The 144,179-nt window shown below is 42.9% G+C and overlaps 5 protein-coding genes across 7 annotated transcripts; 3 read left to right on the forward strand and 2 right to left on the reverse strand.

Annotated features, from left to right (window-relative positions):
- The first annotated feature begins 1,497 nt into the window (after nucleotides 1-1,497).
- On the forward strand, nucleotides 1,498-3,740 carry LOC147898015 (pectinesterase 2-like). Its single transcript, XM_087380310.1, has 2 exons — nucleotides 1,498-2,756; nucleotides 2,892-3,740. Exons 1-2 carry the CDS (start codon nucleotides 1,559-1,561, stop codon nucleotides 3,596-3,598), a joined length of 1,905 nt encoding a protein of 634 aa, XP_087236436.1. The 5' UTR covers nucleotides 1,498-1,558; the 3' UTR covers nucleotides 3,599-3,740.
- Nucleotides 3,741-30,604: 26,864 nt separating this feature from the next.
- On the forward strand, nucleotides 30,605-75,394 carry LOC147898016 (Putative thiol-disulfide oxidoreductase DCC). Of its 3 annotated transcripts, none has more exons than XM_087380771.1 (5): nucleotides 30,605-30,904; nucleotides 34,338-34,395; nucleotides 62,119-62,226; nucleotides 62,423-62,519; nucleotides 74,866-74,992. In XM_087380771.1, exons 1-4 carry the CDS (start codon nucleotides 30,676-30,678, stop codon nucleotides 62,517-62,519), a joined length of 492 nt encoding a protein of 163 aa, XP_087236897.1. In that variant the 5' UTR covers nucleotides 30,605-30,675; the 3' UTR covers nucleotides 74,866-74,992. The 3 variants fall into 3 exon arrangements, with proteins under 3 accessions (XP_087236897.1, XP_087236895.1, XP_087236894.1); XM_087380769.1 differs by lacking the exon at nucleotides 74,866-74,992 and adding an exon at nucleotides 62,689-62,854 and having other exon boundaries at nucleotides 62,423-62,515; XM_087380768.1 differs by having other exon boundaries at nucleotides 30,608-30,904; nucleotides 62,423-62,515; nucleotides 74,866-75,394.
- On the reverse strand, nucleotides 55,937-59,452 carry LOC147898017 (uncharacterized). The gene is made up of 4 exons (XM_087380826.1): nucleotides 59,428-59,452; nucleotides 58,338-59,179; nucleotides 56,191-56,773; nucleotides 55,937-56,044 (listed from the first exon to the last, which is right to left on the reverse strand). Exons 1-4 carry the CDS (start codon nucleotides 59,450-59,452, stop codon nucleotides 55,983-55,985), a joined length of 1,512 nt encoding a protein of 503 aa, XP_087236952.1. The 3' UTR covers nucleotides 55,937-55,982.
- A 13,841-nt stretch (nucleotides 75,395-89,235) lies between the features above and the next one.
- Nucleotides 89,236-89,721, reverse strand: LOC147898018 (BURP domain protein RD22-like). The gene has a single exon (XM_087380167.1). It carries the CDS (start codon nucleotides 89,719-89,721, stop codon nucleotides 89,236-89,238), a length of 486 nt encoding a protein of 161 aa, XP_087236293.1.
- Nucleotides 89,722-109,096: 19,375 nt separating this feature from the next.
- Nucleotides 109,097-133,473, forward strand: LOC147898019 (protein HEAT INTOLERANT 4-like). Its single transcript, XM_087380555.1, has 14 exons — nucleotides 109,097-109,312; nucleotides 110,757-110,795; nucleotides 117,675-117,728; nucleotides 118,004-118,067; nucleotides 122,943-123,001; nucleotides 123,162-123,289; nucleotides 123,426-123,485; nucleotides 123,578-123,636; nucleotides 131,716-131,801; nucleotides 131,902-131,940; nucleotides 132,174-132,236; nucleotides 132,365-132,412; nucleotides 132,651-132,779; nucleotides 132,882-133,473. The coding sequence occupies exons 1-14, from the start codon at nucleotides 109,193-109,195 to the stop codon at nucleotides 132,927-132,929; spliced, it is 996 nt and encodes a 331-aa protein (XP_087236681.1). The 5' UTR covers nucleotides 109,097-109,192; the 3' UTR covers nucleotides 132,930-133,473.
- Nucleotides 133,474-144,179: the final 10,706 nt, after the last annotated feature.

The following is a 144,179-nucleotide window of genomic DNA, read 5'->3' on the forward strand; positions in this document are numbered from 1 at the left end:
ACGGTTGGCATATATCTTGGGCTGATAGTATTATTGGCAGTTATTTATATATTACGTTGGTAAATACTAACTTTGCGGACAATAGTATATAGATTACTACCAGTAGACTCACAATTCCAAGCGAGAATATTGCTAATACCAATGGTAGTACTAGCAATACCTCCACTAGTATTGAGTTAAACTCTACTGGTGGTAGTGTTATTATTATTGTCGATATGGCAGTACCATCGGTAGTGTTGATGTATCCGGTTTCCAGGTGAAGGCCACCTGATAGCGCAAAGGAGTGATTCTGCCCCGTGATTGCATGAAATACATCATCACGACACATAATCATAAGAAAATTCACGTGATTACGTGAATATGCGATCCCAACCTGTGGCCTTAATAAGCCAAGCACGCTAACTTTGCTTTGTAAGGCCCATGTTATGCAGTGATTCCTGGCAAGGGGTGTGTGTATAGAGCTTAGAAGGGAGAGGCCCAACCTACTTGAGAGAATGAGAGAGAGAGAGAGAAAGATGAAAAACCTACGAAGTATATACAAAATCAAATTTCCAAATCTAAGAGAATTATGAAGCCTTTTTAAATATTTCATATATGGTTTAGCCGAAAACTTCAAAATTTCTTAGAAAATGGTTTGTCATAAAAATTGTTTGAGTAACACGGGTATATATTTCGACAGAGGTGGACGTGACACAAACGTGTACGGGGGCTGCCCGTGACTTGTGATCACTTGTGTCCACGACAAACCATCACCACCCAAACGGTCAACAACACATGGCAAACATCCAGCTCACACTTTTGCATCAGCTGCCAAAGTCGTCGACATTTTGTTGTTGTGATGCAGCTGCAAACCATGAATATGATCCTGAGCTGCATTCATGCACAAGAGCATTTCAACTTGAAGATTTTAGGCGGGTGGGTTGCCGACTGAAAGAGACTATTGAAGTGTCGAATTTCCCTCAAGAGGCGATTGCACCATGGTGGAACTTCCAATACATGAAGGCCAGTAGACACTCGTGAGTCCTGGTTGCATATTAGCAAGTCCAACTGCACGGAGGACGGTTCATATCATTTGTCTTGAGATTGCAGCATTTACGAATCAACGTCTACTTCAGATGTATCGAGGCTCCAAACATCAAGTCTTGTAATTGTATACTCCATAGCATGGATGGAATTGCTACCATGGTATCACTAAAATCCTGAGATTCAAGCACCGCTCGTCGAGCCTAGGCTTTCAGTTGTATAGTTCCCAGTTCATCTGGTGTCCTTTGAAGTTGGCATTTTCGGAACATGCATGTATCTGCATCTTTTAGCTCATGCATTGTTATCAGGCGTATGTGTATGTGATAACCTACTTTTAGCTTACGTGCTCAGCTCATAGCAACGTCGATATGTACAACAGAATCGTCCCCGATTGTAGTGGCTCTGCAGCCTTTTTACCTCGTGAGTCCTCATCACGACTTTCGTGCAAGTTCCAACCCGATACAAACCACCCGTGACCCTTCCACCTCTCAATGCAAGCCAGCCAGCCTGCATTGCTTCACCATTTTTACACTCTATGGGTGTCTTCAGCTCAGCTCCTAGCACAAACCAGTCCCTCGTGCCATGGCACCATGGAAGAAAGACCCGCATTATCTTGTTTGTGTCTGCCTTCATTCTCCTTGTCCTTGCAGTTACTTTCTGCCTATTGCCTGGCTTCACCGCCCGATCGTCCAAAGCCCATGTCGAAGTCCAGCCTATTTTGCACGCACAGTCTTCTGCAACTTCGGTCTCACACTCCATAGCCTTAATTTGCAACACGACCATTTATCCCGATGCTTGCATACGGGACCTCTCTTCGTATCCGGGTTCTGGCCACGCCAGTCCTCAAGCACTAGTGGCTATCGCGTTTAAAATAGCTCTGTCAATTGTGCGCGAGGCGCATGCTTTTGCAAGGATTTGCTCGTGGGAGCAAGATCTTCCTATCCTCGAGCATCAAGCTCTTGAAGACTGCGCGCTATTGATGGACAGCGCAAACAATCAACTCGCCGCGGCCATCGCCAACCTGTCAACCCTGGACACATCCGACTTGGCAGCTAAGAGAAACGCGCTCGTGAATTTGAACGTTTGGCTCAGCGCGGCCCTTAGCTTTCAAACAGCTTGTTCTGATGGCTTCAGCCAGGTGAGCTCTGGAAAATGTGGAAGGGCAGTGCAAAAGCGCCAAGAACACGTATCACAAGGTATAATCAACAGTCTCTACCTTCTGAAGAAATTCTCCAAGCATGGAAACAGGCTTTCGGCCTGGGAGAATTCCCTGGATCTCAATGATCCGGGGAGACCTGGGCTTCGACGTCTTCTAGCGGACTTCGATCATTACCGAGGCGATGATCATCATACAGTCCCGGGTTCTGATCAATATAGAGTCTCCATAGGCTCTCCATTTATACCTTTACATGCTGGATTCCCTGATTGGGTGTCTGCTGAAGATCGTCAGCTTCTACAGGCACCTACACCTTCTGTCCTTGCGCACCTCATCGTAGCTCAAGATGGGACCGGCGATTACCAGACCGTAACGGATGCCTTGAACAACATTCCTGCTTATCGTCCCTCCCGGTTCGTCGTCTACATCAAAGAAGGAATATACGAGGAAGTCGTGAACGTGCCGAAGAATTTACAAAACGTGACGTTTCTAGGCGCTGGCATCGGGTATACGATCATAACAGGCGGGAATAATGTCGGGAGTGGGCTCTACAACACGTTGAGAACGGCAACTGTTGGTAATCTGTCGGAGATTTCTGTGCATTTCTTCGCTTGTAGTTGATGCTCTCTAGATACATTCCACTGATTAATTCATTTATGCGGCTCGTAGAGGATTCATTCACAAGAACTCTGAAATTCTAACTATCTTGCAGCGATCTCTGCGAATGGATTTCTAGCTAGAGACATCACGTTTCGCAACACGGCAGGCCCGAGTGGCTACCAGGCAGTGGCACTAAGGGCCGAGGCCGACTACTTGGTATTCTACAGCTGCAGTTTCGAAGGTTACCAAGACACCCTTTACGCTTTATCAAGCCGGCAATTCTACAGGTTATGCAAGATCTATGGCACTGTCGATTTCATCTTTGGGAACGCAATCGCCAGCTTCCAAAGCTGCGAGCTCCTCGCTCGCCGGCCGTTGCAAGGGCAGCAGAACACCTACACAGCGCAAGGTCGAAAGGTGCAGATCGACATTAGCGGCTTCTCCTTCCAGAACTGCACACTCTCCGCAGATGCAGAGCTCAAGAATGCCACTTTCCCTGTCTCAACTTACCTTGGAAGACCATGGAAAGCCTACTCACGTACAGTTTTCCTGCAATCAACCATGGATGATCTGATCCATCCCGCCGGCTGGCTTCCGTGGAATTCCAGCAACCCTTTCGCAGACACACTATACTATGGCGAGTATCAAAATCGAGGCCCAGGTTCCAACACTACTCAGAGGGTACAGTGGATGGGTGTTCACTCCAACATGAGCACGGTGGATGCAAATCAGTTCACCGCTGACAATTTCATCGTGGGAGGCACTTGGCTTCCTCTGATGGAAGTGGAATACACATCCGGTCTGGCATTGCAACCTTGATCCCATAAGTGTCATGAATATAGTACCTGGATTGCTGTAATAGTTGCTTTGAATCCCTTACTGCAACCTGCATACTTGCGAGCACATCTAGCTCTGTAACTACCTTTCTTCTCAGTTCGCTGCATATTGACAAGCATTTGGCTTTTTGTGATGGAATTATTCTACGTATCCGGTTTAAGTTTGCAGAGAGATAGAGAATGAAATGGAGCTTAACTTACACTATTGATAATCGAACAACAAAAACGGAACCAAGAGGTACACTTAGTTGAAAAGAGAGCTCCCTTCTATTTACATACGATACATGAGTAGTGTTGAGGAGACCAATTTGGCATTAAGCGCCTTGTCAGCCCTTAAATTGAGGGCTGCAACACCCTTGTTTTCCCCCTACCCCAAGGGCAAATAGAGAGATGAGCCTTCAAAAGAAGGACCGCTTTGGAAAAAATTACAAAGGAAATGCCACGTCACTCTTCAAAAGTAACTTACAAAAAAGGATAACTCTTAAATTTCCCTTTAAAATAAAATTCTAGGCTACCCTTCAAATTTGAGGGCTTTAGAATTATATACTTCAGCGTAACAATTTCTCTCCAAACATCATGATGCTTGATTAAATAATGCATCACATCAACATATCTTGTACGATTAGACTGAGCATTGTTCTTGGCCTTTACAAGACTGAAGGTTGATTATCACAATAGGTCTATGAAAGCCAAAGACTCCCAAGAGTTGAGTAAGCCAAAGGTCTTTAATATATGTAGTTGCTAAAGCATGTATTAGGCTTAGCTTTAGACATGGACACTTTAGAGCAAAGGATCAAAGCCCTCTCCATTCAACAAATAACTCGTGAAATAGCAATTGCATTGGGAGCTACACCATCCACTAAGTCAATCATGGTAAAGGAAATCTATCTCTGGCTCTATCCCTATATCAATCTTAAAACTCCTTTGATCGGTGATGATGTAGATGCACTAGAAGATGTACTAGTTAGGGTAGAGGGGCTAGTATTATGGAGCCCTATCTTTTTAGCACTAATCCATGGCAAAAACTGCCTTAATGAAATTAGAATTCAAACTTGAAGGTATCTGCCTTATTGGGTAGTAATAGGATCCAATTACTTTTTATTTTAGACGTTCTATATTGTGAAACATTGAAAACTATGAGAGCCAATGCTAAGGTCCTATGAGGGACAATACTAAGGCACTCTCTAGCCAAAAAATGTGTAAGGAGATTTTGATAGATCGTCTTTTTCTATGGGTATTGCTTAGTTAAAATATGCACAAAATGGGGAAACACCTACCTTCATATCGGGGGGCTACCATAATACTAGCCTCTCTAACCTATAGCCTCCTTAAAAGATAATGAGTCAAAGTCACCATCGTCCTTTGTAGCACCTGAGGCATCAATGGGAAGCATGAGGGAAGCAAATTTGGCATCTCCATATCCACATCTCTATCTTCAAAAGTTTATTTGCTTCAAGCAACTCGAACCACATATCACCATCTTGGATCAGAATGATCTATGTTTAAAATCACAATCAATTAAGATACTTATAAACATATGATAAATGCTTAAAATTGAGATCACTAGCCTAAATCTTATATACTTACTTGTTCCCACTTATTCATATTGTTTTAGAAGAAGAATAGTATCACTTTCATTTGGCCAAAGTTTGGATGAATCTATGGCCGAAAAGCCACTGGCATCTTTCTTGATTCTAGCATTGGGACTCTTGTAGGTAAATTTAAATGTCCATTTTACATCAAGAATGAAAATACTACATTCTCTAAATGCAACGTTAAAACATGCACACTTATTAAAGGGAGATCAAAAAATATATTAAAACATGTAAATTTTAAAACATAGGGGTATTTCATATGCATGCTTGCTTGTGAGTGCTATATGTTGTCATGGCTAAGGTTAGCATACTGATTGCATATTCTAAAAAAATTGCTTTATTTTCTTTTAGTTTGCTTTTCTATTGCAAGTTTGTATCTCATTTGAATGTTTTGTTAGTAGATTTGGATTGATTTAGTTAAAAGTGTTGCATGTTTGGTAAAGATTTGATTGTTAAAGTTACCCATTAGGCATTCTTATCACATGTAGGTTTTGGGTTCCCCATCACCATGGGGTATTTGGACATGGGTTTCCCAAGCTTATCTCCATTAAAAGAGTGCGTGGGTGGTGAATGTCACACTACAAGGTATTGGCTTCTTTTAATGCATATTGTGGCAAAAAATATATTGGAAATATATTTTGCTAAGTATAGAATCGTTGGTGTTGCTGTCCAATAAGCCCCATTAATATAGGCATACTCCTCCTTTGTAAGAAATTGCCTAATCTTGGAGTGCCTGTGAGCCCAAATTAAAAACTTCAAATGAAGGTCAATGGGCAAAACATTGTATTCAAACCAAACTAAAAATTAAAAAAGAGCTACATAGCACACATACTTCCCACCCATGTCGAGATTCCTTTCTTGCAACCACTCCTAAGATGTGAAGCATCTCTCCTTTACATGTTCCACTACCTGTTCCACTTCTCTAGAGATCATAGAACTCGTGCTTGGCCCTCTTTCAATTTGTCTTATTCACATGAGGAAGCCTTGACTCCTCATTAGGGGAATTTTGGGCTCAAAAAGGGCTCTTGCATTGGGCCCTTAAGAATTTGGATTAAGTTGTAGGCCAATGAGGAGGCTGGAGCATTAAAAACATGGAGGAATTTCTCTCCCTCATTGATGGAAAAAAATGGTCCCACCCCAAGTTATACATTGAATTTACATGGTAAGAGTGAGATGTTTCTCAATGGATCATATATGATCCGTTGGATTCTATTTGATCCAATGGATATGGGAAGCTAGAGGTTTGCGATGGTCAGTGTACTTAAATGCCTCATGCGACGATGGCGGCGGCTCACACAAGGCTCTCTTCTAACCATTAGATTTGGCTTTTACAAAGCTTTGAGTTTGGTCTTCATGTGTAGATCGTCTGATGTCAAAACATCAATTGTAAGTCATTGAAGGTAGGCACTTCTCTTTCCTTCTTTTCATCAGGCAAATCAACAGCTCATGTCGTGTCACCTCAGATTAATGCTACGTAGATTAGGAGACACTCAACAGTTGGTGTATATGAGGCCATAGGGAGTTTTCTTCTTATGGGACCATTAGTAGTTGTTGTTTCTCGCTATGAGTATGATAGCGTATGCTTAGGAGTTCCCTCGTTGAGAGTCAGCACAAAACCCACGCTCATCTTAAAGTGAAAGCGATGAATGGAGCTCCAATAGCAGCAATGGGGAAGAGAGTTATGGCATCAAGAAATACCATAGAGGCTTAGTAACACTTGAGGTGTTTGTGGTGGATGCCGAAGGCCCGTTTCACGTGAAAATATATCATTTCCTCTTCTACACTCATCTTCACGAACTAGCTTATTCTTTGTTGTTGCAAGCTTCTCTAGAGTTTTTAGTAGATTGGTCTACAGATGGTCATAACCTTTATAAGCTCTTGTGTTATCTCACTTAATCTCCTCAAGACCTTCTTGGTTCACGACTTAAGCTTCTCAGGCCAACCCATGCAAAACATATGTTTTTATATATACCTGCTCTATGCACTCAGACGACCATCCACTCCTTAAACTTCCTTTGAGATGTTTTTGTGACCTTAGCACAAAGTTATACCTATTTCCTGTTGGCGACACCAAGGTGATCAATCTAACCAAAGAAGATAAACCTACGCAACTGAATTCTCATTCCTAGAATGTATCCACTGTGCTCTCACTACAAGGCATAGGCCCTTTTCCGTCGAAAATATCGACATTTTTTACACACATTTTTTTAATAAACGGGCGCAAAGGTCATTATTAACATCACTGTAAGTGTCAAAAAAGAAAGGTCGCTATATAAGCATCGCTAGTAAACGTTGCTATATAGCGACACTGGTAAACGTCACTATATAGTGACGATTAACAAAAGCTTAAAAAAAACATTAGTGGGGCTAAACAGGGCCACAGCAAGCCCTGTTTTGCCCCACTAATGTTTTTTATTTAGTAATTACAAAAAAAGTTTTTTATTACAAAATTTCCCTTGTGGAAAGGGTGATACAAAATCGCTCCGATCAGATTTCTTGTGCTAAGCCATGCAAGGTGTACAATTGCTTGCTACTCGTTGCACGCTTGCTTGCTACTAGCTTGGTTGCTGCCCCTTGCTTGCTTGCTTGCTTCGCCCATGCTAGCTCACTATCGCTTGCTTGCTTGCTTGCCTCACCCATGCTAGCTCACTGCTGCTTGCTCTTAGTCGCTTCTCACTTGCATGCAAAAGCATCTACCTTAGCCGCCTTAGATAGCTCTAGCCTTAGCCACCTTAGCTAGCTCACTTGTATGCAAAAGCATATGTCTTAGCTACCTTAGCTCTAACAAGATTTAGCCACCTTAGGTAGCTCCAAAATGTTCCCAACATAAATATTTAGGAAATTTTACCTCTATAAGGGTAGAATTTGCAAGCTTTTAGAAGAAATTTTGTTAGGTTTAGTCAGAGTTAAACCTTAAAACTTGTAGTTTTTTGCATATTCATTGTACTATTGAAATTTAGGTTAAACTAAATTTTTTGTGTTTTGTTGTTCAATTTTGACTAAAACCATTAGGTTTAAAAACATATTTTAAATTTTTTTGAATAGGAATTTAAATTTGACCAAAACCATTAGGTGTAGAAACATATTTCAAATTATTTCAAATAGAAATTTAAATCCACATTCTAATAATGAGCAACATGAGTTGCTTTTTCATAGTAAAGTTTTCTTATGTATTTGTAATATATTTTGTATGTATTTTGAATGTGTTTTCTATCAAATCCTTTGTGTGAATTTAATGCTAGCTTTAATTTGTTTCTCCTTCTTTATTTATGAAATTTTGTTCTAACATATTTGAAATATTTCAAATTTCTTCTTTTGTTTTGTAGTTATGTCGAACAAACAAACTTTTAGAGAGATCCATAACTTTGGAAAGCCCTCCAAAGAGGATGCTCCATCCAAAAGCAAGAAGGTAAAGCTGACAAAGAAAGATACCAAGGAATCAAAGAAAATTGGCAAAGATTCAAATCCAAGTGTGCAACTTCTTCAACAAATTTATGATGTTCCTACTTGTGGTGATGATAAATATTTGCATCTTCAAAAATTATGGGACAATGCTGAAGGGCAGAAAGTTCAATATTTGAAATGGTCCATCAAAGTTGATCCTGATACCGAAGAGATGACATTGATGCTTACAAAGACCCTTCCCAATGGAAGATCTATTTTCAAGCGAATTATAAAGATCAAAGACGTAGCCAAAAGTGAGTCAAATATTGGAGAAGTTGAAATGCTAGGGCTTGATAACAACAAGAGACCTCTTGTTTATGTCATCTTAGAGGACAAGTTTTCTTACAAAGCTTTGACTCCACCTACTATAGCAGAACAATTGAAAAACAATCAAGGTGGAAGGAAAGGTTAGTTATTTTCCAAACCTAATTATCTATTTCTTCTTTTTGTGTAGATTTCCTTCAAAACAATGAGTGATTCAATTTAATTCTATGTGTTCAGGATCTTATTCACCACTTGACCAATCAAATTGTGGAGGTGGATGATACAATTGAAGAGATGGAGGTATCTACTTGTGGGAGTTCTTCGGAGGAGCATGAGGAGGATTTTGAAGAGGATATTGCAACATCCTCAATCAAAGGAGTGGGGTCTTTTGTGTCAAAAGGAAAAGGATATTCTATTCATGAAGTTGAAATATTTGGCACAAGCAGTCATGGATTAAGAGCTCTTGTTTCTTTTGGTTCACATGGATTTAGAGTCCCTTCTTATCCAAGCTCTCATGGTTTAAGTGCACCCTTGGGAAGGCATGGTTTAAGTGATCCATCCTCACATAAAAAACTAATAAAGGGTGCAAGTATGATTCCTTCAAATGATTCAGATGAAGAAGTTGTAGTGGAGACTCTTGCTATTGGTAAAAAAGAAAACAAAGTAAATCAGGAAAGGAATCAAAGGAAAGAAAAGAGAAGAGACAAATAGGGGATGTCATCGAAATTAAAAAGGGTAGTGACCTACAATTACCTAGAGTAGAAATAGGAGATGGTACTTCAAATACATATCAAAACAAAGTTCATGCAAAGGTGCAATGAGATAACCTTGTAGATCACCAAACATTTTTCTTGCATGTTGATCATGTTCTTAGACCTCCTATGGATCCTAGCACTGGCCTTCGCCCTTTAGAGGTATGTATAATTCAACCTTTACACATTGAGAACTTGAAGACAAGGATGAAGGAGAATCCACATGCACAAGTTCTCAAGTTCATTGTAATGGTGGATCTGATCAATTGTCCCAACAAGGATTCTTTTGATTGTTGAAAAGCCAATAATTATTACTATTATGTCCTTGGATGCTTCGATTCAGCAGAAGTAAAGCGGCAACTTAATGTTGAGTTTCCTCATAATCAATTTTACAAGACAGGTAATTGCAATGTATATGCTGGCTTGCCTACTGAGGAGGCAAACTTGTTGGCCTTCGATCACAATGACTATAAAAAATCCATGTCATGGATTGAAAGGGTGCGGTTTTATCACAATTATTTTTTTATAAAACTTAAAGAAGATCGTACTTTAATCACTCCTGAGTTTTGGTTGGCTATGTTGAATGAGACTGAGGTTTTTGTAACCATTAAAGATCCATCAAGGCCCAATGATAGCTTCAGAGCATGGGATGGGATTTTCCAGATTGCTTTGCGGAGTGGTGAGGTATGGGATATGATAAATGCAATTTTCACAAAGTGGGAAAATTTTGAAATCAAAGGGCAAAAGAAATTATTGCCTAAAGGAAGCAAGAAGGACAACCTGGTGATGAAGGCTTTACCTAAGGAGATTTGGGCCACAACATGGAAGAGTATGTAAGGAATAAAGGATGAGACTCTTATTAAGTCTGTGCTTGGTAGAGTTGTATCTAGAGATCTCTAATGCATATGATAATGATAATTGTTTTTGGAACTTAAGATTTCTTGATGCGTAAAAACATTAAACTTATATTTTGACAATATTTTTTAAGAAACGAGGCAAGAAGGGATCTGAGAGTACCATGATGCCTGCTAGTTTCAAGCAACTCATTGATCGGGCTATCAAAGAAAAATACTATCAAACATGACAATAAACTATCACTCTTAATGATGATATGTCAGTGGGGAGAGAACCATACACATAATTTTTACTGTGTGGTCAATGGTGATTGCAAAATGAATTGTCAAAGATAGTTCCAAAGAATGAGTACACATTGGTCATTGCAGATATATCAGATGTTTTTTGTTCTAAGATCTACATTCGACAAAGTTCCTTACAAGCTGAAGGAGCTAATGAGTCTTCTTGAGCAATTGATGATGATAACAATGGTAACACTTTGGTGTGTTGTATTGAACATGTGAATACAGTTTTGCAAATGAAACTGGTCAATGTTTGGTGGAAAGAGGTGGCGCATTGCATCATTTGCATTTACAGATGGTTGTTCATGTGATGGCAAAGGGTATCATGTCCATGAATAAGCTAATTCAGTGCTACATTGGATGGGACAAAAGAGCCTAATTGGGGGTGTGGTAATGTGCAGGGCCTTGAAGCAAAGAAACATGCATACCTTTCATGGTATGCTAGGTTATTGCATGAAGGATGCAAGTTTTCCACACTTCAAGTATGTGTCAAAGAGTGTGAGTTCCCAAGATTGCAGACAAGTGGAGCTTTATGTAAGGTATGTTGTAGACAATTGTGAGGATAAGTTGTGCCTCAACAGGGAAAACGTGTTTGATAGATGCTTCATGTTTTGGAAGTTCAAGCTAGGTTGTAGACTTGGAGTGGCTTTTAGTAGGTGTTTATTGAAAATGCTACAAAGTGGGTGATTTTGTTTCATGGGCGGGGTATGAAATTGATCCATGCGAACTCCTCTCGAAAGCCATGGTGGCTCCCTTGTCACTTACTATTGCAAAGGATATATGTGCTATTTTCTTTGCAATGGAAGCAATGCTAGCTGGTTATCCCCAATTGGACTTACATGTGAAAGGTGTACTTGATCCTACATCAAGATACTTTGAAGTTTCCCTTGTCGTGTCACCCTTTATCATTGTGAAAATTCCTTGCATTGTGAATGTTGATGTTTAGCCAGAGAAGAGTGCAAATTATCATCCAGGGAGAACTTGGAAAAGAACCACAAGTAGCCCTATCAAAAGTGGATGTATGAGCAGTACAATTAGACAAGTTCCACCCAACTACATTCCTCTAGTTACAATAGGGATAAACGGAATTTATATAGTGTAAAAGAACATCTTCTTTATGCTTTTTTTTGTACTTGTCACTTTAGCGACTCATGGAAATTTTGCAATGATGTAATACTTGCTACATATCTGGAATAAAAGAAAATGATTCTTTTGTGTAATCTAAATTTTCTTTGCAAAATTATTAATTGTTTGTGTTGATCCGAGGCCAAATGGATTAATTGAGTAAAAGTTTTAGATTTTAAAACAAAGGAGCCATTAGCATATATGCCATATTGACGTACTAAGTAGACAATCTATGTTGTCTAGTCATTTTCTATCCTTGATGATCTTAAAGATCATCATACCTCTGACCTCTCTTGTTTTTACCTTAACACAATGTCGATTAGCCTCCTCTCTTCCCCTCTGTACCTCTTACCTCTCTTGTTTTGCCTTAAGTACAATGGTACTTGCCTCATCTCTACCCCTCTCTACCTTATCTCCTCTCTTCCTAGGTATCCCCTCAGCTTTACAATCCCCCTACTCTCCCCCTAGTGTCTCTCCCTTGATGACCCTCACAATCTCTTGCACAACAGTTGCTAGCTCATCCCCCCTTAACTTTGCTCCACCTTGCTCTCCCCTCTCCTTGTAGCTACTCCCTCAACCCCCTTGCCCTCCCCTATCCCTGCAAATACTCTCTCAACCCCCTCACCTCCCCTCCTCGATGCTGCTCTCTCTCCTCGTGGTGGCTGCTCCCTCAACACCTCACCTCCACTTTTCTCGCAATGGCTACTTTGTCACCTCCCCTCTCTTCATGGCAACTCCCTCAACCTTTCACCACTGTGAATAGCTACTCGCTTAACCCCCCCCACCCCCCCACCCCCACTTGCACTCCACCTCCCCCTCGCCCTTTCTGGCTGCTCCCTTAACCCCTCACCTCTACTCATCACCACCCTTTCCTTGTGGTTGCTCTTGACGGTTCGGTCCCCTCACCCATGGCTAACTTGGAAAAGGTGGGTAGTGTACACCCAACCAGGTGTTGTGCTTGGTGAAGATGCCCTCTCTTATAGCCCTAAGTATGATGTGCTTGGGTGATAGAACATATGACAACATTAACACTCAGAGTTCGAGGCTAACTCTTGCATGGACCTATACGGTGATAGGAGAATACCAACTTATACACACTTAAAGAGAACACTGAGTGCAATTCATCAACAAAGACGAGACAAAGACAAAGGTATGGACAAACATAATCAACTTGTATTGATCTATGTACAACCAAGACACCTCGTCATGCAATGATCACTCAGTCACTCCTATCCAAGCAAGCTCAAGTTAGAGGAAGAGAGCTCGACACACTACTCTTTTGTTCTCTTCTCAGTCTGTCACAACCGCATCATCTACCTACACAAAACTGCCTTCTAGGTGTAGAAGCGCTCGGTGTGTCATGCCATTACTATTGATTGGTGGGGATGCCACAATCCTCTACACCTCCCTATAAAACGATGCTCAATTAGGACTCCACTGCTTCCGAGGTCTGTACCCAGTGACTGCTCTTCATCCTATGGCTCCATGTTAGCCTAACCCGAGGTCTAAAATTTTGCCTCCACTACCATTAGCCATGTCCTCATGAATTGGCAAGGACTAGTTATTGCTCAAATGCTGAGGCTGTAGGTTGAAGCCATGTTGCTCAAATGATGATGGTGCTTTTGTCGAAATGGAGGATGCGGGTGAGCTGGTTGACTTGAAGGGCCAATGTCATCTATTGTAGAAGCTTGGGGAGGAAAAGTTGGGTGCTTGGCTTCAAAATTCTGTCACCCTTGAGGTGGCCATAGATCTTCATGTGGCTCAATGTTGGTGAGCCAATCCATAGTCCACGCTTCAACCATTGGATCTTCATGCAGCTCGGTGATCTCTAGTCGTGTTGCAAAATTTATGGTGTAGCGTTGGGTACCTGGGCCACCTTCTCCTACCACTTAGTGCCTGCTTCCTTACATAAGTCCCATACATTATTTTGCATTGTCATTGCCTTTGTAACATGGCTACTAATAAGCTTCTTGAGCTCCAAATTTTGGAGTAATAAGAAGGGAGCTCGGGCAGTGTAGGCTTGGGCAATTGGCAAATCCAAGCATGATCAACACCGTCTGGAAAATGTTGTTCTGGCATTGGGAGAACTCTTTGATAGAATAGTTGAAGGCTTTAACTGCTCGATCATACACCAATATAATGGGCTGCACTAGCCCGAGTACACCCTAATGTATAGATTGTGAGGGAGCAGCTGTTATGTCAGCCATAATCAAGGCCTGGTTATGGTGAGGCAGGAGACCAAGAGGGCTTGAGAACACTTTCTTATTGGTGTGGCTACGAAGGCTTGGGTTTAGCCTTAGGCTTAAGCATAAATGAGGGGTGCAATAGGGGAGCCCTCTCTAAGCTTCCTAGTGGGACACGTGGCACCAAACAAAGAGACACTTGGCAAGTGTTGGGTTCAAGGGAGGCTTCTTGGAAGGAGAGATGATCTTGGAAAGAAAGAAGGTATCAGAGGACAACAGGACATGCAGGTTCATATGAGTGGTAGTTCTCATGAAGCCATGGCTAGGTGGTGAATCAAGTAGCCCTCCTTTAATGTAACATTGGTATCAGACACTACTACACATAGATCCTATTGCGATGCTCAAGTATCGACATTTAGTGTGTGCAGGGCGTTAATCGTCGATATTGGAAGCAGGCTTCGTTAAGGGTCACTATATAGCAACTTTAGGCAAACGTCGCTATATAGCGATGCTTGCCTAAAGTTGCTATATAGCAAGGCTTATCGAATTGGTAATGGTCGTTATATAGCGACACTGAGACAATTTCCTATAGCGACATTTTACAGAGAGTTTTTTTTTCCATACTGACCTTAAAAGATAGTTTTTCCCAATGAATTTTTTTTTTCATTTTCATACATGTTTGATCCTTTGAGAGAATAAAAGTACAAGAGCACGTACATCAAGTCTTAGAAGCTCATATATTCATGTCCAAGTTAGAGATGAAAAAAATCAATGAAGAGCATTTACATCAACGGCTTCACATCCTGAGCCAAGTCTAATGCACCAAACAAGTCTATCTCTAACTCTATACCGAGTTGATCTCCTATATCATCATCGTACTCTAGCATCGTATGTTCACCTAAGAGTACTTCATCATCTCTTTAATAAAGTGTGGCGATTCTTGATGATCATCATCTTCTTCCTCAATATCATGATCTCTATCTTCCGCTCGTACGATGTCATTATGCGCATCTTCCTCTTGGCTCATATTGTGATCTTCATCTTCTTCACTAGATCCATTTGGATCAACTGGATCCAGCATTTGTAGTGGCATCTCCATATCCACATCTCTATCTTCAAAAATTTGCTTACTTCGTGGTGCAACTTGGATCACGTACCACCATCTTGGATCAAAACGATCCGGATGAAAAACCACCTATATTGAAGATGGGTGCCAAATGTCATCAATTATATATATGAAGTTATTCTTAAGTACATGTATGAATGGATCTTTAAAAACAAAAGCTTCGATCAATTAAATCATTAGTATGCACTTGGTCATAGTGCTCAAGAAGAACAAAAGTATCACTTTCATCGGTCCAAAGTTTGGTGGAGTTTATTGCAAAGAAACCGCTACTGTCTATTCTCACTATTGCATGGGGACCATTGTAAATAGTTCTAAACCATTTTACATCAAGAATTAAAATACTAAATCATCTGAAATTAATTTCATAGATTTCGCATATGGTTCCACAATAATCCAATTGTGAGGAGAGAAGATTGGTATCCGAAGCACTTGCTCACCTATCTTGTGTGAAGTAACCATGACTCCACAATTATATGTGACTCTCTTTGAATCGATGCGTTCCACGTGAAAATGTCATCCATATGACCATAATGCACTATACTTTTTGTACTGTAAAAGAGCATCATTAAAACAATGAAGATGCATATATTTTATGGCGTATATTGTCACAAATAATTACTTAATTACGTCAAGAGGTAAGAAACTTACATGCATCATATATCCGGATGATAACTCTCGCTCGCACTCATTTATTGTCTCTCATCGCATTCGGCTTTACGTAGAGCTAATTGTAGCCAATCAAGTGACATGTGAGTGGGGAGAAGGGCGAGATCCCATGGATATGGTTGTGATCGCCTGTACATTACTCTGAATCTCGTCCTTGCATTTATTCTTTCTGCTTTGGCCACTTCATATCTCTCAATCCACTGAACTGCATCTCCTTGCTATTGAGGATACAAAACTCATTGAATTTCTCCATTTACTCTTCGCTCATCTTTCTTTTAATTCCTTTTCCTCGGGGAACCTCGCCAACGATGCGATCATCCTCCTTGTTATGCCAAGCTTGCAGCATATCGGGATCCGTGGATGCAAGAAACTTCGTGATATATACTAATGACTCTTGCATAAGCCATCCCTCTGCCATGCTTGCTTCTGGTCTTGCTCTTTGTCTTATAAATCCCTTCAAAGTTTTCATCAACCGCTCAAGAAAAAACATCCATCGACTATGGATGGGTACCTGCAATGGCCACCTCATCAACTATGTGCACAAGCAAGTGCACTTGAGTTGTCATAATGCTCAAGGGAAAGTGCTTCTCAAGCAAGCATACAACTTCGATGGATTCCACCCTAGCCTTCTCGATGCTCAATATGGAGATCTCTTTTTGAGATATCCACCTATTTCACATGCTCATGTAAGATATATTCATAATAAGTCTACAAATTATTCAGCCTAAATTGAAGAAAATGCAATCAATGCGATTTGATAGTAAGCATACCTCACAATACCACTGATCTTGAATATAGCATTTCTAACATCTTCTTGTAAGCACTCTTTTATTGTAATTGGGAGGATGAACTATCAAAGCAACAAAGAAGTCATGTCAATAATATAACATAATCATAATTACAATCATGGGACTTGAGCCCACTAAGCTTATTGTAATTTGAAAATGCTCCTTTCAAGCAATCCATGTACCCTGTGGGTGTTTGAAAAGAGGCAATGTTTGCCTTGATTGTTGCCTCCTCTCTTGTAGAGAGAATCCATGTTGCTTTCGGGAGGATAACTTTTACTGAAGCATGCACTTGGGGCCACAAATGAGACATCCTATTCATAGCACGTGAGTCTTCTCGCACTCCTCTCGAGTCTTTGGAACCAACCAAGTGTGCCCAAATAGTAGCCCCCACATTCACATTCTTGAAGATATGCAAGGGATCCAAGAGATGATTGATTTGTAACTGACCCCAATAAGGAAGCTCGTGAAAGATTGATAGCCTCTTCATACCACGAGGAGGTTCCTCTCCATTTGCCCTCCAAGCCTGAATCCAGTCACTTGCCTTCAAATATGGTGGTGGTGGATCAAGCTGACCTCCACGTGAGATGGTCCAGTGGAAGGTATCGAGCATGACCTTCATAAACATTTTTCCTCATATGTTTGGAGTATCGTGCAAGTGATTTCAAACCTGGTCCACAAATAGGACAAGCATGGTACCCACTTGTAACAAGTCTTGCACGTGTGCATGAATGTGCTAGTATAAGACATGCATGTGAAAGAGAGTCATAAAAGCATAATCCTATATTATACATGTAAAGACACAACCATGTACCTACGCACTCTCCATATCCTGGGTAGTCATGCATGGTCCACATCAAGATACCCCTGACAAAAATATCATTGCTATGTTTAGGAGCTCTAGAAATATCAAAGACTCGCACTCCTCTCCATAAGATCTGTAACTCCTCTATCAAAGGTGCCATGCATACATCTATATTTTTGGCCTTGTACTTCCCTGGCACAAGTAGTGCAAGCATGAGGTGTCCCTTCTTTATTGTTAGCCATGGTGGGATATTGTAATTCACCAAGGCTATGGGCCATGTCGACCAAGATGTCGAGCATAACCCAAAAGAACCATCCATGGTGAGCCCAAGATGTAAGTTGTGTGGCTCCCTTGCAAAGCTACACAATTTGCGAGAATCCTCAATGTGTCATCAGTGGACCGATGAGATGCATGACATGTTATCAAGTCCACTATGGATTTGCATCAGAACATGTGTTGTATTCTTATAATGATGGGAAAGTGTCTCAAGACCTTTACCGGTATCTACTCACTCTACAAGTCATGTCTATATCGTTGTTCCCCACACTTTGAACAACTAGCCAAATCTCCATGCTCACGACAAAAGAAAATACAATCATTATGGCAAACATGGATGGTATCATAATCCATACCCACCATTGTTAGCATCTTCTTCGCTTCATCTCTTGATGCGGGCATGGTAGTTGGTGCAAGCAACATCTTCTGGAGCAACCTATCATAATTATAAAAAAAAAGGCTTCGAATAATGAGGATCCTCAAAGTAACAAAGAAGTCATGTCACTAATCCTACACCTTATAATACCTGTAAGACATTGAGCAAGCTTAGAATCCTACAGCTTGACATTGAGCAAACATTTACAAACTCCTACATTCTTTGAATTAGAGTGACATTAGTCTGTATTTGTTTGCTCAATGGTAGGCTATTGAAGCTTCACATGGGAAAAAAGAGAAGAAAAGAGAGAGAAAAAGAGAGGAGAAAAAGGAGAAAAGAGAGGAGAAAAAAGACAAAAAAAGAGAGGAGATAAGAGAGAAAAATAGAGAAAGTGAAAAGAGAAAAGGTGGGGATAAAAGAGAAAAAAAGAGAAGGAAACAGAGGAGAAAAGAGAGGAAAAGAGACGAAAAGAGGAGATAAGAGAGAGAAAGAGAGGAGAAAAGAGACAAAAAGAGAGGATAAAAGAGAGAATGATAAAAGAGAGTCACAATTCAAACATACATAGGCTTCAAATAATGATGATTCTCAAACATACATGATGATTCTCAAAACAAACGATATCCAAATAATAAGTCAAATTAATGCGGGAACTATACCTCATTAAGGCCAAGATACTTATATCCAACCACCCATAGTTTGCTTGCAGATTCAAGATTGAGAGACAAGCCCGTAGTTTAGACATCCTAGCACACTTGTACAACTATGTTGATTGCAACTCTCGCATTTTGACCTCAAACTCTAACATCACGTGTATATGTGATGTAGTGCCCCTAAAAATAGAATCCATCATGTCCACCATACCCTCATCATCATCCGAGAGACTATAGTCTTGCTCAAAGTGTGAAGGTATATGCGCACCCTCGCCACCCTCCTCATCTTGTTTCAAGATTTCATGTAAATATAAGATCTTGTCTCAAGGTTTCATGTCATAATGGTATCCAATATTAACCATCCAATCAAATAGCATTGACTTACCAATGATCCATCACCAGCCCAAATCTCAGATATCTTTGTGCTAATTCCCATTTGACAATGTCCAAGTGTGTCAATTTGTGGTTGGCAATCAATCTTGGTCAACTGTAATACCGGGACATGGGACTATTGTTGAGGTCCTGCATGACCTTGCATACCACCCTTATGAAGCTTGCTATTGGGATGAGGAGAGCAATAGATTTTTTAAACTTTCTTATTTCCCAAAGTGCCACAGTCCTTAGTTGTATCTCCTCTCACTAGAGGAGGGCCTCTTTGCCCTTGATGAGGAGGGCCTCTTCCTAGATGTAGAAGGCCTCTTTGCCGTGGAACTCGAGGTGGGTGTCCTCTCCCCCGTGGGCATGGAGGCTGATTCTATAGCTTTTCTTAATGCATCTATTTTCACATGAAAGTTGAAAATGTAAGAAAAAAAAGTAAATATACATGTATTGTTTGGGAATTGATGTAAAAAACAAGGGTGCAAATAAAAATGAGTGTTGAGACACCAACGGTGGATATTGGTTCAGGCTCCTCCCCATACATCCGCAAGTGGCACATGATAATACGATGTTGATGTCGTACTTCTCGCTTGCAATGAGTGCAATGATAATACAACCTCTCCATAAGCCACTCTCTGCTCTTGGGCATTGGCACATCATCTGATGAGCTTCCACTTGTCCCTTCCATCTACACACTTTCAAAATCACAACATGAGCTGCAAGGAAATCTATTAAGATCCAAAAAATAGCCACCCATGAGCCTCTTTTCTCTCTTTTAACAATAAGTGCCATGGACCGTCGCTATATAGCGATGCTTTGCCCTATTCCGTTGCCATATAGCAACATTTTTTGATATAAATGTTGCTATATAACAACTAACCAACGTCGCTATATAGCGACACTAGGGGCTTAAACCAAAAACCCCGTGCGATGCTATCTTTGACATCTCTATTGCGAGAAAAGCAAAAATCTCTCCTCCCACCTTATATTCAACGACCTCGCTTTTCTCCTCTCTATTCTCTACTCCTCACCTCTACCCAGCCCCTCTCCTAACACTTGTGCTCCCTCTCCACCCTTCTCCCTCTCTGCTTGTGTGAAAAGAAGTTTTTCAAGAAGGTGAGTCTCTTTAAGCAATCTAGTGGCATAGCTACTGGCTGGCGGTATTAAGATGACCAAAAGAAGCAGGCAGTCATCGATGAATTGAAAGCAAAATACCCTAACCCCCCAAATTGGGAGTTCAATGAGAATTACATGCGAGAGCGCATGGGTTTGGTCTTGAAGCATCGTAGGTCAACCTTGCGTACTTTCATCGCAAAGGGGAGGGCTAAACCCAGCTGGGCAGACAAAGCTGATTGGAAGTTTTTCAAGAAGCAGAACAGGGACCATCCTGAAATGTTTGAGGGTCAAAGGAGGGTCAGAGGAGACGACTGGATGCTGTAGGTACTTCACACTTTGGTGCAGGCGAACGGTTGGTGTTCGAGGCAACCGTGGTAAGTCTACTTCTTCTCATTTAATGTATTGTTCTATTTGTTTTACTACATATTGCATGCACTTTAAATTGGGCCCATAGCAAGTTGCGATGGGTCACCTTCCTACAGACACAGAGACGAGATGCGCATTTCGCATAGGAATAAAGCCGTGGTTTATTGAATAGGAGGCAATGGGAGCGATGCTCGATTGGGCTGAGGTGGCTGCTCACACAGTATAAGTCTACTTCTACTTATAATCTCACTTTTAGAATCAAAGCTCGAGCATCCCATCAGCGGAGGTGAACGGTGATGATGAGGGAATAGGCTTACATAGCTTCGACGAGGGCCAGGGATCAGGCGCAGCTCACGAGAGCCAAGGATCCAAGCGCAGCTCACAAGGGCCAAGGATCAGGCCAGCAAGACAAGGATGAGGACGATGATTCGAATGAGCAACAGCACCAGCAGCAGCAGTAGTAGTAGTAGTACTTTGCATATACTTTGCCATGTATATGCTTTTGTATATTGGCTCGTTTGAGCGATTTTGTATCACCCTTTTCGAAAGGGTAATTTTGTAACAAACAATGTTGTATATCTTCAACATGTATATGCTTCTGTCGCTCGATCGGTTCATTATGATATCATCAACCCGACACTCACAGGTTGATGATATCATTGACTGGCTATAGAGAGGAGCATGAGTATGCAAGCTAGTCAATGATATCATCAACCCAACACTCGCTAGGTCGATGATATCATCGACTGGCTTAGAAGAAGAAAGCCGATTGATGATATCATCGACCTGGTGCTCGCCAAGTCGATGATATCATCAACTGGCTTTGCCATGCTTTGCAAGCTAATCGATGATATCATCAACCCACCGAGATTAATGATATCATCAACTAGCTTATAATAGGTGACTTTGCATGGCTTTTGCCATGCTTTGCAAGCCAATCAAGGATATCATCGACCCAACGCTTGCCACATTGATGATATCATTGACTGGCTTATAATAGGTGCCTTTGTTATGCTTTGCATGGCTTTTGCATGAAGCCGGTCGATGATATCATCGACTGGCTAAGTAATAGAGCCATCTTGGCTCTAAAATGCAAGCCACCTTGTAGCTCCATGGCTCTAAATAGCAAGCCTCCTTTGCATGGCTGTAAAGCAAGGAGCCTATCAGCTCTAAAGAAGCTGCTCTAATTCTCTAAAAGGTGAGCCACCTTTGCATGGAGTAAGGCGACAAAAGAAATAGTATAATATATAAGTTTTTAACTATTTACTTAAAGCACAATGCTTTTCCAAATACATTCATTACTATATTGTGTATGTTGCTATCATTATATGATAACAATGTTTTCTCCATAAATCGAACACACCTAGTTAGAAAACATATTAAAACTCTTGGAGCATGCCATAAATTGTAATTTCTTGAATGAATTGAAAATATTAATGGCGGCAGCACTCTGGACCACATATGGACATCCCCTTCAACGAAAGAACCAAGGGGTCAACATTTTCTTAGGTGTAACCAATCGCAGAACTATTTTTGGGGCCATTTTGGGACCGCGATGCGATGCGCTTTTGGGTGAATATTTGAATTTTGCATGAACCTGCGCTCTTGACAAAAAATTTCCTGATGTCATGAATGCGCACTAACGTAATAATGAGACACAATTTTATCATGGTCAATAGCGCAGAGCTCTCGACACATGGCCATGAGCACAGAGACTATTGCTCTATTGCTCTGGCCTGACTACATCACACAGCCTTTGCCTTGCCATGTTTGCTTGTGTAGCTTCGCCATCTGTCACTGTGCAACACAATCTTTTGATGTACTGGCCACCGTGCTACGTTGGCCCGCTACAACACAAAACTTTTGCCTTGCCACCTGTCATTATGCAGCTTCGCCATCTATCACTGCGCAACACAATATTTTGTTGCGCTAACCACCGTGCTGAATCAAGCAATGATGTTGGCATGGAGAGACCACCACATTGGCATGAAGACCACCGTGGCATGTCAATCTCTAATGGGACCCTTCAAGGTTCATATCCACAACCACCGCGCTGGATGTTGGAGCTATTTTAGTTCTAAACCAAGGAAAATAATGTTATTTTAGAGATATTTTAGTCGTATTACTCCTTGTGCAATAATTTCTCAACCACCGCACACGTTCTTGGAGCTATTTTAGTTCCAAGCTAAGGAAAAAGTAGACATTTGCAATTTAGTATAGTTTCCTTGCAACCACCGCACTGGTTATTGGAGTTATCATAGTTCTAAAGCACCACACTGGCTATTGGAACCATTTTCACTACAGTAAGAACAGTTTTTTTTTTAATTTCTTGTGCAACGATCCCTACGGTTGCAGTAAAATGGAAACGAGGAAAAAAATATGCCATTTGTTCTTTAGAGCCACTTTCACTATCGAAGTAACAAAAGCCAACAATAGTTTTGGCGATAATGGTACTACATTTAAATTGAAACAAAAGAAATTACATTAATCCGATAGTTTTTGCGATAATAGTATTACATCGAAATCGAAACAAAATAAATCACATTCAAAGCAAATATTTAACAACATAGATTACATACAAAGATGCTAGCACTTTGTTTTTGTGTGACACTTCTTTAAGCACTTGTCAACACCACCACTGTGGCAAGACTGGGTGTCACTTTTTGCCCTTGTTAGCACTTTCGACTTGGTGCCTTGTATGTAGAGGACAACACGAGCACCTTGTAGTGCTATCATAGGTAGGACTTTCTTACAATTTTGACCTAGAACTCCTCGTATTATGCAGGGTACAATATGAGCACCTCATAATTAAAATAACCTTTTTCATAGCAACTTGAGAAGTCAAGGCACTGGAAGAGGAAACTCAACGTGGAGGTGAGCTCAATCGAGCACAACATTCGACAGCGGACAAGGAACTCAATATGGTGGTAGTCAGATATATTTTGTGGGAACGACCATGTTGGATATGTACTCCAAATGTGGTGACACATGCTCTTAATGTGTTAGAGCTGATCACCAAGTTGAGTTCCTTTCCCAGTGCAATTACGAGAGGCTCAACATCAAGTTGATTTCTCTCCTAGTGCCTCACGGAACAACGACCCATTTCCCTTGGCTCCCCATCCTGCAACATGGTTGGTCATGAGGTTTTCTTTCAAGTCTTTCAAGGAATTGCCTTCGTCATAGCAACTTCTTTCAAGGCACTGGTGGGGTTATCAAAGAATTGCTTCTTTCAAGCCACTGGCAAAGAGAACTCAACTTGGCGGTGAGCTCAATCGAGTAGAACATTCGACAGTGGTCAGGGAACTCAATCTGGTGGTGAGCTCTAGCACACTGACGCATGCTCTCAGTGTGTTACAGCTTATCACCAAGTTGAGTTCTCCTTCCCCAGTGCCGAAGGTTATGCTCAATTACGAGAGTCTCATCACCAAGGTGAGTTCTCTGCCATTGCCTGATGGAACAATGACGAACTGTTTCCCTTGGTTCCCCATCCTACAACTCTCTTGGTCATGGCTATGGATGGTGGAGTGTTGCAAGATGGAGAGCCAAGGCAAACAATGGATCCCATGACTTGGGCAGCATTATGAAGGGGCATCGAGGTTGCAGTAGAAGATTCATCATAGGGGTAGAAGGGGGGGAGCATGGAAGGGGGTAGGAGAGAAATTTCCTAGGTGCAGTGAATTGTTTCTCTGCCCTTAAGGCCTTTATATAGCTAGACTTTACGCCCTCCCACTCTTTCCCCCTTCGTTCCTTGTGTCAGCTGTGTGACTCTGGGTGCCTATCGCTACTAAGAGCACACAATCCACCAACTAGATTTTGTTGGTAGCCCAGCCTAGTGTAGGCAGTCATCTACATCATTGTCTGGCCATGACGTGCGATTAGATGGTTGCCATGCTAGAATTTCTTGTTCATCAGAGCCAAGATCATGATAATTCAATAGGATGAGGGGGGAGGAGCGGTGGCACGTATACCAAGCTTTGCTCTGGTAGCCCAGCCTAGTGTAGGCGGTCATATACATCATCGTCTAGCCATGACGTGCAATTAGATGGTTGCCATGGGAGAATTTCTCGGTCATCAAAGCCAAGATCATAATAATTCAATGGGATGAGAGGGGAGGAGTGGTGGCACATAAACCTAGCTTTGCTGGTAGCCCAGCCTAGTGTAGGCGGTCATATACATTATCGTCTAGCCATGATGTGTGATTAGATGGTTGCCATGGGAGAATTTCTTGGTCATCGGAGCCAAGATCATGATAATTCAATAGGATGAGGGGGGAGGAGCGGTGGCACATACACCCAGCTTTGCTGGTAGCCCAACCTAGTGTAGGCGGTCATATACATCATCGTCTAGCTACCATGATGTGCGATTAGATGGTTGCCATGGGAGAATTTCTCGGTCATCGGAACCAAGATCATAATAATTCAATGGGATGAGGGGGGAGGAGCAGTGGCACATACACCCAGCTTTGCTGGTAGCCCAGCCTAGCGTAGGCGGTCATATACATCATTGTCTAGCCCATGATATGCAATTAGATGGTTGCCATGGGAGAATCTCTCGATCATCAAAAAATTCTAACAGTCGGATATGTTCTTACAGTCTATTTCCAACTTAATGTTAATTTGAGCGTGCGAGTTAGATGGTCCCTCATGAAAAGTTATTGTTATTATAGTCTGATTTTGACTCAATGCTAATTTGGGCAGCCTGTGAACTAGATGGCCACTCATGCAAAGTCATTGTTATTACATTCAACTGAAGAAAGGAAAGATTAAAATAGGACATCAAATTAGCATTGAGTCGGTTCATCAGGCTGTAATAACAATAGTTCTCATTCTAAACTATTGTTATTACAACCTAATAAATCGACTCAATGCTAATCTAAGCTTGTGAACTTGATGGTCCCCCATGCAAAGGCATTGTTATTATAGTCTGATTCCGGCTCAATGCTAATCTGACCCTGTGAATTAGATGGTCCCTCATGCACAATCATTGTTATTACAGTCTGATTCCGACTGAATGCTAATCTGAACCTATGAATTAGTCGGTCCCTCATGCACGGTCATTGTTACTAAAACAAGCTCGATGGTTGTTTGGGATCTATATTTTCCCTTGTTTGGGACTTATTGATTGGGATTTACTGAAACAAGTGCGGTGGTTGTTTGGGATTTAGTAAAGATTATATTTTGTGGAGGTTGCAATTAATCGTAACCAACAAAAATACATTTCGTTGGCAGTGCCTACCTCCTCTAGCCTTAACTATCATACAACTAACCTATCATATTCATCAATGTAATGTGTGGGGAATCTATCTGTACACGGGTCTTCAAAGATGATAAAGATCTCACTGGATTACATCGTTGAGCATGTCAAGACTGCTTGATTTGATAGATTAGAATATGTGAACAATTACATCTTGGATAGTAGGAGAGCAAACTAGTTAAAAAACCCGACAGATCTCGAGTGAAGGAAAAGAGATGGAAAGCCACAGAGGCAATGACATTTTTCCTGCCGCTTGTCATGAGCTTGATGAAGCCATTTCACAAGGGGTCCCTCAACAACCCAAGATTGTCGTAGATGAGATTGATCGCTTGGAGGAGGAATATAGAGTTCCAAAGAGTGTCATTCACAAGATGGTCATATTGCATGAGGAACTGTGGGAAGGCCTTCAATACTATAAGAACCCACAGTTTGCAAAGTATGTTGCTGAAGGCTCCCACTATGCAAAGTGTCGAGCTTGCATCCTAGAATCCTTGTGTAAATATAAATTCCTTCAAAGATCTCAGACTTTATCTCTTGGAATCTTGGATATATATTACCTGGGACTTTTTTAGGGGCTAACCACCCCTCTAATACAGTCGGCTTTTCAATAAAACTTGAGTGAAGTAGTAAATTGTCTTCTTTGAAAAAAAAATAGTAAATTGTCTTTGTATTTATCCATACTTAGATACGATGGTGGTCTCTTTTCAAAATGTAGAAGAGTAAAACTTGGTTGTATACTACATGGGTATATAACTTTAGGGGCTGACTATACATTTTGCTTTTCTATATAACTTTAGTTTTAAAGCAATAATTTGCCATTTATCCGTCCTTGGATACGACTGCTTCACTCAGCTGGACCTTATAATTTGAAAATGTTGCATTTAGCTCGATTCAAAGGTTCTATTTTCTTATGACTGCTTCACTCATTACATGCGATTAGATGGTAATTCTAACCATGTGATATGTTCATACAGTCTATCTCAGCTTAATGCTAGTTCTCATTCTAAACTATTGTTATTAGAGCTTGATAAACCGACTGAATGCTAATCTAAGCTTGTGAACTAGATGCAAAGTCATGATAATTACATTTTTCCTTGTTTGGGATTTACTGAGACAAGCACGGTGGTTGTTTGGGATTTACTAAAGGTTATATTTTGTAGGGGTTGCAGGTAATCCTAAACCAACACAAATGCATTTTGCCAGTGCCTACCTCCTCTAGCCTTAACTAGTGTTTGAGCTGACCCAATCACGATTGCATAATGTTCCAACCACCGGGCTGCAATCACGTTAAGTACAAGCCAGCCTGGCTCTGGTGTTTCAGGTGAGCTAGCCACATGGTTGCATGATATTTCAACCCCTGGGCTAGTTTAGGACAATCACATAACTGGTGTTTGAGCTGACCCAACCACGATTGCATGATGTTTTAACCACCGAGCTTGTTTAGGACAATCACATTAAGTCCAAGCGAGCGTGGTTCTGGTGTTTGAGCTGAACCAGCCACATGGTTGCATGATATTCCAATCACTAGGCTGGTTTAGGACAATCACATTAAGTCCAGGGCAGCCTAGTAAACTATCACAAAGCTCAGTCACAAACAACCACCAAGCTGGTTTAGGTAACCATTGACCTACGTTGTATCAAGAAATGAAACAAGTAAACTATCCCAAAGCTCAATCACAAGAAACCACCAAGATGGTTTAGGCAACCACTGACCTGCGTTGTATCAAGCATGTGTATGATGTGCTCGTCAAACATCTTGCATCCCATCTGCTTTCTACAAATGTCCTTGTTATTTGGAAAAACTCTCGAGAGATGCACAAAGAGTGGAAGCGATGCCTGATCATCCCAATTTGAGTAGTCTATGGGCTTCAACAGAATGCAACAAAAGAAGAGACAGCCTAAGTGTAGAAGTCATTGCAATAATGGTGACGTTTTGGCATGAAAATACAAGGTGTTAGTAGGGTTGTCACTCTATGAACTTTAGAGTGCATGCTAAAGCTTGTGAAGACTTGAGAATGGTATTTACCTGAATGGCCTGATGTTTCTTCCTCGAATGCTACCACCAATCGTGACATCGTAGCTCGTTTTCTTTGCTCTGATGGCAATGATCGAATGCATGCATCTGCAACAACTGCTTCCTACTGCTGCTCTACAAGGAGTCTCTTGTGCCTTGACTAAGCTTTTCAACTTTTCTATCTCGCAGCCTCTATTTGCTTCTCTTGTAAGCCATGGCGAGCTGCATGTTGCCATGGTGACGATCAATGAAAGACGACAATGCAAAACCAAAACAAAAAGAAGCTAGCTGGTGAGGCAAGCAAAGAATAGAAGACAACTTACCCGAAAGAAAACAATGGCAAACCAAAGTTTGCACAAGGTCACATCGAGGTGCGTGCGGGTTGCAGGGTAGGCATGTTGTAGGTACTTAATCTTCCACGACTTGATGGGCGGGAGGTGTGAAAATTCAAAATTCGCAGGAGTACGAAATTTCAGCCGTCAGTTTTTCCTCCTTCAACGATACACGTCAATAGAATTGGGTATCCCAAACAAGTGCAATGTGACCTAAAATGCTTGAAAACACAAATAGGCTAAAGGACATGCTATCAGGTTTGGTCCTGTGTATGATTAAATGCAATGACCTTTGGCATGCTTCTGAAGCATAAAGAAAGCAAGTGCATGGAAAAAGAAACAATCCAAAATTGTAAATAGTGTTGGATTTATTAAAATATCTTTTCACATATACAGATTTCACTTTTCCAATTCCTTCCATTTTAGGGTGAATCTACATACCAATACCAACAACTATCAATGCTTAAAGGCCACCATGCACTAGTCCCAATAATTTGGATTCCAAATTTTCAATCCGATTTGGTTTTCAACAAATTAAAAAAAACTTATGGAGCATGCCCTCAAATGGGTATGCATCGCTTTAGCACAACATTGGAGGCCCATTAACCCATGCATAATGATCTCGTTTAGGTGTGTCCTTGGGTTGAGGAGAAGCTCACGTAGTGTAACTTAGAATGATTACTTGGTTGCATGTATGTATAGAATAAATGTTTTTGAATAAATTGCTATATCCTATAGTCTTCAGGATGCATGCTTCACATGCAACATAGCACTTGTAATGCTTTTACGGTCTCGTTCCAAATCCTTATTCCATAAGTTTTTGCTCTCATGTTCAAGTTTGGAATGTGTACTACAACTTGAAAGACAAAGTTTGCCAAATTCCATTGAGCAATGCATAAGTTATGGGTCATGCAAGATACCCATATACAGAAAAGTCCCTGAACCTCACCAAAAATGGCTACACCCAAGCAAACAATGATCCCAAGATATGGAACAAAGTTCATATACTGGTCTGACCACTCATGCATTTACACTACCATTTGCCATAGCATTAGTAGGGCATAAAAATAGAATGAGGGCCCAAAAACCAGAGAACTACAACTGCCACAACAAGGGCAACAAGACATACAATTCCAAACTCCACTTTTAGAGCTCCAAGGCAACAAAGTTCAACCTTGTAACAAGATGAATATGCCTAATGATAATAAGCTATCTATGATAGAAAAGAATTGAGTTATGGCAGAATAAGAAAAGGCCCTGAAGATGCTCCGAGTTGCTTGAATGGCATTACAGAGAAGCTCACCATGAGCTGTGGCACATTCAGGTCAACAACTTCTCACTGTAAACTGTGGTAGTAGATCTCTAACTTGTCGAAAGCAGGCTTGTCCACTAGCCTATGTCATTGAAACAATCTTGAAGAAGAGGTTTCCATATCCCGACTAGCCCTTGAATGTCACTAACCCCTCATAGTCATATTCTTGTAGCATATCCCATGCTGTTTTACTAGTGTGCAAACCATCTCTTCCACCGCCGAGACGACCACGACTGTGATGTTTCTTCAAACTCTCACTTGCGCTTCTTTGTGTAACTATGTAGAAAACACGGAAATGTGAGAGAGAAATAGATCCAGCAACTTTCCAAGTTTTCATCAACATACAACTTAGCAATGCACATTGTACAATTAGAAACCCGTCTCATTATCGTCCAAATGGCTATAAAAGATCGATCAACCCAATAGTTGCTATTGTCAGGAATATTTCTCCCATGGGGAAAGTGCAGCCAACCGGAGACAATGTTCTGTAGGAATGGCCTCTCTCTCCTCGCTTCTCTTCAAGTGTTGCTTCTGCGTCAAAATCCTAGGCATTAGGAGTGAGACCAGTAGGGGGAGGAGGTGGGAGAGGAGCTTGAGAAGGATGCTTCTAGCAAGCCTACGAGCTTTCCGTAATGGTAGGAGAAGGAAGAGAGCTTGGAGATTGACAGGGAGGCAGGGAGGCTCCGAGGTGTTGCAAGTAGGGAAGCAGGCAAAGGAGATGGCTATGGAAGCTCTAGCAAAGAGGGAGATAAAGAGAGGGTGTTGTAGGCAAGGAAGAAGGCAAAGGAGATGATTCTTGAAGCTCCAGCAAAGCGGGAAGAAGGCAAAGGAGATGGCTATGGTCTCTATGGCGTTGTGATGATGAAGAAGACACAATGCCTACTTGTTCTCTAGATTTGGGAGGAAGGGGTCCGAGAGTTAATAGATCTTCAAGCCATGCACCAGTGATCCTAATAAACACGCTGTCAAACGCCACTCTACAAAAGGATACATCAATCGTGGCCTGCCTAAGCTCATTCTTAGAGGGCTGTGGAGTGACACGTGGCTGATTTACGAACTTGGAAGCGTTGGTTGGTGACGGGTGATGAGCATTTGCGCAGGCAGCTATGGCCATGGCGATGCCCAATTCGTCTGTGTTGGCCTCGCGTTTTTGCTCTACTCCTCTTGGTTTTGCTGCCCTTTCACCTTCGCGCCCATCCTGCCTCATCGCCTCCCAACGTCCCACAAAGAACCGTAACTTTTACGCCTTAAGTTCGACGTATCGCTCTTCCGACTCGATTGATCGAGCCGATTCTTACTTTCTCGTAGATTCTCGTCCAATAATTCTATTCGATGGTAAGAACCCTGTTTATTTCGTCCATGGTTTCCCCTCATGCACAAACCATGAACAGCACACGATGTTCCGGATATATCAGTGTATAGTGAAAGATGCTCCACCGTTCTTAAATAGCTTATTTTCAGCAAAATTCTCCTCCTATGGAATGGAATGCGGCTTGCACAACGACATATTTGATTTTATAAGGCTTAGTTATATTGGTCGGCATAGAAGCGAATATACCTTCTATGGAAGGCAAAATACTTTAAAATGATTTTACAGCTTTCCAAGAATGACGTCCGCTTTTGTTCAAGTCTATGGGAGACATGGGTATACGTAGTCAGGACCTAACGCACTTTTGAGGGGGTCCAGCTGGACAATAGGCTCTCTACCTTATGACCAACAGCTCCAAGTGGATCTCTCAATATACCTTCACTTTCGCTAGGTAGTCCCCACGGTGTCACCCTCCTCCATCCTCATGGTGAACAAGTGATTCTAGAGATTTCCTGTCGCATCTTTGATGTCTTTGGGCTTTGGATCTTCTCTTGTCATTACCTTCCACAACTTCCTTGCTGCCAAGTGGCTCCGCAGCTTCACCTTCCAGCTATCCCCATCTAGCTTCTCCAAAGTTTGGAATCAACCCATGTGTTGCCATTGAATTGAAGTTCCTAGAATAAACAGATGCAATGGACACAACAACAAGCTATCCCACACTAAGGCACAAATCTGAATCTTGGTCACCTCCCTTTTGGCAATGTACCTGTGCTTCAGACACAGAGGTTGATTTCCAAGGACTTGAACTGAGATCTCCTTCCAAGAGGTTCCCACCTCTAAGCTCCGTGCACTTGTAGTTCTTCCTTAGGGCTCTGATACCATGTTACAAAACAAAGATGGAGTTTGTTTGCTATCACCAACACTCCCTTCAAAAGATTGTGTAGAAATGTAGCGCAGAAAACACGCAGTGCTTAATTCAAATCTCACTTCTTTCCTTTTGTGTACACAAGTGAATGTAGATAGAGATAGAGACTGACACAATTATTGAACCATGCACAGTAGAGTAGAAACAGTAAAATAGATTGCTCCAATACATGGACAAAATCTCATACAAAGGTGTGCATAGTGTGTCACCATCTAGCAGATATGGTGCTGCCTTGATGTGGACCCCTGGCACCTCATAACTGTTCTCCTACCTCTTGCTGGCACATCCTTGTGCTTCGATGCAGCTTTAGTGGGATTAGTAGATGCTGCCCAAACAGGTCTCCTTGCTGCTCTAGATGCAGCCAATAGTGAGAACTGTTTAACCTCTCCTTGACCTCCTTGTTGCTTTGAATGCCGTGTGTTAGACCCGATGATTGGGACCATGGTTTCCAAAACCGTTTGTTCCATTGCGTTCCAGAGGCCCAAAAACTCCTACTTGTCAACTCTTGAGCGATTTCGTGAAAATTTGGAGAAGTTCCGTCTCTCTAACGCGCCGAATCGTTTGTTTCTTTGTCAAAATATCCATTCAAAGGTTCAAACCTTTGATTTTTTGATTACAAGTCAATTGCAAGGGTTGACTTCCCGTTTCTCATTCATCGATTGGGATTTTGGAGTTCCAGCAGAAGAGAGATATTTGCAGATTTTTTTGCTGAGTCCAGTTATGCAGTGATGCCCATGTTTTGAGGCATCTCAAGTCCTATTTTCAGTATAGCGGTCATTGCCGTGGAGCCGTGATTTTTGGAACATACCTTATGTAGATCACTCTGGTTGCAATCTGAGCCGTGTGCACTCATTTGTGGTTTGTATTGGGTTGCAGTGGATGCTTTACAAGCCATTTGGATGCATTGCAATCCTTGTTGGATGCGTTGATAGGCCCAGATTGCCTTGTGGGATGCTTTATTGATGGACGTTTAGCACACAAATGCTATTTTTATGATGCGCAAGATCAGTCTGACTCCTAGCCTCCTTGCTGCTTTGGTATGCAGCCAAAATGTGAGGCTTTGAGTGAATCCCTGGACCTCCCTGCTGCTGGAACTGGAGCCCAAATCTGAGGAACCAAAGAATGATTGGGTCCCCAACAATGGTTTATAGGGCACAATACCCTCCAAACCTAGCCGACCAATCTGGTGAACTGGCCCGACAAGCACATCCGCAGACTGGGCTGGCCCAATCTGTGATACTCGACCTGCAGTCGCTGACCAGCCTGCCACATGGCAGATGTTGAGTGGCCCGACCTGCTGCTGCAGACTGCCGACTGGCAGACTCTTCTGCCACCACCTGCAGGGCCTATATATGTCCCTGGCAGCAGTGGCTGCCCTATGTGCTGCCCTTGCAGGGCCTGCTGCTGCCTGAACCTCAGCCCTCTTCCAGGGCCCAATGCTGCTGGAACTGCAGCCCAAATCTAAGGCACCAAAGAATGATCAGACCCCCAACAATAAGGTCCTATTTATAAGGAACAATGCCTTCCAGATCTGGCTGACCAGTGTGCTGCGTTGACCTGACTAGCTGATCCATAGACTGCGGGTCCAGTCTGTGACTGGCCCGACCTGCTTCTGACTGGCAGTCCCTTCTGCCACTGCATTTATAGTGGCCCTGGCAGCAGTTGCTGGGTGCCCTATGTGTTGCCCTTGCAGGGCCTGCTGTTGCCTGAATCTCAGCCCTCTTCCAGGGCCCCTATGCTGCTTGGGAGCCAGCCCTTTCATGCAGCCACATGCCCTGCTGCTGCCCTGCTCCAGTCCTGTCACGGGTCCCTGCACCAGTCCTTGCAGTCTACTCAGATCTGCCCACGTGGACTCTCTGATAGCCTTCTCTTTCTGCTGGTCTTCCTCCCCATGTCCTCTTCATTTGGGGGCTCACAAGTACGGACTTGACCCCTAAAATCCCAACAGTATACACATTCATACATATTTTACATTATTCAAGAATGCACCACATACATCCATTTGCCGCAACTCTGCATCATATAATAAAGATTAGAATGACTAAAAGGCAACCCAAAAGAACCATAAAAGAAACGGGAAACTCAAAAGACCTTAAATACAGAAACATGAAAATTTCATGGAGCAAAGCTGAATAACAAGAGAAAGTAATTGCTGGATTCCGATTCTTGTACTTGTAACAATCCCTTGGTAGCCGACCAGGGCGTGAATATTTTACTAGTCATCTCATCTACTCACTTGTTGTCAATGTCCTTCCATCCCTCAGTGATGTGTGCTTCCTCATGTGTCTAAGGTCCAATAGTGAAGTTTACATGGGAAATAGACTGAAATATATTGAAGAGGCTTTTATTGTTTGGCATTGCCATTTTTTCCACTCTGTTGGATTTAAATAGATTGTGTTTCCACATCTCTAGCTACGAATCACATCTAGCATTTTTACACTTCATAGAAGGATTTCGACAGAAACAAATTTAATTATCATAGTTTGATATTTTAACTACTTACTTGTTTCTATTTGTTGTTGACATGATAACAGGGGTTTGTAATCTTTGCAATGGTGGTGTGAACTTTGTTCTTGACAATGATCCTAGTGGGTAGGTGCGATATCAGAGTTCTGGCAAGAGTTCATGTTCTAATGTAATGTATTATGGAATGCGTTCCGGTATGAGAAATGTGGTGAAGGAAGGGCATTTGTACATAAAGAGTTCCAACTTATTGGGTTTCGTGTTCCATCCCTTTCAAAATTTTAAGTTGGAAGCAAGTAGATACGAGTGTCTCTTATATTGACGTTGCAATTAACTAGCTATAGTTGAGGCCAGTTCCAGACAGAGCCCAATTTGTTTTCTAATTTTCTGATCTCACGAGTTTGATTATAGTAATTTCCTTGTGAAATAATGGTTTTGACACAAGGTAGATCAACAAATGTTTCGAATCATCCATTAAGCATTGCATTTGGGATTTTAGAGAGGCCTTGAGAATGCGGCAGGGCATTGCACACTTGACCTCAGGATGAGGAGAGATACTTGCAACATCACTTGGGGATCTACAGCTTGGCTCACATATCGAGACCTCATGTGTTTTACAAGGGGCCTTTTTGAACGGGGCTTTATTGATCCAAAGAGAGTCCCTCATATTACCACACTGAATGCAATACCAGTTACTATGTTCAGGCTTCATTCTCAATCCATAGATTCTGCCTAGGAGATCATTGCCAGTCTCGTTGTGTGGCAGATATGGCGATCCAGATGTGCAAATGCTACAAATGGGATTCAGACTTTTTCCTCTCGTCTCTTTGTAATATTTGGCAAGACATTCTTCGCACCCTTGTGGCCACTTGGGGCAGAATACAGTTCTCCTTATGTGTTGCTATGGGTAGGGGAGCATCTTTTATGAGAGATTGGAACAACACTTTTTTCTCCCACCATACACTGCCATAGGGATTTTGTGGCATTTCCACTCTCCGGCTTGGTTGTGACAACCTCTGCATGATTTTGTATGAGATTCTCACAGGAGTTTATCTTGGAATTGTGTATTTTGATCATACTTAACAGAACTTCTCTCTTTTGGACCCTTTTTTTTTTTGTATCTGGCTGCCATCAAGGTGTAGTATATAATATCAAATCCTTACCTATGTGCTAGAGAAAAGGGTTGACTTTCTTAGCAGCAGGCTATGTGGCCCTTTACTAACCAGTTTGATATTATTTTTTCTCATTGAAGGAATTGAGCTTATTACACCACATTGCTGAGATTAGGTGCTCTGTCTTGCCCATAGACTTTGTATTATCCTTATGGAGAGGCAGATGTTGATTGAGGATGTGCAAATGGAGAATTGATCCAATGCAGTGGTGCAGGGCTTTGGAGTGATAGCGATGGCTTGCACTCAGAGCAAGACTTATTGCTGGGCCATCCATTGTCAGCCAATGAGCTTTATCTTATCTGGCAAGAGGTAGAGCTTTGGGTTGGATGGTCTCCCACTGAAATATTATATGTATTATTGGCCCTTGCTGAAATGTGATCTGTTGTCAACGATCATTGAAGCATGGCAGGACAGCAGGCTTTGTGTGTGTTGTGGAACAAGGAAAATGGCCCCAACTCTTGAAGGTCAATGGTTTAGAGGCTGATAACTCTTTCAAATGCCTGCAAAGCCATCTTAAATCTCTGCTGCTTTCTTTGGTAAATAGATCTCAGTATGCTTTTGTACATGGGATGAATAATTTTGAGGACATGCTTAGGATGTCTCGATCTGCATGTGTCCCAAAGAGGAAGATGCCCCAAAACCCTTGGTTTGATGACGAGTGCAGAGAGATGAGAGCTCACCTCACATGTGAGTGAGCATTGGGACATTCGACTTCACCAGAGGCACAACGGATCTCACGCCGAGTGACACAGTGTAAGGAGCGGGCTTTCCTCATACACAGGGTGGATGACGTGATCGGATCCTTTCCTTGGGGGGATCCTACTATTGGTTGGGGTCGTTTATAGGAGGGGAAGCCACCCATGCCCATCACAAATCTAGTTGTTTGGCACACTTATGCATGCTCCCTCTACGATGTCCCAAGTTAGATGCCACTTGATATGTCATCTATGCCCAGGCCCACTACGCATTACTTGTTTACTGCGGGCTGCCCTTCTCTGGCTTCATAACCGGAGATCACCAGTTCATGAGGGACTATGCACTTCACACTTCGCACATGGGCAGGAGGTCTTGACTCCGGTTCTAGTGCAGCTGTTCAACCATGCAGTATGCCATGGCTTCCCACCTACTTGGAGCACTACCACCATAGTACCACGTACTTGGGCGCTGTCTTCTCAGGCCCGATCTTCACGATGCCCTCGGCCATGCAGGCCAGGATCAGCCGGGGCTATGCTGCTCTTGCCAGGCTGGAGCGACAGTGCTACCACTCCCACTTCCAGGACCCGCGGACCAAGTCTCTCCTTTTTGATTCTTTGGTCCGCCCAGCAGGCATGTACGGTAGCCCGTGGTGGGGAGCCGACCTTTCAGACACAGAGTGGGCTCGAGTCGAGCGCCTACAGATACTGATGTTTGCTCGGATGATCCGCAGCAAACCATCGATACCACACCAGATCATTCTAGCAGAGTTCGGCTCCTCACCCCTATAGCTCGATGCGGCTTTCCAGGCTATCACGTATCTACACAGAGTCAGGGATTTCAGCTCCTCCTCCGACGGTCGCCTCCGCCTACCTTGGCTAGCCCTATCCTCCTCTATGGCCTTATCCGTTGATGGGGACCAGCGATGCTGGTATAGTCATCTTTCCAGTTGGTTCACCCGACTGGGCCTCGACTTAGACCGGTTGCCTCCTTTTCAGTACAATCTCGACGCTCCACCATCTCCCCTCTCTCCCACTGACCAGGAGGTCAACCGGCTCATCCGAGCGGATTTGCTCTAGCTCCACACCTGGCGGACAGGGTTTCTTCACCCCGAGCTTCCTGTGAAGCTCGACTTCTACCGCCGACACTGCCTCCAGATCTCACAGGAGGGCTTCATCACACCTCCAGGTTATACACAGCTTCATCTACCACATGCGCTCCGAATCTCCCTCAGTCAGTTTAGGGTTTCGTCACACTGATTACGGATTGAGAGCCGACGTGTAGAGGGTATCCCACGAGAGGGCCGTCTTTGCCCACTTTGCGACTTGCAGGGGATCGAGTCGGAGGAGCACTTTGCTTTTAGATGTCCTATCTATTATGCCATTCGAGGCCGGTACCACTGCCTCTTCCGCGACAGATTCGGCCCCCTCCCACACATGCTACAGTTCTCGGATCAGCGATGCCTAGCCGCTTTCTTACATGAGATGACTCGCCACTAAGATACCTCTCCGAGCATGGCGACACGCGCAGCACACACAACGTGAGGACACCCAGCGGCCCATCACTGATTTCTTCCAGTCACAGGATACCTCTCCTCAGTCTAGCCGACGACGCGGACATGAGCGAGAGCCAGAGCCACGACAGCTGCGCCAGCGGACAAACTCACACATCCGGGTCCATGACATCTCGTCTTTGCTCTCTGCCCGCCCCACCGGGGGACCGTTGCCCTCATCCACAGGGCCACCCGCCGCCCCCGACGACCGAGCTCGACTAGGCCGCGTGACGTCAGAGGCCAATCCGCGTGACGTCAGCCCTGCGTCGTACTGCTCGCCAGCCCTTCGCTGTATTGCCCGCAGCCCTGCACCGTACTGCCCGCAACCCTGCGCCATACTGCACGTCAGCCCCTTGCGGAGCCTCGCCTCTCCAGCACGCCAGCCCCTGCGCATTCATCAGCCTCGCCATCTTTGCCCCCCCCCCCCCCCCCGCGAAATCATTGGCCACTCCAGCACACAGCCCCCCCCTCCTGCGCAGTCCTTGCCAGCCAAAGCCCTGCCTTTTCCTGCGCAGTCGAGCCCTGGGAACTGCCATGTGCTTCGCCATTGACAGCCTGCAGCCCCCCCCTTGTTTCGCCATCTTTGTCCTGCCAAATCAGCACCAGTTGCAGCTCCTCGCGCGATGAAGACATCCTGTCAATAGCCCGGACCAGACCAGCCTCGAGAGCGATTTGCAGCCTTCTTCTACGCAACAATTTGGCAGATTAAATTATTGCCAGGTGGAGTCTTTCCAATCTGCTTTTCAAGATTCTCTTCCCTTTAACAAATTACAGCAAATGAAAGAATCCACCTTAAAGCATGGAAACCCCTGGTAATTCACCCGGCATTTCAAGGACACCTCAGGCATCAGCTACCACACAATATCGTGTTCAAATTGCATAGCCAGCCCATTTCGGAGCTTTTGCATCTTGGGTCCTCTGTGTCACGTGCCCTCCTAGTGATTTGGACCACATCCTCTATCTTCTGCGTGAGACACCTCAGTTACATTACTTCCTCAGCACAGTACAGGTTGTGTTCCACGAGACACGAAGATATCCTGAACCCGATTTTCCTCAAGAGTTTGCTGTCCATCTTTGGAGAGAATTTTACCCCTCACCTTCGGCATCTCCAGGGTACTCTCCACCTCCTTCAACTCCGAGATATCCTCCTCTACAGGTTGTACCTTCTCCAAGTCAGTATTTACACTCTGAAGGCACTCCTTCTCCTAGATATCCTCCATATCCGACAGCAGCTCCTTATCCCTTCTCCGATCCGTGGACTCTGCTACCTACTCCTGTTCTCTCTCGAGCAGTAACACCACTTTCGGCATCACCAGTGTTACCTCAGACAGGACCTCTTTTACCAGATTTCCACGGGTGGTTCCATCCTGCCTCGCCTGCCCCCTCCAACATGAGCAACCTCAGGGAGCAGCCCGAATCCTCTTCCAGGAATGGTACAAACTAGAGCGCAAGTTCGCGCTTTTCTCACAGGGATCTCCGATATGTCGCAACGCTCGCGTGAAGCCTCTCCAGAAATCAAAGAATCAAGTCCAAAAAAGACCCCTGAAGTCAACGTATAAGGCGAATCACTATTGCAACTTCAAATATCCCAGCTTCAGGACAGCATCTCTGACTTGGTCCAGAAAGTTCAACAACTTCAAGATTCTCGAAGTACCACACATATAGAGGATGACGTGACGCAACCAGACGACTATGCAGATTCATTCCCACCAGAGGTAGAAAACACTGAACTACGTGCCCTCTACCGTTTACTTCAAGCTTCCAAAACTAAAAGACTTGACATCAAACTTCTGGAAGCCTACTCTGGTCAACGCAATCGCCGAACAGTTGACCAATGGCTCGCAAAAATGCGCATGTATTTTTGACACTGTTGACCTCACTGAAGGCAAAAAGATCGCCTTGGCAGCATCCCTCCTCAAGGATACAGCTTTTCTATGGTTGGCAAAGACGCTTAAAGGACGGCAAAAGTGTGTTAACATGGGAACGTTTTGAACACGTGCTCCGTAAGCAGTTTATACCTGCCAATGCAGACTTCCAAGCACGTTCAAAACTCCGACAGTTGGAGCAAACGGGTTCCCTGTCTTCCTACATCTCTCAGTTCACCACATTGGTGCTGGAGATTGATGGTTTAACTGAGAATGATCGCCTTTATGCTTTCATCTCAGGCCTAAATCCCTCGTTACGCATTGATGTCCTTAAAGCAAACATCACCACCACAGATGGCGCTATTGCTTACGTAGAGCGCATTACAGATTTCCAAAACACAGGGAAGCAGAGTGCTAATCGCACACAGAACTCTCCTATGGCCAAAGGTGCTCGCCCTCAAGATAACACCAGGTTTCAAAAAAACTTCGGTAATCAAGGTCAGCGATAGTCTCAAGATCCCCAGAAGCCTCAGAAATCATTTGCTGGATTCCAACAGAAGCACTCCTTCAAGGATCGCGCTTCTTCTTCTTCTTCTTCACAAAGTCATTACCGACATCCCCAACATGAAGGTGCGGCCACTGACAAGAAGAACAGCTCCAGCACAAAAGGACTTTGTACCATCTGTACAGGCGACCATAGATGGTTCGATTGTCCCAAGCGACCAAAGCAAAATTCCAATATGGAACCTAGTACTTCCCAAAGAGAAGATGCTACCCCAGCACAAGACAAGAAAGGCAAAGCTGTTCGAATGGCGAATACCATCCACCTGAGCCTTGCCAGTAACCCCGAACCTTCCCTGGCCACTCAAGTACTTTGTGTTCAAGGATCGATTCGTGGAATAACGGTCACTATCCTCATTGACAGTGGTTGCTCTCATAATTTCCTAGCCAGTTCTGTGGTCGATAAACTTCGGTTAACCACCAGTCCTAGTCTCATGGACTATCAGATTGAACTCGCAAAAGGAACGACTTTCTTGTGCAACACCAGGATCAAAAACTTGTCTTTTCGCATCCAACATTATACGGACAAGTTGAACTTCGACATCATGCCTCTTTCTCGGTACGATGTCATACTCGGACAACAGTGGCTCTACGACTATGATCCATCAATCAGTTTTCGCAGCCATACTATCCAGTTTGTCCACTAGGGAAAACTTATTGAGCTAACTGGTTCTAGGGACTCTCCTTCAACCCCAGTTGCCTCTGCCCTACAAGTAAAGAAGTGGGTTCATAAACGTCAAGTAAAGACTTCACTTCTGTTGGTTACGGCAGTCGAGGAGACACCAACAAAGGATCCTCCTGAATACCTCAACCAACCTTTTTTCTAGCCTTACCTAGTTTCACAGGAATTGCCAAAGCAGTTATCACCTCGACGACCAGTGGATCACCCAATCGAACTTATTCCAGGCAGTAATCCACCGTCGAAACCTCCTTATCGGGTTTCTTACACTCAAAATGAAGAAATCTAAAGACAGGTCACCGAGCTACTCGACAAAGGTCACATTCAGCCCAGTCGCAGCCCTTTTGGATCTCCTGTACTACTTGTGGAAAAAAAGAACAAGTCAATGCGCCTCTGCATCGACTACCGAGCCCTCAACAAGCTCACTATCAAAAACAAGTATCCATTGCCTCGCATTGATGACCTCTTCGATCAACTTCTACATGCAACACACTTCTCAAAGATTGATCTTCGTTCAGGTTATCATCAAATTCACATACGAGAAGGCGATGAGTACAAGATAGCTTTTCGAACAAAGTATGGACACTATGAATGTTTGGTCATGCCTTTTGGGTTAAACAATGCCCCGGCCACATTCATGACATTAATGAATGACATCTTCAGGCCTTTCCTCGATAAGTTCGTCATCATTTACCTCGATGACATCCTCGTTTTCAGCAGATCCCTACATGAGCACAAACAACATCTTCACCAAGTTTTTGAAGTTCTCCGTGCAAATTCTCTCTACATCAACATTGAGAAGAGTGAGTTCTTCAAGACCCAACTCGAATATTTGGGACATGTTATTTCCGCTCAATGCATCTTTGTGGATCCCAAGAAGATCGAGGTAATCCGAAACTGGCCTACTCCTAAGAATGTTCATGATGTCCGCTCTTTTCTCGGATTGGCAAACTTCTACCACACAAAGGTCTATCAGTTTTCCGAAATCGCAGCTCCTATGTCCGAGTTATTGAAAAGCATAGCAATTTTTCAGTGGCTTCCCAAAACAGAGTATAGTTTCCAACAACTCAAGCAAGCACTCACTACCACACCAGTTATGGCTATTGCTGACCCAAACCTTCCGTTTGAGGTCATGACCGATGCTTCCGACATCGCTACAGGAGCAGTCTTGATGCAAGAAGGCAGAGTTATTGCTTTTGACAGCCATAAACATTTTGATATCCAAACCCGATACCCGGTTTATGATAAGGAGTTTCTTGCCGTTGTACATGCTTATCGCTCTTGGAAACATTATCTCATGGGAGCCGACTCTGTAGTCAAAACAGACCATCACTCTTTAAAGTATATTTTTACTCAGCCAGTCATGAACGCTCGACAAGCACGCTGGGTTGAGTTTCTGGCCAACTTTCACATGACCATTGAGTACATTCCAGGACTACGCAATGTAGTTGTAGATGCTCTCAGTAGGTTACCTCGAGCATCAGCTATGGTAATCTCTACATTATCTGTGGATGTTCCGAATTCATTCAAAGGAAAGTATTTCAATGATAAAGACTTCGGCACAGCAGTACAGGTTCTTTCAAAAGATCAACCTTCGACTTCCGAACAAAAGATTTTCTCTTCCTATTCTTATACGGACGACCTTCTGTATTATCAAGATCGCGTTTGTGTACCACATGACAAGGATGTTCGACGTCTTTTGTTAAAAGAGCATCATGTAGTTCCTTATGATGGCCATCCAGGCATCAACAAGACTTATCGGTTACTCAGTGCAACATACTACTGGCCTCAGATGAAAAGCGACGTCATCAAAATGGTTACATCTTGCTTATCTTGTCAACAAATGAAAGCAAGCCGACGACTTCCAATTTCAGCCTCTTCCAATTCCAACTGAAAGGTGGGAAAGTATTTCCATGGATTTCATTACAACACTACCACGATCCTCCCGAGGTAACACTCAGATTATGGTAATTGTTGATCGATTGTCCAAAATGGCACACTTTGTTGCTTGCAAAAGCAGTGCACAGGCTCCGGACATAGCCAAACTTTTCATACAACACATCTTCCGACACCATGGATTGCCCAAGAATATCATATCCGACAGAGATCCTAAGTTTACCATTCACTTTTGGATTTCCCTGTTCGAATCTTTGGGTACAAATCTACTGTTCAGTTCAGCCTACCACCCAGAATCAGATGGCCAGACTGAAAGAGTCAACCAAGTTCTGGAAGAAATGCTTCGACATTATATTCAGTCACGCCTCGCAGCCTGGGAAGAGTATCTACCACTCCTTGAGTTTGCTTATAATAACTCTTTCCATAGCGCCATCATCATGACTCCATTCCAAGCAGCTTATGGACACACTCCGATTGTACCAACGAATTTTGTACTTCAACATCGAGTGGCCCTAGCTGATCAACTGGTTCAAGAAATGCAAGACATTCTACTGCAAGTCAGGGATCATATGCGAAAAGTGCAAGAGCGGTATCAACGGTCTGCCAACAAACATAGACGTCACCTGGAATTTGACACTGGTGACATGGTGCTATTATTTGTAGCCCCACATCGCTATAAGATGGTTAAGTTGGTGTTTCCTAAGTTGCGACCAAGATACTATGGACCTTTCCGGATGGTCAAGAAAAATTCACCTTTAAGTTACAAATTGGAATTACCACCATCATGGGGTAAAATCCATCCAACATTTCATATTTCTTGGCTAAAGACGTACATTCCAGGCGATGAAGCAGTTCCTCCTGCAGGTGATTATGTCCCAGAAATCGAAGACGATTATGTTCTCCTTATTCCTGAGCGTATTCTGGACCATCGACAGTGAGAGACTCGACATCGACTTATCACGGAATTCCTTGTTCTTTGGCGAGATCTGGACGACTCCGATGCTACTTGGCAGTCTGATGAAGACTTACAGCAGTACCCTTAAGGCTTTGGAGTTGAAAGTGCCAGAGGAGGTGTGGTCTGGCAAGCCACCTTCATATAAGCACTTACGTGTGTTTGGCTGCGAGTGCTTTGCTCATATACGCAAAGAACTGCGCACCAAACTGGAGCCAAAGTCTTTCATATGCATCTTCATGGGTTACGGTGACAAAGGTGAAATGGGGTACAGGTTATGGGATCCCGTCAAATGGAAGATTATACGCAGCAATGACGTCATCTTTAAAGAGGATTGTGTACACAAAGAACCCGTGCAACCTATGGAATACATGAGGGTTGTTTATGATGATGTCGGACAGCAAAGAATGCCCATTAATATGCAGCAGCAGGCTGCTGTAGATAACCCTGTTCAAGAGGGTATACAGGCTGAAAATCAGCCAGACAATTTTGCCAATGATGCACCTCTGGATATGCCAGCAAATGGCGCTGTAGAACAACCAAATATGGTGGTACAGCCACCCGTCATGCATGACGAACAGGCTAGACAGCAGCCTAATCCGGAACATTTTGTTAGGAGGAGCACCCGTGTACAACGGCCTCCTGATAGGTTTGTTCCAGGAGCCAATAATGTGGCTGATTTTATCATGCTGACAGATTGTGGTGAGCCTTCCAGCTTCAAGGAAGCTATGGGAAGAAGAGAGAAAAGGAAGTGGGAGAAAGCCATGCAGTCAGAAATGGACTCCCTACTTCAAAATGATACATGGGACTTGGTGCAGCTACCTGCAGGCAGAAAGGTTTTGCCATGCAAGTGGGTTTACAAAGTCAAAGTGGATTCAAATGCTTTATCGAGGTATAAGGCCAGATTGGTTGCCAAGGGATTTAAGCAAGAGAAGGGCATTGACTTTGATGAGATCTTTTCCCCTGTAGTCAAAATGACTACTTTGAGAGCAGTGTTAGCTCTTGTTGCTCATGAGGACATGGATTTATGTCAGATGGATGTGAAGACTGCTTTTCTTCACGGAGATCTCCATGATGAGATCTACATGAGTCAGCCAGAGGGATATGCTGTTAAAGGGAAAGAGCAGCTTGTGTGTAAGCTCAAGAGGAGCTTGTATGGACTCAAGCAGGCGCCAAGAGAATGGTACAAGAAGTTTGATGCCTTCATGCAGTCCCAAGGATATCATAGGTGTGAGACCGATCACTGCTTGTACACCAAACGGGCAAAGGATGGCAGTTTGATGCTACTCATTCTGTATGTGGATGACATGCTGATTGCCAGCAAATCTCAGCAGGAGATTAGTGCTTTGAAGAAGCAACTGCATAAGTCTTTTGACATGAAAGACTTGGGTGATGCAAACCATATTCTTGGTATGCGGATTATTCGTGACAGGTCCAAGGGACTTTTGTTTCTGTCACAGAAGGAGTACATTGACAAAGTACTGCAGAGGTTTAAAATGGAGGGGGGGAAGTCTATTAGTACCCCGTTGCCTCCACATTTAAAACTCAGCAGTAAGGACAGCCCCAGTTCAGATGATGATAAGGCTGAAATGGCCAAGGTTCCGTATGCATCTGCAGTTGGTTCTTTGATGTACGCCATGGTTGCCACTCGTCCGGATATTGCTTTTGCGGTGGGAGTCATCAGCAGGTATATGGCAAATCCAGGCAAGCGGCACTGGGAAGCAGTGAAAGGCGTCTTGAGGTATCTCAAGGGTACCAAAGACTTGTGCATATGCTATGGTAGGCAGGATGCATTGGTGCATGGTTTTACAGATTCAGACTATGCAGGCAATGCAGATAACCGGAAGTCTACTACCGGTTATATTTTCACATTTGCAGGAGGTGCTATATCATGGGTGTCTCGGTTGCAGAAATGCATTGCACTGTCAACCACTGAAGCTGAATATATTGCAGGCACTGAGGCTTGCAAGGAAGCAATATGGCTTACTCGGCTGGTGGGAGATTTGGGCATTACAGGAGATATACCAGTTTTGCATTGTGATTGTCAGAGTGCTATCATGTTGGCAAAGAATCCAGTCTTTCATCAGAAGACCAAGCACATAGATGTGAAATACCATTTTATCAGGGAGGTACTGGAAGACAAGCGACTTGAGCTTGTGAAGGTGCATACTGATGATAATCCTGCAGATTTGCTCACTAAGAGCTTGCCTACAGAGCAGTTTGCACATTGTCGCCACATCATGGGATTAGGATGAGACCATTCTTATTTTATGGTCTTGTATACAGTAACTGTATATTGCTGTAATTTTTTATTTTTTTTCTCCCCTTTAGGCACATTGGCCTTTAGGTGGGAGGTTGTTGGGGTAAAGGCACATTGCCACCCTTTTAAAGTTATGACACCTATGACTGTCTTAAGACAGTCATAGGGTAAATCCCTAATCCTAATAAAACTCTTTGAGTTTGTGGTGTGGCTCAACACTTTTACACACCCAAACTTCTTGTGTCTCCCTCTCTCTCTGTCTCCTTTGTTCCACTCCCGGCACATTGCCACCCTTTTAAAGTTATGACACCTATGACTGTCTTAAGACAGTCATAGGGTGAATCCCTAATCCTAATAAAACTCTTTGAGTTTGTGGTGTGGCTCAACACTTTTACACACCCAAACTTCTTGTGTCTCCCTCTCTCTCTGTCTCCTTTGTTCCACTCCCTCACTCTTTCCCTCACACCTTCAAAATAGGGTCATTGGTTCCTTTGCACTAGGATCATGGTGTGCCATCTGACCCCCTAGGGGCTTTAAAAATCCCACGCCTCATTTTGCCTAGGTGTCTACTGGTGGCCTATCTGCTTGCCTTGTGTCACCTCTGGAAGTCCCTGGACCTTTCTTTCCCTTCCTTGCTGATTTGAGACTTCTCCCCTACCAGAGCAGCCTCATTCTCTTCATGGCGGATTTCTGCAGCTCTGCCTTTGCTTGCTGAACTGGAATTTCATGCTTTCTTCACGACAGTTCTCCTCCCCTTGGTGCCCTCTGTTGCTGGCATGCTTCTAGGACCTGGACGCCTTCATTCTGGGCCACTTTTGAAGCTGTTTTCGACTTTCTTTGCAACAAAAGTTCTTCTTTTCTAAATATGAAGTCATATTCATGGGCGCCTCTCTTCTTGCTCCTGCCTGGTGCAAGGCGCACTGAAAACGGAGCTGTTTGTGGGCTGTGAACTCTGTTCTGGCGGACGCATTTTGGCTGATCTGCTATAGCTTGCCGGATGCACTTCTCTCTTATCTTTTTTGGTGTTGGAAGACACTCCTAAGCAGCTCTCTCCTACCAGAGTTTGCTGTCCACTTCTCATCCTTCTTCTAGAGCTGTTTCGGGCTGAAACAGGCTCTTTCTGTTGGCTGAATTCTCATCTTCTTTCTACACTTTTTGCTACAGCCATTCCTACTGAGTTCCTACTAGGTTGGATGCCCTACCATTGGCTCGAATGGGGCACTGGTTGTGATACTCTCTTCCTGGGGGTGCAGTGGTTGGCCTTGGGCTCGGTAATGGCTTGGAAATGGGAAATGTATTGCTTGGAATGCTGTCAAACTGGTCTACTTGTGATTATGCATGTCTGCTGAAAGGAACCAAGCTAATAGCACTGGGAGTTGGTCACTAGCACAGCCACGGGTTGGCGTTGTATTGGGTTGCACCTGCGGGTGAGCTCTTGAAGGGAGCCTCTTCGTATCTTTGAGCTAACCAGTTTAAATAAATACTGCAAGGGGCGCCAAGTGTTGGGGCCAACAGGTGTCACTCTCTGTGTTTCTAAGTAGGGGCATTCTAGCCTCCCTTGTCTTGAATGGTTACATGATGTTGTGCAGTGAAGTTCTATGCTTTGAGTTTTGTTTGTGAACAAAGCCAATTAGTTAAGTTGGCTGTATTTTCATCCTTGTGAGATAGTAGAGACAGATACACTGCCCTTAATGATCTAAGGCCGGTTATAGCGGTTCCATTGCCGGGATCCTCATCAAATCATCCAGAGGAGTCCCTGGGCAGCTTGAGTAGAGAAAGCCTTTGCTGATTTTGGTACAGCCATCCATTGCTTTTGGATATGGATAATATCAGGCTTGGTTATGATGCAGACTCGGAGTCTGCTGACCCAAAGCCACAGATAAGGGGAGCACACCCCGGAATAAGAGTGCAAAATGCAGCCCATGAAGGGCAGAATGTTCAAGTTGATGCATTGGGGCAGCCAGCTCCACAAATGCAAAATCCTGTGGGTACAGTTGCATTGGGTGTTGACCCAAGTGTGCAGGCAAATGCTATGGCAGTAATGCAAACACAGATGGCTTCTGTGTCGCAAGTTTTGACTCAGGTCACCCAGAGCTTTGCTAAGATTGTGCATAATCCAGCTTTGATGCCAAGGGTAGAGGCACAACCCATATGCCAGTTGAAGAGCAACCTGAAGTTTATGAGCAAGATAAGGTCTTGATTCCTGAGCAAATTGTGGCACATAAGGAACAGAAAGTTAATGGTAGAGTTGCCAGACGCTATCGTGTGAAGTGCAAGAACTATCCTGCGAACGATGCGATCTAGATGGAAGAGAGTGAATTGGCAAATTCACCTCAGATTTTACAGCTCTATCTGGAGGCATTTGGTCTCGAGCCTACTGCGGTGGTCTCTCGTGCCGGTTCAGCAGAGCATATGTCTGGAGCATTACCGGATGCTCATGGGGGCGGTAGCACTTCCGCACTCACAGTGCAAGCAACCTCACAGGATATCTAGAGGTCGCTTGGTGACACTGCGGTTTCACCCGAGGCACTGATGCTGACAGTGTTTCTGCCATGAGACTTCTATGATGAGTGATCATGACACTCCAGCTGGTTGATACACTGCCATACGGATGGATCTACTTTGGCTGATCTGCTATAGCTTGCTGGACGCACTTCTCTTTGATCTTTTCTGGTGTTGGAAGACACTCCTAGGCAGCTCTTTCCTACCAGAGTTTGCTGTCCGGCTTCTCATCCTACTAGAGCTGTTTCGGGCTGAAACGGGCTCTTTCTGTTGGCTGAATTCTCATCTTTTTTCTACACTCTTTGCTACAGCCATTCCTACTGAGTTCCTACTAGGTTGGATGCCATGGCATTGGCCCGGGAGAGGATTGGGGCACTGGTTGTGATACTCTCTTCCTGAGGGTGCAGTGGTTGGCCTTGGGCTCGGTAATGGCTTGGAAATGTCTGACATCATTGCTTGGCATGCTGTCAGACTGGTCTACTTGTGATTATGCATGTCTGCTGAAAGGAACCAGGGTAATAGCACTGGGAGTTGGTCACTAGCACAGCCACGGGTTGCTGTTGTACTAGGTTGCACCTGCAGGTGAGCTTTTCAAGGGAGTCCCTTTGTATCTTTGAGCTAACCAGTTTAAATAAATACCGCAAGGGGCACCAAGCATTGGCACCAACAGGTGTCACTCTCTATGTTTCTGAGTAGGGGCATTCTAGCCTCCCTTGTCTTGAATGGTTACATGATGCTGTGTAGTGAAGTTCTATGCTTTGAGTTTTGTTTGTGAACAAAGGCAATCAGTTAAGTTGGCTGTATTTTCATCCTTGTGAGATAGTAGAGACAGATACACTGCCCTTAGTGATCTAAGGCCGGTTACAGGTGGTTGCATCCTACACATACTTGGGGGTCCTTTTCTCTGGTTTGATCTTCACGATGCGACAAGCTTTACACGCCCGACTGAGCAGGGAGTATGCCGCATTGGCCAGACTCGAGCGGCAGTCATTTCTAGGACCCTTGGGCCAAGACTCTTCTCTTTGACTCTTTGGTCCAACCAACAAGTATGTATGGAAGCCCTTGTTGGGGGCCAGATGTATTAGAGACAGATTGGGCTCGAGTGGAGAGGGTTTAGGTTCTCATGCTTTCATGGATGATTCATAGAAAGCCTTTAGTCCCTATAGTCCTGGCTGAGTTCGAAGCATCCCCCACTACAGTTCAACGTAGCTATTGCATATCTCTACTGCATTAGACAGTATAGGTCTTGCACCACAGGGCGTAGGCTTCCTTGGTTGGCTTTATCCTCCATGGCACTACCGGCAAAGGGTAACTAGAGGTGTTGGTGTGAATGTACATGCAGATGGTTTGAGAGCTTGGGGCTCCACATAGACAGATTACCTCCCTTCTAGTACAACGTTGAGGCCCGCTCCATCCCTCTCACATATCGCGAGGTGTACTAGGTCATGCGTGAGGATCTTTTATAGTTACACACATTCAGGACCTGATTGGCACCCCGCGAGCTCCCTATGAAGCTCAAGTTTTACAGAGATCATTGCCTGCGAATTTCAGCAAAGGGTTTCATTGATCCACCAGGATACTCACGAATCCACCTCCCTGGTCATCATAGTGCCACGAGCCCTCACCGTCTCCATGAGTTCAGAGAGTTCTCTCTCTTTATGTATTGCTCTATATTCTCATAGACCTTTGGTCTTCCGAAAGGTTATTTATGTGAAGAACCAGACTTTAATATGCAAGATAAGGACCAGCTCACAGGATCTAGAAGTGATTAAGGGTAGATGGATACGACCCAAGATCCCAAGGGAGGATAGGATATGCTACAGGGGAGGTAGAAGACGAGCAGCACATTTTACTAGAATGTCGAGTATACACACACATAAGGGAGAACCATGGCAACAATGGTTGTAATCTGAAGAATCTATTGAAACAGCCAGCCCACAAGTTTGGAAGCTACATAAAAAAAATCCTGGAACATCGCAGCAAAATTCTCAGGCTAGCACAGGAGAGAGACAGAGAGAGAGAGAGAGGTGTATTAACGTCTTCAGGAGACCTCGCAGGCCTATGAGACATATATGTAACCCACACAAGCCATTGTGAGCTGAAGCAAAGGGTTCACTAAGGCCCTTGCTGAGTGCTAAGTGCTAAAAATGCAAAACGCTAGTACAAAATAGTAGGAAACGAGCAGTCAAGTACTGCTCAGAACCAGAACTCCCAAGTACATGTGCAGGCTCTATATAAGCCGGCTCCCTGATGGCCCTTTGATGTGATACAAAGAGCTCACGCATTTGAGTTGTCTCCTGCAGTGGTGGGGGGCACGCTCTCCTAGATCTCTGTATCCAATGGGCTACATTGAGAGTAATGCCTTGTCTCTGGCAGTCCCCTCTGAGGAGGGTTGAGATAGGCTGGACCTCAATCGTGCGTGCTTTGGTCACCCCACATGCCGTGTGTGGTCTCCATGTCTCTCATCCAGCCACATCCTGGTGACGGGTCTCACTGCTGATCCATAGTGCTCTCGTCTCCTCGAGCTCCTCCCCCTCGATCTCATCTGGTGCTGGCTTGGATGCGTAAAAATTAGTGACGCGTGTCTGTGCTCGGTCTAGCTCAGTGTCCTGAGGCATCAACTGTAGCTGATCACTGGCCTGCTGCACAAGGAAATCTATGTGTCTCTGCATCTCAATCAAGTAGAGCCCAACGCAAACGTGGTCGGGGAAATGTATCAGTCATGTGAGTGGTTCAAAGCTGAGCCCCTCCTGAAAGAGACAGTGGTATCGCTCTCGGATCTCATAGTAGGCCGGACAGACACATAGAAAATGCTCCTCTGTCTTGACCTAGCCATCAAGGTAAAATTGTGGTCCAGTGTGGAGTGTTGTCTCCGGAATCCTGCTTGCCCAAGAGCCCGTTGTCCATGGCCCTCTTTTTGGCTACTGATCGCCCTTTCCAATACCGATTCATAAATCTTAGCTAGAGTGTGGCCAAACATGAGAGTGGAGTAGTTCCCAGTATCCATGGGGTCCCCCGCCTTATGTATCGGTACAATGGTGGTAGTGCTCCAAGTAGGTGGGAAACTGTGGCACTGCATGGTTGAACAGATGCGCTAGAACCAGGCCAAGACCTCTTGTCCATGTGCGAACTGCTCTGTACGTAGCCTCTCATGGTCTGGTGCTCTCTGGTTATGCAGACGGAGGAGGGCATTTCTCATGTTCTACGCAGTGAACAAGTGACAAGTAGTGGGTTTGGGCGTAGAGGACATATCTAGTGGCATCTGACTTGGGATGTCGTATAAGGAGCATGCATATGTGTGCCAAATCTCTGGATTCGTGATGGGAATGGGCCGTTTCCCCTCTGATAGGAGTCCCCAGCCGATAGTCGGGTCTCCCCCTCGAGGATCTGACCACCTCATCAATCCTGCGAGTGAGAAAAATCCGCTTCTTACGTCGTGTCATCCGACGTTAGATGTGATCCGCCTTAGATGAGGTCAAGTGTCCCAGGGCCTGCTCGCGTGTGAGGTGATCTCTCATCTCTTTACATTCATCATCGTACCAGGGGTTTTGAGGCATCTTCCCAACCGGGGCATGTGTGGGTCGAGTCGTAGGGAAAGATATGATGGCAGCCTTGTGTACCATTGAAGCCAAAGTGGTTGAAACCTGAGCAAGATCTACCTACGCTCCATGTAGGGTCGGAAGCTCTGGAGCTAAGTGACTCACGTAAACTAGATCGAGAGTCCAATCAAAGTGAACATGGGTCCGAGTGGGCGCATGAAGGACTCTCTTTGTGGCTCCTGGTAGTGGAAATACAGAATGTCAAGTATGAGTGATCAGCACCAAGTGGGAGAGGGGGTACTACAAAGTCATGAATCTGAGATGCGAAGGCAAGGGAGCCCATCAAGTAGATATGAGGGAATGATGCAAAGTCAAGTAGTCCCACCTGGTTGGCCCCCGTGCGTGCATTGAAGTCACCAAGGAGGAGGGTGTCGCCCTGTCTAGAGAACTCTGTGATATCATCATGTATACTCTCATATGGGCTGTTCCCCTTTGTGGCAACCTCACATGCATAGGATGATGTATTTGGAGGGAAGTAGCACACCGCAATGAAGATCGGTCATGCCTTTGGTAGCTGAACTCTAGTCTACATGTGCCATGCATTTTCCTCTTTCCTAACCACTGAAAGGAGTGGCCTGAGAGCTGATTTGAAAAGGACAGCCACACCCTCAGAGAGCCACACCCCCAGAGCCTCGTACTCCACTATCCCTCCTCAGTTTCCTCCTATGGGCAGACTCCCATGTGTATCTTGTCACAGTGGGCAGCCCTCTCTCTGGACTCTCATGTGTCTCGGTATAGAAAACTATGTCCCTGTCAATGTATGTCTCCAAGAAACCTCCTGGGTCAGACCAGAGGGTGCCATTGCAGTTCCAAACTGCCATTTTCAATCCTCCTTGTGCTCTCTTCTCCTGGGTCTGACACCGTCATGTGCTGTCTATTTCTCCTTCTCTTCCTTCCCTGTCTGCTCTCTCTCTCATAATCACTTTTCCATCCCTGTAGGCAGCCCATTTACCTGCGTCTCTTGCTGCCATAACCCGAACCATTCCCTCTCTCCGATGTTTCTGCTGCAGCAGTGTGAGGTCATCATCCAAGTATATTTTGGTCCCCTTCAAGGTTTCCCTCATGCTCATGATGGTAGACCTGTCCACAGCTGTTTGGAGTTTCATTACAACGGGTCTTGCAACTTTACCAACTCTCCATGCTGTCTCACATGTGAGGTTGACTCCCATTTTGGTAAACAAAATATTGGCATCTGACATGGGGGTGTGTACAACTGTTAAGCCTCTGTTGGCACGAAGCTTTTACATGGTTGAGGTCTCCTTCCAACTTTTTGTATTTGCAGCCTTAGTTAGAGTTAGTGTTAGGAATATCCAGTTTCCATCAGCATGACGAATAGTTCTAGCTATGTTTGCACAACTTAGTAAGCATATGTGGTTTTCAGATCTTGCTTTGCATGCCTGGTAATTGGTATTAGAGTCAAGCTCTTGGAGCTGTCTCGAGACCTATTTTGACCCGATTTTGTATCTCTGTGCAAGCATTACATGAGACAGTTCAGCAATGGAATCCTTGTGCATGGGATGCTCAAGTATCTTTAGCCATCACCAAAAATCAAGTGTTAGTGTATGCTTTTGTTGAGGCCTAAGAAATCCACCGGATGGGATGTCTACAAATGTACATGGTATGTGGTCCATGAATCACTGCACAATTTTTGAGTCACATATCCTTGCTCAAGAGATCAAATCTTGTTTTCATACATTTGAAAGATCCCCCAACTTTGGACAGACCTCTACTTCATTAAGGGTTTCAAGTATTTTGGCATGCTAAAAGGACATGTTTTTAATCCCCCAATACATGCACTCCAACTTGTCGAACTTGCCTTTACTTTTCCATCAACATTGATGGAGGGGATACCAAGACCCATTTATTTAAAGTGTCGATTCCATTCATGAGCCTTGACATATGATAGTGGAATTCTTTGGGACTCTTACACCGAGCATATGTTATTTCTGTCTATGTCAAGGCAACGTTGGCTCTCTTTCTAGGAATTTATTGAACTGCTCTAATCAAAGAGTTTAAATCAAAACCAAAAGACTCTCAGTCTTAAACTGATGTATGGCTGTTTACTCTCATGTAGGTACTCTAAATGATTAGGGTTGCTTTTTGCACTCCTTGGGAGCTGCCATGTGCCCTCCCTAAAGCAGATGTACTAGAGGGTTTGAAACCGGCCTTATATAAACAAAAGGGCAGTTATCTTCTTCTACTCGGTCATAAACTTCATAAATAGCCACAATGCAAGCTTCAGTCACTTAAATCACTTAGCACAACTTAGAAACAAGCTTCAACAACAACAAAGATGAGGCTAGAATGCCCCTGCTCAATGAAAATAGTACACAGTGCACCCACTGGCCCCAAATGCCTTGGCGCCTCTTACGGTATTTATTTAATGCTTCTGAATGGAAATGCTTTATAACAAGGGTTCAACCTTGTACCGTTCCTCTCTGCAAATACTCTACTTGTCTTCAAGGCATCTAATCCCAGTGCACCACTAGAATTCCCACTGGCAAGGCATACTCAGGCGCATTCACTTCTGATTTGACATAACTAAGAGGCATTCAGGCATCCAAACCACTGGCAACTGAGCTCAAGGCAGCCTCAAGGCTATCACATGCATCCACACTGTCCTTAGGCCTTCCACAGGATCACCCTGGCCTTTGGGTGCTTACTAGAACCTGTTGGAGTCTTGAAAGGACTGCACACAACACGCATGCACTGCAAAAAGCTGCAAAGCAAGAAAGAACAAGGAAAAACCGAACTTGGAACCAACTCCCGCTGTCTGTGGCAGAGGGGCGAGCTCCTTCCTCGCACCTATCCTCTGTCCAAGCTCCCCGCAGGGTGCATGTGTCTTCTAGCAATCAGGAGAAGAGAGAAATGAAGGTAGAGAGCGGAGGGTGAACAAGAAAGAGCTGTAGAGGAAAGATGGTTCACAGATCTGCCCCGAAATGATTGCCTCAGGATTTGTGCCTGAGTCCTCCTAAGAGAAGGTGCCAAAAGCAACAGGGAAAGTTCCTCCTGCAGCCTGCACTGCTTCAGAACAGCTCTAGAAGCCACCACGCAGCCAAAAACATGTGCAGAAAGGTCCAACACAGCAAAAGACAACCCCGGGCACCTGCTGGAGGCAACTGAACACGTCTGCACGGATTACGTACAGCCGTACGGACGTACGTACAGTCCATACGAAAATTTTTCAAAAGTCCAAAAATGAGTTCTGGCACTTCCTAGAAGTGCGTACTAGCCTTGGAACAGTCAAAACACTGTTAAAACGGCTGAAAACAAGCTTGAAACAGCTCAAAAACTGCACAAGAACAACTGAAAATGTCCTACACCTCTAGGAGAGTGAGGGGAGAGAGATGGAAGGTGGGGAAAGGGCATGCATACACATGCTTGACAAATGGCACCTCCTCCTTGCCATTTGCCCCTTCATTAAAGTCCTAACCCCCATACCAAGGACAACGTCAACGTTGTCCTTGGGCCCAACTTTTAGACCCCTCTTTTAAAGCCTTTGCCTTGCCCCTAGGACCTAGTGGTGCACCTAGACTTTGCCCTTAGGAACTTCTAGGAAGTGTGCACTTCCTCTAGCCAGTCCCTCACGGCCAAACCATTACAACACTTAACCATGGTTAACCCCGGGTTAAGCGTAGGTTGAGTTACGAAGATACTTTACATCACTTTTCACGTCCTCGTGACATACCCTCCTCTTGAAACAGCAAACTACCTAGGTTGCTATTGAAAAAGTACAAATAGGCAGAAATAGCCCATACCAGAATATACATCATCTGTAAGATACAACTTGCAATGATAATATGGGCTAGGAGAGCTCGAGAGTCCATCCATACATCAATGCATCCTCTATGTCGAGTGTCGCGAACACCCATCATGGAGACCTCACGGCAGAAATACTGTCAGCAAGCAGCATCTGGAGTGAGACAATGGTGCCACCAAGCGATCTCCAGATATATGAGCAGTCTGAATCAAGGAAGGGGAGGTGCTATCCTCCTCTTGAGCACCAGGCAATGCTCCAGATCTCTGCTCTGCTGAACCTGTAGGAGCCTGTACCATAGTTGGCGCAAGCTGAAACGCGTCGAGGTAGAGCTGCAAAATCTGAGGTGAGTCTGCCAGGTCACCCTCCTCCATCCACCTCGCATCCAGTGCAGGATAATTCTTGAACTTCACCAGATAGCGACAGGAAACTCTACCTTTTACTTTTCTTTCCATATGTGCCAAAATCTGTTCCGGAACCAAGATTTCATCCAACTCTTCCACCTCGCGCTGATCCTCATGCAGCAGGTCAACAGGCACATCACCCTGGAAAGGCTTTAATAAACTCACATGAAAGGCATTGTGCATGGTCCAAGTGGCAGGTAGCTTCAGCCTGTGAGCTGCGTCATTAATGCGTTCAAAAATCTGAAAAGGGCCATAATACCGCATCTTCAGCTTTGTGTACACTTTCGTCTTGCCTTTCATCTTCCTGAGTCGTGCTTTTTGAAAACGCAGCAGCACCCAATCGCCCTCTTTCAAGAGCAACTCGTGGCGATGCTTATCGGCTGCTCGTTTGTGCTTCTCTTGGCTTTTCTGGAGGGCTGTTTTGACCTTCTGGTAAGCAACATCCAAACTTTCCACAAATCTGTCCGCTTCAAAAATCCTCTCTTTCGTATGCAGAATGGGAGGTACCTTCCGTTCTCGTGCCACAATTTCAAAGGGGGCTTTCCCCGTGGATGAGTGTACAGTGTTGTTGTACGCGAACTCAACAAGTGGCAGAAATTGCTCCCATTTCGATTGCTGATCCGAAACATAGCATTTGAGAAGATCAAGGGCAGTGGAATTGGCTTCTTCAGACTGCCCATCAGATTCAGGATGGACAAAGGATGAGAAATTCAGCATGGTACCCATATTCTCAAAGATACCTCTCCAGAAAAGACTTGTCATCCACGGGTCTCTATCACTGACAATTGATTGAGGCATCCCGTGATGTTTAAACACATGAGACATAAAGAGTCTCGCCATTTGGTCTGCTGTAATTTTCTTTTTGACGGGAATGAAGTGGGCCTGCTTGCTGAATCTGCAAATAATGGTCCATATCCCATCATGTCCAGATGGTGTACGAGGAAGATCAAAGATAAAATCCATGGCAATGCTCTGCCAAGGTCGATCGGGAATAGGTAGAGGCTGCAGCAGTCCAGCCGGCTTCTGCCCGTCATATTTCACCTTTTGGCAAGTGATGCATGTCCTGACATATTCCTCGACATCTTTCCTCAATGATAGCCAAAAGAAATAGTGCTCCACAGCTTTGATGGTGGCATCAATGCCTCTGTGTCTTGCATAGGGTGGAGCATGACTCTCTGTCAACACTTTGGGCCTCAACTGTTTCGTGACACACAATCTACCATGCATCATCAGAAATCCGTCTTTGAGAGTATAGTGCTCATGCCTCTGTCCATCAACCAACTGATCATAAATCCGTGAAAAATCAGCATCATTGGCATATTGATCCTTCATGGCATCAAGCTCATCATGATATGCAATGGTCACTGCTGAAACTTGTGGCTTAACAGACACTGCATCTGGAGTGGGCTTGCATGAGAGTGCATCTGCAACAACATTCTTCTTCCCATGCACATGCACAATCTTAAAATGAAACATAGAAAGAAAATTTGCCCACCTCATATGCTTCTCAGACAACTTTCTCTAAGTGAGAAAGTACGGCAATGATTGATGATCAGTCTGAACATGAAAATCAGCACCCAAAAGATAATGCTTCCAGGTCGAAAGAGCATGTATGACAGCCAACATCTCTTTCTCATTTCAGCATCGTGGAGCACTCTACTCTCGTATGCCACGACTCTTCCATCCTGCATAAGTACCCCTCCTACGTTGTTGCCACATGCATCTGCTTGGACAGCAAACTGTTTGCGAAGATCTGGCAAAATAATCACAGGATCTGAGCCTCCTTTAGTAGGTCAAAAGCTGCAATTTCTTTGGGTCCCCATGTGAAAGTGACCCCTTTCTTCTGTAAGGCATGTAAAGGAGATGCAATCTCTACAAAATACTGAATGAACCTCCTGTAGTACGAGCACAAGCCCAGAAAGCTACGTACTTCATGGATGTTCTTCAGGTATGGCCAATCCCTGATGGCCTCTACCTTGGCAGGGTCCATCCTAACTCCATCCTTTTTATTCTTCTGATCAGTCCTCTTTTCCTCCTTGTGCTCACTCTGCTCAAGAGGAGGGAACTTCCGCTTCTTACGTGGGCATTCAAAAGCCCTGTGGCCTTCCTCCTTGCAAATATAACACTTGTTGGCATCATAGAGAATTTGCTTTTCCTCATCAAACATGCGGGTCGGTACTCGCCTCTGTCCTCTAACAAACTTTGCCTTCATGGGCTGCGAAAACTTTCTACACTTCTTAGGGGATTCCGTCTTGCTGCCCTTTGGCCTTGATGTCTCCTGTGAGCTTCCTTTGAACCCAGAAACTTTCCCTTGCATTAGTGCATAAGCTGTAGTGGCATTCTCAACCAACTGAGACATATTGGAAACCCTTGTCTTCGTGCAATAGTCCCGAATCTCCTTTGGCAACCCGCAGCAATATCTTTCAATTTGCTCGGACAGCGGCACATGTTTGTAAGAATTCACTGGCAGTAGGGCTTCCCAAAACTTCTTATTGTAGTCCTCCAAATTTCTGCAATTTGCAGCATCCAACCTGTACCAGGCGGTCATGATATCCACCTCAAAAGTGGTAGTGAGCCATGCTACTGAGAAGACCTGCTTAAATTCGACCCAAGTGGTAGGTGCTCTGCCTTGCAAGAGGAGGTTGGTCCACCATTGGAGCGCATTGCCCTTCAAAAAGGTGGCTGCCTTTCGGACTTTGGAGGATTCTGTGAAGTGTCCACTTGAGTAGGCAGCATCAAACTGTTGCACGAATGTCAAAGCCTTCAATCTGTCCTGCATCCCATTGAAAGTCTCAAACTTGATAGTTGCCCCTCCCTCCTTGTAATCTTTCAATTTGCCTTTAGGGGTGAGATTGTCATACACGGGGGCCTGTAAAAACGGTGGGGGCATCACTGCTCCCGCATTCTGAGCCATTCCAACCGTACCCATGGTGGGGTTTGGCATTCCAGGTCCACTCCCTGCATCTGTGGCATATTCCAAGTATTGCCCATTGTCCCAAGCATTCCTGTCTGCATTCCAGGCTGCATCCCAATGTTTGAGTACATCATATTGGCATTTGCAAGGGGCATTCCACCCATCATAGGTTGCTGGAAATTCTGCATTCCCGGCTGTGTGCTGCCCATAAAGCTACCTGGCATTCCAGGTGCCTCTGCGGATGGTGCCACCATTGCCTGAAAAACTGATCCCCCTCCGAAATATCCTGGATGCATCATGGGCTGAGGAAGGGCTTGCTGTCCCTGATTGACTGAATGGAAGTTATTGGCAGTACCCGCTACAGGGGTGATCGAGGGCATCTCTGACGGCTGTCCACTGAAAGAAACATGCCTAGGGGTCTTCTTATGCTTCTTATGTTTCTTTTGAGATGACTTTTTGCTTCCAGGGGAAGCAACCATAGGGGGAGGAGCTTGCATAATCTCCGTGACAGCATGTTGCAACTGTGATAGGGCTCCCGCTACACTTTGCATTTGTAGCTGAAAAAGTGCATTCGGATCAAGCTCCTCTGCCTCATCTACCTTATCCTGTGAGTCCTCCATAGCATGCTCAGGAGAGACTGGATGAGTCCCATTGTCCTACTGGTCATCACCCCCGCTGGTACTGTGCTCCTCTTCAAAGCTCTCTGATGCTTTGTCTTCGTCCTACTCCTTGTGCTCTGAAATGGTCAATGACCTCTCACGGTGTGACATGCTTGCTAAGATTGATGGCTATAGCAACAATTGCACTGAAGGTGTCCTTCACCCAACACTACCAGGGCCCACCTCTGTAGGAAGATGGTGACAATCCCGGCAATGGAACCACTGAAACCGGCCCTCAATAAACAAAAGGGTAGTGATCTTCTTCTACTCAGTCATAAACTTCATAAATAGCCACAATGCAAGCTTCAGTCACTTAAATCACTTAGCACAACTTAGAAACAAGCTTCAACAACAACAAAGGTGAGGTTAGAATGCCCTTGCTCAATGAAAATAGTACACAGTGCACCCTTTGGCCCCAAATGCCTTGGCGCCTATTTAATGCTTCTGAATGGAAATGCTTTACAACAAGGGTTCAACCTTGCACTTTTCCTCTATGCAAATCCTCTACTTGTCTTCAAGGCATCTAATCCCAGTGCACCACTAGAATTCCCACTGGCAAGGCATACTCAGGCATTCACTTCTGATCTGACACAACTTAGAGGCATTCAAGCATCCAAACCACTGGCAAACTGAGCTCAAGGCAGCCTCAAGGCTATCACATGCATCCACACTGTCCTTAGGCCTTCCACAGGATCACCTTGGCCTTTGGGTGCTTACTAGAGCCTGTTGGAGTCCTGAAAGGACTGCACACAACACGCATGCACTGCAAAAAGCTGCAAAGCAAGAAAGAACAAGGAAAAACCGAACCTGGAACCAACTCCCGCTGTCTGTGGCAGAGGGGCGAGCTCCTTCCTCGCACCTATCCTCTGTCCAAGCTCGCCGCAGGGTGCAGGTGTCTTCCAGCAATCAGGGGAAGAGAGAAATAAAGGTAGAGAGCGGAGGGTGAACAAGAAAGAGTTGTAGAGGAAAGATGGTTCACAGATCTGCCCCGAAATGATTGCCTCAGGATCTGTGCCTAAGTCCTCCTAAGAGAAGGTGCCAAAAGCAATAGGGAAAGGTCCTCTTGCAGCTCCAGAACAGCTCCAGAAGCCACCACGCAGCCAAAAACATGTGCACAAAGGTCCAGCACCGCAAAAGACAACCCCGGGCACCTGTTGGAGGTAGCTGAACGCGTCTGTACGGATTTCGTACAGTCGTATGGACGTACGTACAGTTGTACTGTACGTCCGTGCAGTCCATACGAAAATTTTTTGGAAGTCCAAAAATGAGTTTTTCCACTTCGTAGAAGTGCGTACTAGCCTTGGAACAGTCAAAACAGTGTTAAAACGGCTGAAAACAAGCTTGAAACAGCTCAAACAGCTCAAAAACTGCACAAGAACAACTGAAAACGTCCTACACCTCTGGGAGAGTGAGGGGAGAGAGATGGAAGGTGGGGGAAGGGCATGCATACACATGCTTGACAAATGGCACCTCGTCCTTGCCATTTGCCCCTTCATTAAAGTCCTAACCCCCATACCAAGGGCAACGTTGGTTGTCCTTGGGCCCAACTTTTAGCCCTCTTTTAAAGCCTTTTCCTTGCCCCTAGGACCTAGTGGTGCCTAGGACCTAGTGGTGCACCTAGACTTTGCCCCTAGGAACTTCTAGGAAGTGTGCACTTCCTCTAGCCAGTCCCTCACGGCCAAACCATTACAACACTTAACCATGGTTAACCCCGGGTTAAGCGTAGGTTTAGTTACGAAGATACTTTACGTCACTTTTCATGTCCTCTTTTCACGTCCTCGTGACAAGGTTTCTTGCGGTCCCATAAACCTTTTACTCTCCAGTGGACATTAATAGACTTTCTTTCTTTCTTTTTGTTCAGTTTTGTATATCTTTGAAGAGGGTGCCATCAAAACCAAATCATCAGCTTATAGTAGGAGTATGAAACCATGTAGTAAAATAGGACTTCTTTTCAACTTAACGTGAATGCCTTCTATATTGCCAATGAAAGGGCCTGATAAAATGGAAAACAGAGGGAAACATTCATTGGCTTCAATGTTTCTGGTGAGCACAACCCTCTTTGGTCTCCTTCAAACATTTAATTTCTTTTATTCCTGGCTGCCTCTGTCCTATAGCCTAGTGGCATCTCTAGGTCTTCCAACCTCATCGAGAGACTTATTTTTAGACTCTTTTGAGGTAGGAGATACCACATCAAAAGCTTTCATAAAGTCTACAATATAGCATAGCAGACGTTATGTTGTTCCAAGTGCTTGGAAAACATCACCTATTCTCTCTTTTAAATCAACTTCTTGTTAACGAGTCTCTTTTGTGCAATACTTCTCTTAAATTTCTTGATTTAGAAAGTATTTGGAACCTTTTCATGCAAAAATGTTATTTTGAATTAACAGGACATTGAGGTTCGCAGCATTACAAAGTGAAGCTGGGAAAGCATTGCTTCAGAGGTCTGGACGTTCTCCAAGCAACATTTCAAGTATTGTTCTCGTCGAGAAACATGGGTAAAGACTGCACTAACCAAAATTGGTGTCTGTTTTATTGTCTAATAGACAATGGATGATGTTCACATACAGATCAGCAAATTTTACACTAGAGTAGCATGGTGTGACAAGCACAGATTTACATTGTGGTCTGAGTATTTGATTTATTTCATGTAGAGTTTCCAGTTGCGAACAATGAGTAACTTGTTCTTTGCAGATCATATATCAAATCCGCAGCTGTGTTGAGGATAGCCAAATATCTGGGTGTGCCTTTTCCTCTGATAGCAGCTGCATTAGAACCTTTTCCTTTGTAAGTAAGCAGTCTACCTTTTAGTTCATCTCATTTCGAGAATGGATCATAAATTGAGAGTATTCTAAATAGATTCTATTTTGTCCCAGCTTTGTTTTCAATTGACTTTCTCTAATTCAGTAAGACCCATTGGCCTTCTGTGAACTTATAGGTCCGTTATCTTCTATTTGCAGCAGCTTTTGTTTTTCTGAAGTCGTCTGGATGGCTGTTGGACTTTAGCATAAGCTGAGCTGTAGTTGTGAACAAATTGGACAGTAGCACAAATATATCTTCAGTTTTTATAAGTAGAGAAGGGAGGGTCTCTACTATAAACCCTCCAAAGGATACCTTACATGTAGATGTACGCACCATATTGTCATAAGCAAGAAGATATTTTTTCCACATGATTTGCTTTTCATGAACATAGTTTTTTAGCAAATCAAGTACTGTACTGTTGATAATTTCTGGATGCAAAGCTGAAGAAAAACTTAGTACCAAGATTTTTAAAAAGAGCTTGCAAAACGTTGTTGATAAACTTATACGTCTGGATTTAGGAAGTCTACAATGTCTAAATATATAGTTGATTAGCAGGTGTGCTGCTTCAGGTAGTTTTGTATCTCGATGGACTGATAGCTATAACAGAAGAATACGTCCAAGATGGATGTTGACTTTTCACAAGTACAGACGCATTTGATGATGTGTGCTACGCATAGTTCTAATTATCTAAATCTAAATAATAATAAATAAGTGCAGTAGAAGCTATGTATCACTAAAGAACTCTTACAAAAAGTTCTCGAGGTATGTCATAGTCCTCCCTATGTTGGCCGTAGAGGAATCTGGGCTGCTTTTTCAGCTTTAGATAAACTCTTCTTTTGGCCTGACATGTTTCATTGCCAGAAGTTCTTTCTCATAGACGTTGATAACAGAAAAGAGGGGGAAATGACTAGACTGCCTTCAAGCAATCATAGCATGACTGTAGTATGACCAAGCTTCTTCACTCACTCTTATTCAATCTTCACAGAGACAAGCCCATAGGCATAGAAGGCAATCTTCATACTTTTCCAAACTTTCAATTTTCACAATTACCAACTATAACTTTGAATTGAAATTGAGAAGAGACACCAATGGCATTTCAAAAGGCGGGGTAAAAAAACACAACTGTGTCTCTCTGATAGCAACAACTGTGTATCTCCTCGCTTGTAATAGCTCTCCAAAACAGCACACAGCCAAAAGCCATGTTTGAGAAGCGCATGTGAACTCCTAACCACTCTGAAGCATCAAACGAAGCTCATTCTTGAGCTAATGTAAACCAGCAGAAGCACATCTTCTCCACTACCATCACATTGGCAAGAGTCTGTACAATCAACAGTGGTCTGTCCGTACATCGGCTCGCCAACTACCTCCGAAACCAGATCCTCTTTGAGCAGCTCGTGGCCAATGAGCGTGGACCAATGGGCAACCAGGCCCTCTATCAGAATTCTTGACCAGCAAGGGGCCTTGATTGTGTTTGCACGAGCCCTGCAAGTGGCTCGCATGAAGGGATGGGGACCATACGTGATCAATTAGCTTCTCCAATTGCTAGTTGTGTCTCCAACCAAGTAGCCTGGCTCTTCAATTAGGACCTTACTCCAGACACTGTACGGTTCCTGCAGCACCCTCAACACTGTCATCTAAGCCTCCAAAGGCCAGCGCCTGCACCCCCCAACCTTCAATGCAACAACTCGACAAAAGGCCAGCTAGCGCACACAGCTTCCTTGATTGAAAACGACCCCTCTGCCTTGCTCCTGCGTACGTACAGCCCACACCTCTGTTAGAATATGAAGCCAAGTTGAGTCAGTTTGGTGTGTTCTAGTCTAGTGTCCTATGGATGCCACGTGTCACATTGGGAGTTATCCCATAAGCACAGGTGTTCATATGTGTGTGTGTGTGTGTGTGTGTGTGTGCTCTTATATAAGAGCTATACTTGTTTAGTGTCAAATCAATCAAGTATCAAGGTACAAGCTCTTTGGCCTATATGTGATTACTCTAATTTTGTTCATTGCTTAGTCATGTCATTTCCAGTTCATTATGCCCCAAAAACGCCTGAAATTGCAGTTTAAAACCAAAAGCCCCAAATATTGGGGTGAAACTGAACTGAAATTGGGCCAAATTCACCAGAAGCCCGAAATGTCACTCAAATTTCAAGTCTCCTGCAAAAGCCCCAAATTTCCACCTGCTAGAAAGAACTGCCTGCTTCCAAATGTGAATTCACGGTCAAAAAATGACTCAATGCACAACTGCCTGCAAATGGACCCTGCAAGAATGCACACCTTCCGAAGTCCACCTGCAAAGAAAAAACTGCTCAAAGTTCTGACACCTCCAAACCGTACGGAACTGATAGTACGGGACTGTTATCTGTTGAGCAGTAAAAGGCACCGTTCGCTGATGATGAATGCCACCTGAGGCCAAAAAAACGGCAAACGCCTTTGACATATATCCCCCCCCCCCACCTTCCGGTCTGTATTAAGGTGAGCAATTTTCAGCACTCCGTCTGTATACCTGGTGAAGTCATCAATGAATGTGATAAAATAATAGAATCCCCCAAGAGCTACAACCCGCATGGGTCCACAAACATCACTATGAACCAAATAAAGCTTGCATGAGACACCAACTCTCCCATCCTTGGGAAATGCGAAAGGGTGCATCTTACCAAGCAAACAAGGTTCACAAACATGCTTTGAAGGCATATGCATTTTTGGAAGATCAATAACCATACCATCCTTATGTAGCTTCACCAAAGCCCTAAAGTGGAGGTGTCCAAACCTCTCATGCCACAAATGAGTATCTGTCATGGTAGAACAATCAACAGCATAGGCATCTGCATCTGCAAGTCCAACATCATCCAAGCATCTGTCATAGGCATCAAGTCTATAGAGCCCTCTAGTCAATGTCCCAATCAACACCATGGTAAAGGCAAGCGTAGCATCATAGACCGCACACCGAACACCATCAACAAAGAGAACCTGATAGCCACAAGTAGCTATGCTGAAATAGACGAGGTTCTTGTGGATGCCGGGAAGATAAAGCACATTGTCTAGAGTCACTAGACCACCAGAAACAGAAGTAATGGCTTGCCCGATGCCTTTAGGAGAACCAGAAACTCCAAGACCAGACTCTTTCTTCTTATTTTCACATGCAATTCTTTTCCTACATTCAGAAATATCATGCCCAGGTTTCCTGCAATAGTTGCATCTCTTTTTCTTCTTCTTCTCCCCTTGAGGGGGCTTACCAGTTGAAACCTTGCCTTTGCCCTTGTTTTTATGCTGTGCAGCAAAGGCTTGATCAATAGCCATAGAAGCTTTCTGTTTGTACGGCTTTGTTCCTCTTGTAGTAAGAGGGAAATCCCTAGCTGGTCAAAGGAATAATGGTTAGCATTGCCACTTGCAACTAACCTCAATGTAGTAGTAAAGCCCTGATAAGAGTCAAGCAACCCATCAAGGGTATTAGAAACAAGCTAAGAATCAGGCATCACCTCATAAATGTTAGCCAACTGCTCTTTCAAATCTTTCACACTCGTAAGATAGGCATCCATATTCCCATCCTCTTCAAGCTTCAAGTCCTTCAACTGCTTGGGCAGAGATAGGCAACCCTCGCCTCATTCCGCACCTGATATAAGGATGCAAGCTGATCCTACGCTTGGTTTGATGTCTTGCAAGACCGGATATGAGGGATTATGATCCTTTTAACTGAAAGAGCAATCAAGGCACGTGCTTTGGCATCACAACCACGCCACTAAATCTGCTCTTGTGTAGGAGGCAAAGTACCAGTAGTAGAAGATGCAGCTGCTCCAGAAGTAGCATTAGACCCATCACCAGGTGAGCCTGAAGCAGTACCTAGAGTACCAGAGGCAGGAGCTGTAGCACCAGAGGCTGCATTACGTGTAGCCTTGACCTTAGTGCCTGAAGCAATATTCCACAAATTCTTGGCAACCAAAACATGCCCCATCATCTATGCCCACATGGGGTAATTTGTGCCATCAAGCTTGTCCTTAGTCCCAAGCATCCCAAGCAAATCATCCTTGCTGCTAGTCATAGTGCTAAAATTCAAGGCAAATGCACCAACTGACAAGGCAAATGAGAGGAAGGCAACCTCTCAAAATGAAGTGGTAAAATTCTGCTCAAGCTTCAAAGCTTTTCACTGCAAAAGACTCTGTTGTCTCAAGGTGTACCTGTTGCAAAATTTTCCCAAAAGGCAACACGAGGCCTTTCCAAAATGCAAATGAAGCAAAGAAAGGGTTGTTTTGCAAAAAATGGAAAGAACCAATGCAACAAAGGCTTACCCAATGATGTAGCCCAAAAATACAGCATGGCAAAGGCTCTAAATGTGACCAGAAAGAAAGAAAGAAAGAAAGTTTATTAAAGTCTTCGGGAGACCGTGAAGGTCTATGAGACTAAAGATAACTGATACAATGAGCATAACGGTGGCGGTCTCAAAACGGGCCAGCCAACCGTTTCAACAAAAAAGAGGTTATGAAGGACTGTGTGTCTAGTCCTGATACAAAAAATATGTGTCTACCTCCAGATGATACAAAAAGAAGGGGGGGGCACCAAAAATGGGGCAGAGGGGGGAGATACAGTATACATGTGCAGGTGGTGATTGTCAGAGACCAATCATAGAGGGGCCGTCAAATGGGAGGTCGGAAAAAACCCTGTGATAGATGATTGGCCTCCGACGTCACGCGGCCTAGTCGAGCTCGGTCGTCGGGGGCGGCGGGTGGCCCTGTGGATGAGGGCAACGGTAACCCCGGTGGGGCGGGCAGAGAGCAGAGACGAGATGTCATGGACCTGGATGTGTGAGTCTGTCCACTGGCGCAGCTGTCGTGGCTCTGGCTCTCGCTCACGTCCGCGTCGTCGGCTAGATTGAGAAGAGGTATCCTGTGACTGGAAGAAGTCAGTAATAGGCCGCTGGGTGTCCTCACGCTGTGTGCGCTGCTCGTGTCGCCGTGCTTGGAGAGAGGTATCTCGGTGGCGAGTCATCTCATGCAGGAAAGCGGCTAGGCATCGCTGATCCGGGAACACAGCATGTGTGGGAGGGAGCCGAATCCGTCGCGGAAGAGGCAATGGTACCGGCCTCGAATGGCATAATAGATAGGACATCTGAAAGCAAAGTGCTCCTTTCGACTCGATCTCCTGCAAGTCGCAAAGTGGGCAAAGGCGGTCCTCTCGTGGGATACCCTCTGCGCGTCCGCTCTCGATCTGTAATCGGTGTGACGAGACCCTAAACTGACCGAGGGAGATCCGAAGCACATGTGGTAGATGAAGCTGTGTGTAACCCGGAGGTGTGATGAAGCCCTCTTGTGAGATCTGGAGGCAGTGTCGGCGGTAGAAGTCGAGCTTCACAGGAAGCTCGGAGTGAAGAAACCATGTCCGCCAGGTGTGGAGTTGGAGCAGATCCGCTCGAATGAGCCGGTTGACCTCCTGGTCAGTGGGGGAGAGGGGAGATGGTGGAGTGTCGAGGCTGTACTGAAAAGGAGGCAACCGGTCTAAGTCGAGGCCCAGTCGGGTGAACCAACTGGAAAGACGACTATACGAGCATCGCCGGTCCCCATCAACGGATAAGGCCATAGAGGAGGATAGGGCTAGCCAAGGTAGGCGGAGGCGACCGTTGGCGGAGGAGCTGAAATCCCTGACTCTGTGGAGATAGGTGATAGCCTGAAAAGCCGCATCAAGTTGTAGGGGTGAGGCGCCGAACTCTGCTAGAATGATCTGGTGTGGTACCAATGGTTTGCTGCGGATCATCCGAGCAAACATCAGTATCTGTAGGCGCTCGACTTGAGCCCACTCTGTGTCTGAAAGGTCGACTCCCCACCAAGGGCTACCGTACATGCTTGCTAGGCGGACCAAAGAATCAAAAAGGAGAGACTTGGTCCGCGGGTCCTGGAAGTGGGAGTGGTAGCACTGTCGCTCCAGCCTGGCAAGAGCGGCGTATCCCCGGCTGATCCTGGCCTGCATGGCCGGGCGCATCGTGAAGATCGGGCCTGAGAAGACAACGCCCAAGTATGTGTAAGAGTCAACTATCTCAACAGGGTCGCCGGCGAAGAGGAACTACTCTCGGTGCATAGCGGGTCTAGAAATGTTGAAGATCATCACCTTGGTTCTCCCAAGGTTGACCTTCAAGTCGTGTGTATCACAGAAGACTTGAAGTTCTTCCAGGTGCCGCTGAAGACCAGTAGCGGAAGAGGATAGTAGTACTACATCGTCTGCGTATAGGAGAATCTGGATGACAGCCTCCGCAAGAGAGCAGCCTGCACCTCCAAGTGTCCTGATGGTGGTCTCGAGCTCGTCGATGTAGAGGCCAAATAGAGTCGGTGACAAGGGACATCCTTGTTGACTCCGATAGTGCTCGTGATCTCTGGGGTCCAGCTGGTGCCAATCCTGACCTGCCCTGTCACCCGCTCATAGAGAGCTACTACTGCCCAGATAATCACCGAGTCGTAGCCTAACTCCTGTAGACGTCTGATAAGTCGGGCGCGGGGAACGGTGTCGAATGCTTTGCGAAAATCCACAAAGCAACAATATACTCTCTGTCTCCTGTGTCTGGCCTCCTCAATGATCCCTCTAAGTGTAAAAATGTGATCGTAAGTCGAGTGATCCGCCCTGAAGCCGGCCTCTCCGGATGCCCTGAGCCCCTGTACCTCTGCGCGAGCACTGACCTCGTCATCTAACACTGATGCATAGATCTTGGACATAACATGTCCAACCATGATGGTCCTGTAATTCCGTGGATCCATGGGATCTCCTGCTTTGTGGATGGGTGTGATAGTGTTCAGGGTCCAGGCTCTGGGGAACCCATGGCAGACAGCTTCATTGAACAGCGTTGCCAGGATGGGGGCTAGAGTTTTGATGCCATAGGCAACAAACTCTGTGCATAGGCCCTCATGATCCTTAGCTCGACCGTTATGAAGCTTATGCGCTGCGTGGGTGACTCCCTGGGTTGTGAAGAGGATACAAGAAGTGGGGCGGGGGGTGGCTGAGAGATCGGGAGGAGGCTGATCAGGGATATCATAGAGTGTGCGTGCGTAGGTGTGCCAGAGGGAAGTGCCTGTGAGAGGGGAGGGGGATCGGTGTTCTAGGAATTTCCTCCAGAAATCCTTGGAGTTGCTACTAAACAGAATGTTCAGTAGCGTATCCTCATTCTGGCGCAGGAAGGCTAGCTTCTTGCGACGAACTAGTCGACGATAATCCTTGGTGAGACGTGGGTTGGCCCTAGCGTTTCGCTGGGTCGTGAGTTGGAGTGTGCGGTGTAATGCTTTGCACTCATCATCATACCAGCTGTTGCAAGGGGTGGAGGGCGGGTGGACCGAGTAGTGGAAGGAAAGATGTGGCGGGCTGCATTGTGAAGGGAGTGGGTGATAAGGGTGGCTCGATGATCTAGAGAGGGTATGGTGTCTATGTGTCTGAGGAGGGAGGCTAGGTGGGCTGAGTAATCAGGTGAGAGGTTATGATCGAAGTGTATATCATGATAGGTAGTGTAGTGCGGGATGTGGCTGGGAGGGGCTCGGGGCGCAAGGATATGAAAGAACAGGTAAGTGTGATCGGCTCCTGGGGGTAAGGGTGCAGTGCGGAAGTCAGTGATTTGTGGGGCTAAAGCAGGAGATCCCAGAATGTAGTCGATGACATTGGCTCCTCCACCATGTGGAAAACATGTGAAACCAGAGGAGGCAAGCCACCGGTCTAGTCCATTGTAGATGACCAGATCACGTATACGTCCAAGGTCCAAAAGAGCCTGCCCATACTCAGTAACGGGAGCGCGACTGTCAGCCGAGGAGCGGGGGAAGCCCAAGTCCTCTGTGTCCATCTCAGGTAATGCTGCCTGAGTGCTGCAAGTCGAGCCTGAGTATCCCTGAATCGGATGATGAGTGGCTGTGGGCGCGTGGGGTCCCGTCCTGTCCGCCATGCATGCTCGATCCCATGCTCGGCGAGGCCGAGGGTAGAGGTCACGAAAGCAGTCGTGTTCGCTAAGGGGGTGAGTGAATCTGCGCGGGGATACCTCGTACTCGGATGTTGAGAGCCTTACTGGCCCTCTGTTCCTGCTCGGCGATGGTGGCTGAGACTGCTGCTTTGGGTGCCCGTCTCGCAACGTCCACCCATCTGGTAGTCTCCGCAATAGCAGTCTGGATGGTAGCGATCCGCTCCTCCACCTCTGGTGTAGTGCGCGGGGCCGCTGTGACTGTAGCAGTGAGAGAGACAACCTCCTGACGGAGGTGAGTGATCTCCTGGTGCGTGCTCTGAATAAGCTGATCTTGTGCTACGGTATGATCCCGTAGTCGATGTAGCTCCGTAAAGATGTAATCTATCGTCTCAGGTGGGACCCGGGAGGGTGCGAACTGGGACATGGCGTATGGCTGAGGGGACGTGGGCGATAAGCTGGTTGTATATGGCAGAGGAGTGGAGAAAGGCTGTTGGACATAAGAGTGGTGGAGACAGAAGGGAGCTGTGTGGGGGATGAGGAACTGTGACCCTCTCCTGTGGGGGGCAGGCTGAGTGGTACAATGGTGGGGGAGGCAGTGGTTGGAGTAGAGATGATGGCCGCGGGAGAAAGAACTGCATTGGTGCCCATTGCACCCGATGTTTTCAGGGCTGGTTGGCTGTCAATTGCTAAACCACTCCTGGAGATGCGTGATCTCTCCCACAATTGGCTTCGGAGAATGTTTGGGTTTGTGAAATGCTGTTCTAACAGGTCCGCGCAGTCCGTATGGCTGTACGGATCCACACATGTGAGGCAACAGCAGGAAATGAATTGAAACTGAAATTCCTTGAAATGAACTGAAACTGAAATTCCTTCGCGGCAAATGCTCCAAAATGCGATCTTCACGGGCCAAATGCAAAGTTCTCGCACCAAAAGTGCTTGGAGAGGCCACAAATGCTCACAAGTGTGTAAAAAACCATCAAATCAGCAAGAATGAGAGGTCCAGGGGCTGCCAAACAGCTTGAACAAGCTGCCAATGGCTGAGGGAATGGATCCCCAACTTGCTCTGATACCTCTGTAGGCTAGGGCAAGCAATGGAAGCTCAAAAATGAAGCAGAGAAGACCAAAAACATGCTGCTGCAATAACTGAGTGGAGGCTCAAGAGAGAGCCAACATAACAAAATCCTAGGGCTAAGTGCCCTAACTGGACTAAGTGTCCTAGCTATCCTAAGTGGTACATGTACTAACTTTACCAACTGACCTAACTGACTGTAACTAGGCCTACAAAGCACATACCAAGGAATGAGTGTAGCCAATAGAATGGCCTACACAATCCAAGAACAAAAAATTGCATTTTGCTACTCCTCAAATTTTCACCTATCCTTCAACTCTCACCTTTTGAAAGTGAATTTCAGTTAGCCAATAATATGGCCTACACAATCCAAGAACAAAAAATTGCATTTTGCTACTTCTCAATTTCACACCTATCCTTCAACTCTCACCTTTTGAAAGTGAATTTCAGCTCAAGAAATATACTCTACCTTGTTTGGTCTCAAATTGCATAAAATCTTGCCTCAATAATTTACCAGGTACCTGAGTCTAATAGTCTTTTCCCTTGCTCCTTAAGTCAATGATTTTTATGACTACTCGCCATCCTTATCCTCCTCGAAATCTTAGTGATAAAATAATCTCTTGAATATTCTAGCTCAACAAACTCATATCCATGAAGCCAACCATGCTAACTCTCATTTACAAAGGAAGTAATGGTTAGAACCATTCCGACAATAAAAAATTGCACAAGTTTGACTAATAATTTCTAAGTGGTTGGGAGAATTCTAATTAGAAGGTTACAACCAATCAGCAAGGGGTAGCCTCCATCCATAGGAACATACAGTCTATAACATCAAGATGATACAAGAAAGAGTAGGAGTCATGCAGCTGTAGATGTGATGTCTCACCCTCATGAGGTAGAAGAAGGCATCGCAGCCCATCAGCCCATCTCCAAAGAAGCATGCTAAAGAGAATAAAATTTCAAGTCTAATGGAGACGATCATTTCAAGTTCAGCAAGTATGAATGAAAAGATCAACTTGAAATTTTGCTTACTTGGGTTAAAAACCTATGGCAGTGACATCTACGAATAAAAAGGCAAGCTTTAGTTTGCAGCTTTGTAGAGCATTCACGCTTCCTCATGGTGGGCTGGGGCTGCTTGTTAAAATTATTATCATATTCTAGGCAGTGGCCAATGTATTGTAATAAGTAGGCTAGGGGCACTTTTCCCTCATTGAGGTTTTTTCCCCTAACCACAGTCCAATCCTTAACTACAATTAGTGGATAGGATAGGGTTTTGTCACTTAGACAAAACCCCTCACCTCTTTCTTTGTACTTCACTTCATTCCACTATTCTATTCAGTATACTTACCTTTGCTCACTCTCACGAGTGCTTGAAGCTATTGGTTGCAAATAGAATCCGTAAGGAGCATTAAGAGTACTTATTTTATATAAGTGGCTATGTTGGAAGGCTATCCTTTGACATTGAGTATGTGGATGTGATGGGTCGATTCATGCTATTTGTAACCGTTATCCCTTGAAGGATGAATGCTTGGAGATATATTTGTGATGCTAGAATGGAACCTTATCCAAGCAATATATACATATATATTTATTCACATTAAAGTACGAACATGCTTCACCTCTTCTTGCATGCCTTGCATAAGTGGGACCTGAACGATTGTCCATGGGAGAATATGTACAAAGCTTTAGTGAAATAGAGTAATATATATAAGGTATAGCAAACTAGATTTGTTGACATAATAGCGAAGATGAATTAACCTCGTATGGAAGAAGTGAGGGTGAGAGATTTTGATCAGGTAGAAATGGCCATGTTTTTACCAAAAGGCCCACTTGCAGTTTAGTCTTGCAATGTCTTACGCTTTCTATCTCACAACCTCCTACAGGGAGCTGAAATCTCTTCACGTCATGTCCTTATTGTTGCAGGGAAGTACATTAACATACCTTGTGAGCAACGGGTTATGCAATTGATGTATTGGGGGAAATGGGAGCTATAGATACATTCCTTTTGCAGTTTCCCAGTGTATTATGGGATTGGGGACCAGCAGTACCATTTCTTCATGGACACCCAGGGGTATTGAGTCACTATTGACACAATGTACATACCTCCTAGACCAGCAAAGACTGGCTATTTTAATACTCACAGGCAGACCCCCTTCTAGTTCTGACACACTCTTGACAGGCATTCTGATTATTGACAATCCATTATCCATATTAAAGGAAGTCACCAGGATACAATATACATGTGGATCTCTGCCCAAATATAGACCTCTACACCAGAAAAGACTGGCAATTTTGATATTTACATGCAGACCCTCCTTTGAGTTCTGAGACACTCTTGATGGGCATTCTTATAATCCTAGTCACATGTTTTAGACTACATGACATCAAAGGAAGTTGCTAGGAGATGATACAAGGAAGACTGATGCTGGATGTCTTCCCAGGTTAAGGAGCATGCTATGACATGTGCACACACTTACTACCTAGCTGTTCAACATACAGCAGTGCACTCGTGCTACCTAGGTCACTTGCTCGTATTGGATTAAGTTACGCAACTGGACTATTTGTGTTTTTCAAGATTTATCTCTAGCCTCGAGCTACCAAGCATCTTTTGCTCCTAATGTTTTAACTTTCAAAAACAAAAAATAATAAAACAAAGAAAAGAAGTCCCAACACCCCTTCCCACTTCCAATTCTTAGCATATAAACATTAGGACATGGATTTATTTCAACACTACTTTGAATTCTCTAATTCTCTAGTCTCTAAGGGCACAAGGACAAGTCAAAAGTAGCACACAATGAATGATTGGTTGACCAGATATTTTGTTAGTTTCTTCTCCTTCATACAGCATATGTTTTCAACACAAGCAACACTTCTGTCCTTGGCTCCGTTTGATTTTCTTCACTGAAACTCACCAAGGTGCATTCTTGGTTGTCTGTTCGTTTTACTTCTTCCATTGCTCTAGTTGTTGCTAAGTTTCTCTTGTTTTTCCTTTATTGGCCATCTATTATGTCCTTACTTTTTCTCTCACGATTCTCGAGTTTGAGAGCACTGACGTATTTACTGTGACATAGAAACTTCTTTCGCTGCTGGGCACAAACTCTTTATCTAGGTCAAGGTTCCCAGTTATTGTCACCGATATGAACCTTCTTTAACATGTATGGCCAGTGTCGCTACTCCAAGCATAGACACTTAAATATAAAACCTTAAGTATAAACTCTTTGTTTAAAAAAGAAGAGTTTAGAACTCTTACAAATGTTTTTTGGGGAGGCATAGATGCAAATTTTGTCACAGAACTCGAATTTGTACTGTTTTATTGTAACCTGATCCTTTATTTTATGTTTTCTGGTGTTAGATTCCTAAAGGATGCAGTCTATGATTCAGTAGCAACAAACCGCTATACTTTTTTTGGGCAAACGAGGGCATGCCGTCTATCTGATCAAAGGTTTGCAGAACGCTTCATTAAGAATTGATTATGCAAGAGAAAACTGGTTGAAAGGTTCACCATCTTGGTGTTGATGGTTAAGAGTATCTCATATACCTAGCATTAGTTTTCCAGACACATTCGTGTATGTAACCGATCCTATTATTCTCAAATGGTCTGAAATTATTTTACTAGGGACCATTGAGGGTGGCTTATCATAATCAGTGATCTCATGTACGGCTTTGCAAATATCAAACCATAGCTCTGTATGGAGGCTTATCCATTTGGTTATGGCAAGTTTTCTCTGAAAGTGCATACTTTTGGGCAATCATTGTATGTTTATATTGCTGCTCCCTTGTTTAGACAGAGAGCAATCCCAATTTATTTATTGAGATTTCTGTTGCGATGATAGGTGAAAGACAAATGATTGTGCTGTCAAATTTGTTACTCTAAATGACATATAGGGGACTCTTTTATTATGTTAAGAGGAAAAATCTGGACTCATCTGTGTTATTTCCTTGAGAAATGAGTCTATATCCTTTTAATCTGTTATTTCATATATGATTGCTTGACTTGTTTTTGAATTTATTTCTTATTTGTATGTTTGCATGTGATTGCTATAGTCACATGGCAATATTTTCCTTGTGAATATAGATATCAAAAGATTTCTAGCTTGTAATGAGCCTAGTGCATAGGGGTGAACCTCATGGAGGTTAATTTGATAGTACCCTTTTGGGGAAGGTACGAGAGTACCCTTTGAGGGACTTATGATAGTACCCTCTAAGAGGGGACGCTATGATTTGGTAGTACCGTATGGGGGAATTTCATGTGAGTTCTTTTATGGACTGACTATGCACACTAGACTGCAGGCCATCTCTACAAGTATGGCATGATGCTTAATGCCTAGGGTGCGTGCTAAGAGTAAAAAATAAGGGAACATACAAATATAAGTCGAGAGACTAAAACAGGCCCATAGGATCGGATGGGAGGGTCCTACAAAACAAGGTCATTAGAAGTCTTCGTGTCAACTCGTAGATATGGCGAGATGATGTGCATTGAGCTTATTGCATTAGAAGTCTTTGTGTCAACTCGTAAATGGTTGGATAATTCAGATATTAGATTTAGAGTTAAATTTAGGGTTAGGTGCTAAATTAACAAATCCTAAGCTAATATGGGGCAAAAAGCACAAATCAACTACAAAAATCGAGTTTTCAAGGTTGCGGTTCATTCTCAGACTGCTCCCAGCATTGGGTTGCCTTGTAGTTCACCGTGGATTTTCTTGTTCCAAGGCCGTCCGTAGAGATTGTGCTAGTGCTATTCTGTTTGCCAGTCTACCCACCTGTTTAAGACGTCATCTTTTGCCCCTGTCTATCTTCTTGTTGATTGGCAAACCACTCCTAGGCTGCTTTTGTAGTCATTCTCAGGCTGCTCCCAGCATTGGGTTGCCTTGTAGTTCACCGTGGATTTTCTTGTTCCAAGGCCGTCCGTAGAGATTGTGCTAGTGCTATTCTGTTTGCCAGTCTACCCACCTGTTTAAGACGTCATCTTTTGCCTGTCTATCTTCTTGTTGATTGGCAAACCACTCCTAGGCTGCTTTTGTAGTTACAACATATCCAGAGCTTAGCAGGAGCTTGTAGCTGGTCGCCTATCTTTCTATGCTTGCAATCACACCTGATAAGTTATAAATGTGATTATCAAAATATTAGCACCAAAAAACCAAGCAATGATCATGTCTTTTTTTCGAGGATGGAAATGCTCAAGCACCTGTTGGTGAGCTTGGGCAATGGATGCAGAATCATACCGATGAAGATGAACACCTTGACATTGGAAGACCAACTGAATGAGAGCAAAGCTTGGAACACAACGGAGCTTCAAACAGCAAGAAGGTAATCTTGTGTTGAATCTGGATAATCATGCAGTTTCGAAGAAATCTCTTGTACTTTCTAAGTCCACAAGAGGTAGAAAAAGTGGCACTCAAGATGGCCAGAAAATGATTGCTGTACGGGCTCATCTTGGGGAAGATCACAGACACCTAGGTGTGGACGAAGATCTCCTCCTTTGGTGTCTACTTCTCCAAACCATAAGAGATGCAAATGATTTTCGTCCTCTTCACCTTCTTAATCCTCGTCTTCGAGTTCTTTCGTTTATATTTTCTTCACCCTTCAGCTCTCGGTAAATGTGCAACAGCAAATGGAGTTTCAGATGGACCTCACAAAGTTTCAAAGCAATATAGGAATGGCCAGATCCTATTGACGTGCAAGAGTTTTAATCTTTCTTTGGTTTATGTTATTACTATTGGAGATTTATCTTGGCATATTTGCACTTATCGCTTCACCATTAAGCAAAAGATGAAGTTTCAATGGATAGAGGTCGAGCAAAAAGCTTTTAAGGAGTTGAATGCTAGTAAGGCTTGCATAGGTGCAGCCTTGATGCTAGGACACAAGGCTGCAAGACATGCCACGACATCCGAGAGGTAGAAAGATGCGGAATCGAATTATGACATCTATGCAAAGGAATTGCAAGTTGTAATTCATGCTCTTAGGTGTTGGAGGCATTATCTTTTGGGCTATCTTTTTAATGTCTTTCATTTTCAGATTCTATACACTCTAAGGAACTAACGGGGTAGCAGATGCTCTATCCCAACATCCTTCCATCTTGAATATCTCTATAGACTTTTGTTTATGCCTATGGTCTAATACTTTGCACCCTCTAACTCGGGCTGACTGCAGAAGCACTGATACTTTATAGATTAAAGATAATCTCAAACTTAGCACACAAATAGTGCCTCCATAGTGTAAAGTTCTTTCTCATATGCTAAGTAATTCTTCTGAGCTAGGTCTAGTTTACCTTCAAAAGCAACTAGCCATCCATTGTAGATTGACATAGCACCCACAGCTCTACCACTTGCATCAGTTTCAAGTATGAAAGATTTTTTAGGGTCAAATACCTTCGTAATTGGGACATTTGCTATCAAGTATCCAATAAGCTGAAACGTTCTTTCAGGTTTCTTGGTCTAGGTAAAGGTACTTCTCTTTCCATTAAGTTGATCCTCCATAGGCACTACAACCTTAGCATAATCCTTACAATTCTTTGGTAGAAATTGGAAAGACCAAGTTATATTTGAAGTAGTTGGCCTTAGCCAGGGCCTTAGCCAGTCCAGTCCAGAATAGCTTTACTTTGTTTGGATCCATACGTATCCCTTCCTTAGATAACATGACTTAGAATACCTCACAAAAGAATCCACACTTATATTATTTGGCGTATAACTTACACAGCTACTTATATTGCTTGTGCAACTCGAAAACAAACTTCAAGGTACTTAGTCTTATTTAAGATAAGAATTTCATATAAATTTACTTAGATAGGGTCTAAGAACATTGTTCATTATAGTCGTGAACGTAGCATGAGCATTAGTTAACCCAAAAGGCATTACTTTAAATTGAACATGGCCTTTACACGTTCCAAATGTAGTTTTAGATACATCCTCATGATGAGTCCGTCCTTGATGATATCCAGAATGTAAACCAATTTTGCTAAAGTACTTAGCTTCTTGTAGTTGATCAAAGAGCTCATCAATGTGAGGCATTGGATGCTCACTTTTAATTGTTACCTTATTAAGGACGATAATATATGCATAAACACATTGATTCATCTTTCATGTTTACTGAAAGAAGTGGAGCAACCCTTGGAGAACTATTGGCTTGAGTCTATACTTTCATAAGGTAATGTGACAATTTCCGCTATGCTTTCTCTTGTTCCAGTTTAGACAATAAGGTGCTTTGAAATTAGGAGCAGCTCCTGGAATTAACTTCATCTTATCATCTACTACCCATTCATGAGATAGACCATCAAGAAGGTCTTCAAACAACATCAATAACCTCATACAACCAAAAATTGAATATTTTCACATTTCTTTTCAACTAAATGTAAAGAACTTTAAGCAACAAAGAAAACACCACAAAGAAACACTTTGGCATTTCCATGTTTGACCAAGTGCTCCCCCTTCACCACCACCAGCCCCTTCAAAGCACTCCCCGTCCCCTCTACCTTCACAACCTCTCCTTCAACGCCCCCCCCCCCCCCCCCCCCCCGACCCCCTTTCAACCTCTCCTCCTCAAAAGTAAGGGAGTTATTTAAATAACTCCTTTGTAGGGTATGGCATAACCCTTAGAGCCATTCCTTGCACAGGATCACAACAGCCTTATTAATAAAATCATAATTTGAAGATTAAGAGTAGACTTATATCCTTCTATTTTTAAATTTACATTATGAACCATTGTGTCCCATCTTTGTCCTAGCCAACAAGACTACATACTATCTACAATAGGACTGGTAACTTGCAATTCTTAATGAGCGAGTAGTTCAAAAAATTCTAATTGGCACTATCATCCACCATTATTAGAATCCTCTTTCCATTAAGATTCCAACCAAATCATGGGGCCAAAATTGGACTGCAGCATGGCCAAAGTAATGAAGCAAGCATGCTCTTTGTCCTCATGAAAGGCTTTAATTTCCTTGTGTTTAGAATGTTAAGGAATTGGCAAGATTTGTACACTATGAACTTACTTCATTGGTTTCTTACCTATTCAAAAGTTTATTTCCTTGTGGTTAATGAGGGACTCTATCTCATTGTGTAAATAAAACATAGTTGATTTTTCATTGTCTTTCCATATTGGTCAGAAGGGAAAATAAGCCTCTTGCTTGCAAAATTTTGTACTCTTTAAGAACATGAAGGCTTGAAATTTGGATTTCATTTGAAAGAAGGTTTTTTACCTTGACCATCTTGAAAGACATGACTTTCAACTAGGGCTTTAGACTTTGCTATAGAACCATCATATATATGAGCAGCCTCATTTAAGGAATTTGGGGCATTTCTATGGACTTCTACCTTTTTAAGACCACGTATGAGACTCTAATTTCATGAAACTTGGTGAGGCCTTATAATTTAAGAATAGCCTCATGATACCTACTAATTTAATTGTTTTGTTTGCTCTCTAGAAAGAATTCCTTATGAAAAGCCTTTTCAAATTCTAACCAGGTTCTAGGAACTTACTTGCTTTGTTGCCAAGAGACAAACTTGCCTCAATGACATGCGAAGTACATTTCAATCTATGGAAATCTTGCGACTTTTGAAAGAAGGTGTAAAGGGTATCCTTATTCTTGTCTTTCTTCTCTCCACTAAAAAAGGTGGTTTTATTTACTCTTTATGAGCACTACTAACACTGTATTCATTAATCTTGGACTATTTTTTCATAGTAGGACTTCGTTCAAAAATCCTTCCTAAATGAAAAGTTCACTCATAGTGAGAAAAAACAAGAAAATATAAGTAATATCTTGCCTTTTCTAACTTGATAATAACTCCAATAAGTAAAAATAATTAAAATAAAATAAAAACAATCACTATTTAATTTAAAATACATAAGAAACAATTAACAATTGCATGCACAGTCTGTCATTTTTTTCCATTTTATTTCTCTCCTTTTTTTTTGCTCTTTTGTCCTTTTCTTTCTCCTTTTTTTCTCCACTGCTTTTATTTTTCCTCTTTTTTCTCTTTTGTCCTTTTCTTTCTCCTCCATTTTTTCCCCACTAAGAATAGTCTCTTCGAATGTAAGATTCAATGAAAAGAACAATGATACTCATATGCACAAATTAAAAACCTTTAAATAAAGAAGTAACATGAAAGACTCATTCATGTTTCAAAGAATAGCAACTATGCTTGTAATTTTACATTATCATACTATGTTCAGAAGAGCATTTACACTTAAAGAGATTTTGAACAAGAGATTTTGACACTCGAGACAAGGAGCACTACCCATGGCCTTTTTAATGATTGAATTCTATCTTTATAATAGCTGAATTTTGATAGGCACAATCATTAAATTTCATCTTTACAAGGATTGGAGTATAAATGGCACATGCCTATTGCATGATGTGGTTTGGTTATCATATTATTTATCCCATGTATCACCAAACTGTCACTTGGTTGGCATTGCAATAACTCTCAACTGACCACCACGGCCCCCCATATTTATCATGGCAATTCTTCATTTGCACTATCTCCTTCTACTTCCTCCTTGGCGAGCATCCTTAAAAATTATTGTATATTATGCACAATACTTGTTTCAGTTTTTTTTTTTTGGTCTTTTGTATCTACTTCTGGCACAAACTCTCTTTTCTCTGGCTGGTCCATAAAATGGACATGGAAGTAGTGATTCAAACTCATTTCCAAATCTAGAGTTGGATGCAAGTCGTTCCCAACATTTGGCCAAAATGAAGTACATTCTTTCTCAACATTTCCTCTTCACATTTTTCCAAGATAGTCTATCAATTCTTGTATTTTTTCAACTACCATTGTATTTTTTTCCTACCAAGAAGGATATTTTACTAGCATTTCTTTTTTCGATTTGATAAATGATTGCAAGCCATCTATTTCCAGCTTTGATTTATCGATAGATTCTTGTATAGGAGCCCATTTTGGATGCATTTCTTTGCTCGGAATTGAAGTTAAGAGACTATAAGCATCTTTAGGTTCCCATTTTTTGTCAATAGAATAGACATTACCATTGCATCCTTTTAAAAAAAGTGAAGATAATGTGGAAAGCTATGACCTTTGAGAGTATCACCACCCTTGTGTAGGAAAGGCTGAATAAATCTTCTCCAATCGTACATTCTTTCGATCTTTGGAGCATACTATACTTTCCTTTCAGCCACCAATTTTCCTCCCACATCTCGTTATCAATTATCTATTTTACTATGAAGGTCCCTGCCTTTTAGCTCTCTTGAGACTGTGCTAAAAACCTAATCGATATTCTCATGTGTATGTCCAACATACAAGAATCTAACTTCAATCTCAGTGAATATTCTATGAGCAATTAGCATTGAGGAAAATGACAACATGAAGATGTCCTTATTCTCTTGCTAGTAATTATCTACCTGTAGCCTCAAAATTTATTATAGTGATCTTTCTTTGCACACACACTATGAATTACATGATCTTTCTTTGCACACACACTATGAATTGCATGCATCATGGATGTTACTATCATGTGGATACAAGGAATCAATCCATATATGTGCAGAAGACTTAAATCATGCACTAACACTACACGTAAATGCATCTTTAAAAAGTGTTTTCCTTGTAGCTGAGGTGGAGTGGACCAAAACCAAGGCAATGTTATTGTATTCTGATCCATACCATCGAGAATAAGGCACATGTACTTGTTTGGATGCAAAATAGCTTGTTCCTTCTAAAGTGCATATTTTTTTCTTGAATGCTGAACAAGTCCATGATGATACTCCCGCTTCTTTTTGTATACTTCCCTTTGCTTCGGACTAGGTGCACTCTCAATTGCTCATTTTAAATCATTGCACACAATGCACTGTCATTTTCTGCTTCTTTGGGATTTTGACATGTCCAAATTTCTTCTGCCACATAGTATACAAAATATGAAAAGAAGCCTCAGCTTGCCCTTTTTCCATTTGTTTTTATCCAATGCAGTCAAACACCTATTTTTTCCTCAAGCCCATTGGAAGGTGCTTTTCAGTCACTTCTTCACCATTAGGAAATTTGCAAGATAAATGGGGTTGAGGAAAAACATTTTCCTGTATGAAGTCTTCCAAATTGCATGTGCTATTATAGTTGTGCTTCTTTTCTTGGACGTTCCTTTGTTACCGTGTATACTAAATGTATCTCCTTCTTTGGCCTTACCAACTAAGTCCCAATATATGCCATGTGATAATCCAGTAATAATGCGATATGCATTGTGCCAAATTATCTTCCCATTCATGAGAGGATTGACCTTTTCTTGTTAATTTTATCAAAGCAAGAAAATATTATGAGAAGATATTCATTCCTTTCACTTCCTTTTTGCCACACATTTTCTCTACATTCCTTGATGTTGTGCAAGTAAATGAAGTGCATACATCTACATTTACAACACTTTAGTTACAATGCATTGAGCATATGTCACTTGTTTTCTCTTTTGTTGCCTTTTTGGATTTGCATGGATTCACTTTCACTTCATGCATCTGTATGTCCATGTTTAAACCTTGTGTACATGGTTGAGGCATCGTTAGACTTTCCATTTGTGTTGTTTTCTCTCACACAATTGTGTGTCTTCTTGCACCCATTGCATATTTCATCCTTTATCAATTCATAATCAAAGTCAAACACCAAATAATCTTTTGATGGTTTCATCCTTGCATTAATGTCCTTTGAGACTATTGAGAAGCAAGGACCACATCAGCAAATCCATGGAAATCATTCCACGTCAGCATCCACATGGACCAGGCACATCATCAGGCTACTAGCTCAACCCTTCTGCCATGTCACCCTCATTTATGTAACCCTAGTTAGGTTTTGACCATGGTTAATCTCACTGGTCAACCTCACTGGTCACCTCAGTAGGCTTACTCACTAGTAGGTAAGTCCTTAGTACGAGGCGTGCACATCTTCTGCCGCATGCAAAGATATATGCCACATCGCATTCAGCTCTTCACGTGATACCACTCCAGCATCCATCACATATGCTTTCACCTCTAGTATGGAGTGCATCATCTCCTTGGACATAGTTTCCATGAGTTGTACGGATTAGCAGATCAGTCTTTAGGACATTTCAACAGCATCGGCTTAGTCATGCGGCATTAAACCCTTGGATCCAATGATCACTACCCTTTTGATCAACAAATCATTCCTCAGCACAAGGATACCTATGCATCAGTGCGGTCCTGCTCTAGTGCAGTAGACATCATCAGGTTCAGCCATAGCGTAACCTAGGAAGACTCAGTGTTTCATCATACAATTATGGCATTCATATACAGTCCTTACTTGATGCAAATTAGTGGTTGGATCTAGGACTACATATCAGTACCTTCATCAGCATTTGGCACCTCATATGCCTCAAGGACATATTATGCATTCTCAGTTCTATTTTAGGCTTCTAGGACTTTATACTGTCAGCTCCTTTTTTATGAGCCTATGACAGATGTTACATCCCATGCCGATGAATGTTTAGCCATGCACTCATCAGACGACCTCAGCTCACGATAGTTGAGCATATAGGTTGCACAAGTTCTTATACCTTGTCATTTGTATGGGCCTATTCTACAGTACAGCAGTGTATCATACTTGCATATTTGGCCCCAAATTTTCAGCCCCTAGAAATTGACTACTATACATGTTCTTCTTGCATATGTTGCTCAGATGGATCTAAACATTCATCAAATGGATGTGAAAATAGCCTTCCTTCATGGTGATCTCCATGAAGAAGTCTACATGCTTCAACCACCTACATACGAAAGTTCGACCTCCAAAAATCTATTTATGGTCTGAAGCAAGCCGCCTCCTCCTAGTTTGAGAAGATTGACTCCTTTTTACATATCCTAGGTTTTGTGTCGTATTCTGCAGATTCTAATCTTTATCTTTTTTGAAAGTCATCTCATCTCCTTTTCTTAGCTTTAATATATGTTGATGATATCATTATATTTGCAAATCACTCTTTGACTATGTCTCATGTAAAGAATAGCTTCACTCTTGTTTTGATATTATTGTTTAGGTGAGTTAGGATCTTGTCTTGGGATGGAAAAACTCATGAACATTCTAATGGTTGTATTCATTCATCTCAAAGCAAATACATTTGTGATCTTTTGTCCAAATACATTATGCTTGACTATAATTCCGCTGCTATGCCTATGGATCCACTCATTTGTATTCCTCTTTTAATACATCATTGAGCCCTTCATCCCCACCTCCCTATAAAAGTCTTGTCAGTAATCTTCTATACACCACGGTGTGTTGTCGTCCAGACTTTGTTTTTATTGTCATTGCCCTTTCTCAATTTAAGTCATAGCCCAATTCCATCCACTTGCAGCTTCTTCAACGTATAGGACGGTACCTTCATGGTACACAAGGGTATGGGCTCTCTCACTTCCGCAATCAAAAATCAACTTTATTCAATGCTCTGCCTCATTCCACCCCTTATGAGCAATGGATGGGATATTGGCCTAATGTTTCATCTTTTTGTGTATTTGGGTGTTAGGATTTTGCAAAAATTACATCACTACAAGTGTCCAAGCTCGATCCATGAAGTTGAAGATGCATATTTGTTGGTTATCTTGTTGACAAATGTGGCTACAAGTTATGGGATCCGTTACAATCGTGCATGATCCTAAGAATTGAGGATGAAATCCGAGTCCTCCATCCCCTCAGTCAGCTCATTCTCCTCCTCATGATGCTTCATCATCCAAAGCATCACCCCTTATGCTATCACCACCACAAGATTCTTCTCAATCACTTCTTGTTCGGGATTCTAGTATGGACACTGATGACTCTAAATTTGTTAATGTTTATTGTGAGCTAGAAGAAGCTACAATGCTAGATACCTTGGCTCATGATCGACGTGTTCTGCCACCTTGAACTCGTAAGCCTTGAGCAAAGATCATTGACAATGCAAGCAACTATTATGTAGCAAAGCGTCCTTGGTTTCAAGCTCAAGTGCATTGTAGCATTGATAATAGTCCTGACCCTATCAATCATGAGGATGCTCTTAATGGACCAGATGCACATCATTGGAAGCAAGCTACTGGTGAAGAATATGCTTCTCTCATTTGCAATTCTACTTGGACATTGACCGACTTGCCTAATGATCGAACTACTATCCCATGCAAATGGGTTTTCAAGTGGAAGTTTCATGTAGATGGCGCTTTGTCAAAGTATAAAGCCCGGTTGGTTGCAAAGGAATACTCTCAAGTGGTAAGTCTCGACTATTTTGAAACTTTTTCTCTAGTGGTGAAATTAATTACTATACAAGTTCTTCTTGCATATGTTGCTCAGATGGATCTAAACATTCATCAAATGGATGTGGAAATAGCCTTCCTTCATGGTGATCTCCATGAAGAAGTCAACATGCCTCAACCACCTACATATGAAAGTTCTACCTCCAAAAATCTATCTATGGTCTCCAGCAAGCCTCCCATCTTGGTTTGAGAAGATTGACTCCTTTTTGCATATCCTAGATTTTGTGTCGTCTTATGTAGATTCTAATCTTTATCTTTTTCGATAGTCCTCTCATCTCCTTTTCTTAGCTTTAATATATGTTGATGATATCATTCTATTTGCCAATCACTCTTTGACTATGTCTCGTGTAAGCAATAGCTTCACTCTTGTTTTGTATGGTTGATTTAGGTGAGTTAGGATATTTCTTAGGATGGAAAAAACTCATGATCATCCTAATGGTCATATTTATTCATCTCAAAGCAATTCGTGATCTTTTGTCCAAATACATTATGCTTGACTATAATTCTGTTGCTATGCCTATGGATCCACTCATTTGTATTCCTCTTCCAATACATCACTGAGCCCTTCATCCCCACCTCCCTATAGAAGTCTTGTTGGTAGTCTTCTTTACACCACGGTGTGTTGTCATCCAGACATTGCTTTTGTTGTCATTACCCTTTTGTAGTTTAATTCGTCTCCCAATTCCATCCACTTACAACTTCTTAAACGTATAGTATGGTACCTTCATGGTACACAAGGATAAGGGCTTCTCTTTCAATGCCAAGGTCTGTATTTGCCTTTCATGCCTATTCAAATGCGAATTGGGGAGCTGATAAAAGCACTGAAAGATCTATGACTGGTTGTTATTTTTTGATCAATGGCACTGATGTCAGCTGCCTTAGCACATCGCAGAAAGTTGTGGCACTATCATCTACTGAGACTGAATATATTTATGCTTCTATAGCATCAAGAGAAGTCATGTGGATTTAAAGATTATTGGCTGATATTTAAGGACCACTATCTGCTCCAACCATCTTGTGGTGTGATAATCAGAGCACCATTGCTTTGACCAAGAACCCTGTCCTCCATTCTCGTACTAAGAACTTCGCTCTCCATTTCTACTACATTTGAGATATCGTAAAAAATGATCATTCTAAACATTAAATACCTCTCCACTACTAATATGCCAGCTGACATTGTTACCAAGCCTCTTCCTCGACCACATTTTCAAATGCTACCTTGGGCTTCATCCGTCCTCCACTCAAGGCATCACGTAAACAAATCACCTCTGCCTGGATCATGCTTGAGGGGGGGATGATGGAACTCCATGCACGTAGCTCTTCATGCATGTAGCGTTGTATGCACCTAGTGTGTAGGATTTCATTACAAGCATGACCCCTATCACATGGATAGAGGGTGTGCATTGACGATCAGGCACAAGGTGGCCGCCTAAATCAAAGGCAATGGTCAAGGTTGACAGCTCTATAATGATCATGCATCTGTGCCCGTGCATGATCATCCTCAACCAGCTCACAGAATGATTGATTCTTAATTGCTAATCAATTCACCTTGCATACTTGGATTGGCTTTTGAAATTTGCCTTAACCCATGGCTCTGAGACCTTCCATGTCCTCCTTTCAGTCCATTAACCTTCCATCTCCTCCTTTCTCCCAAAGTTGAACTCCCATATTCCCCCCTGCATTGACTTTGTGTCTCCTCCTTTCCCTTAAAGCTGCCTCTTGTCTTTCCACGTCCTTCCCACTCAAAGCCTGCCTCTTTTCTTTCCACCTCCTCCTCTCTCCAAGCCTCCATCCAAGAGTCCTGTCTCTGTTAATAGCTTAAAGAAAACAAACCTCGCTTTCTCTCGGACCTTCTCGGCTCTCATAATAATCCTCACTTTTCTCTTCTCACCAACCCACTGATTTCGTTTCGCTGCAATGCTTTGTGTATCTTCCATTCTTGCTCTATGCACTTGCAATTCAGCATCTGGTCTGTGATGTATGGATAATCCACCGTTAGTTGACGCCCTGCACTAGCCTCCAAGGTTGAATTCCAGCCACTGTGCGTCAAGAACCTCCCACCGAAGGATCGTTAGAACGTGCAGCTGAGGTGCCCACTTGATGATAAGTCCACGTTTGAAACCGTCACGGAGGATCCAAGAGCTACCGTTACAACAGAAGTACAAGAAAGACACCGCTCTTTTCGTGGCCGAATGCAAACTCAGCAATCAAGGACCGTGATGCTGTTTTCGTGGCAACGCCCGGAGTGCAGAGCACGAATACGTCGGAGAGGACGTTCATGAGAAGCTCCATGGCTCGCAACCCTGCATAGAACACGTTACAATACAAATTACACAGATGACTTTAAGAAAATCAGAGACTACGGCCGGATAACCGCTTGCAGTGTCATCGAACGTCAAACCCGCACCAGCACATAAACTCAGTACGTTGGTTGAAGAATACACAAAGAAGCTTCCTCCAGCCGACTGAAGCACAGTATGTCAGCGTACCGAGTTGGATTCACCCCAAAGCACTCAAAATCCGCTTATCCATGTTATGTTCGATGGTTTTGCCGATCGGAACGGCCACGGCGAACAGACTTTCCAAATGTTTAACGAAGAATGCACGGTCGGAGCAAAACATATTTGCTGAGACTAGGGCCGCGAGGGCAAGTGACTACGCTGATCCGGATGAAGGGCCAAGGAATCGTAATCGGGTGAAGAACGTGGAAGGAGGTGAGGGAGAGCGGACGGCATGGAAGATGAGAATGCGACGAGGAAGATGGCGAAGAGACAAAATGGCCGCCGGCCGCAGCACCTGCATGAGCATCAGAGAAGAGGCCTTCTAGAGGAATGGGCCAATCGTATAATACTGACCATGGAGTGGGCGGCTTCATAGGGCGTGACACAAATCTTTTGTGTGAGTGCACATATTGACTCATATTGATAGTGACATAAATATCTTCTTAAATCATTACATATTCATGTAGAGAGCTTTCTTCAAGCTCGAATTAACCCAAACATGGGGCATCATCACCATCCATCATGAGCTCAACTAGTCCATGACCATGTGTGTTTCAAAGCTCGCACAACCAGGAGCATTTTCATTCTTGATGGACGATAGGTGGTAGTTTGAATTGGACAGCTTTTCTATCTCGTAGACACGTTTGATCGAGGTGCTACAAGAAGCCATTCAAGGATCGATAAAAACAATCAAGATCGTTGGCGACCACAAAGGTTATCTGATACCATGTGGTAATGAAAGAGAGATGCAGAAGAAAACGAATATGTGTGTATATAAGAATGAAGAAGGAGTTTGAGCCAGACAAGATGAGATAAAAAACAAGCGTGTACTATATATTATTGCATTGAAACCAAGTTCATGTAGAATGTCCACCAAGAAGTCCTCATTATGCTGTTATAGGAATCCTACATGAGCATGCAACAAGTGTGGCTTATTGTATCTTAGTACTTAATCTTACATCAACTATGTTGGTATTACAATGCCATGATTAACCGTTGATATGTATCAAACAGAGGGAACTCCCACAAGACTACCATTTAGGATCCAATGACACACAGGAGTCTGTCCTGGCGTCACACCCAATGCCTTCAGCACAACGTGATCCTCTCGCCAAGCACTTGTATCCATATCGCAAGTAGCTATGGCATGTACCACATCCGTGTGCTTCCCATCTGAGGGCACAAGCATCACCTCCACATCATATACTTTAGTTGGAAATAGGTAGCGGCACAAATGCAACTCAAATGGGAACATCAGCTTATGGCAAATTACGTTTGCATCACTTTCGTTGTTGAGATCCTTGATGGAGAGTATTCTCGCCATGGAATGCGGTGCAAGGTCTGAGGTGAGAAGCGTGAAGGAGGGAGTGCGAAGCTTGAGGGTAACGAACTGTAGCATGGATTCGAGGGAGGGTGGGCAGAAGGTTTCAGAAAAAGGACTGGAGGAATGAAGAGCACAGAGCTCAAGGGAGGAGTGCATGGCTTCAGCCATAGTCGAGTTGGCAGAGATGTCAAGGTCTATGAGTAGGTGGGAGAGATGGGATGAAGACAGGGGGAGAAGTAGCTGGGCAAGGGGGTCAGGGAGGAAGAAACGTGAGGGGATAGGATTTCGAAGGTCTGGGAGGGATATGGTGGATCCTGTAGAGAGTTGATGAGAGAGGAAGAAAAGCTCAACATCCTTAGGTGCAAATTTGTCCAAACAACAAAGAAAGCAACAACATTCACAATCCAGGAACTGTCCCCAACAAATACATTTTGTCGGGAGCTCTGATTGACAGAGAAGTTTAGCTTCGCTACAAAAGTTTTTAGAGGAATGTCCGAGAGAGCTTGAATTGGCTAATTGATTGACCCACTTCTGTGTCTGTAGGCTATCCAATGGCGACTCCAAGACTACAAGCCAAGGCGGAAGTTGCTCCTTGTATTCATCCTTGAGCGAGCAAACGCTTTCCTGCATGAATGTAAGCAAGCTCTTGTATGAATAAGCAAAAAAATACACACACACGCATGCAAAAAATTCGAGCACAATGATATTGGTCAAGTAGCCACAATGCCATAGCATTAATCAACAATAGGATTGATAACTAGTAACAACACTACTTTTTGCTGTATAACTTCTCTATAATTACCAACAACAAGCACCCGCCAAGACACAACGCAAGAAAGAGATTCCATGAATTTTCCATAACGCCCCGGCTACCCTCCTCCTATGCCTTTCTTTGTGCGTAGCTTAGGACAAGGCAACAGAGGGCTCAGGGGGTAGAGCAAAAGAGATTGATGGATGGCTACAACACAAGACAAAAACTAGGAAGATGAAGGCAATGAGGACAACGCAAGGGTATTCAATGCCAAAAGTAGGAGATGAGAGATGAATGAATATCACAACCTCTTTATAGCATGGATGGGGCAGTGGAGGTGGCAACTTCGAGGACTGAAATAAAAGTAATAATGGAATTGCATATGACAAAATAGTATAAGAGCCAAGTTTTCAATTGATAGATAATTTCTAGGTGAGCATCCCAAAGAGATCAACCTTAAAGATTTCACATTGCATAGTGGAGTTTGTAGCTTGCTTTTGCATAGTGAAGACCAAAATGGGACACGTTGGAACCTAGGAGAACCTTCTCTTGGAGAGTGTATTTAAAACTATGGACCCAAAGAAGGACGCTCTATTCCACAAAACATTTTTAGGAAAGAGCTTCTAGCATTAGTAGACCTCTTAGCCATGTAGACACAAATCATTACTTAAGTGTTTGATTTCTCTAGGCTACATAAAAGACTCTTCTTCGCTTGGTATGCCACTAGCCTTGGCTTAGAATAGAGAGCAAGAGTGCTAGATTTTAATATCAGCCAAGGGTAGCTCATAGAGGCAGGGGTGTTTGTTTCCCTCTAGTTGACCCAAGATCAATTATGATCCATCTCGTTTCTAAGATACTAATATCTGATAGCAATTAGAGAACTTTGGGTCATTGTTTTCTTGGGTGTACCGATATTTGGTGAGGTTCAAGGAACTTTTTGTAAATGAGTATCTTGCATGACCCCTAACTTATGCATTGCTCAATGGAATTTGGCAAACTTTGTCTTCAAGTTGTAGTACAGATTCCAAACTTGAATATGAGATAAAAAAATTATGGAATAAGGATTCGAAATGAGATTGTTAAAGCATTACAAGTGCTATGTTGCATGTGAAGCATGCATCCTGAAGAGACTATAGGATATAGCAATTTATTCAAAAACATCAAACTTTTGACCTGTACATACATGCAACCAAATAATAATTCAAAAATACAGTACGTGAGCTTCTCCTCAACCCAAGAACATACCTAAATGAGAACATTAGGCATGGGTTAATGGGACTCCAATGTTGTGCTAAAGTGATGCACACCCATTTGAGGGCACGCTCCATAACTTTTTTTTGATTTGTTGAAAAACTAGCAGGACTACTGCATGGTGATCTTAAAACTTTAATGGTTGTTAATATTGGTATCTAAATTCACCCTAAAGTGGAAGAAGTTGAAAATGTGCAATTTGGTGCATGTGCAAAGATCTTTTAATAATCCAACACTTTATAATTCTGAATTGTTTCTTTCTCCATGCACTTGCTTGCTATATGGCTCATAAGCATCCCAAAGGTCATTGCATTTCATAATACATGGCGCCAAACCTGATAGCATGCCCTTTGGCCTATTTATGTTTTGAAGCATTTTAGTTAGACCACATTGCACTTGTTTGGAATATCCAATTCTACTAAAGTGTATCGCCAGAGGGGGAAAACCTAGCAGCTAAAAATTTTTCTACTCCTACAAATTTCAAGTTTTCACACTGTGCTTGCAATATTAAGTACTTGCAACCTGTCCACACTATGCAACCCGCACGCACCTCGATGTGACCTTGCGCAGACTTTGGTTTAGCATTGTCTTCAATTGGGTAAGTTGTCTTCTATTCTTTGCTTGCCTCACAAGCTAGTTTCTCTGGGTCTATTCTAGAGTGATCGTGACCACGGTGTCAATGGCAGCATGCAACTTGCCATGGCTTACAAGAGAAGCAGACAGAGGCTACAAGACATGAAAAATGAAAATCTTGGTCAAGGCACAAGGAACAGATTGTGGGTCGAGAAAAGCAATGGCACGATATCGAAACAGCAAAACGAAAGACACTTTTGCAACTATTACGAAGGGAGAAACAATGAGAAGAAAGAAGTCTTTTATGTTGTAGATGAATACATTCAATCATTGCCATCGGAGTGAAGAACACGAGCTGTGGTGTCACAATTGGTGGGAGCATTCGAGGCAACAACATCAAGCCATTCAGGTGAATACCAATCTCGAGTCTTCACAAGCTTTAGCCTGCACCCTAAAGTTCATAGAGTAACAACCCTACCAACACCTCAAGAGATGCACACCCACGAGGTGATGCTCTGTAACCTGAGAAATGGCCTACAGAAAGTGAAAGGGGTGCATAGCTTAGATCAACTAGTTGCAAAGAGGGTGACATTAGCTATATTGGTGTCCCTTAAAACAAAGGAGAAATGGCTTGGACGCACAATGTCGAAGATGTTATCAATTAGAAGGACCAACGTGGCTCCAACGATTGAATGTAGAGCAAAAGCAATGCACGATCATCCCGATCCGAGAAGTCTATGGGCGTCAACAGAACACAAGAAAAGGAGAGAGAGCCTAAGTGCAAAAGTCATTTTCTAGAGTGACGACGTTTTGGCATAAAAATACAAGAGTTTCTCCAAATAAAAAGGATATCTGTAAAAAGCAAATGGGATGCAAGGTATTTGAGGAGCACATCATCCACATGCTTGATACAACGCAGGTCAGTGGTGCTTAAACTTGCCTAGTGGTTGTTTATGATTGAGCTTTGGGACTTCCACTCTAGTTTGGAAATCTCTCACGATGATGGACTACTTTTTAAAACTTTCTAAAGCCACTGTAAGCTTGTGCACAGTCCTATCATAATCTTATTGCAAGGTCTTGTAGCTTACTCTTTGAACTTCTACCAGTGTTTCTAGATAACAAACCCCACGTTGGCTTCTACAACTTGCTCCACTGTGGTTGCTTTCTGTGGTTGCTTTCTGCATCCTTCTTGGTTTTCCATGAAATGGACTCTTTGCTACAAAACTAGACCTGGTTTTTGGTTTGCTTGCTTATGGAAAAAATAACATTGCGGAATAAATGGGTTTACAAGATGAAGGAAGAAGATGGAGGAAAAAAGAAGTACAAGGAAAGGCTTGTTAGAAAGGATTTGCACAGAAAACACACATTTCATTAATTTTGGACTCGAATGTCTATATTTGGACTCATCCTAAAAATCATTCCCAAATGGAAAGTTTACTTTTTAAAATGATCCCTTCCAAATCAAAAGGTTATTTTATGGCACTATCCTTTCCACATAAAAAGTTTATTTACTCACATAATCCTTTTGCATTAAAACTGGAAAAATAGGAAATATAACTTGCATCTTACTGTAGGATATATTTTTATTTTAAAGTTTTTTCTTTGATTAACAATTTAAATTAATAAATATAATTTAAACACATGAAAACATTATATGTATGTATGTATGTATGTATGGCCCATGCATGACATTAATTTACCATAAGAGTCCTCTAAAATCTTCAAGATATCATAATGGTATTGATAAACACCTTTGATAAATGGCATCATAGGATGCTGCACATACACGCATGGCAAGGACATGCCTTTGGTTCATCAAGGAAGACCATTGGTACATATGATGGGATGGGTGCGTTGCACCTGCCCACGTGGCATATCAATGGAAGGCCATTGGTACATATGGCAGGATAGGTGTGTTGCATTGCCCAAGTCGCATGAACATGCTCATGGTGATTTTAGTTCATTTGTGTTGGTGTGGGATTCATACTGCAGCTATTGACAATGGAGAGGGAAGGAGAAAGAGAGAGAAAGGGAGGGGGAAAGGAAGGGGAAAGGGAAGGGGAGGGGGAAGGGAAGGGAAGGGAAGGGAAGGAAGGGGGAAGGGGAGGGGAGGAGAGAGAGAGAGAGAGAGAGAGAGAGAGAGAGAGAGAGAGAGAGAGAGGGAACGGAAGGGGGAAGAGAAGAAAGAGGGAAAAGAAGGGGAGGGGAAGGGGAAGTGAAGGAAGGGGGAAGAGAAGGGGAGGGGAGGGTGAGGAAGGGGGAAGGGGAGAGGAGGGGGAGGGGAGGAAGGGGAGGGGAGGGGAGGGGAGGGGTGAGAAAGGGAGGGGAAGGGGGATGGGGAGGAGAGGGTAAGGGGAGGGTAAGGAAGGAAGAGGGGAGGGGGGGGGAAGGGGGAGAGGGAGGGAGAGGGGGGGTTGGGGTTGGGGGGGGGGGGTCTGAGGGAAGGGGGGGAACATCCGCGGCGACCGTGCAAGAGAGAGAGAGAGGGAGAGAGGGAGAGAAGGGGGGAGGGGAGGGGAGAGAGAGAGAGAGGGAGGGGCAGCCACGAACACACACTCCCCCATTACCCTTTCTATTATACCTTCTCACATGGCTGTGCAAACAAGGCCATGGCCATTCAATTTAGTGTTTTGGAAGGGAAGGGGGAGCAAAAATAGGAAAAAGAAGAGAGAAGAAGAGGGAGAGGGAGAGGGGAGAGGGAGAAGAGAGAAGAAGATAGAGATAGAGGGGAGAGGAAGAAGAGGAAAGAGAGAGAGAGAGGGGAGATGAAGAAGAAGGAAGAGAGAGGGAGAGGGGAGAAAACAAAGGGAGGGGAGGGGAGAAAGCAAAGGGAAGGAAAGGGGAGGGATGGAGGCCAGGAAGAAGAATAGCCTCCTTTGGGTTATGGGGTCAATATATAAGCCACCAAACCCTACAAATTTCAAATTTTCCTCTCTTTTCTCTCTCCCTCTCCCTCTCCCTCCCTAGAATTTAGACTTCCCCCTCTCCCTCTCCGTCCTCTCCATTTATTTCCCTTCCCTAGAATTCAAACTTCCCGCTCCCCTCCCCTCCCTCCCCTCCCCCCTCTCCCCTCCCCCTCCCCCTCCCTGTCCCCCTCTTCCCCCCTCCCTCTCCCCCCCCTCTCCCTCTCCCTCTCCCTCTCCCTCTCCCTCTCCTCCTCCCCTCCCCTCCCCTCCCCTAGATTTCCTTTCCTTCTCTTCCTCCCCTCCCCTTTTTTCCCTACCTTCCTGCAACCGTGGCCATCTTTTTTTATTTAGTTCTTTCAACAAAACAATAACTAAATCCATTCATGGACTTGGATTATAGTAACTCTTTTCTTTCAATGGTCACTATACTTTGCATACACATCAATACCACCTATCTTAAGGTGTGTCCAAAGTATCATTATCATCAGATATGGTTTCATAGTCAAATTTGCATTAGAACATGTTTTTCACAAAGTCTTATGCACAATGGTCAAAAAACACACTCTAAGTTATGTTATTTAAATGTGCACATATGTGATGGCCATGATAATTTTCACACACACCAATCTCATTTACCTTGAGGCATGTGCAAAGTATTGTTTCCATTGGAGATGGTTGGTTTCAAACAAAAAGACTTCAAGATGATCCTGCACTCCAACTGAGCAAGCTCGGACAAGTTCACTGGGAAGATGTACACACGTACCTGGGCAAAATGAAATGCCTAATTGCAAAGTGTGACCCACATCCCAACGATAAGTACTTAACATCTTGGCTCATTGCAAGACTAAGGAAGAAGATCCGGAAGGACATGAAAAAAATTAGCAGTAGCTATGAAACATTTAGTGCTACTCATGCAGCATCAATTGACATAGAGGATGGAATGACAAATTCTGACACCAGTAGTGATGATGGAAGAGCAAGTGTGCGAGACAAGCGCTCTAAAAAGGGCAAAGTTAGCAAGAGTCAATGTTGGGATAGGATCAATAAAGCCCATTGTGCCTAGACCATTGGATGAAACCTCTTCAACAATGATATCAGGCAAATCAGCCCTCCCACAAAAACATGCCTTAGCTGGAGACACACAAAGAAATACCAACAATTGGATCCAAGCATTGGCAACCATTGACTGCCATATACTAGATCCAATCTTCTCACAAATTGATGCTAAGGTCATGCAAGTAAAACCTCCACTCATACATGAAGAGCCAATAGATCTAGAAGTGCCATTTCTTTATGGTTGACCTTGAATGGAATAGTGATCATGAAGAAGCTATCAATTACAATAATGACTTGGATTTTCCTTGGGACCTCGAAATAGAGGCTGAAAATGCTCAATTAGAAGACCATGTCTTTGACAATGCTTTAGTCATTCTCCATGCCCTAAGTGGCAAACTTCCCAAAGTCAAAACTCCAAAAGCTGAACAATAGCAAAAGATCTCACAAGAATATGGAAGGTGGACATCGCCACCACAAAGCAAGGCCGAACACTTCAATGAGAGTAAATGAGTCCAAACCAAGATCGTAGAGTTGTATCTTACCAAGCCAACTTTCTCAAAATCTGAGCCACCTCCCCTTGAATGGTCCACCGATGGATTCGAAGGATATGCATAATAGATGAACCATTACTTGGGAATACTTTGTGAGTGAAAAAGTTACCCCAACGTTCCCAACATAAAAACTTTTGGAAGTTTAAGCCACATGTGCAGATGAAGCTTGATAATGAGACTCTAGAAAAAGAAATTCTACAAGATCCTCAAAATTTGATTACTTATACTATTCCACCCAATGATGATAGCCCATGTATGGCTAGTTCAACACCATCAGAGGCTGATCTTCGTGAAGTACCAGAGGGCTTCAAGAACTACACTAGTGGTAGTGTTCCCATAGCAATGCCAAGACCAGTACAAGGATATGAAGTGCAAGAAACTAATAACATTGGAGAGACTCCAATCCATGAGGGACTAGCCAAAACTAGAACAATAAACCTCGCCTTTGAAGGGGAGGAAGAGAAATTGGTATTCATTGGGAAACAGCTCACACAAGAAGTTGAAACAAAGCCAAAAGAACTCCTAATGGAATATCAAGACTGCCTAGCATAGTCATACAAGGAAACGAAGGTAATTACCTCGGAAATGAAGGTAATTACCCCAGAAGAGATCACTACCCCTACCCCTAATAGAAATAGTGTTGGAAAAGGTGGCTAGATCAGAGATATACAGCTTCTTGGAAGGGTTTAGTGGCTATTGGGGTGCCTAGACAAATTCTACATAGGGAACTGGGCTCTACTTTGAGGAAGCTCCACCGGCATTCTAGCAAGTACCACGATGTCAGACCACTCTCAGCCCCATCTCAAATTCCCCCAAAAGGGGGTCCATATATCATATGATCTCCTACAAGAGGTGGAGGTAAGACATGTGATAGCGGAGCTTTGGAGACAACATGAACGACGACCCCTAGAGGGGTGGGCAGTATGGGGGGCTGAGAGGATTCAGTCATGAGCTTATATGCTAGGGTCTTAGATGAAGAGCCATCCTTTATGAGTGGGAGAGAGCACTTAGCTTCTATTGAGTGACTCAGAGAGCAGGACTTTGGGCTCCAGTGGCTTAGGGACTTGCGGTGCCAACTCCCTTTCGTAAGAAAACCTATCAAAATCTTGAGTATGGGGTAGAAATTATTCAAATTAACATGGTTGTGTTCTACACTAAAAGAGCTTCAAATATGTCTTTACATCTTGAAATTTGGGTAACACATGAAAAAGTTACATTAATTTGAAAGGAGATGCATTTTCATATTTTAGTGTATTTTCTGTTTTAACCCCCCGCATCCAAAAGACCCCCCCTTGGGCCTCATATATTATGAAAAATATGTACAAATCTTAAAATCTTGCATATTTTTCAAGGTATATACCTTATATTTTGTGGGGGGGGGACATGAATTTTCTTATTTTTCCCTTGCATATTTGAAATTTTTTAAGGAAATCCATGCATATTATATATGGACCTTGTCCCCCCATACCCTGGATTTTGGACAAGGGTAGTAACAAATTACATATTGAGTTGGCGCCCCAAGCTTAGGGATTGCCTAGAGCATGCACGATTGGAGCTACAGGATTTAGAGGTGTGCAGAGCAAAGTTCTCCTATCACTCTTCTTGGGCTTAATGGGTCCAATAAGGCGACATGATGACCAAACAGTTCTTCAAGATCATAGGACCATGGTTTGTAGGGATCCAGCTCCAGTGACTCAAGGACTCCAAGGGATATATACACACTAACCCTTGGCAGATCCTAAAGATGACCACAATCCTCTCCCGTTAGCTCTTTCAGTCAAAGGAGGCTTCGCCCACCACTCTTATGGCCAAAGAGGCGATATGGGAGTAGGTCCCCTCAGTTGTTACGCAGAGTCTTAGTAGATGTTTGGAGGCGCCCTTTACTGATAAGTAGATTAGGGAGGCTTTACAAGCACTCCTAGTCCAGAAATGCCTAGAAGAGGACGGCCTAACTCCGAGCTTTTTTTGGTGCTTCCGGAAATATATTTCCACTCCACTCAAGTTAGCCTTCCAGGGGATCTTCGACTTTGGATCCCTCCCACATTTGTTAGTAGAGGATGGATATCTCTGATTCCAAAGGGGGAGATATCAGACATCCACTAGGCAGTGGAGGCCGATCACCCTTCTTGACAAGGCTTAAAAGATCTTGAGCATGCGTCTGAGACCCCACTTACTAGACATCATTCATGAGATGCAGAACGACTTTATCCTGGATAACCTCTTCACTTTCGAGGAGGTAGTGGATTGGTCCAGGGAGGAGTCGTAGCCTCTAATCATCTTCTATATTTTGAGAAGGCATATGACAAAGTGAAGTGGTCCTTTTTGGAGGGTACCGTGCATAGACTTGGCTTCTCAGAGAGATATATCAGAGGGGTTTCGGCCCCCTATCTATTCCTTTTTGTAGTAGAGGCCTTCGGTTATTTTTCATGCTCTCAGGCACTTGGCCTTACGAGATGAGGCTTCCGATCCAGTAGGAGGAGGAGCTTCTAGATTCCAATTTTGCAAATGATATAGCTCTCTATGTGGACGGCTCAGCATCGAGTCTAGAGAGGGTCAGAGGTGCCCTGTCCATGTATTGCAAGGCCTCCACCACTCGCATAAATTGGACCAAATTGACAGGCCTGAAGGAGATCTAGGAGGTTCAAGATTGGGGAGATGATTTTGGCTTTTCATGGATCTCGAGAGGGGAGACAACGCAATACATGGGCTACCAAGTTCACATTGATACCTCAGCAGAGTAGCATTTCAGCCTAGTCCTAGAGAGTGTTTGGCATAAACTATTGTACCAGAGCTCAGCCAAACTCTCGCTCATACTTGGTTAACCATGTGCTTCTTGCCATAGTTTGGTACATTACCTCTTGTTGATGTTTCCACCGGGGCTTCATGGGACAGCTATGATGCTTGGTGCAGAACTTCCTTTGGTCATGATCTTATGGAACACGCAACACCAGAGCCAGAGTAGCTTGGAAAACTATGATTTTGCCCCAAGCGTAGGGTGGACTAGGCATTATTGATATGGAAATGCAAAGCAGAGCCCTCTTGGGCAAGTTGGCAGTAAGAGGCCTCACCCCAAGAGCTGAATCCTGGAAGCTCCTCCTCCAACGGGGGCTTCTTGGGAACACTCCTTGCACAGGAGGTCGGTGGCAGCAGTCCTACAAGTGGATCTTTTCCAAGGCTCACTTGATAGGGAATGGTTCTCCATTGATGAGGAGTCTCTACAGAGTGTGGCAGAGATTGGTGGGAAGACTCATTCGGGCTAGGCTGTCATGCAGAGAGGAGTTTGAGAGAGCCACTCATTTGGCACCCAAAGATCAAAGATTCAAAGGGGCACATGGTCAGCAAACTCACATTGGCTAGGCAAAGTAAGATGGTGGACCAGCTAGATCCTTTCGGGCTCGGCGGTGGCTTTCCATAGAGATGGAGGACCGTAGTAAGGCCATTTTTCACTTGCAAGGGGCAGGCACCAGGATGATGGAGATCGAAGCGACGATCTTGAATTCATGGTGGGATGTATTACAGAGCCCTTCAACCCCTCATTGTTGGTCATGACAGTTCTTGCGGGTAGAGGATTGATAGTGGGCTGCCTGGGTAGGACTTGGTACATATATCCCACCATAGTCTTATCAACCCCAAAGGGAGTAGTGTGGCACTTGTGGATTTGGGAGGGCAGACCTTTATGCAACATTCAGTGGGACCCAGAGAGTGGTTTTGGCCAAGCCCGCATATGGTGATCGGACTGAGTGCAGGAGGTCTCCTTCTTTTCCTACACGGCTCGTATTGGGCACCGCTTATAGCTTGAGGTAGTAGCATGGTCCCCCTCGAGGGAACGCCATTGGCTAGATTAGGACATCCCTATATAGGTTAATTCCTGCTTCTGACCTCACATGTGTATGAGCTTGCACCTGTGCAAGATTTCCTATTTCTTATGGTTGTTGGCTCACGGGGGTCTGCCTATTGGCCCCTAGCTGCAGTAGATGCAGGTAGATGGTAGATGCACTGGCTACGCGAAACAGGTTTTGAAGATGATCCCCCATTGCCTGTGGGGCTGCAAAGTTGCACGGCGGATATGGTTGGTGTCCCTCTGGATTGTGGCTAGCACACAAACGATGAGCAAGGACTTCACTTGGGGGATGGTGGCCTGGCTCACTGAGGGTAGACATGCCTTTGCGATTGATCCTATCTCACCACAGAATACATGATACATGGACGACAGGAGGTCTCCGGTATAGAGATCCATGATGCATCTCAACCCTCCCATTTATGCCCACCCCCTTTACCAAAGGACCATGTGTGGGAGACAATATCTAGCATTACTACTTTGAATATTTGGGTTTCTCGGTGCAGTCGAGTTGGGAGGCTAGCCGGTTTCTCCTACGGCTACCCTTGTAGCCATCTAGAAGAATAACATCTTCACCTTGTGTGCCATTTGGGATCGCAGTACTCTAGGTTCGAGAGCAATGCCGAAAGGTGGGAGCGCTTCTGCCAGCCATTGTTGACATGAATCTTCTACACCCTTTTTGTGAGGGGTATTCGCTGGATGAATAGACCACCCTCATGGTTGCTAGCTCTTGTTTTGGAATCTCTCTAGGCAGTGAGCCGTGAGATCCAAAATAGGTGGCTTTCTTAAAGCTGGCAACTTGTTTTTTTCTTTTGTACTTTCATTGATAGATCCTTTTGGAATGTGTTTGTATGGCGTTTTCAAGCATTAATAGAATTTACTTTATTCTGGGGGGGGAAAAAAAGTGAATTGAACACGAAGTCCCAAACACTATTAGCTTCATTCCATTAAGAGATATTCTTGAGTTTCCTCCATCTATGTAAAACATGTATCAATAATTATTTTTACACAAACAATGTATCAAGAATTTTAAGAAAGATGAGTGAACTTTAAGGGTGAAGGTAAATAAGTTTTGGATCTTCAATAGCAGTGACATGGAAAAGGCCAAGAGATGGCAATGAGGAGTAGATTTTGAATGAAACATAGGACACATACATATCTGAAGCACCTTGCCCTATTCCCCAATGACATGTCATGTCATTGGCTACAAGAAGTTTTAAGGAAATAGGGAGAAAGTCAATGAGTGACAATGCAGGTTTGCAAGGGGATGTGAAGCTTCTTACTTGTTAATTTCACCATCACTTTGAATTTTTTTAAGGAGCATATCCCATCATCCACTATAGTGTGCATCGCCATTGCTGTAATACTTTTTCACTATAGTACAAAAAGTACAATGCATAGTGATCATACATGTGTGGAACACATTCATCCAAAGAGAACCACATTTGTCTAGCTAACTTCATAATCTTGTTTCGGCTTGTTTTATTGTGGGACCACACACGGTATCTTAAAGTTTAATTTAGACAATTTCACATTTTCACTCTAAATGTGAAGTAGGTTAGAGTTATCAAGAATGGTTCTGAGTTAGCTATAACAGTTTTCAGTTATCTATTTCAGTTATCTACAATGGTTCTGATGCCAAATTGAGGAATGATGGTACATTTTTCTTGCCATAGGAAATACCAAACGTAGGACAAATAAAAGTGATACTTTTGTTCTTCTTGAACAATATGAACATGTATGTATATGAATTAAGCTTGTGGGCTCCCCTTGAAACTTCTCATATTAAAAAATAATGGAATTTTTACGTTAAACATACATATCTTTCATCTAAATGATTTTGGTCTAAGATGGTGGTATGTACTCCAAGTTAATAAATTGACTTTTTAGGATAGAGATACTAGCCCGTCTACTTGATGCATCAAGTGATACAAAACAAGGTGGAGAGAAGGTAGAGATTGAAACTCATACTCTGAGGGGAATGTGGAGAGAAGATGAAGATATCGATTCATCCTCCTTCGAGGGAGCCACAACTAGTGCATTTATAGCACCACCATCATTGTTAGACTAGTTTTGATGGAACCATGTCTAGTACCTTAAATATGAAAATAGAAGATTTTGAAACCTGAAATTTCAAGGCATTCTCCCTATATTAAAATTCAGCTTCAAGCTTTTTCTCTCTCTCAAGGGAGGGGGGGTGGAAAAGGTAACATGAAATAAAGATCCATTGTGGATGCTGCAGCGATAGCCCAGCTTGCCTATCGAGTTTGATATATTTGCTGCTTGTAGCATATGCCCAGGGTTGGTGCGCCTCGATAGAGCCAAAGAGTGAGTCCCAAACCAAAAACTAGCATGATGAATACATTCAACGGGCCCGCCCATTTGAAATACCTATGTATTTGTATTTCCATCTGTGTTGCAAACACAAATCCAAAGATAATTCAAAGAAATAAGGAAATAATGAAGTCTGAAGTGCTCAAGAAAGTGCTCTCACGAAGGGAAGCGACACTCTTTGGATAGAGCGTTGATCCTCCCCATTGTTGGCGACTCGTTAGTGAGGATTAGAAGTCATATTTGAAGATCAGAAGCTGTGTTTGAAGTTGAAGAGGAGCAGGATAGAGAGGAGCGAGATGGAGGGTGACCCTAGAGAAGGAGGAGGGGTTGAGGGGACAAAGTTGGTGCACCAAAGAAGACAGTCGGGAAACACAAGTAATTCCCATAAACATCGCTAGGTTCTCCAAAATACAAGGCACCATCAACAAGCGGACCAACAAATAGGTGGAAAAAAAAGTGATCATAAAAAATAACTAAATATTGATGTTTCCCCCTTCTTTTTTAAAAATATAAAGTTAAAATGCCGAGTTTATTAAAGGGGGTGGTCAACCCACACAAAAAGTGACTGTGGATACAAATTATGGTCATAAAAGGGGCTACCCACCTTGGACTTGCACTGCTAGCAACTAACATTCTATTCGGATCTCATTGCAGACTATAGACCTAGAAGAGCTTCACTAACTATCGAGTCCTTATCGGCGATGATATGGCTAAAATCTGACACCACCACCGTGACACCTGTGATGATGCGCTCATGATGCGTGAGGCTCTCTGCTCTTTTTGATGAAGGGATCAGAACATGGCTTGGTTCCTGATCTCCCAGATCGCAAGGATGACCGTGGCCCTAATTAGATGCTAGCTTGCCGCCAAGGTGGACGGAAGCCTAAACGTATCTCCGAGTAGGGCCGCTCTCCATCTGGTGCCTATTCTAAAATGGGCCATTAGCCCCGAACTTCTTACTGCTTTTTCTACCTTCTGCCAAACTTCTCGAGTTACTGGGGAACTCCAAAATCGGTGCCTTATGAATTTTGGCTCGGCGCCGCACAGTCTGCACATTGAGTTCACCAGTAGGCGCTTTGCAAGCTTCCCCCTCATCGGGAGCCACCAATTCATCAACTTCCATAGAAGAAACCTTGCCTTACCCGTCGGGCAGGACTTCCAGATGGATGTGAATCACTTCCTCTACCACGTTGGTCTGAACTTGAGGTTCCATCTATGGTTTAGTTCAAGGGTTCTGGGGTCCGCCTGTACCAGGTGCTTATAGAGGGTCCTAGCTGTTAACTTCCTTAGTGGAGTCTTGCCAACAGTCCATTGATTGGCTCGCTAATATGGTAGTTGTGGGCCACGCATCGAGGATCCGATCTAGGACCACCACCTGGAGCATGTTTGCTTCCCTATCGGAGAGGGCATGGGCTTCTCGACGTATCTGTGCCAGGGTCTGCCAATCTGCTTTTTTTGCGTCCCACAGGTCTTCCCAGGTTCTGAAACCTTTCTTGTAGAGACTGTGAGCTCGACGAAGATCATGGAGTGCAAATGGATCACCTTCTCAAGGAAGTGCAACACTCCACCATATACACCCCTTCCAATTCATGGCTTCCACCCCAAGCAGTCACCAGGCCTTGCAAGACTTGTGATCCTTTGATGTGGACCGGGAAGGAGGAGCAGATGCGGTCATACCACCCGAGGTCGGGCCAACTTTCGATGCCCCTGGAGTTGGAATTTGTAATAAAAATTTTCACTATAGAGACCCAGGGCACGTTAACCTTGAACGTGCATGGTCCGGAAGGTTTAGACCACCCTATGGCTTGGGGGCTTTTAATGGATCCCAAGGGATGTAGTGCATTCTTCTCTTGCCCTGCTCCTCCGCCCAAACGAAGCTGCGAAATAATTTTTCAACTTTGAGCCAATACAACTTAGCGAAGTGCCAAATGGATGCCGAATACGTAGTCGAAGCTACCAGGACATGATGCACCACCAAAACACGGGCATTCCAACTAAGGGCCAGCCTGCTCCATGCACATAGCTTAGCTTTAAGCTTGTCAAGGAACCACTCAAACCTCAATCTCTTCATTAGATCAATGCCCAGAGGGGCTCCCAAGTATCGAACTACTTTGCCTTTTGGGACCACCTCCACCCCTGTACCGATCACCCATGCGGGTGGGGGGTCATACGCTGTCTTGAGCATAAACATTTTTGACCAATTGCATTTAGACCCCAAGTTCGCACAGTAGGTGCCCAAGAATTGGAACAGACTCTTAACACTGCCCTCATCTTCTTGGTTCAGAGCCATGGTGTCATCCGTGAACCATCGACAGGGAGAGGCCTTTTAACGACCCGTGAGCCAGGCCGTATTCGTCATCGACATTAGAGGCACAGTTGCCAAGGCAAAAAGGAGCGAGGTGAGGGGGCAAACCTGCCTTACTGACCTTCTCAGGTCGAAGTAGCCGACTGCTCCACCATAACACGACAGAAGCATTCCCAAAAAGCATGGTCACTTTGTTGATAAACTCAGAGCCAAAAGTGAGTTTGGCAAGCACCCTTACTAGGAAATCCCAGTGGACTTTGTCGTAGGCCTTCTCTAGTCAATGCCAAAGAGAAGAAGCTTTTGCTCCGAGGCTCTGGCAAACTCGATTCCAATAGCCACATTCAAAATGTTGGAGAAGATCTCTTTGCCTCTGACAAACCCTGTTTGTTCTTTGTCCACGGCCGCCCTGCAGACCTCTATAATAGGGATCGCCGGTGCTTTAGCTATGATCGTGTAGGATGTACTTAGCATAGTAATTGGCCTCCAGTTGCCCACTTTATTCCTGGACTGTTTTTTGGGGAAGAGCTTCACCAGACCCGCATTTACGTCTTGAGATAGAGACCCTGCAGTCACCGCCACATTAGCCATGTCGGTGAGGTCCTGCCCAATCAACCTCCAAAATGCACGGTAGAATTCTACCGTCAGACCATCAAGGCCTGGCAACTTTTTGTTTGCCATTTGGCTAAGTGCATCCTCCATCTCTTCCATATTAAATGGCCTGCCAATTCGACCGTGCTGGTACTTGCTGATGCGGGGTTTCATGCTAGTAGTTGCAGCCTCCATGCTCTCCTCCCACTAAGCATCTTAAGTGGTAGCTTCTCCCACAACAACTCCCAATTCTTTAAGAAACACTTCGGCCATGTGCCAGAATTCCGAGAGGACTCTCTCGTTGGAATCCATTACCTTATCTATCTTTTCTCTCTGCTGGTTTTGTTTGACCGATTGGAAGAAGACCTTGGAGGGGTAGTCACCTATGGCAAGCCACATCAACTTGCTTTTAAGGCAAGCGTGTTCGACTTCAGCGTTCTCAGCTTCATGGAGAGCGACTTTTGACCCTGAGAAAAGAGTGGTTGTGCATTGATCTTTAGGGTACTCCTGAATCACCCACAAAAGAGATTCACAGATCTTTATGAGGGCTTCACGACTTACCTTTCGTCCTACCTTCAAGTTTTTGTCAACTTCCCTAGTGATCAACATAACTCTATGGATCGCTGCATCCCACTTAACTTGCGAGTTGAAAGCCTCACCCGTATCTGTGCACCACGTCCTTTTGATGGCAAAACAGTAGTCACTTGACTTCAGGAGGGCGTGATTTAATTTGAGGGGAATATCACACGATTTGCCTGTTTTACACGGTATGCAAAACCTCCACACCACCAGCATGTGATCAGAGATCGACATGCTAGTAACATATCCACCACTTGTCGGGGTGCAGGTCCATGAGCCCTCCTCTAACAAGTAGAAACGATCGAGGCACGCCGCCCTAAAGTCTGCTCCCTTTCGTAGTGAAAACCCATTAAGGCCCATTAAGTCTGCTCCCTTTCGTCAATTGTTCCATGAAAACCCATTAAGGCCCTCTTCCTCAAGCTCGATGGCATCCTCTAGGCCATGGTGGAGGCAAAACTCATCCCATTCTTCACGTTCAGCACCCAAAAGCAAAGCTCTCATATGTGTGCGGTCACAGAGCATCTCGGTGAAATTCCAATCACCTCCTAGCACCCAATGGCGACCTTCAATTTGTGCACTTAGCTGGCTCTAGTAGTTCCTCCTCTTAGCTGCATTATTTGGGGCGTAGACGCTAGCCACCCCAAACTCAAAGCCCTCGACTACCAGACCTACCCCTATCGACCACCCCTGAGAATCTCTAAATTGCTCTCTTGGACTCAACGAGCAAAGGACCGCAACTGTAGGCCCCCCCTACCCCGAACCATTGATGAAAACTTCATAACTTAACTGCCTAAGGGAGAACTAGAGACTATCCTCACTTCCACACTTGAACTCTTGAAGTAACATCATTTTCGATTTTACACGCCTGAGAACTGAAATGCACCCTCTCTGCTTAAGCGGATGACAACATCCCCTCACGTTCCAAAACAAAATTGAGACATGTTCTACCCCCCCCCCTCCTGGCTTAATTGGTGATTGCTTTGTATGCATCCTTAAAAAAGTTAAATCTGTTCTCTCTGCTTCCTCTAGCCACTTCTTTGATTCTCTTTGACAAGCTGCGATGCGGCAATGGGCGTTCCTTCCCACCTTCTCTTGGCTCGGCTTCTTTGGGTTTTTCCTCATGCATGCGCTTTTTTTTATTAGCTTTGGGCATATCTTCATCTAGGACATCTTCACGTTTCTACTATTGTGTTTCATCAACCTGCGAGACCAGCTCTATCCCTTCACCATTAGAACCGAGGGTCTCTTCTTGTTGAAGGTTGCTAGGCTGAACTGAATTATCCCAAGTGGCCCGGACATCAACCGACAATTGAGGGAGCAACTTGCCTTTCTGTCCCACCACCATCCATTGTTCCGACTAGTCTGGGGGAGCTGGGCCGGACCTTGGAGGGAGGGCTACCATGGTCAGCCACGCATGCTGATGGATTCCCTCCGACATGCCCTCCGTCCTTCTACCTTTGGGACCAGGGCAAGACCAAAACTGGGGCTCCTAAAAAGATAAACGATCTCCCCTACATGTCATCTCTATTAGCTTCGGAGGCGTAGTGGAGAAGAAAGAACCCCTTCCCCAAAAAACGAGCGGAATTTTATTCTATGCATACATGCAACCAAGTAGTCGTTCAAAACTACACTATATGAGCTTCACCTCAACCCAAGGACACACCTAATTGAGAACCTTAGGTATAGTTTAAGGGGCCTCCAATGTTGTGCTAAAGTTTTCCACACCCATTCAAGGGCATACTCCATAACTTTTTCTTGATTTGTTGAAAACCACAACGGATTGAAAATTTGGAATCCAAACTAGTGAGACTATGGCATGGTCATCTTAAGACATTGACAATTGGTAATACTAGTATCTAAATTCACCCTAGAATGGAACAATTTGAAAATGTGTAATAATTTGTGCATGTGTAAAGATCTTTTAAGAAATCCAACACTATTTATTGGTTCTTTTCCATGCACTGGCTTGCTATATGGCTCATATGCATGTCAAAGGTCATTGCATTTCATAATATATAGCATCAAACCTCATGGCATGGCTACGAAGGGGGGAAACCATGGTGGCGACGTGGCTGAAACCCATTCGCTGGAAGATCACATTCGTAGGCCATGAACTGTTCTAGCTCTACTGGTGAGGGGATACGACATGTGAAAAAAAAAAAACACTACTCCTCGTGCCAAGTGTTCCAGCCTGAGGGCGAATGCTGTCAATCTGAAGCATGCATACTGTCTTGTGTTTCCTGCTCGTCTCGTACCAGGGCTGTCTTTCCACCTCCTTAGCCCTTCTGGCCAACTCTGCCTGTATGATCTTCCTAGCTTCTTCCTCGGAAAGGGAGGAGAAGCTGCTCTGAAGCTTCTTGGCCAGCACGTCTGCGTAGGATGGGGTTTCTTCAAGTGTCTCATCATGAGAGCCGAGTGCGATTGGCAACCCTTCCTCTGTCCCTTCTAAGTGTGCATCATCCTCGCCTATATCCCGCGCTATCCGGGGAGGTGCAGCTCCACCCTTGCCACTCATTGTCTCCTTGAAGATCAGATACATGACCCTTGCACTAGGTTCCAGGACTCTTTCGGGGGAAGCCTACAATCCCTTTTTGTTAGGGCTGCGTGTCGAGCATGCACCGGGGCGACGAGGAGGTCTCGGCTTCTCATCTTTCGGCCAAGTTGAAGTCAGCTTTATGCTAATGTTAACATAGGTAGGATTGATGTTTTCCTTTGAAACACAAACGATCACTAAGGTGAGGGAAGGAAGGAAGGAAAATTGAAATGATGGGCATTTCAAAAACGGGGGAGGGGCGGCCTTGAACGCTTGAACATGACAAAGGTAGCGTTTTTTTGAATCAGAAGAAATCGCTTATAAAACGCCCCCTTCTCCTTCGCCACCATATCCCACCCTGCTTTCTCTTCCTCATGCCGCCTCCTCGCAATCCTCACCGCCCTCCCCGCGTTGCTGCTGCTGCTCCTGCTCCTGCTCGTAAACGTCACTTCGTCCAAGACGACGCTCCCCCCTCCCCGTCCCCCTCCCCCATGGTAAGCTTCTCGGATCTGCTAGCAGCGCCTTTCTCTGAATGCCGACCCTATCCTTAGAGCGATATACATTGATTGTTCGATTCAATTGTCTGATACTTGGTGTGAGCGAGATAGATTTGCACGGCAACCGATCTCCTTGCGTGCAGTTCGTGCTCTATCCTTTGCCATGGACGCTCAGTATTCGTCATTCCCTTCTCCTACATCAATGACGTTGCAAGTTCTCACTACTACTGCGTGGTTGCCCTGCTCCATTCAGAGGCCTGGCCTCCCCTCAATCCGGGCCCGTGCTTCACGGTTTTTCCATTGGGAGGAATAGTTCCGGTCTTATGCAGATTACTATCGTTCAATTAGATATCCACCTTGAAATCCGATATGTCATAAAAGCATCTCAACTTGGCAATTTCGATCGTATGTCTGTGAACGCAAATACGGAGAAAATAGCTGCCTGTGAAGTTCACAGCTTAAAAGGCTACTTTTCTTACAGATTTTTCAGCTTAGTTTCACAGAGGGATTCGGTAATCAACCTTTCTTCATACTTCTTATCGCCTTATCTTGGCTTTCTCGACGTAAAATAGTTGCCCTGCTTTAATTGTTGCCGCCTAAACTCCATCATTTTGTACGCTTTGCTGGTTGGACATTTTGACTTGTTAAATGGGATTTTTAATAAAGGTTTTCGTTTTCTTATCACTTACATGCAAATACTTCGATGAAGCTGTACGGTTTTGTAGTCCCCTGTCGATTGGCTATGCAGTCGATTGCTCTGGAAGGTTGATTCATTTTGCTTTGGATCCCTTCAAGCTTTACACGTGAATTGCGTTTTCTGTGCTTTTCAAGATCGATCGATGGACTATAGTAGAGACGCCTGTGCTCTTTTTTTGTAGGAAATGCAAATGTGTTAGTAAGACTGTGGAGATGTGGTCAGACGTTTCTGTGTTTGCTGTGCTTCTCAAGCTCAATCCATACATACATATACATATGGATATGGATATGGATATGCATATGCATGTGCATACATATATACTTATGGACATAAACACATACATATGTATATGTGCGTGCATGTGTCTCTTTCAGTGTGTGTGTGTGTGTGTGTGTTGGGGATATTTCCTTTTCTCAAGCACTACATGTTTCTTTCTCTCAAGCACTACAATTAGACCGTTGGTGCATCTGTTTGGGAGCCAAAGTATCTATTTCAGGCAATGCAGACACTTTTTCGTTAGCAAATTTTGCATCTTCTAATGTAAGGAAGAGGTGGCTTTGCTTTGGTTACAATTAGATGCTTAGCCATTCTCCTATGAGCCATAGCTGCGTTGGGGCTTGGTGTGTGCAAATTCTTGTCTAAGATGATGGTTGAACTAATTATAGTGGGTTATACATTGATTGTTTCTAAGTCTCACACTTAACATGGAATCTGATTCACATTTCTACTTCTGTTGTGTTGCAGAAAGATCTGTGGAAAGAAGCATTTCCAGTAGGTACAGAGGTATACTTGGGCTCTTAACTATCTTCGTATGAAAATGCTTCTGATTTTGCAGTAATGAACTTGGTTAAATCAGATTGCATTTTTTAATTGGTGCTGCAGTCCTAGTTTCTTTTCAGTGAGTTCCCTGTGTATAGGTCCATGGGGTAACTTTTGAGGAACTTGGCAGCGCCCTAAGGGTCCTTGAAAGAGATGTTTGTGGTTGTCATAGCTCTCTTTACAACTTGCTTTTGTTCTCTATATGCTGCTTTTACGTTGTGATATGCTTGTGTATAATAGGGGCTATGACTTTTTTTTGTCCACATAAAAAACCAGGTGCATGCATTGCTCTCTCTCTTTTGGATGGTTACCTATTTTTCCATGCCAGGAGCTTGTTCTGGCTGATATATAGCATTTGACGTGATCCATGTGCCTCAAACTGTTATGTGAGAAGAGAGATCTGCAGCCTCAGGCAGGTCCTGTAGTCGTGCTAATATTGGTTCATGTGCATACCTTTGATGAGGGTTCTGTTGCCATTATACTTATGTAAAAAGGGTGTTGGATTAGCTCTCTCTTAGACTAGTTCGTCAAATGTTCTGTTGGCCACCCAGTTTGTCATAACTCAATTCTGTGCTGAATGGCCAGCTAGTCATGTCTGTTTTTACTCCAGGGTTTGTTGCTGGCCTTTCCATGTAACCCACCGGGCATGTGATAGTTTGTCTCATAACTGTAGGAAAGGATATCTTTGGCACCAATGGAGCTGCCAAGGACACGTGAAAATCATGCATTTATGTATGAAAGGCCCAATGAGTCCAACAAGGAAAGAATCTCAAAAGACTAACAATCATTTAAGGATGGACTATCCATGGCAGAGAACCATTGTTGACCTCACACACACATAACTTAGAAAACATATGGATCCTCATCCTTGTTAGAATTGACTTGGGTATTGTAAGCAGTGAGAGGTTTGACATTCTTTGGTTCTTCTTCTTCTTTAGTCTTTGCTTCCTCAACAAGATTGGTTGAACATCTCTTCTTTGCATAACATTTCTTTTCAAAGTGTCCAGGATTGCTACAAAAGTTACACTTCATTTTGCTCTTTCCCTTGAAGTTGCTTTTGGCCAAATATGTCCCTTCTTTGTAATCACTTCTTTTACAATATCTTCATCAAGATTAAACTTGATGCTAGATAATTATATCAAATCTTCATCAAGATTAAACTTGATTCTAGATAACTGTGTCAATGCTCTTCATTGAATTTAGATGTGAAGAGATAGATTTTCCTTTATCCAATTTTAAATCAAAGAACTTGATAAACATACTCAAGATGAGTCCATGTAGCATGAGCAGTCTCACATCCATCAATGTGATGGGATAAAATAATCTCTCAAACCAAGAGCAATTATAGCAAGTGCTTTTTCATCTTTGGGAAGCCATGAAGCTTCTTTTTCTCTAGTAGTAGGTTTAGTTTCTTTTCCATTTATCACCTTTCATATTTCCTTTTTCATGCGAATAAACTTCAGTTTTGTTTGCCAAGTGTGAAATCTCTCTCCTTCTAACTTATCTATTTTGAGTTTGGAAGCCATTTTGGGAAAGTCTTACCAATTTAATGACAGCGTCTAATTTCTTCACAAAAGATTAATCTTTTTGAACAATGAAATCACCTTCACCATATAGATGCAAATTGCAAGATAAGAATTCAGAAAATCCTAGTTGTTTGGCATATGCATAACCAATTGGCTTCTCCCATAATCTCTTAACTGGGGTCTTCTTTACCTTGTACTTTGTCTTTGTAGTCTTCTTGGCACTTGAAGAAGATTGAGAGTTTGGCATTTTGTCAAGAAATCAACATCAACTGAACTTCAAAGAGCACTCTTTGAATTGAAAAAGAAATCTCTGAATCTTCGATTTGGATTTTAACTCCTTAAGCATTAACTTAGCATTTAGTGTAGCATCTATTTTCAAAAATAGTCAAGAAATGCTTGTAGAAAACAGAGAAACCTTGGAGGATTGCTACCTCACACCACAAAGCATCAACTAGAGGGCATTTGTTGTGTAATTAATGGTCCTTGGGAGTAGAAGACTTAGTGCAAGTCTCAAACCAAATGAAGCTTTACATCTCCAGGGGTAGTAACATCTTCTCCACCTCCAAAAACCATGTCTTCTTGAAAAACTCGATTGGTTTTTTTGTAGTTTCTCCTCATTCCTTGGACCATTTGTCCTCAAAATTCACTAGCAGGTAGTTCATAGGGTTGCCTAAGTGTATCTTAAACCGTTTTTGAAATGGTGGCTCTAGCAAGTTGTATCAACAGAAATGGTGTGGAATGGAGCGAGTCTGAGCATGGGTTGTAGAAGCCATAATCTTTCAATTCCTCTTAGGTGTAAGTGCGTCCTAACTAGGAAAATCTACAGTTGAAAGGGCTGGAGCAATGGTGGCTTGTAGGAGGAGAATGACTTTAAGGAAATTAATGGGAGGAAGGTGGAAGAAAACTGCATTTGGGAAAGAAGAGAGAATCTAGAGGGAATCTTCAAAGAATCTCTTTCTAGGCATTAGGATTTTGAGCAAGCTCTGATACCACATGTTGGTTCATAGAGAAAGCAATGAGGCACAATGAACAAAACTTTATTCATGAGTGGTTACATAGATAGGCAATTGCCTCCATGTTGGTAGATCCCAGATCCACAATCATCTCCATGATTATCTCAATTAGTCGCCTCCTATGATCACTCACACATCACAGTAACCTGACACACCTAACTGATGAGCCACTAGAACCTTCTAGCACACCTACACTCATAGACTCCTTGCATAGGACTCCAAGCCCATAGGCATACACACACACACACACATTAATTTGCCCCTTCAAAACCATGGATTTTCACATCATCATTGAAGGTACTTTTCTCCATGGCTTGTCCAGGTTTAGTTAATTGGTAACGATATTGAAGCGACTTATTGAAGAGGTCTTATTCTATGTTTTTCTTACGCTTATTTGTACACAAATAACATTTTGTTATAGAGATCAAAGAGAACATCAGATCAGTGTGAAACACCTCCAGACAAGGTGTTGTTTTTAATTGGGTTTCACAACATGCTGTGAACCTATATTCAAGAGCGCTTGAGCTTATGGAAACTTGTAGCTCTGACTTCTCATGGTGTAGTGTTGTTGGATTACAGGGCTTCTCTATCTTTTTCATCCAACTCCTATTGTGGGAGTTATTCCTTAAATAGCCTTGCTTCTCCATAAGGCCATACTTTTCCTTGGACTAGCCTTGCTTTTCTTAGATTACCCTAGTCCATGGGCTCTAAACCTTGTCTATGTTGGCCCATTCTCAACCCTAGGTTTCTCCTCACCTACACATTAGACTACGCCCGAACTCTTAGCCACAATCGATATTGGGTTAGCCTTGTCTTGCCCTTTCTTGTTTCTAACCCTTGGGTTTGATTGTCCATACATTCTAGATCTAACCAAATCTTAGATCTTCCAATCATGGTCAATCCTTGGTTAATCTTGTTGGGGTCGTAACAATGACCCTCATGTTCCAAGGAGGAGAGAATGGAATGCATAGGGGTGCCCGAGGAAATAAGGTTTGCTGTGTTTAGACTTTATGAGAAAGTAAAATGTCAACTAAAATGTAAGGATGGGATGTCACAAGAGTTCTATAGTAATATGGGGGTAAAACAAGGATGTCCGCTCTCACCCACTTTGTTCGGCCTATGCATTGATAGACTTGAGGAGTTGGTGAATGAAGAAGCATGTAAAGATGAGTTATACAGCCCTCATCTAGTAGGTCTCGTGATTTGGTTGCTTCTTTACGCAGATGATGTGGTTGTTTTCACTGATAGTGAAAGTAAGATGCAAAAAATGATGGATATCTTCAGCATATTTTGTGCAGAGAGTGGGATGGCTATTAATGTCAACAAAACTAAACTCATGATAGTCAAGACTATACAGCCAAGCAGCCCCCTCCAAATCTTATATAAAGGACAACCCATTGAGACAGTGCACTCATTCAAATACTTGGGTATTGAAATCCCCGCCAATAATAGATGGAACAGCTGTGTGCAACGGAGACTTGATGCAGGATGGGCAAAATACTTCCAATTTGAAAATGAGTGCAACAATAGCAATACGAGAAGGTGGCAAGTACGAGATATGATCTTTGGGGCATATGTGATACAGACAGTACTCTACGGAGTAGAGGTATGGGGTGGGAGTATATCTCCATCAACGTGGAATGAGATAGAGAAAATGCAAAAGTCTTTCATTAGGAGGCACCTGGGCATCAAGGCTACTACACCATACTCTTTGTTACTCCTAGAGACAGGATGTATACCCATAGAGCTACATGCTCTGAAGAGAGTACTCAGATACATCACAAAGGTCAAGTGCATGGATAATGAAAGGCTACCAAAGAGAGCATGGAATGAAAGTCAGAAGCTTCAAAAGACAAACAAGGGCAAGATTTTGACATCCGGATGGGCACAGGACCTAAAAAAATGGTTCAAGAAGTGGGAAGTAGAAGAGTATTTAAACTACTCTTCAGAGGAGATTGATGAAGAGGCTTTTCATTATGACCTGCTGAATGCACTACACAGGAAATGGCAAACAGCAGAAAACAAAGATAAATTTGAGTACTATCGCACATATATCAACCCCGAATATTGGTCAATTTATACAGGAAGGGAGACAACAACGTAGAAGTACATATGTACACCTATAGCAGTGCATAAACGGAGGGCTTTAGCCTCACTTCGCACCCGATCACACCAGCTGCAAATAGAAACAGGGGGATGGAAAAAGATGCCAAGGGAGAGTAGAATATGCCAACTATGTGATCAAGGTATGGTTGAAACAGAAGAACACATGGTAATGATATGCCCTCACTATGCACACATTAGGGAAGAGTTCAATCACCTCCTTGAGGGACATAACAAACTGGCTGATTTGCTGCATAAAGGGTCACCTTCAGCTTTAGGAACATTTGTGTATAAGCTCTTCAAGCATAGGAATCCACCTGAATCCTAGAAGGTGGTTTCTCTTTCCACCCTCCCATCTTCGGGAGGAGCTTTCATGTACTTGTGATATTGTATTGCTCAGGTCCCATAGGCCGGTTTTGGTCTTTAGAGGACGATAATATATTCTTCTTCTTCTTCTTCTTCTCTTATGGTTAGCATATGAGAAACTTAGATAAATGCATAAGAGCCATTGGTTGAGAAGTTGTTGCACACGAGAGTATGCTTGGGATGCGCATAGGCTTGAGTGGGAGAAGGGAGAGCTTGCAAGTGAGTTGCGATCGTCAGTTGTACTTTATATAGTATGTGTGTATGTTTACTAAATAGTTGCTCGTGCTAGTTTTCGAAGGTTTGAAAAGGGCAAGGTTGTTTGCATTTAGCATGGATGCTTGATGAAACTACATGTGAGATCTTGGTCTTGATGATGCCGAATCGATTAACTAGGGTCTTCGTCTTTGCATTGACTTATTCTTCCCTCTAAATAATGCTATTTTGAGGCTTCTCAACTCCCTACCTTGCTTTGAATTTGTATCTCTTGCTTTGTATATCCTCAATCCTTATAGGATCTTGGATCTTCTCATGAAGATACGAGAGCCTAAATTTGGAAGCTTCGTAAATCAAGCAGATTTGAATATTGATTGCGAAACTTTAGGAAAAAAAGATAAAATCTAGTCAGTTTTTCAAAAAAGTGTCTCACTTAGTCCCTATGACTATGGTTCTTCATGTAGCTTGTAAATACCATTTGTAATTGCATATCAATTTGAGGCATTGCATTTGTCTAATTACAGTAAGTGTCTAATGTACAAATGTGAAGCTAACATGCTAGATCACAAGTCAGTTACATAGTGAGTTGGAGCAGTTCGCACTGCTATTGACAGGTTTAGACTTCTCTTGAGATATAGGGAATTTTCTTTTGGTTCACCTATAATGGAATGGCATGTTATTGCATGCCACCTCATTGGGTTTTCATAGATAGAGCTTGGGATGGTCATCAATATAGGTTGAGATCAAGATTATGATTTGCACATTTTTCAGTTGGCGTTTATTATAAGTTTTGCAGGATGATGTGGACTTTTGGCGAATGGTGTTTTACTTGAGCTGGGGTTGTGGACATTTTGCTTCCTCCATGTATACTTTACCTTTTTGAGAAGTGATACAATATTTCTGTGAAAGACATGAAGAACTACAGCTCTCGGTGAGGTGATTGTTTTACTCAATCTATTGAATGGCACCTTGAGCCCCATAAAAGTACACTTCAGGGTCTCATTGTTGTAATTGCATTTCATTTACACCTGAATAGAGTTCAGGGCTCATAGCAGTCAGAGAATAGCCTCGATCAGCTCCAAGGCAGAAGAACTGAGCTACCTTTAGGGGTCCTCTCAAAACCAGTGAAGACCTCTATTGTGAGGCAGATAGTAGTAGGTGAAAGAAGCAGATAAGGAAGCATCTAGAGGCCTCTGTTTTGACACCATTAAAACAGCAGCCTGATGTCCATGTTGTGATGATGGAGAGGTTACTTTTGAACTCAGTCCTGGTGGTTGTTTTTCTGGCTGTCTATACTTCATCAGATTATTGTGTGGTCTGGTCATTGCTTGTGTGCGCATGTGGAATAGGATCTAGGACATTGTGTGATCTAACATGGTTGTAGGTCCAAGTTTAATACATGTCTAGAATCCTACAAATGTTAGAGAGGTTGGACGGTGTTTGACAAAGACAAGTCCTTTCTGATAAATTGAAGAAAACTATTGTTTTTGAAAAAGTTGTCTTAGCAATCTTTTATCGGTAAACATGGTGACTAGTTGGTTTATTGTTTTCATAGACTGAAATAAGCTACTTATAGTAGGTTTTGTCTCTTTGGTAAATGTTTTCAACTTGCCATTTTGCAGTGGGACCAATACGATCGTGTTTATGAAATTGATTGGGACTTCTCTAATTTAGAGGTTGGTGTAGCACGGATTGCATTTTCTACGCTTGTATTGTTGGCCCCTATGAATTTTCTCAAGGAACTTCTTGTTCTCTTCTTTTCTCTTTTTCTTTTGGGGGGGGGGTCGGGGGGGGGTGTGAAGCGACTTCTGTTTTCCTGCAATTGTTTTTTAATAACTGCATACTTACAAGTCTTCTGTTTGTACCAATTGGTTTGCTATACATTACTTCATAGTATTAGTTTTTGGCATGCTAATGCAAAAAGAGTATGGCTTTCTCTTTGCTACAACAGGATGCTTTTCAAGAAGGAGGAAAGTTACAAGGAGAAAAGGTTTTCTTATTTGGATGTACAGAACGTATGTGCACCCTTCAAGTTTCAAATATCAAAATTTGCAACTTTCTCCACTTTTGCAAATTTTAATTTTGGTCTTTGTTTATATTTCTTCTTTTTTTATGTCTTCCAGCCTCAAAGGCCAATGTTCTCTTTAAAAAATGTATAGTGAAATGGAAAGGGGTTGTTGATAAAAGTAGGCGCTGTTTGCTAGACATCATTCTTTCCGTGAACCTAGCTTCTTCTTTGAGTGTAAGTATAGTTGATCGCTTTTTTGGACTCAATAGCTATGTTTGGCAATTTGCTCAGATGTGTCATGCGTAATCTTAAATGGCCTTGGGTTGGCTCATTGTAATAAAGCCTATTGGGGCTTATGGTGTATTTGAGTCTTGAGATTAGAGTTTAAATTATATTTTGTTGTTGTGGTAATCAATGATATCCTATAGTTTCCATTGTATGCCTCATTTTCTTGCAAATAATTAGGGCTTTTGAAGGTCTTAATGGGGCAGTAGCTAATCGGCACTGTTGTGGGCATGGACATGGGTAAATGGATGTTTTTCTTGTTGCTGCCGTAGCTGACTGATCAACCAAAGGAGGTATAGCTAGTTTCTAGCACATCTGCAAGTGGGCTAAGAGGGTACTCAAGTAACTACATGGTAAAAATCATTATGATGCAGGAATATTTGTGTGGAAGGGACAACAGAACTTGGACAAGTGCAAGGGAAGAGTGATTGACTTTCAAACAAACATCATATTACGAGCAAACAACTCTCCTCCAAAGCAAACTCCATTGTTGATTTGGCTTCTATACCAAGGGGAGCAACAATAGGGAGTGTACAAGCTGTTCCAACTCCATTCTAACCCTTGCTCTTGAAAGTTTGGCAGGTGGGGGTCATTTATTTCAAATTCAACTTACAAGGATCAAAACAGCAGACTGGTAAAGCTAGAGACAATTAAACTTGTGATTTCCACTTAGAAGGTGAATTGCACATTAGCTCACCTGTAAGAACCAAACTTACAAAAATTACCTATAAATGGAATCAAAGAAGAAATAGCAACTTTCCAAGCTCTTCTAATTCAAAAACGTTTCTGAAAACCATCTTTTGGAAAATAGCAGATTCTTCCTCCCTTCCTCTAGCTTTTAAATGGCTAGATGTTTGTGTGCACCCTACCTCTCCATGCACTACTTGTTGAGCATGAGCTGATTCCCTTATCATCCAAGCGTGTCAAGCAAAGCAACTTCCTAAAGTTATTAGTTTTGCAGAAGTTCCTACTCAGCCTCTATACTCCAAATTGTGCCTTAAATTGCTTGTCTATGCTTGTTGCCCACTATTGCTCCGTGCTAAAGCTCAAATCGTCTTCATTTCAAACCATCAAGGTCCTTTCATCTACACCCAAGGGATTTTCATGGTAATCTTTTGTAATTTGCAATGATGGTATTTAATCTATGCGCATATTTGGTGGAGGGTGAGTGGTGGTGGCAATGGTTCATTAAACAATTTCTCAAGTAGTGCTCCTTATGGTTGAATGAATGGGTCTAGGAGTGATATAGACTATTTCCACAATATAGACTATTAGCAGGTCAAGGTTTGGAGGAAAAACTCCTAGGAGTGATATAGACTATTAGCAGGTCATAAGGTTTGGAGGACGCAAATCTAGAGGACATGTGGCTTGATTGCCACGTGACACATGCGATTGTTCTAATTGGCTCATCGGTTGCCAAAAGTTGGCCCTAGGTCAGAGCAAGGGCCGGGAACCTACCCAACTTGGCTTCAAGGTTGGCTATGTGGCCGGTTTATGTGGGGCAACACGTCTCCATTATAAGAAAGGGTTTCATCCTTTTTCCTCTTCATTCACTCCTCACACCTTGTAGGAGTTATGTAGGCTACTAACAGGCAATTTGGAGAGCATGTCTTGGTAAGCATGCTAACACTTTTACCTTTATTGGTTTAGCCAATTTGGAGCAGCATTTTGCAAAAGAAGAGATCTACTCTTATTCATCCATTGTTAGCCTTGGAGTTGTGAAATTTGAAGGAGTGTCATTTGCTTTATGCACATGTCCATGGAAAGAAAGGGGAATTTAGTAAATTGAGAACCATGCTATCAAGTAGTTAGCATAATCATATAGAGTTAGGATAAGTGGGCACATGGTTGTCCAAAATGCATGTTGGATTTTGAAAAGGTGAATGCTTTCAAAATGTTCTGATGTTCTATTTAGTTTGGAACATGAGATGGCTATACAATTTTGGGGAGTTGACTTGTTGAATTATATCTTATTACATGAGATTTTGAAAGTATTGTACGAGGATGACAAGATGCATTTCTTTCTTTCTAATTTATTTCTCCTCCACGAGGAATCTTTGTAGGCAAATGAACTATGTGACTTGATCACGATTACAATTAGCATCCAACAACACCTCTCTTCTTTCAATCTCTCCCATTCTTAGTGATGACAAAGAGGGGGAGCACATTAGTTGTTGTTAGGTGACCCTTTAGTTAACATCGAGAGAGATGCTTTATATACTCGTCGGAATGGCATACACTTCTCTATTTAGTGTTCTTGAATCTTATTCTTCCTTTGTATGTAGTACTTGGTCATATTGTATGACCAATGGGTAGTCATGAGTCACAACTTATATCATGATTTTCTTTTTCTTTTTGTATTGAGTGCTCACTTTGAGTACTAAGTTCATACTAACTTTTGTTTTTAATGTAGCACTTGGTCTTGTTAGGAATATGTAATACTTTTTGTCATGTGTTGAGCCATCAAATTTGCGATATGCTAGTTTTATAATTGGCATCTCAGATGTCACATGTAACCACATGTATCATAACTAATTACTATCTAGTGGCTATTAAAATTTGGTATTTTAAATATGAAATCATTGATGTAGAACTAGATTTCTTGTTTAATGTACTAGATTTATTGCACTTTGTGGAAGAGTTGTTGCACATTGAATTGGTAATTGTGTGAACTAGAATCAGCTATTTTTTCTTGAAATGAGTGATTGTTCATGTACCGGTGATTGTAGGATCTATCAAAAGTTTTCCAGCCTCTTGAGGTGTTGGGGCTGGCAAAATACCCTTCCTTTTATGAAAACGTTTGAGGCGGCTGTTAAAACGTATCACAACTATTGGAAACATGTTCCATATCATGTTTGGTGCATTTAGTGTAGGCTTTGGGCTTTGGTGACTTCTAGTTTTTGAAGGGGTATCATGGACACGTGTAGTCTTAGGGGGCTTGGCGACTTAGGGACTTTTAGTGACAATATGTCATTCTTATATACTATTTGGTTTTCGAGAAGGAAATGCCTTTTACATCTCTTGTGAGAAGTGCTTTTGTTTCTATTGTTTGTTAACATTCGTTGTCAAACTCTCCTATTCTAGCCTCTACTGCAGATCACAGGAGCAGCACCATGATTCTCCTCCCAGCCAATTCTTGCTAAGGCTCACAAGCGAGACAGAGATCTACGTTACCAAAAATTACATGAATCATTCGCTTCTCTTCTCTCTCTAGCCTTAGCAAACCCCAAATCCCTAGATAGATCTAGATGCCACATGTCATCTATATAGGGCCTTCCTAATGCAACATTTCACCCCTCTCTTGGGATGCATTTAATTCCTTGCCCCTAGGCAATATCTCAGCACTAGGCCCTTGGTCTTAGATCTATCTAGTCTGGTGCTATCAGCCCTCACCTAGGACCTTGACATTAAATCCCCCCTGATCATTTACATGAAGCGCAAACACATATATTACAGAGATAGATCCTTTAAGGGAAATGTCGACTGATTCTTCCGAGGTCATGCTACCTCGGCTAGAGCGTAACATTCGTCTTATTAATACTAAGCTTGTCTACCACCTTAATTTGTGTGCTTTGTTTGGCACAACTATTGTACAAGTGGAAGCCGAGATTTGAACCGATTGAATGACAGATTTTGAAAGCTCTCCCTATTTTCTGATTTTTGGTTGCCATCTGAAGGGTCCATCTCACGTTTTTGTGAAAAATTATAGCACTAATGTATGATTTCGTGTTGAATCTTCTTCATAACACAGGCCTAGAAGGTAGTACAAAGTGAAGGATTTACCTTTGGGGGAAGAGAAAAAAGAATACTTCTTGGTGAAGGATTTGGCTCAGTGAAAAGAAAATATTACTTTTGGCCAGATGGTGGGTATGTGTCCAAAGTTGAAGAGGGAATGCAAACGAGCAGTCAATCCTATCAATAAAGTTGCTTCAAAGACACCTCTCAGAGTGATGCCCATTGAAGGCTTGCTTGACATATGCCCAATAATTGAGGTCTGGCACTATGGTGTGGGTTTAGGAGAAGCATATATATATGATGGTGAGAAAATTTGTATGATCACATAGTCTTATATGGAGAAGATATTATAATAGATTTGGTTACTTATCATTTTGATAAGTAACCCTTGCATAATTTTGTGTAACTGAACAATTGTAGGAGTATCTATATCTCCCTATGCAATGTTGTATTGCCCTAAATTCAAAATGCCAAGTGGTGATATCATTTCTTCATTAATCTTTTCTGTGCAAACTCTGCAATTCAACTCTGTTTTGCAGTTGGAAACAAAATTTTTTCTCTTCGATTTCAAAGTATAAGATTTACCTTTACCCATGCAATATTATTTTGCCTTAATTCGAATTGAAATTAGTGATCCAATTTCTTGACATGTCTTTTCTGCAAGAATTCTATAGATAAACTCTGTTTTGTAGTTGGTAAGGTGAACAATTCTGTTTTTGATTTTATGCATAGGAGATACACTCTTGATACCAGTTTTTCAGCCAAGAGTGGAAAGAATGAACGTTTCAATAGATGTGTTCCTGTGCGCGTCACACATGCTTGATTGCTAACTAGAGCTAACAATTTTGCTGTTGTTTGTCAGCTCAACTTGTGACACACAAAGATGCAATGAAGGTTGTTCATATTCCAGCTGTAGTTGCAGTATGTCATCTTCTCTTTTGCTGTTATCTATAACGATTCCATTATTTTTGGCCTCAAGTTTTTAGTGGCACATCTGTTCCATTCATTGTAGATGCAATGATTATCTCTATAGTTCTCCTATCTGTTAGAATCTTGGAAGCTAAAACATTGTCTTTTGTAGGTTGTGGCTCCACAGGCACCCTCAACCAAAGTGGGAATCAAATCTGTTCAAATGGAGGGTGAAACTATTGTTCCAATGAAAGAGATGAAAATGGATTGGGTCCCATACATACCCAGCGATGTTAGGGAGTAAGCATGATTTCACAACCCTGACATGGATTTTGATGTTTAGTTGAATGCTTTGACTGTGACTCCATTTTGTGGTTTGAGCCCAGTTTGAAAAGAAGAATAACTTGCGTCTTGTTTGTGAAAAAAAATGTTGCAGCTATCTTTCTGTGGAAAGATACAAGTCTCAAATTTTCACTTTGAAATGTGTTCAACGGAGGTATGGCTTGTTTCCAGTTAGTCCTTTACTCTTGCAGAGAATCTTCTTTTTGATAGCCACAAAATTTACATCAGCTATTGTCTTTGATGCAGAGTTGCTCTGAAGCAGTTGAAACAAGAACGTGTAAAGAAATACGAGTATTGTTTACCTCGTAAGTATTTAGTTGTCCAAACTTTACACTTGCTGTATATTGCTATGCGATATTTATGTCAAGAAGTTTGTTGTGCAACTTTAAGCCTGCTCATGAATGGAGCAAACTTATTGGGTAGCACAATAAATAGTAATTAGCTTTTGAAATTAAGGCTAGGGTGGTAGAAGAATGCAACATTTTGTTCTCTCACTCTGGTTTCTATTGAGGATAGCTTCTGAATGTATTTGTGATGAAGTAGCTTTTGGGGGTCAACAGCTCCTGATGTTACATAGTAGACCTTGCTTGTGGGTGTACCTGCCCCGTGAGAGGTTAGGGTAGGCTGAGTGAGGGCCTTTGTTGTGGGTGTGTGGTCCCTTGTGAGGGTAGAGTAGGGTAGGATGGTACAAAGAGGACACTTATAGTGAAATATTGACAAAGATCAAAGTAGGCTTGCCCAACATTGAAAGGATGGATGATGATGAGCAAGATGATGACTCCTCCAGGCCCGCTTCTATTATGCACTACAAAGGTCAGGCAATCCTGACACTGAAATCAAAAGATATGCAAATCAAGCTTCAACAATCTTACAAGTTGAAGGGTACCAAAGTATGGATAGCTGAGGAGCTTACACAAGCTCAACTAAAAAATAAGGCAACTGAATTAGCTTAAGTTAAGGCTGCCAGAAAGGATGGAAAATGGGCAGTTTATCGTGAAGGCATAGCCCTAATCAGAGAGTTTAAATCAAAACCAAAAGACTCTCTGTCTTAAACTGATGTATGGTTGATTACTCTTTCAGACTATTATGTAGGTACTCTAAATAAATGGGGGTTCCTTTGCACTCCTTGGGAGCTGCCATGCGCCCTCTCTAAAGCAGTTGTACTAGGGTTTCTTGCTGTCCCATAGACCTTTTGGTCTCCAGTGGACATTAATAGACTCTCTCTCTCTCTCTCTCTCTCTCTCTCTCTCTCTCTCTCTCCCCATTTCTATTGAGATCCGTTGCACTTCTTACATGGTATCAAAGCCACGGTTGGCTATAGACACTCAAGGACTGGAGGGAGTGTTGAGCCAGCATACTAAGAGGAGGTTTAAGGGATGTTGTTCGGAGGTGTGTGCAAAAGTGTGGACTGAAGGTGTGACTTTGAAGGGTGTTATCAGATTCGAGAGGAGTTGTTCTTGAGAGTTAGGACAACGAAGCTATTTAGGCTCTTAGCCTCTTCATCATCTTCTTGAGTTGTCTCCTCTCCTTTCTTTCGTCACTTCCCTTCTCTATCTTCTTTTCTAGCCAATCTTTCTTCTAGTTCGATTTCCTCTTCACTCCCACATGTCTAACTTGGTTGAGATGGTGGAGAGCAAGGCGAAAATTCTAGTTTTGTCCACCTTTCTCATTGTCCGTCAATTGGATGGTCTTGCTGTGTCTATGCTACAGTTGTATGATTTGGCAGACTTCATATTGGTGGGAGTTGACAGGCTTGATCCCCTTGCGTCCAATCTAGGGATCTTATAGAACAAGGTCGAGATCTTGTCTACCTGTGGGATCATGTCAATGCGAGGGTAAGGTCATTTGTATTTCTTAATTATACTCGTCGAGTGATTGATCACGTGAAGCATATTACGGTGGCCAAGAGTATCTGAGAGCATTTGGTGTCCTTGCACAATCGAACCTCTCCCATGAAGAGGGTCTCCTTGGAAATCCAGATGAGATTGTTCATTGATGCGGGAGCACATCAACAAGTTACAAGAACTTCAGTAGGAGCTCCTCTAGGTAGGGAAGTAGATATATTCCGAGGACATGGCCATAATATTACTGTCCCAACTATCTTCTCAGTATGGTGTGTTATATTTGTCCTTGATAACCTATGGACGGATGAATACATTAACTTGGGAGGAATTGATCTTGAGGTACTTGACTAGGAGGAGAGATTTGTAGATGGTACCTATGAGAGCTTTGGTAGCTGAGCAGAAAGAACGGAAGAAGTTGATAGTTGAGGAATGGGAAGCACTCAAGGCCTCACATACATGTAATTGATGTGGCCAGAAAGGTCATTACTGGCGGCAGTTTCCTCAAAGGATCAATGAGAGAACCGGTGACCAAAAAGACGGTTCTGTTGTTGTCACGTGGTTTGTTCCAATCTTCTAGTAACACGCGGCAGGATGCATTGCTAGCAGGATTTCTAGATCAAGGTGGAGGATTGCTTGCTTGTTAGTGGCAAGTGCACCGTGCAGTGGCGAAGGAGTCTCTGATTGAGACATATTTTCATGCAAGACCTAGAGCCACAAGGAGTTGTTCTTGTTGACTTAGGTGACAATATCGTACCATTATGTATTTTGTTTGCACGTCATGACCTGGAGGGGTTTCCTTATGTTCTGCTGCAGCTATTGCCTGGTGAGCTGTTGGAAATCCAGCAGGATGCGTTGCCAGTAGGATTTCTAGATCAAGGTGGAGGATTGCTTGCTTGTAAGTGACAGGTGCACCGTGCAGTGGTGAAGGAGTCTTTGTTTGAGACAGATTTTCAGGTAGGACCTAGAGCGAGTCGTTCTTGCTGACTCAGGTGACAGTATCGTACCATTATGCAATTCGTTTGCACGTCATGACTTGGAGGGGTTTCCTTGTGTTCTGTTGCAGCTATTGCTTGATGAGCTGCTGGAAATTTGGATGGGTCAGATGATTGCATGTAGGAACAAGAATGGAGAAGAGTTGTTAACACAAGAGAACAAGAAGTGGACACAAGTGAACTCCAATTGAAATTTTCAAATGAATTAATACAAGTACTTGGTATATATAGTACCTAAGTACTGGTCAACCATATAGTTGACTTATGGCCTACAACACCATATCATCGTAGATATCTCTACAAATCCTTTCGCCATGATATAGCTGAAGTACTCTGGAGTCTATACCAACCGTCGATCGGTGAAAGTGTTAGATATCAATGCTCCACTCTCGTGTAACTATGCGGGAACCAGCTAACTCTACTTGTAAGCCCCCCATATGAGGAGAAGGCATTTGAGTAGCTCGGTTATCCGATAGGTCTTGGTTTGGACACCAGATGGGAGCCATGTGTGGCCTAATGGTTGGACGGCTTCAAATAGAGTTGGCACACTGCCAACTAGGCTACATGTAAGTGAAGGAAGGCATCCCTTGATTGACCACACTAAGGGTAGATGGAGCATTTCTCGAGGCATCCCACTCTCGAGTTGCGGGGCCTGTTTGGAGCCTCAAATGATCTCGGATGGCTCTGAGCCGAACAAAAATCGTTGGTAACTTGCTTTGTTTTGCGCACCGCTTCTATCGTATGGTTGGTGGCCTATTTCGGGACCAACCCTTAGTCGACCGAATAGGAATTTCTCCCTCTCTTTTACTCTCCCTCTCTCTATTTTCATCTCTCTTTCACTCTCCCTCTCTCTCTTTTACTCTCCCTTGCTCTCTTTTAATCTTCCTCCCTCTCTTTTTCGCTCTCTCCCTCCCCACATCTCTCTCTCTCTCTTTCCCTCTCTCAAACAACCTATTGATAGTAAACTAGGGTGAGGTGAATCTGACTGGCCAAGGCGGGGCGACTGACCGACACCACAAGCTATAGAAGAACTCACCCAAAGACTCAAGAGGAACTATGAGAGAAAGCAATAAGTATGCGTAGGATGGTAGTGTTGGGGGCAAGGTCTTTTTATAAGATTTTGTAGCTACACGGCACGGTACCTACCCTCACCGACTCTAATGCCAAATTTGAATAAGAAGTTGGTAGTATTGCTACACCAAAAGGTGTATTATTGCCTGCCCTCAAACAATGAAGTCTAAATTTCTTTTGCATGAGGTTTCACATTGGAGCAATGCAAAATGGCATAGAGTCCTTCCAAGAAGGAAAACTGCATGGTGGCATGGGCAAAATTTGTAGAGAGTGCCATGGAAACCATAGAGAGATAGGGTAAGCTCTACAAGGAGATGGATTGTTAAAGGCAGGCAACAATGCCTTAAACATTTTTTCTCATAGCAATACATCTAATATGAGCCAACAATATAATTTACAAAATTTAGAGGGTGGAATGCAGTTAAAAAGGGCATCAACAATGATTGATGTGGCAAGTGCAAATAAATACATCCACATAATTGGAATATTCATTCTACAATTGCAAAATATAACCTTGTGATTTTTATCGACAGATTTACTATGATGGCTTTCTTTTCCCTTGGTCGTGGTTTTGAAAAATATTTTGATTTCTTTTTTGATTCATATGACACAAATATATTTTATGCTGAGAGAAGAAAATATATTTACCTATTTTCTTTTCTTGATTCATTTCCATTCTTTTGTCGATTACATATTCTAATTTACTACTATTCTTCCTTAGTCTTTTCTTTAATGCATTTGCTCTATGCATGGTATGATATAAGTATCTTCTAATCAACTTCTAATGACCTTTTTTCATCCTATTTTAATTTTTGTTCCTAAAGGTATATTTGTTTTATATGAGTTGTTGATGGCCCTTATGATTTATTATCTAAGGGTTTGATTTCCCCCCCTTAGCTAGCATTTGTATTCTTTATTAAAACATCATAAGGGTCGTTGCACAAATTCATCCACATGTGGATATAGCAACCTATGGGAGTACAAAAGAAAACAATGTCATTTTACAACCCCCCTTGACATTGTTTGTAAGTCTCGTATCCCCAAGCCATGTCGATGTCGTGTGAAGAGAGGTGCTTTCAAGCTTTTAGTGAAGATATCGGCCACATTGTCCTCAGTGGAACCTTAGATGAGTCGGTTGATGAGTCTTTGTATGTAGCAACAAGACCAGTAGGTGTTTAAGCTATGCTATTAATCCGAAATAAACCCTCAACTCAAAATTGGGCCCAAAATTCAAAAACATTGAGACAACAAGGGATGTAATCGACTATCAACTATGATCTTGGTGCGATGGCAGCCCTTTGGTGGAATGTGAAGATATCTTGCATTTGTTTTTGTCAAATCATATGTCCATGAGGTGGGGACATAGTCTCTATGATCTTTGTATCTCGCAGGCCATAGAGCACACATGAGAGAGAGAGAGAGAGAGAGAGAGAGAGAGAGAGAGAGAGAGAGAGAGAGATTAACGTCCGTGGGAGGCCTCGTATGCCTTTGGGACAAAGTACGAAATGTTAAAATGACTTGGATCATTTGGAAAAAGAAACTTCGAAGAGAGAGTCGGGGGAGTGCCTATAGCAGCTCAGCCCTGAGTTATTATAGCATGACTACATTCACATTCTAACTTAAAGGTGGCCTGAATAACATCTGTTTAAGAGTGAGAGTCTTGGATTTGAAATCTCTGATTAATGCTTTTCCATCCATGTAAATAGCCCATTTTCCTTCCTTTCGAGCATCCTTTACGTTAGTCAATTCATTTTGAGCTGAGTTGGAGTGAGCTCCTTTGATATTCATATGTTAGTCCCTCTCAACTTATTAGTTTGCTTGAGAATCTTGCTTCTTTTCATCTTGTCCTGGAAACACACTTTGGCTTGTGTCCCCTCTTGAACGACTGCAAGTACATCTTTAGCTTCCCACTCTATCTGTGGTATTCTTTCCATGATATTGTTCAGTTTTTCGTTGTGATTTCCTTCAGACCAGCCCTCTGCTAGTCCCCCTATGCGTATGATTCTTGCATTTGCTACCCTTTTTTCCTATTCTTGTACTTCTACATACATGTCAGATGTGTTAATTTTTGTGTCAAGTGTTGCTGTAATTTCCTGTTTCACTGACTTGAGCTGAGTTGTAACCAAGTCCTCGATTGTGGTTACCATTTGTGGTATGTGTGCTGTTGTATTGTGTATCAATAATACTTCGTGAATGATTTCTTGCTTCCCTTTCACTTCCCAATCATTTGTCTTCCTCTCTAGGGCTACTAGTCTGAGCTTGAGCTCACAGATCTCCTGTTGTAATGAGTCTTTGCAAACACAGACGACAGTGGGAGGGCCGTGATGGAGGAGTATGACGCTTTAGTCGGATTTGTTCGTGCTATCAGAATTTCTTTCTGATCGACAAATCAAAAGATACCAGCAATATCATTTATGTTTTGCTGATTTTTATTTGATTTCGTACAGTTCGCCTCTCCACCTTTCCATTTGACTTGCCCGGTGCCTCTCTAGATTGCCACTTAGATCTCTAGCTCCGGATTCAACTTGGTGGTTCGAATTTTGCTCTTGCTCCAGCTCGAGATCCTTGCTTCAGCTCATTTTCAGCCCCTCCCAGTTGGTTCTTGCAGATAGCATTGCGCATGTGTCTTACAATTTGCATCGCACAGGTATCAGTGCATTTGGGACAGTTTTTTGGCTACACATTGAGTGCAAATCATTGCTCAGGTGTTGTGCATATTTGAAGCTAAGTGTTAGTTGTAAGTTGATGCACTTTTGGATGCCTATTGAGCAAGAGTTTGCTATTGCATTGTGAGCCATTGTTTTATTGAGATACAGGCTGATTTTTTGGGGCAGAAGCACATGCAGAGGCTTGTTTGACGTGACTGACACAGATTTGATTGTTGCTGTGGTTTTCCTTGAAATCTGTGGAGCTTGACGACCACTGCTTTTCCTTAGAGACCATTTCTCTGTGAGTATAAAAGCTACAGATGTAGACTGTTGCAGAAGGTGATCAGGCTCATGCAGATGGCACAGAGATTGAGTTGCTGAAACTCGAGTTATAGTGCAGGCCTTTGACAAATGTGCATCTAATAAAAGCTACTGCTTGCAAAATCTCTGCCTCATGGGCAAACGATTTGACTCTCGGTCCACCTCTTCACGATGTCTTTTTCAAAACTAGAAGCTCTTTCTTCAACATAAATATTTGACCTTTTTTGCCCCTTTCTCTTTCACTATTACCACTCGTACTTTCTAGCTCTCTCTCTCTCTTGGAAATTTTGCATGAGAGAGCAATTCAATTCTTCTCTTCTCTTCCCACAAGCCTAGAACGTAGCCCTACTTGGATATCACTGGAAACCAAAAGGGGAATTGTCCAATACACACAAAGCACATCTTCATAAATTGAAAGGGATAACCAAAGCACAAAGGGGCAGGGACAACCAATTGGGTACAATGTCCCCACCCTAGATGAATGGCTCATGCTTTCTCATGTAGAGTATTTTAAATATTTCATTAAAGCATAAGGAGCCAAAATTATCCTTCTCGTTTTCAAAATAAGGGATGCTTTTTGTATAGCCTCTTTGGGCTTGGTTTATCAAAAAATGATTTATTTCTTGTACCAAAAATATTGCCCAAGATATACAATATCAAGGAAATACAAAATTGACCCATGGCCATATTGTATGCGCCGTGCGACACCTCAATTGGTACCCTCACACTAACTTCAATCCTTGTCATTAGCTCCATCACTTGTACTCAAACCATAATCACATTAGTTGATAACAATCAACTCAACGAATCACTGAATCAATCAAGCCCAATGTAATTGTACTCAAGTAGAATAATCAAACTCAACACCAGTAACACTCAATATTAACATGGAATTACCCACAATATTGACCATCTAGCATGGCAAAACACAGGTTAGTTAGGCTTCTCCAACTAAACCACGCAAAGTATTCACTAGAACCCTTGTCGTGTTCGGTTATATAGTATACTTTGCCATAGTAAACATGACTAAAGTAAAATAATATCCAGACAAGTAATATAGGAAATGCAATTCCGTAACATACATAGAGAGGAGATGACTAAATCAAACAAAAACATGTGTTGTTGTGATGCTTATCCAATTGGGGATGTAACAGCAGCTTGTGTGTATGCTTCTGTTAAGAACCTTGGAGATTGTAGTGTATGTGTTTCATGTTTCATATGTAGCATGGATCTTTAAGTGGATTTGTTGATCAGATTAATGGTCTACTTTTCATATGTCATGTGCAAATGCACATTTTAATCTTCCCCTCCCTTGTGGAGAAAACTGTTGTTTTCAGCATTCCCATGAAAGAAAAGCAAAGTGGAAACATATATTGTGGCTTAGATTTGTATTCCATGGTTTATATTGTTCACTTGGTGCCATTATCTCATCTTGCACACTAGATTGGTTGTTCAGTTAAAGAGCTTACCCTTTTGTCCTTTTTCCTTCTTCCCTGGTGGGGACTTAGATTTCAACAATCCCATGAAGGAAGAGCAGGTTGAACCTGACACTGTGGTGTCCATCATGTACCCTTTTGATGATGGAAGACCACCCGTAAGTGTGATTCCTCTTTGTTGTGCACCTATTTCCCAAGAATATATTTTTTATGATTGGTTGTTATCACTATCATTATAGCTATTTTGTACTGTTGCAGTTGCTAACTGAGTTTGACTGGGAACTGGATGAACTTGAGGTATGTCTAAGATGCCAGAGTTTGTTTTTGAGAGAATTTTGGTTTAAAAGAATCTTCTCTAGAAAGAAAAAAATGAGAGTGCTTTTCTACTTCTGTGAAATCTTCATCAGGGTAGCTTAACTGAGAGGAAATCCAAAGCAGATGAAATGTATGCACTGTTCAGTCTCGGATTTGGAGACTTGCAGTGACTAATTGTTGCCCAGCCAGTTGGTGATCTGTCTTGGCCTTCGCAGGAGTTCTCTGAATCTTTGGTGAAAGATGAAGCCCTTCCTTCAGAAGAGAAGGATAAGTTTAAAGTATACCTTCTACTGAATATTACATATACGACTTTAAAAGTGAATGATGCACAATCTTTACTGATGCTCGTTATACATCATTGTTTAAGGTTGTTGGATTCTGATTTTTGATAACTGCTTTCTTTAAGGTGTTTGTTAAGCAGACCGTCTCTGATGAAAAGAAGCAGCAAAGACAGGTTTGATTAACTGCCTGACACTGGAAAAACTATTGCACATATTTGTACTTGTTATTGTTTTGTTGAGGATGGAGGGTAGTCCATGGGATGAGTAGATTCAGTACTTGGGTTATCTGTGACGTTGCCAGATCTAATTAACTTTGGATTGTATAATAGGATTTTCAGATTGGAACTCGTGATAGGATAAGTGGGTTTGCTTAATGCGATAAGTATATTCAACATATTTGGTGACTTGCAGGCGAAGGAAGACAGGCGGAAAGAGATCGAACAGATGAGTCCAGAGACAAAAGCTGCTTATGAAAACATGCGTTTCTACAAATTCTACCCTGTTCCTAGTCCAGGAACACCAGATATTTCCAATCTAAAGGTTTTACTCTCTCTCTCTCTCTCTCTCATTTTCAGAATTTCTCTGCTGTGTTGTATTCTTACATTTGTTACAATATCTCATCTGTTTAAATGGAATTCACAGGTCCCATTTATTAATCGGTATTATGGTAAAGCATCAGAGGTGCTTTAGCAGGATATTTCATCATCCTGCATCTGAGGATTTTCTCTTCCTGTTTTGTCCATCTCCATAAATTTGTGGCGGCTTCAAGGTTACAAATCAACCATCTGGGGCAGGCCTGCATAAGAGCAAAGCAAGCTTACATATGTATGTACAGCCATTCTTTTGATCAAGGGTAAAGCTTGAGGGAGTCTATTATGTTCTGACATGGTTGGACTCAAAAAATTGCGTCAATGTGATCATGAGTTTTAAATGTCATTTCTTTGTATTTGTAGTTTTTTATCATTGCCAATGGTTCTTCAGCTCAATGGTCCCAAGATGGAAGATTCATAAATGGTGTGAAGTAACATCTTGGCGTGAGAAGTAACATCTTGCTAACAATTGAGCCTGTCGAGGCAGTTTTGATCTTTCAGGATGTACCTAATGAATTCCAAGCAAGTAGGTTGCTGCTTCTTCAGTATATGCTTCATGAAATGCCTCATGGTAGTTTCACAAGTTTAGGGTTTCCCTGTGAAGATGCAATTCAACATTTTAAGAACTTTTCTGCTATACAATAGATTGCAGCTTGTTCAGGTGGCACTTGCGAATTTTTTTCTTGTACCTCTGTACTTTTCAGAAGTCAATTTCCTAATTTGTATTTGCTGAGGATTAAAGTAGAGTTTGCCCTTTGGCAGTTCCTATCTGTTGTGTGAAACGGCCACAGTACAGATCAAAAATCAACTGCCACAGTATAAATAAGAATGAGATTGTGAATCACTACTCATATGACCAGCCATAGCCAACTCCATACGAGTTACGGTTCTATGAAATTTACCACCTTTGTCCAAACATAGTTGTACCCAATTCTCGGTATCATCATTAGAACGTTACAAGGCCTTACTAGTTACCAACTTTATTTTTCAAACCAAAAGCTAAGTATGATAGGCCAAAAAGTAAGATTTAGATATTTTGGGCCAACATCCTTTTCACACATAATTCAAGGAGTGAAATCTTGGAGGAGAAACAAAAAAGGTCAACCATTTATAGGCACGAAAGCTATAATGATCATACAAGTTACGTGTGTTATAGGCACATGTTATAGGCATGAAGTTATAAATTTTGCATCTAGTTTCTTGAACCTTTGGGGAAGGCCCTCTTAAACATAGATTAACCTAAAGATTAGTCTATGCATAGAATAAATTAACCATGGAAAAACATATATTAACTATCCTCCATGCACCAAAATAAACTAATTAATTGAATTGAATTAGGTATGTCCCCATGCCATGCATGCGCATGTGCACATGCACACACAAGTTTCCCAATTCAAGGGGATAAGCATGAATCTTAAATCCAAAAGCTAAGGACAGCAAACAGTGAGATTATGGAAAAGGGCAACTTGCAAGAATAAACAAAGTGTGAAATCAAGATTACAAAAGGTACCAAGATCATCTAAGCAATCACGTAAGTTGCTAAAGCTCCCTTTATGTTGAACATTTCTTCTCAACGGGATCAAAATGTTGCAAAGGTTTGGTTAGGCCCACAATAGTTTCAACCCCTTTATTAATGGAGCAATGTGTAGATCCATGACCTTGGCCTTGTGCTTGCTTGGTACCATGAGTGCCAACATAAGGTCTCCCTTTTTTATAGTGAGGTGTCAACATGAGGTGCTTCTTTATAGGGAGGTGTCAACATGAGGGTACCGTGAGTGTTAACGTGATGTATCCTTGATTTATAGTGTGCCACGGTAGGATATTATAGTTTACCACAACCACTGGTAAACTATAATATGCTACCATGAGTGCCAACATAAGGTCTCTCTTTTTTATAGTGAGGTGGCAAAATGAGGTGCTTCTTGCTAGGAAGAGTTAACATGAGGCTACCAGAGTGCCAACATGATGTATAGTTTATTTTATAGTGTGCCATGGTAGGATATTATAGTTTACCACAACCATTGGCCATGTTGGCCAAGATATGGATTGTTGGCCGAATGAATTCACACTATCTATTATGTACCCAAGGTACAAACCTTGGCCCTTGGCTCTTATTTAGAACCTTCTATGCATGCGTATGTCTTGTACCTTGGCCCTTGGCTCTTATTTAGAGCCTTCTATGTATGGGTATGTCATTGGCAAAGCAATTCCACCATGCCAATCCATAACTTGAGTGAATGTTGGACTACAAGAACATGTGTTTTGGGGAATAATAATGGTGGGCATGTGTCACAGAACCATCCTTGGTATAATATCCCCTCTTGTGTCTTTCTTGCATCGTCATGCCTTACATTTAGGACGTGTTCAATGCTTTTACTCTTTTCTATAGAGGATACAATTATTTGGACAAGCATGAACCAAGTTGTGCTCCATTTTCAAGGACTTTTTTGCATGGTGTCTTGATTCTATTATTGTTTATCCTTTCAAACATGTAATGTAAAAGGAAAAAGCCATGTCGAATAACTCCACATTAGAACAATTATACAAAATAATGATCACAAAATTGAGTAGCGTCACTCACCAAAAAATGGACATCATCCATTTGTAATTTTATTGCAAATTTAAGATCAAGGGAATTGACATAAACAAGATGCTTTGGACCCTTTGTACAACATGGTACTTGCCTCTTTTCACACTCTTTTCTTCTCTTATGGAAGTTTTCAGGAGCTCTTGATTGGGGGTTACTCATCCTCACTTAGATATTGCATGTATTCATTTATTTCCTTAACACAATTTGATCCTCCCTGTTCGTATTCATGCATGTCTTCTCTTATTAGCTTGCTCCTCTCTCAATGCTTTTTCCATGGTGGTTGAGAGGAAGTAAAGGGTCATGAGGGATATTGCGCAACAAATGCACTCTTTGTTTTTCGCAATCCATATTACTAGGACCACCAATAAAACATTATTGGAATAATCCACACATTAGGAAAATGTAATTGGGGTTGACCTCATACCAAACTTTTTGGTCCAAAATCTAACGCGGATCAAATATACTTTCCTTTCGAATGTGATTCATTGGTATCCTTTATTGTCATGGCCTACCCCTAGCAATGGGCACGTTCACATGGTTTCCTCTTTACTAAGATAATCCTCTCTCAATCTTAGGGTTTGTTGTCCTTATGAGATGATGTTGAAAACCTTAAAACTCTTATAAGGTAGAAGTTGAAATCAAATATCTCTTTCTCTCAATACTCAAATCACTCAAATCCACATTGGTGTCAAAACTTACATTCGATTGAGTTTGTCACTTGAAAGTCATTAAAAAAATTTTAGACTAAAGAGGGACCTTTTAGAGAATTAGTAAAATATTCAAGGCCCAGATAAGGGAATATGGAATCCATCAAGGAGATTATGTCATGTGGAGTTCTTTGTAACTAAGGCTCTCCAACTCTAGGGCAATTTCACTTTTTCCTAAAATACCAAAAAAAACATCCTTGGACCTTCACAATCAAAAATTGCCTTTAGCAGTCCTAGCTTGGCCATGTCAAGCCTCCTTGTGTTCCTTTCATCCAAGATATTCCTCCCTAGCTAGAACTATGCTCACTTTTTCCTTCTAGCTCAACATTTGGCCCATAACTTCAGCTTCTAAAACAATTCTCACTATACTCTCTCTTCCAAAACGTTTCACCATGCACTAAAAAAATGCATTTTTGCCACCATCTTGTAGCTTGCTTCAAATTATCTTCATTCCACTCTTGATTATCATTTTTCCTTCTCTTTGTTCGTATTATAATAGAATTTGTGGAGGCTTCATGGACTTTTATGCTGTGTGTAGAATAGTCAACAACTAGGTATCATGCTTATTCAATTTGTGGTTTAATTCATATAGGTTATTAATCTATGATTTGTGAAAGTTTTGTGCCCTTTTATGCATGTAGATTTGTCAACAAGTGGGTACCATGCTTGTCTAGTTTGTGATGATCAACTAGAGGCATAATACTATCAACATTAAAGAAGACCATATCTCAATGAATTCCTTCCAACAAACAATGGACCAAAATGACCAAAATGAACTACCTCAAAAGTCAAGTGATTACTTACATTATGGAGAGAGAATTGAGACCATCCACCATGATCACGAAGAGGCTATCAACCTTCTGCAAGATTCATTATTGTAGTCAGTTACAAATTCGTCACCCTTTAGATCCTACGCATGTTTTCAAAAAGTTGGGATGTTCTATGTGGGAGCATCATGTCATGTTATTGGCTACAAGAAGCTCTACGTCAAGAAAAAGGCAACAAGGAAAAAGTAGCGAGTGAGAGTGGGAGTTTTCAAGTGGAAGCTCACAATCTACATGTACGATTTTTACTACCCTTGCTTGTAACTTACTTAATGATCATAAATACAAATCACTATAATTTATATGTTCATTTCTCTAATAATTTTTCATTGTAGTACAAAAAATAAACTATGTTGTGGTCATATGGGTGACACTTTCATGTGGAATGCATCTATTAAGCCTTGATTAATAGGTGACTTGGGATAGGTGAACTCACAATGCAAAACTCAGATGGTGGATCCGAAGTGGAAGGTGATGAAGAAGTGGCAAAGACCAACTAGTGCTAGCAAGGAAGAATTCCAAAGATTCAAGGTGAAGGAAGGAATCCAATGAGGCTAACCAATGATAGAATGTGGTCCACCAAAGTAGCTAGGCTAGCTTAAAAGGTGGTGAACTCACCTTAGAAGGTCGACAAGTCCCCCTTAGAGAAAAGTTGTGAAAGAGAATAGGGAGTAGTTGGTGTGAGTCTAGAGAGAGGTAGATTGTTGTGTAAGGGCTCTTAGAGCTTCTCAGCTAGCCAAGGGATAGAGAGGGTGAGTTCAAGTGAGCTACAAAGTAGGATGTTGTGACTGAGCAGCTGTGAGCTAATAAAATTGATTTTGGATTCCTATATTTTGTTGTTTCTTTCCACTTGAGTAATCTTTACCTATCTTCATATAGTTTTCCTACTCGGTGTGTCGCTCCTTTATTAATTTCTGACGTCTAGTTCACTAGTCCCTGCACAACAACCCGTAGATTACAAGAGTGAGCATCTTCATTGTGAGCCTGTGTGCCAAGAAGTGAGTAGAGCATTCCATTAGACAACACGGGGACACAAAAAAAGACCATCAACATTTGGCGATCTTGTGGTAGGACTGATACACTAAAAGTGTTGAGTGGGGAATTGAGTGTAGAAGTCTATAGACTTGGGCGAACAAGTTCTAACAATAATAGTCTATGCTGACCCGAGCTGAGTTACAACAACTACTTAGTGTGGTAAACTACTACAACAATTTCTTTGAGGACAGTCTAAGGCTATCATGATCTTGCGAGCTTATCTGATAATGGGGAACTAGATTGAGGAATGCCCTCGGACAACCCTACATATAACCTAGTTGCTACAAGGATGTCTGACAGCCCTCAGTGAGGAGAGAAAGACACATGGCACAACGAGAAGAATATCTATGAAGAGGCCATAGAGGTCGGTGGAATATGGAAGACCAAGAAGTTGCCATGAATTTGAATCTAGTATGTGATGACCAGTGGAATTGGAGACAGGATAAGAGAACTATCTATGACGATGAACTTGGCATGGCCAAGGACTGGATCATGAGTAGAGGAGAGTTGTTTCAGGATACAACACAAACATTAAGAGTGAGCCAATTTGGAGAGTACCTCCACGAAGTCTTGAGCCTTTTAATAGGGAGGAACTTTTTAGGTGGTGGAAAGAAGATTCTGAAAAGTCATCCATAGCGAGTCTCCATTCTGAGAAGTCTAATAGGTCACGATGCAGACTGAGCTACAAACATGACATTATGAATCAAGGACTAAAGATGGACATGTTTCTAGTCGACACATGTCAGAAGTAGAAGACAAAGAGACTCAACATAATCAGGGTTGAGCTTCTGGCTAGGACTCGGAATGAAGTCATGATAGCAAAGCATCACGACAACCATCATTGTCGGACAACAGACAGTTAGCCCTATTCCATCGTCTAGACATCGAACAAGGAGGCCAGCACTAGTACAAAGTAATAACAATGGGGCATGATGACAACCCTCACTGATAGGATGGCGAATGATTAAGCCTACGCCATCATTCAAACATCGAACATCGAGTCTGACATGAGTACAAGGATACAGCCATAGGCATCACCAAAGACTAAGGCAAGCAATCCCAAAAGTTCCATTGGCTATTTGGCGAGTGCCAACTTCTTCAGCAAAACAAAGGGACACCGCCATGAGCATGCCCACACAGGGGAGTGTCACCATGAAGGCAACGCTCGAGATGAGGAAGTATTAGCAAAACCCAAGAGTCGCAGCAGCAGCAAGAGTTCCAGTCCCAGCAACAGACGTTCCAACGAGGCGGAGGTGGCGATGGTCTCCCACTGTCAAAACCAAACCTGCTACTCCCAATAATGTCAAATTCTAGGATTTCAAAGGGACAGAAGATGAAGATCCCTATGGTCATTTGCAAAGTTTCTTGAGAGTTTGTTACATCAATGGTGTAGTAACAAAGGAAGCGTATGAGAATTACATTGGCAAAGACAGATCAATGTTGGTTTGACCAATTTCCTATTGGATACTTCAAGGATTCGAGGCAATTGTAGGAAGCTTTCCTGAAAAGATAACGACACGATATCGATGAAGATGTCTGCACTAAATTCAGCGACTTGATCTAGATGGAACACAAGTCCACTTAGGATTTTGTGCTCCAACAAAGAGCTCTGATTAACCAACTCGGTACACCTCTTAATGACAAATCATTGCGAGCTTGGTTGATTGCAGATTGCACCCATATTGATCTCAATTCCCTGAAAATTAGTCAATCTACAAAGACATATGAAGACCTATTGAACCAAGCTGTTACACTGGAGAAGAGTGTGCCCTCCAAGAAGAAGCCCCAGAAGAAGGTAGAAGTAGTGATGGATTTTCATAGCTCTGTTGGCTATTCTATGCATCTTCTATGATGGCAATGACACAAAGGATGAATGCCCTTAATGGTAGGAGCATTTGAAGTTGCTTCAAAGTAAAATAATAATGAGACGTTGATCGAGGATGCTAGTCAATTTATGTCGAGCTTCTGAGTGTAGTCAATGCCAATGTAGTAACTTGCTCACAACAACACGTTATTGATGAGGAGGAATTAGCATCACCAATGAGTGATCTCAATTAGAAATCCCAAAAGCACATTGCCTCTCAAATTATTCAAGAATTGAAAGGGAAATCTCCAGTAGTTGGCCTACCTCCTGATTTGAGTAAGGTACCAATAGAAGCCTCGATAAGCAAGTTCTCAAGAAATCTCAAGTTTAGGAGACTCGAGTCATGAAATGACTAAGACTTGGGAAATTTTCCAACACATGAAGGTAAGCCTCTCTATAATATTGCACCTTATTGCAAAGGTAAGCCTCTCTATAATATTGCAAAGATTTCTTATTACAATAGCTTCAAGCTGAACAACCCATTGTTAAGACCATGGATTCACTAGCTACTACTATTCCTATCATTGATACCCCAATGTTAGACAATCAACTCCCTGTGATGGTGAATAAGTTGCAGTTAAAGAATATGAAACATCACCATTTTGAGTTTGAATGGCTGATCAATGGCTTGTAGGGCCTCTAGGTATGCTTTTTGATGTTGTTTTAACTATTGATGCTAATCATTATACAATGAGTTTGTTGGTTATTCCCATGGAAGAGAATGCATACCCTTAATACTCGAAAGACCCTGGTTGAAAAGTACCAAGGTTTTGCATTGATTGGGGGACCATGTTGATGATGGTTAAAACTGGGGTCAAGGAAATCGATCTTCCAACCAACCCAAGTGAGAGTGCTCCCAATGGAAGTGGAATGGAAGAGGGTGAGAGAGAGGGAGAGCCACAAAAGAGCCACACAAGTTTTGGTGGGTGCAGAACACCCTAATCTTCTATGTCAGCCATATATATATGTGTTTGAGTATTGTACATAACCGGGGTTAAAGCACAGCGGCCTTTAACCACCACAACCTCCCACTTAAAGGACAATGTGCCTTTAAGGGAGAACATCCAGTGAGCATACTATCAAATGCGCATCAATACACGACAATACTCAAACTGTTGACTAGGTAGACTCTTTGTTAGCATATCTGTAGGGTATGAACCTTGAAAAGCTCTATGCGCTTGTCCTCAAGTACCTCGTTGATGAAATGGTACCTAAATTCAAGGTGTTTGGTCTTTGCATGAAATATTGGATTCTATGCTAGTTGAATAGCACTCATGGATCACTATGCAATGTTGGTACACCCGTATAAATCCCCAAATCTCCCACTAGCCAATCAAGCCATATAGCCCCCTTGCAACCCTCTATAGCTTCAACATACTCAGCCTCTATGGTAGGCAAAGCAATGCACTTCTATGCATGAGACATCCACGACACTACACCACTGCAAAGGTGAATACATAACCAGAAGTGGATCTCCTGCTATCCGCATGTCTAGTCTAAATCTGTGTACCCAAGTACATGCATCTCTCCTCTGCCAAAGCAGATGCACATCTCCTTAGTACCCTTCATGTACCTCATGATGCACCTAACTGCCTCCCAATGTCTCTTTCCTAGGTTAGCCATATACCAACTAACAACTCCTACTGCAAATACAATGTCCGATCTAGTTTTTTATCATAGCATACATACAACTCCCAACCACTAATGCATAAGGAACCTTGGCCATGGCCCTCTCCTCATCTGATTTGGGACTATTTGCCTCACTCAGTTTCACATATGGAGGAAATGGAGTACTCACTGTCTTCCACTCCATATTGAAACGTTGCAATACTTGTGTAACATACTCTTTCTGTGAAAGCCAAAGGAGTTTCCTACTCTAGTCACGAGTGATGCACATACTAAGAATATGACCTGCAAGTCCCAAATCCTTCATGTCAAAGGCCTCATGCAACTTGGCCTTCAATGCTTCTAGCTCATAAGTGTTCTTGCTAGCCAATAGCATATCATCCACATAAAGTGCCATTATCCTTAGCCCTTTTAGTTTGGGTGATCAATCTCACTTCTTCTGAAACCCTAGGACCGAATGAAAGAATCAAACTTTTGATACCATTCTCTAGGTTCTTGCTTAAGACTATAAAGACTATTTTTCAGCTTGCAAACCAAATGTTCTTTGCCCTTTTCTTCAAAGCCTTCCAATTTCCTCATGCAGGTCCCCATGCAAGAAAGCTATCTTGACATTATCTGCTGCCACAAGTCCAAGTACACATCTAAGTGTGGTCATCTTCACAACTACAGAGAAAATCTCATCAAAGTCCACATCTTCTCTTGCTTGAACCCTTTAGCAACCAAACATGCCTTGTACTTAGGCATATCATCACCTGTGACCTTCATCTTGTAGACCCATGTACATGGCAATGCTTTCTTTTGATGTGGCAAAGAAATCAAGTCCCAAGTATTATTCTTCATGAGTGAGCTGATCTCTAGTTGCATAGCATACTCCCACTTACGCTGATCCTCATGCATCATAGCCTCTTTGTAGCAAGAAGGCTCCTTGTAATCAATAAGCATCACATAGTCTGCTCATGGAACAAATCTATCAGGCAATCTAGACATTCTAGTTGATCTTCTCAAGGGCATTTTAGCTTTTTGTCCCACCTGCATATCATCCACATTTGGCTCATCATGTCCACTAATAGATGATCCATCATATGCCATTGATTGTGTACCTGTGGGAGTACCTAGTGGCACCATTTCTTGCACATTCGGTGCATGGACGGCTTGCTGTCTATCAACATATGTAGGAGGATTCACATCCTGGAAAGTGATTCTCCTCATTTCCACATCCCTCATGGGTGTCTTATGCATATTCTTCTCATTGAAGACCGCATCATGTTTTTGTACGATCTTCTTTGCTTTTGGATCCCAGAGACAATATCCCATCTCTCTACTTGCACTATAACCCATAAAGATGCATTTTCTAGACTTAGGATCTAGCTTCTTTTGAAGCTCTTTTGGCACATGTGCATATGCCTCACACCCAAATATATGCAAATGAGAGAAAAAGTCTTCTTGCCACTCCATACCTCTTCCAGAATACCAAATCTATTGATCACATAAACTACAGTATTCATTGCCTCAGCCCAAAAACCACCAGAAAGACTTGCATTGGAAATTTCATGAATTCTCTGTTACATTCATGAAACCATTCTGATCGTAATTCGTGGACGCTTAGATTCTTGGGAGGGGAAAACTGAACTAAGAACCATCTTTTTTCAAAAAGATAATGGAGGCGAGAGAGAGAGAGAGAGAGAGAGAGAGAGAGAGAGAGAGAGAGAAACGTGGGTCAATGTAATTTTGGGGTGTAGGGGGCCTTTGAATGTGGGCGCTTGTACTGTTATTTAATCACACCTTCAACGAATCTAAAATATTATGCGGTTTGGGTCAATGCTCCATCATGGAGAAGTTGGGCACTAATGGTCATCATGGAACCAAATTTGAAAGGAATTTAATTACATAATGATGATGCAAATACTCTAGCTATTCCCAGCCACATCTGTGGTGGCCTCTAAGACCCACCGGACTGGTAGTTAATTACCAGCCACCGTAGTGGCCTGCAATTACTCACCTTTCAGTTACCACCACTGGCCTTGCATGCATGATTACTACGAGTGCAGTAAAGTACTAGCCTCACTGGGTTGCATGCTCAAGAGAGTACTAGAGTGCATGGTAATGAGTGATTAGAGCTGATTAGGCTTCATGATTTAGTTTTGTGAAAATTACTGCCCGATGGTGGTGGATCTCATCAGCCACATCTGTCGTGGCTACTATGATTCCACTAGGCTAGCAGTTAATTACCAGCCATCGCAGTGCACCACCGGGCTTAGGCATGCATGATCACTATGAGTGCAACAAAAATTACCAGTCACCTAGCTTGCATGTTCAGCAGAGTATTAGAGTGCCTGGTAATGTGTAATTAGAGGTGATTAGGCTTCATGATTTAATTTTGTGGGAATTACTGCCCAGTGGTGGTGGCTCTCATCTGCCACGTCTATCATGGATAAGATTCCATTGGGTTGGTAGTTAATTACCAGCCACATTTGTTTGGATAAGATTCCATTAGGCTGGTAGTTAATTACTAGCCACCGAAGTGGCTTGTTGACTCACCACCAGGCGTATGCTTCATGATTACCAGCCCATCTGGGGTGTCGCCTTAGATTTTGCCATGGTGGCCTGCAATTAATATGGATGGAACCCCGGGCTCTAGCCACCACCATGGTGGCTCGAACTTTATAATATATAAGATCTATGGCATTTGGCATTTTACTACATT

Source organism: Dipteris shenzhenensis, chromosome 10 (assembly GCF_047967505.1).
Source record: "Dipteris shenzhenensis isolate YYH24624 ecotype China chromosome 10, Dip_SZ_1.0, whole genome shotgun sequence".
Taxonomy (NCBI): Eukaryota; Viridiplantae; Streptophyta; class Polypodiopsida; order Gleicheniales; family Dipteridaceae; genus Dipteris; species Dipteris shenzhenensis.

Excerpts from the sequence above, each read along its gene's own strand:
- LOC147898018 (XM_087380167.1), bottom strand. The coding sequence starts at position 89,721 with ATGGCTGAAGCCATGCACTCCTCCCTTGAGCTCTGTGCTCTTCATTCC.
- LOC147898017 (XM_087380826.1), bottom strand. The coding sequence starts at position 59,452 with ATGCCCTCGATCACCCCTGTAGCGG. Across the intron at positions 59,180-59,427 it reads CTCGATCACCCCTGTAGCGG|CCTGGAATGCAGACAGGAAT; the intron begins GTACTGCCAATA and ends ATTGGGATGCAG. Across the intron at positions 56,045-56,190 it reads TATGGAAAGAAAAGTAAAAG|GCTCCTACAGGTTCAGCAGA; the intron begins GTAGAGTTTCCT and ends ACTATGGTACAG.
- LOC147898015 (XM_087380310.1), top strand. The coding sequence starts at position 1,559 with ATGGGTGTCTTCAGCTCAGCTCCTAGCACAAACCAGTCCCTCGTGCCA. Across the intron at positions 2,757-2,891 it reads GTTGAGAACGGCAACTGTTG|CGATCTCTGCGAATGGATTT; the intron begins GTAATCTGTCGG and ends ACTATCTTGCAG.
- LOC147898016 (XM_087380768.1), top strand. The coding sequence starts at position 30,676 with ATGGCCATGGCGATGCCCAATTCGTCTGTGTTGGCCTCGCGTTTTTGC. Across the intron at positions 30,905-34,337 it reads TCCAATAATTCTATTCGATG|GGGTTTGTAATCTTTGCAAT; the intron begins GTAAGAACCCTG and ends ACATGATAACAG. Across the intron at positions 34,396-62,118 it reads CTTGACAATGATCCTAGTGG|GACATTGAGGTTCGCAGCAT; the intron begins GTAGGTGCGATA and ends TTGAATTAACAG.
- LOC147898019 (XM_087380555.1), top strand. The coding sequence starts at position 109,193 with ATGCCGCCTCCTCGCAATCCTCACCGCCCTCCCCGCGTTGCTGCTGCT. Across the intron at positions 117,729-118,003 it reads GGGACTTCTCTAATTTAGAG|GATGCTTTTCAAGAAGGAGG; the intron begins GTTGGTGTAGCA and ends TTGCTACAACAG. Across the intron at positions 123,002-123,161 it reads ATATTCCAGCTGTAGTTGCA|GTTGTGGCTCCACAGGCACC; the intron begins GTATGTCATCTT and ends TGTCTTTTGTAG.